The following is a 122,549-nucleotide window of genomic DNA, read 5'->3' on the forward strand; positions in this document are numbered from 1 at the left end:
TGTGTTCAGGGGTCAATCCTGACAGTGCTCCAGGACCATATGTGGTTCTAGGGATCAAACCCAAGAATCGTTCATTCTATATCTCTCTGACTCCAGAACTATTTATTGAGCACTGACCTCGTCAGGCTGTGTTTCTGATGCTTCAGATAAGCAACACAAAGTCCTTGCCCTTGGGATGTGACAGATTATGATCCACTCATAAGGATTATGGGAGAAAAATTTTAGGAAAATTAAAAAAAATAAAGCTTTTTGAAGGGGGAACATGGTGAGGAAGTGGGGTTGGAGCCTTGGAAGAGTGGTCTGGGGAGGTAGCTTTTGAATAGAAATTTTGAATAAGGGCACATGCCTTTCTGAATACGTGGGGGAAGAAACACCAAGTGCAATGGCCTTGAGGGAGGAGCAAGCCTCCATGTTTAGGTGCAGGAAAGAGTGCAGTGTAGTTGCGGGGACGGCAGAATGCAAGATTAGTTAGAGAGGGAGGGAATGGAAAGAGGAGTGTGTGTGTAAATCACATGGAATCATAAAGGTAAAGGTAAAGGCCCTCCCGTTGATCGTCGATTTGCTCGAGCGGGCCCAGTAACGTCTCCATTGGAGATTTTGTTGTTACTGTGTCTGGCATATCGAATACTCTCGGTAGCTTGCCGGGCTCTCCGAGAGGGGCGGAGGAATCGAACTCGGGTCGGCCATGTTGGCCGCTTGTAAGGCGAACGCCCTACCCGCTGTGCTATCGCTAACAATGGAATCATATAGGCCCTTAAAAAATTGAGGCACCCTGAGTGCCTCCATGTGTGACCTCAGAACAAACCCCAGGCATAAATCCCTTCCCAGCACTGCTCAGCTGGCTTCAGTGATCCCCGGTCTGCAGGGCCTAAGTAGCAGTGTAACCCTCTGACCCTGGCATTGAACCCTTGCCTAGTTGTCAGATAATCGCAGGGAGTGGCCTCCGGGTACCTACTGAGCAATAGTTGGGACCCCCTTCCCCTTGCATCCTTCCTCTCTAAAAGATCTTGAATTTTACACCAAGTCAGATGGGAAAGGGGAAGAATCTTTAGAGAAGACCTTTTTTCTGTTAGGGTTTTTTTTTTTTTTTTGGAGGGGGGCTAGGACACACCTGGCTGTGTTCAGGATTTACTCCTGGCTCTGCACTCAGGGATCACTCCCGGGGTGTTGATTGGGGGAACAGATGCTTGGGATTGAACCCAGTTGGCTACACGCAAGGCAAGCTCCTTACTAGCTGTTCTCTCTCTCTGGTCCCTTGACTTAGGTTTTAACAAAATTCCCCAGGCTGCTTGAGAACAAGCTCTGTGAAAGTAGAGTGGTAGCAGGGAGATCAAGGGTGTGCAGGATTCCAGGAAAAGGGGCTCAAATGTGGTACAATTGCCTGTGGAATGTGATAGAGAGAAATCTAGAATGACTCCAATGGCTTGAACTCCAGCTGCCAGAGGATGGAGCCAACATTAACTGAGATAGGAAAGAGTGGTGCAGGGTTGAGGGGCAGGTTTGCGAGTTTGGTTCTGGACATACGAGTTGACACATTGCTCAATACTTATGTATATGGTTGTTCACCGATTTTCAGGATCTTAGAGTAATACAACCTGAATTAAAGCCAGCTTTATTTGTTGAACATTGGGGGTTTACAGGCCCTCACCTGTGCTGTCATTTTAGTCTTTCAGTTATTCCTCTTGACTTAGTTGCTAATATTTTCATTGTCCTTTTATGGATGAGAGATTAACTAGCATGGCCAAAGTCATTCGGCCAATTATTAATCTGCCAGTAAAATGCAGATCCGGTATTCCGGAGTAGGACCCAGCCCATCCCAGACTTTAAAGCGACACAACAAATATTGGGGTGGGGGTGGGGGGCAGCGTTATGGTACACAAGGGGGCTCACTGGAGCCTGAACGTTCTCAAATACCTGGAGAGGTCATGTTAACAAAGTAGTCATGGAACCAAGGGATAGATAGTACAGCAGGTAGGTAGGAGACTTGCCTGGCACGTGGCCGGCTGGGTTCGAGCCCCAGCACGTCAGATGGTGCCCTGAACCCCGCTAGGAGTGATCTCTTGAGTGCAGAGCCTGGAGTAACCCCTGAGCATTACCGGGTATGGCCCAAACCATCCCCACCCCAAATAAAAAGGGAAAAATACATAAAAGGAGGCAGATCAAGTTGTTAGGAAACAGAGGCGATTCAAACTGCTGGGAAGCGATGGCAGAATAAAAGCAACGACGACTCGCAGGCGATACGACGCTGGTTGTGAAACTGCGCCGGGAGGGTGGGGTGGACAGAAGGACCCTGTAGGGACGAGGCCCTCTGAGCGGCCTGCATCGCTTTGAAAGCACAGCCCGGGGTGGCCTTCCTTTGGTGGTCCTCCAGAAAGACCAGGATGTGGAGCACAAAAGCCGGGAACTTCTCGAGCCGCAGCATCCGCCCCACGTCCCCCCTCCTCCGCCGCCCCCTCAGGCTCCACGCGGGGAAGAGCGGGAGCGGCGCCCGCGCATGCGCCTTGGGCAAGGTCCGCTCGTGGCGACGTCAGGGGGCTCGCGCCCGCTCGAAGCCCCGCCCCCGGGCGCCAGAGGCGACCTGGGCGGGGGGCCTCGGGCCACGCCCCCAGCCGCGCCGAGCTGGGCCGAGCGGAGCCGAGCTGGGCCGAGCGCGGCCGAGCGGAGCCGAGCGGCCCGGAGTCGGTTGGTGCAGCTGCGTCCCCGCCGGCCCAGCAGTCCGCGGCCCGGGCGTCGCCGCCGCCGCCACCGCCGCCGCCGCCTCCTCCGCGGGGCCTGCGCCGGCCGCCCCCGGCCGCCCGCCGGGAGGGAGGCCCGAGAGCGCGGGGGAGAGCGGCCCGGCCGCCGCCGCCGCTGCCAGGTGAGCGCCCGCCGCGGCCCGTGCGCCCCCCGCGACTTGTCAGCCCCCGCGTCCGTGTGTCTCCGTCGGTGCCGGTCAGCCCCGCCGCGGGTGCGCGAACTCCTCCCCGCCAGCCTGGCCCCCGGCCCTGCCCGCAGTGCCCGCCAGCCCCCTCCCGCGCGCTGGCCCCGGTCTTTCTGTCAGCCGCCAGCACCCCGCGCGGGGAGGCCCCGCCCCTTCCCCCCGAAACCCCGCCCCGCGCCCCATCTGTCAGCGTCCCCCTCCGCCCCTCCTGCGACTCCCGCCGCGGCGACCCCGCGCGGGGGCTGTGGGGGGCAAGTGTGGCGGGGAGGGAGTGAGGGAGTGAGGGAGTGTGCGTCCCCGCCGGGGGCGAGTCCGGGGAGCGCCTCGAAGCTCTGCGGGGAACGCGGCTTCAGGGGCGCTGTGTGTGTGTGTGTGTGTGTGTGTGTGTGTGCGCGTGTGGGTCCCCGCAAGGTACGAGTTTGGGGGGCTCCTCGAAGCTCTGAGGGGAACGCGGCTTCAGGGGCGCTGTGTGTGTGTGTGTCTCTGTGCGTGTGTGCGTGTGTCCCCGCAGGGTGCGAGTTTGGGGAGCGCCTCGAAGCTCTGAAGGGAACTCGGCTTCAGGACCGTGGTGTGTGTGTGTGTGTGTGTGTGTGTGTGTGTGTGTGTGTGTGTGTGTGTGTGTCCCGCAGGGTGTGAGTCCGGGGAGCGTCTCGAAACTCTGAGGAACGCAGCTTCAGGGTTGCTGTGTGTGTGTGTGAGAGAATATGTGTGTGTGTGTGTGTGTGTGTGTGTGTGTGTGTGTGCCCCGCAGGTTGCGAGTTTGGGGAGCGCCTCGAAGCTCTGAAGGGAACTCGGCTTCAGGACCGTGGTGTGTGTGTGTGTGTGTGTGTGTGTGGGTGGGTGGGTGTGGGTGTGTGTCCCGCAGGGTGTGAGTCCGGGGAGCGTCTCGAAACTCTGAGGAACGCAGCTTCAGGGTTGCTGTGTGTGTGTGTGTGTGTGTGTGTGAGAATGTGTGTGTATGTGTGTGTGTGTGCCCCGCATGGTGCAAGTTTGGGGAGTGCCTCGAAGCTCTGAAGGGTACTCGGCTTCAGGAGCGTTGTGTGTGTCTGTGAGTGAGTGAGTGAGTGTGTGTGTGTGTGTCACGCAGGGTGTGAGTTCGGGGAGCGCCTCAAAACTCTGAGGAACAAGGCTTCAGGGGCACTGTGTGTGTGTGTGTGTGTCTGTCTGTCTGTCTGTCTGTGTGAGTGTCTGCAGGGTTCGAGTCCGGGGAGCGCCTGGAAGCCCTGAAGGGGCGCGCGGGTTCAGGGGCACTGTGTGTGTGTGTGTGTGTGTGTGTGTGTGTGTGTGTCCACAGGGTGCGAGTCCGAGGGAGCGCCTTGAAGCCCTAAGGGAAGCGCGGCTTCAGGGGCTTTGCGGGGAAAGGGCACTGAGTGACTGACTCGGAACAGAGGAGGGTCGCTGGCGGGTGCGGTGGGTGCGGGAAGTGGTGTGTGTGTGGGGGGGCACCTCGAACCTTGGGGCTCTGGGGTGGAGTGTGGTGGCGAAAAGTAGAATCCCGGATCCCTAGGACCCTTTGGCTTGCCCTGGATGGCCTGTGGGAGCGGAGTTGTGTGTGTGGGGGGGGGGGGGGGGGAGGCGGGGCGGAGCTCCTGAGAGAGGGGAGTGTTAGGAGCTTCACCTCGACTGGGGGTATGTGTGTGTGGGGGGAAGTTTTATTATTCCCAAGAAGCGGGTGAGATGCCGTGGGTTTCGTGATTTTTTTGAGCCTGGAATACCCAGGGCTGGTGCTGGATTGGAAGCGGGTGGGGGTGGGCACGGGGGAGGCTCTGGGGTTCTGCGAGTCAGATGTAAATACACAAGTGTATAGGTTATTCTTGACACTATACACTATATTTATCCCTGCCCCTCACCTATAAAACGGACATCCTTGAAAAAAAAGGACAAGGATCCCTTCAGTTTTTTCTTTATACAGGTTCTTGTTTAGCTCCAGGACCCGCACTTGCAGAGACAGCATCACAGGGTTTCAAAGCAAGAGGATAATTTATTAGTGTTTTGCCATATCATTCGTAACTACCAGGGAAAGAGCCCAAAGCGCATTTCATTAGCCGCGACAACTTATTCGGGCTTACTTTTGTTTCTAAGAGACTGCAGTGGAAAAATCCAGAAACCTCATCATTCAAGAGTCTTAGGACCTTAATGAAAAAGGCCGGTTCTGTTGCTGCCTTGGAAAGATGGTATCAAAGCTGCTGTGGAGGACAGAGCTGCTGCTCTCTAATGATAAACATATTAACCAAGTTGCTTTCGTGACCTTGATACATTGAGCAGCTCTTGATTACTGCGGTGCTTCATAACAAGCAAACATTGCATGGCAGGCCGGGTAATTTTCTGAGAAAATATTCCCTTGTGTTTTGTTTTCCCTTTTTTCATTTTTTTAAGATTTCAGCTTAGAACTGTTTGGTGGTGGAAGCAACTGGGAATTCTTTACCTCTCTCTTCCTAAAAAATAAAAAAAAAAACAAAAAAAAGGGTACAATTGATTTTTTAACTTTCAGGGCCAGAAAAACAAAAAAATAGCAATAAAAAACATAAGCCAGGACTTAGATTATTGGTAGAGTGCTTGCCTTACATGAGCGAGGCCCTGGATTTGATACCCTACAGAAAAACAAAAGAAAACACAAATGAACAAGAGACGTCCCCTCCCCCTCCAGACAACAGATCAATCCCACAAATTATAGTAAACTCCACTTCAGTATCCTTTTTTGTTTTGGGGCTACACTGAGTGGTTGGGGCTACTCCCAGAGGTATTGTTGAGGGTCCTATAGTGCCAGAGTTTGATCTCATCCCTTCCACAAGCAAAGTATGAGCTCAGGGGGGTGAGCTCAGGGTGTTGAGCTCTCTCCAGTTACAGTACTTTATCCTTTAGTTTTGCGTTCCTATATATTAAGTATTTTCACAAAAATGTTACCATCCTAAATTATTTTATTGTGTTTCCACCCCTCCATACACATATAGATTATGAGGAATGTATGTAGGTCAGTCTTGGATTTTCTTTGTGTTAAAAAAAATTAGAGCGCTCAAGTGATAGTACAGCAGGTAGGGTGCTTGCCCACCAGGGCCAACCTGAGATTGATCTCTGGCACCACCAGGGGTTAGCATTGAGCACAGAACCAGGAATACCCCCTTAGCACTGCTGGGTGCGGCTTCCCCCAAAGTTGGAAAGCCAGGGAGATGACTCAAATGGTAGAGCACATGCCTAGTGTGTGTGAGCTCTTATTTTTTTTAACTCTTTTATTGAATCACTGTGAGATAGACCCTCACAAAGCTGTTCATGATTGGATTTCAGCCACACAGTAGTCCAACCCCCATCTCTCCACCAGTGTACATTTGCCAGTACCAGTCTCCCTAGGTTCCCTCCCAACCCCCTGCCCCTGCTTGCCTCTATGTAGCACTCTCCTCCCGTTGTTCATTGATTTGCTCAAGTGGGCCCAGTAATGTCTCCATTGTGAGACTTCTTGTTACAGTGTTTGGCATATTAAATATATGTTCATTACTTCTTATTGTGTTTGGCATATTGAATACATCATGAGTAGCTTGCCAGGCTTTGCCGTGCGGGTGAGATACTCTCAGTAGCTTGCCGGGCTCTCTGAGAGGGGCGAGAGGGGCGGAAGAATCGAACTCCCCTGGTGGCCTGGTGGGCCTGGTGGGCTGCATGCAAGGCAAACGCCCTACCCCCTACCCACTGTGCTATTGCTCTAGCCTGCCTCTATGGCAGGTGCTTTTCCTCCTCCTCCTCCTTCTCTTGTTCTTCTCTCTCCCTCCCCCTCTCCCTCTCTCCTTTTGGAGCCCCTGAGTTTTAATTCCTGGCACCACAGGGGTGCTGGAATGCAGGGCGTGTGGTCCCTATATTATTTAGAAAACCAAAAATTATAATAAGTTAAAGCCTCTGCATAGGGAGCTCTTATAGCTCTCTTAAAGAAAAACCTAAAGTCCTTTCCATGGTATAGTAAGTTTTCTTCCTGTCCTAGCTTCCAGCTTTGCCAGCAATTCTGCCAGGCAGTGAGTGCCTCAGTGCCTTTGTACTTTCTGTTCCTTATATTTTGAACTCTGTGCCCTGGATATTATAGTTGTTCTTCAAGATTCTGTTTCAACTGTAACCTACCAGACTTTTCCTGACTGCTGTGTATAAAACACTACCCATTCCCTTGTCCTCCTTATTCCTTTTTATCCTGTTTTTTTAATTTTTATGACTGTGGTTTACAAAAAGTCTCACAATAGAGACTTTACTGGTGCCCACTCAGAGCAAATCAGCAAATCGATGAACAGTAGGAGGACAGTGCTACAGTGCTACAGTGCAGTGATTTAAAAGTTATTCATAGTTGAGTTTTAGGCATACTATATTCTAACATCAGTCTCACCACCACTGTCAACTTCCCTCCCTCCGTGTCCCCAGGTTCCCTTCCACCCTGACTTTTCATTGTGGCACTTACCACTGCTTGGTACATACATACCTATTTACTAGTTGGTTTCTTTTTTTTTTTTGTCTCTTTCCATTAAACGTCCATTAACCTTTAAGTATGAGGCATCCTTAACAGATATATCCTCAGGAACCAAAACAGCAACTGATATCTTAGGTGCTGAATGAGTAAGTGATTACTCCTTTTCTCATCCACTCATGTGACCTTTGTCATAAGCTTTTCATTAGTTATGAATGAAGGTAATAAGCCTTTAAAATCAGGATATTCAGGATATTCCCTTACATAACTGAGAAGAATTTTACAATGTGAAACTTGTATTTTATAAAAAACTTACCATCTTAATTTAACTTGAACAATTGAAGGAAAGAACATTTTGGCAGATGTAAGTAACTTTCCTTCTTACTGATTATCCCTGTATCACATTGAAAGTCTTTGAAAAGTATAAAGTATCCATCCCAGTTATATTTGCAGCTGTGATTTCAGTTCCTTAGCTCCAAGTGATAGTACAAGCCTCAAGAGAATAATGAGTTTTTTTGTGTGCCAACAGGTACCCAGTAATATAATTACAGCTTTAATGTGTTTCCATTTGAGGAGTAACTGTTACATTTACTTTATTTTCCTGGCAATTCTATCCTTTTCAACTCTCTGCTTATCAGTTTTGGAAAGCTGGCTATACTTGTTGTTCTTTTTTAACATTATAAATAAATCCTTGACCTTTTGAGAATTTTATATCTCTCATATGACTCTTGAACTGTTTGAAAGTGCCAGTTTCATCTTTCAGGCTGAAATGACATCTGCCATAAAATATGTAATTGTTTTTCACTATAAGAATGGAAAAAATCTGTGTCTTGGGGCAGAGTTGTTACAGAGAGGGTACAGTATTAAGTATAAGTTTTTTAAAAGCTTAGATTTCAAGTTGGCTACTTACAATTTTAGTGAGTTTTGAAGGAAGAGTATTTTTTGCTTTTACTGAAATGGATGCCTTGAACACAATCCAAACAGAAATATAAAAAAAAACCAAAAAAGCCCCCCAAACTCCTACCTTTTCTGGGCTGGAGCAATAGTACAGTGGGTAGGGTGTTTGTAAATGGCCCACCTGGGTTTGATTCCCATCTACCGCATGATCCCTTGAGCCCCACCAGGAGAGATCTCTAAACACAGAGCCAAGAGTAAGCCCTGAGCACCATCAGGTGTGGGAAAAATAAAACCAAAAACAAAAACCATCACCCAAAAATAAAAATCCCTTTTTTTGTTCCCCATACACACAAAAAATGTGAGCTTTGGGGAAGTTCTCAATGAAAATTTAATTTTTTTTAAACCTAAAGGAAATGTTTTTAAGAGTATTAATATTTATTCAACAGGACAGTTCTGTGTATTTTGTATGGTTTGCATTGCCATGTTTGAGATTACCAAATTGATTTCTCTTTTTTTTAGCATAATTACCTCCCTTCCTCATCATATTCTGTCCTTCAAATGATCTTTTGAACCCCCAGGACTTTAATACCATCTGGGTGCAGATGATTCCTTCAGTTACACCTTCTACTTGGACCTTTCTCTATTCTGGAGTTAATAACTCTATTTTGTTAACAGCCTTCTAACTCTGTTGCCTTACTGTGTTCCTCATTATTAATTCCTCAGTACCAGTGCTTCTTGTTTCCATGCTTCTACCGTCCACTTGCTGAGATGTCATCCTTGGTTCTATACCCTTCTACAGAAGCCGACTTGGCTGTTGTCCCCTCTCTCAGTGCATCTGCATTTTATTCTTAGTGCTTTTGCAAAATTCAAGTATCTATGTTTAATGTTTATTTGCTTATTTATTGTCTGCTCCCCATTCCCCACCCCCATCCTGCTCCCAAGAAACTACAAGATCTATGAAGATAGGGACAGTCTTCTTAATGGAATAGTTGTGAAACTCAGTGCTTTCCTTAAAATATAGGAGGGCAGATTTTCAATACATTTTTAAATAATAATTATAGCAGGGGATAGAGGGATAGTCCAATGGATGGGGTGCTTGCCTTATATGCAGCTGACCCAGGTTTGATTCCATGCACCCCAATAGTCCCTTAGCACTGCCAGGAGTGATCCCTGAATATAGTTAGGAGTAAGTAAGCGCTGTGCACAGCTGGGTTACTCCCAGTTACTATAACAGCTTTTTTTTTTGAGGTTTATTATATGTCACATATATTGCTAATTGTATTTGTAAGTTATCTCTAATGCTCAGAACCTGCACACACACACACACACACACACACACACATATAACACATATATATCATTTATTTATTTATTTATTAAGAAAATTGAACTTAGAGAATGTAGGGATTTTTTTCCCTTAGACTTTGGGCCATGCTCAGTGCTTACTCCTGGTTCTGTGCTCAGAGATTACTCGTAATGGGGCTCAGAGGACCATGTGGGATGTCAGGGATTGAACTCATGTCAGCCACATACAAAACAAGTGCCACCCTCACGGTGCTATCTCTCCAGTCATGAATGTAAGGAATTTTTAAGTTACACAATTAAGATAGTGGTAGAGAAAGGACTTGAATCTGTGTTATCTGACTGTGGAAAGCCCCTCTTGTTTATTATAGGTTTCTCTTTCTGTCCTAAAGTAGAATGTTCTTACCTCATATGATTTGGTAGACTAGTGTCCCCAGAACAAAAGTTTCTGTTAATGATTCCTGTGTTAATGCACACATGTTGGTTTGTGTTTAGGCTGTGTGTTTTACATTGTGTGTATTGTATGTGTGTGGTTCTGGGGATTGAACCAACATGCAAGATAAGTGCTCTGACACTCAGGTATATTCTTGGCTCTTTTACCCTTGCCACTTTTAAGCTGTAAATGTATGGGCAAGTTAATTAGGATGTACCCGCTGTGCTATAAATCAGTGCTCTTTGTAGAGCATAATTTTATACACATACCAAAAAAAAAAGATTGGCTCTAACATTATGAAGGAAAAGCCCTCAGGGAAAGACTGTAAGATCATCAAGAAATTGTATTTTGGTTAAGAGTATAAGATTGAGACTAGCTGATAAAACAGCGGGTAGGGCGTTCGCCTTACAAGCGGCCAACATGGCCGACCCGAGTTCGATTCCTCCGCCCCTCTTGGAGAGCCCGGCAAGCTACCGAGAGTAGTCGATATGCCAGACACAGTAACAACAAAGTCTCCAATGGAGACGTTACTGGGCCCGCTCGAGCAAATCGACGATCACCGGGAGGGCCTTTTTATTTTAAATTTATAAAAATTATCAAGGAATTAGCTATTTACTTAGGATTTTGAATGGCCGTATTGATGTATGGCAACTTTATGTTTGGGTTTAAACTTGTCAGCTGCTTTTAGGCAAGATAGCTTCCCTTTCTTCTTTTTAAACTCATTTAAAGATTTTTAGTATAGAGAGATCTTCTGAGAGACTGATAATTTTTGAGACATTTTCTTTTCTTTCCTTTCACCAGAGTACTCACCATCATTGCTGCTTACTTTAGTTACGATTATCACCAGGGAGCTTACTTCAAATAACCATGCAAACATTAAACCCAGTGCAGGCATGATGGGCTTGGCAACCCTTACGGAATGTTTGGGCACAGTTGTATTTTCTGGTGGCATAGCTTATGAACAAGTGATAGTCTGGTGGCTTCCATTGTCTGTGTGAAATAGGGGGGAGAGGCTGTCTGCTAAGAGTAAGCCTAAAGAGGTCAGAGGAAAAACAAGGAAATTTGACACAAAGTTGAGGTCAAGAACAGGAAGATAGGGCAGCTCCATGTTATTTCGGCAGCATGCAGGGCTTTGACGAGGTAGACCACTGATTGATTGATTGGGGCACCAGCTTTCTATAGCTACCTGATTTCAGGAGCAAAGAAAGAATACAGTTGGACTGAGTCAGGTTTGGCTTATTGGGATGAGTAGCAAAAAGACAGTGGAACCAAGGAACTGAGGGTGATGGCTGTGAAGTAATTAACATGACAGGCAAGGATTTCTAGTCTGTATGGGGAGGAGAAAAAGACCAGAGATGTTGAGTCAAAGAATGGGTGTATTGAAGTAATGAAGTAATAGGAGGGTGTAGTTAGAGAGGGACACCTGAGTAGAAAATTTTAAAGTTGAAAATTTTTAATGGACAGGACAGACTCCTGAGTTTTGCCACAGATTTGAAAGACTGAAATGAACTCTTTGAAGATGGGGAAAATCAAGACAATGTAACTGAAAGGCTGGAGTGTTTATTGGGTAATCCATGTGGTCAGATCCATCAGAAGGATGGCAGAACATTCAGGGTAGAGAGAAGGATGGTGTGCTATGGTCAGTCTATAGAAACCTTAAAAGATCAGGAGTTTTTGTCTGAGGACATTGGAAGAGTGAGGACCTGAAAGCTTTATTGGATGTCAAATGTTTCTGAAGGGAGTTGGCCATGGCCCAGGGATTTTAGGCTTCTGAAGCAATCCCAATTCAAGTAGGCAGTACTGATGGCATATGATATTATTTCTATACTTTATCATGAAAATCAAATATGTTAAAAATAGAGATTCCTGGGCCGGAGAGATATTATAGAAATTAAGGCACTTACCTTGCACACAGCTGACCTGGGTTTGATCCCCAGCACCACATATGATTCCTTGAGCCCAGTAATGATCCCTGAGCACAAAGCCAGGAATAACTTCTGAACATCACTGGGTTTGGGCCCAAATGACAAAAAAATAAAGAAAGAACATGGGGTATTTTCTTTTTCCTTTTTGGGTCACACCCAGCTCTGTGCTTAGGAATTACTCCTGGCAGTGTCTGGGGTACCATATGGGATGCCAGGGATCAAACTCGGGTGATCTCATGCAAGGCAAATGCCTTAACTGCTGTACTATTGCTCTGGCCCCAATCGTGGAGTCTTGAAATCTAATGCTTGGGGCCAAAGGAATCCAATTTGCTAGATCACGATCACGATCACGACCACCCTGTTGTTCGTCGATTGCCTCGAGCAGGTGCCAGTAACGTCTTCTTCGTCCTAGCCCTGAGATTTTTTTTTTTTAAAGTGCCATATTCAAGGCTTTTTCAGGGTTAGGAGAATGAGACCCATCATTGTTACTGGTATTTGGCATATTGGGTATACCACGGGGAGTTTGCCAGACTCTGCCGTGTGGGCATGTTACATTTGGTAGCCTGCCAGTTTGACCGAATTAGGAATGAGATGATAAGATGTCGGGAGCTGAGTGTGATGATCTCTGGATCCTGGCCGTTGTTGGAGTTACACGGCAGTTGGTGGGTGTAACTGTCTAGTTACTGGCAGGTCCAGTCCCAAACTGTACAGGCTTGGAGATCTCAGCCCCGGGTCCCACACACCTGGGTTCCTCTGTCAGTTCTTTTATGCGTGAGGCTCATCCAAGTGTGTGGAGAGTGCTCCCAGCAAGGCCTTGGTTGGGCCTCGGTGGTCTTCAGCTGTTGGGCCCTGGTGGAGACAGTCAGGCATAGGGTACGAGACTCTGTCTTGTTCTCTCCCAGGAGCTGAGTGAATTTGCTAGAAGCAAGTCTTAAAAGCCTCTACTCTTGTTTTCATATTCTTCTTCTCTCTCTCCCCTTTGTTGATAATTATTTTAATTTAGTTTTTGGTTGGGGCCACACCTGGTAATGCTTGGGGACTGCTCCTATCTTGGTGGTTGGGGGCCAAAGAAATCATGGCTTCCACATACCAAAGCATGCATTCCAGCACTTTGAGCTGTCTACCAGTCTATTATGATGTTGAGAAGACCAGGGAGGGTTGCACACATGCGGTGGTGCTTGCACACCCATCTTGGGTGGTACTTGCCAGGGCTTGCACGTCAGCCTGCAGTGCTTGCACTCATGGCTATGGAGCTCACTGAGGCACGCACTCCTTCAGTTGCAGTGCTTGCACATGGGCTCACCAGGGGAAGGCCACTAAATTCAACATCTAGTTATGGTTATGGTGCTTCCCTGCGGGTGGGAAGTCACCCCAGTGCTGACACGTGCTTCCAGAGGTCATACTTTCTGGTTGTGGAGCTTGAATAGTTCTTTAGGTACATTGCTCCCAGGGGGTCACACCCCTTTTTTGGGTGCCCACACGCACTTGGATGTGGTGAATCTAGACATTGCTTATTGCACTGGCTATCACAGATAGCAGAGTGCCCAGGCTGAAATAGCAGTTTTTAGGAAAACCTATTGGATATGCATATGGGACACTAGAGATTTGAACACCTGACAGTACACTTGCAAGCAGTTGCTCTAGCCTCCATGTATGATTCCTATGGGTCTTCAGCCCTTGACTTTGTTTTTGTTTTTTGGGTCACACCTGGCTGTTCTAGGGGCTTATTGCTGGTTTTGTGCTCAGGGATCACTCCTGGCCATGCCCAGGGGATGGACCATATGGGATGCTAGGGATTGAACCTGGGTTGGCCAGGCAAGGCAGATGTCCTATCTGCTGTACTATCTCTCCAGCCCTAGCACATGAGTCTTAATTGCTTGACTTTCTAGGTCTATCTGATATTAGTAACAGTGAAATAAGGGACCTTCTATTTAAGGCAAAACTGACAAAAGCTAGTACTACCTATAGCTAGAACTACCAATAATGATAGACAGAAACCCTAAACAAAATAATTTAAGGTGTCACAATTTGAGAACATTTAAAAAATATATTTGTTCATTTATTTTTGGGCTTTTATAGGTCACACTTGGTGATGCTTGGGGGTTACTACTGGTTCTGCACTCAGGAATTATTCCTGGCTTGGCACTCAGGAATCATTCCTGGCGGTGCTTGGGAGACCGTATAGGATGCTTGGGGATCTAACTCAGGTCAGCTACGTGCAAGGCAAACACCCTACCCACTGTTCTATTGTTCCAACCCTATGAACATTTTTTGTAGACGAAATATTCTGATTCACCTCAGTGGTTTCTAAATACATTAGTTAGTTATCCTGTTCAATAATAATAGATCAAGTTGTGGGTTGGTTCAGGAAGGCTAAGAAGGAAGTAAAACAATTTAGAAAGCTTTCCATCTTAAACCAGCATATTTTAGTGCCTCAGTTTTCTGCAAAATTAGCATATGTGGCACAGTTCTTTGATGATACTGGATTAAAAGCTATGCAGACACATTCTCCACCCTAGAGATTGGTTTCCATCTCAACCTGAGATGTGTACTCTTGTTTTTTCCCCTTTCCTCTTGACTCTTCCTGCTGCCCCCCCATATTTCTCTAAATAAATTTTTCTAAATAACTACTTTAAAAAGAACAAAATATTCAATGACAAACCAAAGACAAATAAGTTGTCCCTGAAGGACTTTGTTGATGATTCGATTATAATACCAAGATACCAGAAGCCCTACCACTTATTTCCCTATTCTCACTAAGAAAATTGTATTTCTTAGCATGACACGGGAAGGAAATGCTGAAAAGGGATAGCTGATAGGAAGGGAACTTGGAGTTGGCCATTCTTGGCTGACACTTAGAATTTCTTATTGTTAATAAGGTTTTAAGTTTGAATTGATCCATTTTTGGATACATCCCTCTTGGTTTGTTTCCCCAAAATGCTAGAGCTTTAGGGAAAGAATGCTGTCAGCCCTGCTAGAAGTAGCTGCTGTGGACCCTGAGCCTAAAATTGGATGGTGTCTATCATGTGTCCTATTTCTTATTTCCTCTTAACACTGCTGTTACTGAGAAGCCTGACTTTCAAACTGGTGAATAGGGTGCCAAATACGGTGTGGCATCTCAGTTATATTCCTGTCTCTTACCACATCCTTCCCCTTGACACCTCATCTCCCTGGTAAACTGCGGGGAGCCACTTGAATGCACATCTGGAGACCTAGAAAATGTGGCAATTGAAGTCTAGCAGTGCCAACACAACTGGAACTTGCAGTTTTCAGGTTGAAATTTTTTTTTTAAAGTAATTCCATTTTAGAAAAAAGGAGTTTGGATATTTTTATTTTTCTAAAACTTAGATGGGCTGGACAGATGCTAATACTATTTCAAGGATAGTAATATGTTCTCTTTTCTTTTTTTTTTAGGGGTGAGGTGAATCACCCAGATGGTGTTCAAGGGGCACCAGGGACCTCTCCCCTCAATGTGCTGCTTGGGGCCCAGCAGTGGTGAAGCCACCTGGGTCACCTCAGTGGTGCTCAAAGAACCATGTGATACCAGGGATCAAATCCAGGGACCTTCACATGCCAGGCATGCCCTGTAGCCTGCTGCGCTATCTGTCCAGCCCCAACATTTTCTTTAGTGTCCTATTTTTCTGCTCTGTACAATACCAGAACCCTTGAGGGCCTTCCTCTATTATGTTAATCTATAATGTTTGAATTGCTTAGAATATTCAGTTTAGCATTTCTGTGCTTGCTATGAACCAGGCACAGTGGTAGGGCGTTTGCCTTGCACGCAGCCAACATGACCAACCCGAGTTCGATTCCTCCGCCCCTCTCGGAGAGCCCGGCAAGCTACCGAGAGTATCTCGCCCACACGGCAGAGCCTCGCAAGCCACCCGTGATGTATTCGACATGCCAAACACAGTAACAACAAAATCTCCAATGGAGACGTTACTGGGTCCGCTCGAGCAAATCCATGAACAACGGGAGGGCCTTTACCTTTTACCTTTACCTATGAACTAGGGCATCCTGGGATTAAAAAAGGAAAATTCCTTGTCTAAGGAACTTATTTTTTTAAAAGTTAGACAATGTAAATTTAAGTTTCTAACCTCAAGCTGACTATGCTGTATGCTGTGGAGGACTTGTAATCAAAATGCAGGATCAGAGGCCTAGGAGAGGTTATTTCTGGTGGTGGGTGAAGGCAGGAGGGACTGGAGAATGTGGTCAGTGAATGTTTGTATGTAAGACTATTTGATATTCTCTGTTTATAAGGCATCATTCACTTTAGCAAGACTACAGGACCTTTTTATTTTTAATTAAGGAACCATCATTTACACAGTTGTTTAAAATAGAGTTTCAGGCATAAACTGTTCCAGCACGAACTAGAACATTTTTGGTGCTTAATGAATTAGCTATCAGTTATCCAAATGACTCATTGATCCAAAATCCCCCATTCCTTATTTTGGAAAACTTGTCTCTATAAATAGCATGTGAAGGACCATTAAGGAATATATAATAAAAGAAATGGACTTCTGTGGAAGCCATTAAAATAATTTTAGGATCATGTCTCAGCTCACACAGGAGTTGGAAATACAGTGCTGTGTTGGCGAGTAGGAAATCAGGATGATAATGGAACATATAGCTTTGACTATGTGGATTAGAGATTAGATATTGGGGGAAGACAGATCTATGTGATGCTGGTGATGCCTTCAGAGGAAATAAATCATTTTTTAAGCTTAGGAGGCATTTTGCATATTTATTGTCTTATTTCTGAGGCTTTTGTGGGGGACCATTAGCAATGAGGTGGGAGAGCTGGTGGAGTAGGGCTGTAATATTCCAATAGAAGTGTCTCTTCCTTGTTATCACTTGTTCTGTGTGGCTAAGTACAGAGGGTCTTACAAAAACTTTGTGATGTGGATGCACATAATGTCTTTTTCTGCTTCAGGTTTTTTTGTACCTCCAAGCTTTTCTTCCTGATACAGAGCGACTTCTCTCATGCTGACGTGTGCCTCACTGGGTGAATTCTTTCTCCTTTGGCAAACCCATTTCTTGTCAGGCTAGGTTAGCTATAGCTGGACCATTATATCAGCCTTGTGCCTGAGACCTGCCTTTCACCCAATTTTTCTTTCTCAAGGTAAAGCTCTGTTTTCACTCTTTCACTTGCCCCTTTAATTTGATACTTAATTTTCCTAAAAGCTGAAAAGTATTCCATTTTCTACATTTTGTGCTGAAGTGGAGCCCTAGCCCATAATTATGATTTTCTTGGGAATCAAAATGTGTGTGTGTGTATATATATATATATATATATATATACACACACACACATATATACATACATATATATTTAAAAGATACTGTTTTCATTTTTATTTAATACCAGTGAGTCAAAAGAACATTTTATTTTAACTTTTTGGTTTTTGGGTCACAGTGTTGTTCAGAAGCTTCTTTTGTATGCTGCTTGGGGGGTTGCATCTGGTAGTGCTTGGGGGACCATGTTGCACATGGGCTCAAACCCCAGCCTGCCTCCTGCAAAGTGTGCACAGTAACCCTTTGAGCTATCTTCATGCCTACAAAGAAAGTCAAGATTCTGGGGAAAGTAGATAGCTCAAATGGTAGAACACATGACTAGCAAGTATAAAGTCTTGAGTTTGACTTTTGTTCTGGTGGTCCTCCAAACACTGAATAATTAATCAGCACTGCACTGCTGGGGCAAGTCCTGCCAGGAGTGGTTCTCATTAAAGAATAAGAAAGCCAAGATAGGGGGCTGGAGCAATAGCACAGCGGGTAGGGCATTTGCCTTGCATGTGGCCGACCCGGGTTCTATTCTCAGCATCCCATATCGTCCAGGAGTAATTCCTGAGTCAATGAGCCAGGAGTAACCCCTGTGCATTGCCGGGTGTGACCGAAAAAGCCCCCCCACCAAATTAAGAAAGCCAAGATATTTGCAATTTCTGTGCATGAAGCCCTATTTGCCATGCATTTAAGAAAATAAATTTAGTCATAGAGGTTGAAGAGTTTGTACAGTGATTGCCTTGCACGCAGTCAGCCCAGGTTCAATCCCCAGCATCCCATACAGTCCTAGGAGTGATTCCTGAGTGCAGAGCCAGGAGTATCTGGGAGTGTCACTGGTGTAGTCCCCAAACAAAAAACAAAACACCTGCAGATTTAATCATATTGTTACCACTTCATAAACAGTGCTTCTAGATATTTACTTTATAATCAGAACATTATTGCAATGGTATAGGTATGTAATAATTCTAATAATCCAATATTTTCCAAGGTGTTATAATGTAGTAAGATAAAAATTTATTTCGATAATATATAAAGTAAAAAAATATCCTTCACAAATAACACGGTATCTTTAGCTTTTGCAGCTTTAGGTAGATAAAGAGTTTTAAATTGCTTGGCTCCTCTTTGGTCACTTTCTATTGTTTCCATAGTCCTTTTAATCTGTTTGTCAATGAGGAACTTGAATCTTTCATTATAGGCATTTTCTGTATCAGTCTAGATAAGACCTTTAGTCCTTTTGAACCTCAATTTACTCATAAAATACAGCCTTTTCTCTACCATGACAACTTCACAGCATTATTGCAATGTTTTGTATCCTTGTTATGGTCTTCATCAGTTTAGAAGTTGAGGCTATTTCTGTGCATGAAGCCCTAGATGGGTTGTGTCTTGTTTTAAAACACACTCTGGTTCACATTTTCTTAAGTTATTCTCATCAAAATTTACCAGTGGATTTCCGTTCTTATTTGATATTCCATTCTCATTTGATAGCATGTTAATGGATTTTCCCATGAGCCACTCTTTGTTCTATTTTTTGTATTGGAGCTATACAGGGTTTATGTAAAGGTTAAAGTACTGGCATGAGTGAGGGATGAGCTCAAGAATGCAACATTGATTCTTTTTGAATTTTCTTCTTACTTTCCCTACAGATTTTAGGTTGGTCATTTTTATAACTGCATTATTAATTTCTTAAAACTGTCAACTTGGGGCCAGAGATACAGAACAGCAGGTAAGGTGATTGCCTCACATGTGGCCCACCTAGATTTGCCCCTCCAGCATATCATAAAGTCTCTAGAGCACCACCAGGAGTGATCATTGAGTATAGAGCCAGGAGTAAAACCCTGAACATTGCCAGGTGTATCGCAAAAAAAGAAACAAAAAAACAGTTAACATTCAAAAGCACATACTACACATATTATTGATCTGTTTCTCCAGAGAATCTTGTCTGATTTAGTACTAAGCAAATGCTCCCTAACTATTAATCTCAGAAAGTTCAATAACAGTTATGGTATGCAAGATGCTTAGTATTCATTTATCCACATTTAGGTTTGAAGTGTCCATGACTCTACAAGGAGATACTCACAGGTCATTGGAACTAGGACATAAAGTGTTCACATGTAGTCTGGGCTGCAGACACATGTTTGGAAGTAGCCAGTGTATAGCTGTCAGTTGAAGCTATTTTTGTAGATGATTTCAAGTAGTGATAGTAGCTTACATGCAATTAAAGAAGGTATAAGGATGGGCTAGAGCAGTGAATAGGCTGTTTGCCTCACACACGGCCAACCCAGATCTGATCCTTGGCTCCCCATATGGTTCCTCCAGCACCACCAGTGTGGTCCCTTAGTGAAGAGCCAGGAGCAAGCCTTGAGCTTTGCTGGATGTGGGCCTGCCCCTTCCCCCCCCCCCCCCCCCCCCCCCCCGAAAAAAACCACTCTTGAGAGAGGAGGTATAAAAATGGAACTCCAGAAAACCAACACTCTGTGGGTACTTATGTGCAGATGGTGGAGGGGACTCTGAGAAAAGTGAGGTAGGACCGAGTTAAAAATGAAGAGGCTACTCCAATTGCCTCAGTGGACAGAGCTTCAGAAAACCAAGGGGCCTAGAACTGGTTCTTAGTGAAGGCAAATGCTGCAAAGATGATATAGAAACCTTTTACCTTCAGGTGAGTTGGATGTGCCTCTGAGATGAGTCTCTTAACAGAGCTGGAGATCAACTCTAACTTTTTTCAAGATAAAAAAAAGTGATGATATGGGACTTTGAGTTCTTTGATGTGGTGAGAGTAAGGAAGCCCACTTGGGGGCTTGGAAGACCTGGACTCTGAGGTTGGCTTGAGATGACCTCCTTGGTATAGGATGGAAGATGACCTGTGTGGTGGCAGTTCCTTTGTAGATAACTCATGCTTTGGCGGTTTAATTAGGGTGGGGTGGGGGAGAGGCATTCCAGGAAGAGGGAGCAGCCTGAGCAAAGATAGTAAAGCAGATTTAGGGACTGAAAAGTTGCAGGCCAGGTTGATCCATGGCAAACAAGATGGAGAGGAGTGTGATGCAGCTTGTGTAAGGAGTTAAGATTTTATTCTAAAGGCAGCAGGAAGCCAGTGCCCAGTTAAAACAAAATGTAAAATAGTCGATTTGTAGATCAAAATGCCACTCTTTAGCTCTTGTGGGAGAAGAATGGGAGGACGAGAGACAAGAATGAATATTATTGTGGGTGAGGAAGAAGAGAAATAAGGAGATGAGTTTGTTGCTCACAGTAGGGATTCCAGCTGGTAAATGAAGTTTGATCTTGCATTTCCTGTTAGCTCACTTCTGGTTCATAACCAAACTTTTTGTGACTAGTGTTATTCACAGTCCCTCCTTTCCTCTTCAGCTCAACCCTTGTTGCTCAGACTTTGCCAATACTGCACTGCACTGTAGCACTGTCCTCCCATTGTTCATCGATTTGCTTGAGCGGGCCCAGTAATGTCTCCTTTGTGAGACTTGTTACTGTGTTTGGCATATCGAATACGTCACAGGTAGCTTGCCAGGCTTTGCCATGCGGGCGAGATACTCTCGGTAGCTTGCCAGGCTTTCCGAGAGGGACAGAAGAATTAAACCCTGCTCTGCCGGGCTGGCTGCGCGCAAGGCAAACGCCCTACCGCTGTGCTATCGCTCCAGCCCCTTGCCAATACTACTTCCCTGAAATGTTTTGGATAAAGGACACCTGAGGCCATTCATGGTTAGCCAAGCCCTAGTCTTTATCCCTAGCATGGCTTGATTCACTTTCAACCACATTGTGATCCATTTTTCCCTTGAAATGCTCTTTTTCTTAGCCCTCTATTTCTTTAGTCTCTCATCCCATGGCTGCTTTGTGGTTTCCAAGTTCTCAAGCCATGCCTGAAATGAGATAGTATTTGCAAACATCTACTATAGGCCCTCTTGGGCTCCTTCCGAGCTGTTCTGAATAGAAAAATCTCCCTCCTCTCCATTAAGCCAACACCTGCCTGACCCGCCTGCTTGAGTTCAGATGCCCCCTCTTTTAAGAAGTTTTCTCTGACCTCTCAGATTGGGGTAAATGCCACTTTTCCTTTGCATTTCTCCTAGAGCATCAAGTGGATATTACAGCATGTATCATGCTGTTTACTTATTTGTCTCCCCAATCCAATAGTCTCTGCAGGGTAGAATTACAACAAAATACCTACCATGTGATCTAGGACAGAGATTGCTTTGTCTAATTCAGGTGAAAACTGCACTTTACAATGAAGGAATCTACACCTGATTGTATGTCCTTTAATAGAGCATTCATTTCTCACTGGGTCTGAAAGCTGTGATTCTGTTCTAACACCTTCTGTGAACAGAAGAAATTAATTTAACCCAAACAGCAATTGTCTTCATCATCTGAAAGGGGAAAAAAATCAGAGAATTTAAGAATATTAATTGGTTCAGAAGAGCTTCCAAAGATCTGTATTTCCTGATAATTTGATTCACCATTCCTTCCCACCCCCAGACCTGTTACACATGCCTCATATTTTATAATTTCACAATTCTGAATTCGACATTACAGTTGCCTCCATGGTGTCGTGCACTAATGTTCTCCTGGGTTGATTTGTGATAGCCTTTGAAGGCATCAAATGGAATGAATGAAAGCGGAGCGTCTCCTTTTATTTCTTTCCTTTGTGCTAAACATAGCTCATTGTGTGAATGAAAAAGAAGGGATGGGTAGAGAGAGTGCAGAATAATGAATACATTTAAGTATATTCATATCTGGAATTACAGTAAGGTTTCGAGTGGTTAATGTCACTAAACTCCCATGCTTTCCTTTCAAATGTTTTTTCCCCCTATCCTTTTGAATTCTTTTTGTCTTTCTCTCAGTTCCAAACCCACTTTATCTTTCTTGGCAAGTGGAACAAAGAAAATAGAATGTTGAATCACTTTCTTCCCAGTGGTTGTGATTTTTAGAATCTTCCTGTCACTCCACCATATTTAGTTTTCTGAACTTAACAGAGTAGAAGGAAGTAGGCTTTTTGCTAAATGAAATACTTGTCCTTATTACTCAAAATAATGCATAAGTCGTACACTTTTATGTTTTTGTAGCATTGTGCTTATTATTAATATTATTTTGTTTTTTTGGGTTGTACATGCTAGTACTCAGGGTTTACTCCTGTCTCCGCATTCAGGGATCATTTCTGGCAGGGCTCTGGGGAACATATGTGGAGCTGGGCATTGAACCTGGGTTGGTTGTGTGCAAGGCAATTTCCCTACCCAGTGACTCAGATCCTGCATATTATACTCTTTGTTTTGCTCTGTTTTTGTTTGGGGTCACACTTGGCTATGCTCAGGGCTTACTCCTTACTCCTTATTCAGGAATCACTCCTAGTGGGGTTCAGAGAACCATGTGGGGTACTGAGGATCCAACCTGGGTCTGCCATGTGCAAGAAAAATACCCTATGTGCTGTACTATCTCTCTGGTCCCCCATATATTATACTTGTAATAGATTATTCTATGTCTTTATTTGCTTATTATGATAATTCAGTCTCTTGTTAAATTTAGTCTCAACGGAAATCCATCTCCTCATGAAACCTATTTCTAAGTGGAAATTCTAAAAACGCTCCATTAAAAATACTTAAGGAGGAGGGTACTGAGGAGATAAGGCAAAGATGTGGAGCTCATGCATTGCTCACAGGAGGAACCGAGTTTGATCCTTGATACTTCATGATCTTCTGGACCCGCCCAGGAGTGGCCTCCAGGTCTTCTAGCTGGAGAGAGCCCTAAAAAATATTTAATGGATGATTTTTTATCACAGTGAATTGCATTTGATAATCTTATATTTCCCCCAAAGAGAATACAGAAGTTTTTAAGTCCTCGGGTGCATGTAAAATGCCAATAAAGCCTTGGAATTTGATTTTCAGCCAAAGGAGCAACTTCATCTGGTCTGGTTAATAAAAGCTAGCATTGATTGAGCCTGCACAGCATGCCAGCCACTGTGTCAAGGGTATTCTTCAGTTTAATACTCACAGAAACCCTAGTTAATACTGATATCATTAAAAGTAGATACTGTGATTCACCTTATTTTACCGATCAAGAGACCGAAGCTTAGAAAGGTTGGGACTTGCCATATTTCATCTGTTGCAGACTGACCCGAACTGTGAGCTTTTTTTTTTTATTAAAATTTTTTTTCTTTTATAAAGTAGTTCACAATATTTGATTACATTTAATATTCAAACACCAATCCCACCATCATTATACCTTCTCACCACCATATCTTGGGTATTTCCATCCCAAACCCCAATCCCTGCCTCAAAGCAGAACTGAAATAATATAATAATATTTCCCTCTAAGTTTGGTTACCTCCTACTTTGAATCCCATCAAATGTGGTGCAGTACTTTTGGACTATGGGCAGAATGTGTCCTATTAGCGGCCACACGGTCCAAGGAGAGGTTCTCTCATGGGTGAGGCTCCACCCGAGCATGTGGAGAGCAGCCATGAGCATGATGGTGGTTGAGTTCTAGAGGTTTTAGGCTACCGGGGATGGGTCCCTTGGGGCAGAGAGGGGTCTCACCCACCCCTCTCTGGGGTGCCCCAAGTGAAATAGCTTGGCACGGTGTCTGACGGCATGGTTATGGTGAGCATCATGTTGCCCCCTTCTGGGAGCTTTTCTTCACCACTCTTCTGCTTCCCTAATACTTTTCTGTTGGGTAAAGCTCTGTCTACCACTCTACTCTCTAGTGCCTCATGGTTACCTTCTAAATTCAGTTCTAAATTTTATTTATTTAAAAAATTTTCCCTATTAAATCACCATGAGATTAACAGTTACAAAATAATCCATGATTAGGTTTCAGTCATACAATGTTCCAACACCTGACCCTTCCCAATGTACATTTCCCACCACCAATTTCCCCAGTTTCTCTCTTTCCATACCCATCCCCAGTCTGCTTCAACATCAGGCACTTTTCTCCTCTCTCTTGCTCTCTCTTTCCGTTTGTGCATTATGGTTTGTGATACAACCATAATGCCTGTACTGAAAATTTCTATATTTTAAAAAGGAAAAATTGAATAGTTCTTTGCAACTCACCAGGTCCCCTACAAGAGTATTCTGCATGTGGTGGGTGCTGATAGTAGAACTGAAATTCTTAGTTCTATATCTTGAGACATAGCAAAAGAGATTAGTTGAGTCCTCAGTCTTGGAATGGTTTCTCCAGTATTTATAAGTTCACCTTAAACCAATACAAATATGGAGAGCTAATGCCAATACTAACGCTATCATGGTGAACTCGTACTTAACTAGGATGGAGGTAGCTTTGTTTGATTTGCCTCGGTGCAACTGGCTAGCACATACCAAAATGGGAGAAGGTGTGGCTCTTATGTTAAAGTTGCACTGACAGGACCTGAATTACGGCTCCTGTAGAGTTCATGCTTCATATAAATAAAACTCAGAAGTTTATCTCAAAAAGGTAACGGAGTATGGAGTACAATGGGTAGGGTCTTTGCCTTGCATATGACTGAACCAGGTTAGATCTCCAAAACCACATATGGTCCTCTGAGCCCTGCCAGGAGTGATCCCTGAGAGCAAAGCTAGAAGTAAGTCCTGAGCACAGCTGGGTGTGGTCCCAAAACAAAACAAGAAAGAAAAGAAAGAAAAAGAAAGAAAGAAAGAAAGAAAGAAAGAAAGAAAGAAAGAAAGAAAGAAAGAAAATTCAATTGACAGCTACATATGGCTACATTTGGTCTTTACTCTGCCTTACCAAGAAAGAAAGAAAGGAAAGAAAGAAAGAAAGAAAGGAAGGAAGGAAGGAAGGAAGGAAGAAAGAAAGAGAGAGAAAGAAAGAAAGAGAGAAAGAAAGAAAGAAAAGTTCAATTGACAGCTACATATAGCTACATTTGGTCTTTGCTCTGCCTTGGGCTGGAGCGATAGCACAGCGGGTAGGGCGTTCGCCTTACAAGCGGCCAACATGGCCGACCCGAGTTCGATTCCTCTGCCCCTCTCGGAGAGCCCGGCAAGCTACCGAGAGTATTCGATATGCCAGACACAGTAACAACAAAGTCTCCAATGGAGACGTTACTGGGCCCGCTCGAGCAAATCGACGATCAACGGGAGGGCCTTTACCTTTTACCTTATCTGCTCCATAACCTTTAGGAAGGCAGGAAAGATGGGAGGTAAGTGACAGTTGGATACTCCACATTCTTTTCTCACTTCTCCACATGTTGAATAGCCTATTTAGTATTAAAGAACTAGTTCTTATGACCTATTTCCCAACTCCGTCTTCGAACAGTGGCACAGTTGGAAGAGCGAGAATAACATTTGGGAGGCTTCTGTTTTTCCTTCCCCCAGGTCCCTGAGAGATTAGTGAGTTGGATGACATTATTAATTTGGAATAAAACTGAGACTTATGATGGAGTTTGAAGAATTAAAATATATTTTTGCCTAGAACTTCTCCCCAAGTTCACAGGGTCTCAAGGATTTAGAAACTGATCTAAATTTTCCTGTGGTTTAAGCGGCTCAGTTGTGGGAATACTTCAGGCCTGTTGTGAGAGCAAAGGCTGGTCTGTGTGTCAGGCGTTTTACAATTGTCAGGTCCTGGCTAGGCATTTCCGACTCTGTTAACCTCTAGAACTGTTAGTTCTGGCGATTCAAGGTATAACTGATTCTGCAATGCTAAATGGTAGGACTTTATCAGAGTCCTGGTAGTCTGTCTCTCTCTCTCTGTCTCTCTCTTTCTCTCTCTGTCTCTGTCTCTCTCTCTCTCTCTCTCTCTCTCTGATTACTCCTGACGGGACTTAGAAGACTTTATGGGATGCTGGAGATTGAGCCTGGGTGAGCCACAAGCAAGGCAATCACCTACCTGCTAATATATCTTTCCGGCCCTGCTATTTTCATTTCAGGACAGTAACAAAGGCATTTACTTAAAGAGATGTGGGTAAAATTTGGAGAAAACCACAAAGGACAGGGCAGGGACATGGAGTTAATGGAAGTGGTGAAGCAGTTCTCATCCCCTTATTCCACTGGGACAAATGGAGCATGGTTATCAGAAGCTAGAAAAAAATTATTTAGAGACGAGCAATAACTTTGGTTGAGGAATAAACCCAGATCAAGTGAAATGAATTCCTTAACTTCAACCGCTCTCCTTTTTGCTCACCACAGCACTCCTGCTTTCTTCCTGCTGAACTTTTTCTGGGACTCAGAATTGGATAAATTCAATCAGAAGATTAAATTTGCCCACTTTTGGCACTGGGTCCTATTGCTTGATCCAAAAAAATTTGCCTGCCAGGGCAAAGAACAAGCAGAGATGGATGGAGGAGCATCTAGAGGAGCAGTAGGAAAATACTGACTTGTTTTGTTTTACAAAGAGCAGAACTTCTATGTGTAGAGGGGTGCTGGGGGAGGGTGAGGAAGAGTTGTAGTGGAAGGTGGAAGAAAGGATGAAACAAGCATTTCTTGAACATTACCATGTGCTAGATGGTGCCGCGAGCATTTCTTATGACATAGTCACCATTCGGGGCAAGTGGTGTTATTTCAGTGTTACAGATATGGAAAATTTGAACCCACATCTCTTGGGTATGAGTCAGCTCAGTCCTAGTGATCCCTGTGGTGACAGAAGGTAGCCAGATATCCCTCCTTCTGACACCGTAGTCCACACTGAAAGCAGCAGTTCATGGCATTGCAGGGAAAACAGAAGACTGCAAAAGAGCTGTTGTGTGTGCGTGTGTGTTTTTCCCCAACTCTGAACTTGGAGAAGGCAAAAGAGGAGGGAAAAAAAAACTCAACTTGGCATGAATAATGTTAAGTGAGATCAAATAAGGTGAAAAGCAAAATAAAATCCAGAAATTAGTTTTGCTTTTACTCAGAGTTCACGGGCGGCTGCAGTACAAAGTTCTTTTTACTTTCTACAAATGTTAAGCACTTTTCATAACATGAATCTCATTATCTTTTGCTTTTAGTTGTTTATAAACTTAAGTAGCTTTAAAAAGACAAAGAACCAATTGAACATTAAAATTAAACTGGATGTCATTTTTGTCATTTCTAGTTAATGTACAAGTTTTTATACTTAACAGTTTTAATTATTTTGGCTCTGATGCATTTGAAAAAGTATTTATTTAACAGTTAACAGTAAAGTAAAAGATTTAAAATTCAACCCCCTAAATGTTCACTTTACAATTTTTAAAAAATTTTTTGTAGCGTACAGTCATAATTTAGAATAATTTACATGATTAGAATTGTATAGATTTATGATTTTTCTTGGGCTAGAGCGATAGCACAGTGGTAGGGCATTTGCCTTGCACACAGCCAGTCCAACCGAGCCAGGTTCGATTCCTCCGCCCCTCTCGGAGAGCCGGGCAAGCTACCAAGAGTATCTCGCCCACACAGCAGAGCTTGGCAAGCTCCCCGTGATGTATTCAATATGCCAAACACAGTAACAACAAATCTCAAAATGGAGACGTTACTGGGCCCACTCGAGCAAATCGATGAACGGGAGGACAGTGTTACAGTGCTACATGATTTTTCTTAATGTCTTTTTACATATATAAGTTTCATATATAAGTTTTACATATATAAGTTTCATAATTATTTATAATAGTTTATCGATTTACTTGCAACATTCTTCTTGTTGGATATTATTATTTATAAAATGTACTATTTGTGAGAAATATTGACAGTCGAGCAATTAGGTAGTTTATAACTTTTCTTTATAAACATTGCTCATTTGTATCTTCTTGTATCTGGTTTCCCTTTCCTCTTTTATTCTTTCTGGTATAAGAAAGGAAATTTTGTTAATTAGGAGAATTTCTCAGAAGGGAGATCAGTTCTGAAGGTATATTAAGGAACATTACATACAGCAATTTCAGGGGTTGCTGAGAGAAGTAAATTAGTAGTGAAGCAAGTCATTATGCAATGTTATTGCTTAAAAAGTTTATGTAATTATTAATTCCTAGGTTTTAAACCATTGCTAAGAGAAATTAGACATCATTTACATACAAAATTTACTCAAAAATGTTGTTGTGGGCTGGAGCAATAGCACAGCAGGTAGGGTGTTTGCCTTGCACGCAGCCGACCTGAGTTCGTTTCCCAGCATCCCATATGGTCTCCCGAGCACTGCCAGGGGTAATTCCTGAGTGCAGAGCCAGGAGTAACCCCTGTGCATCGACGGGTGTAACTCAAAAAGCAAAAAAAAAAAAAAAAAAAAAAAAGTTGTGATTAAGCTTAAAAAAATTTGTTCTTGGGACTGGAGAGAGAGAGTACAGCAGTAGGGTGCTTGCCTTGTGTGCAGTACACCAGGTTTGATCCCCCACATTTGATAGTGACCCCAAGCACTGCCAGGAGTAATTCCTGAGTACTGAACCAGGAGTAACCCCTGAGCATCACTGGGTGTGGCTCAAAACCAAAACCAAATAAAAAACACAACCAAACAAAAAAATTTGTTCTTGGCTAAATTGGATGTTATATAATTCTGAACAAATTTTATATTTGATTAATGATCTTGGCTCTAGTTATTCTGTAACCTTGGAATATTAGCATTGGCCTGGTAGTCCCCTGCTACTCTCTGGGAGGTGGTTATCCTCTCCCTAACTCTTTCTGCTCAGTCTTTGAGAGCCAGGTCACTTCTTTCTGCTTGTTTACAAAGTTGAAGCCTCTGACTAGAGAGGTTCTCTTGTATGGCGCCCTTGCCCTTTCACTTGCCTTCTGTTGACCATGGTTCTGCTTATTGGAACAACATACAAGTTTCTTCCACTGAAGTCAGGAAACTTCAGAAAATCAGAAATTGGTTCTGGTTTTCACTCTGTGTCCTGGCTTCTGGCATAGTGCCTGGCACATAACAGATGCTCAAAAACACATTTGTAGAGTGAAATCTCGAGACAGTTTTTCAGATATGTGAATACAGTCATGCTTTCTCTTCTTCTTTGGTCTTAATTCTGTCCAGTTCAGCAATTCCTCATGATAGAATCTGCAGATCTCTTTCTCTCCCAGTCTCTTATAATTGTCTTGTGGCCACACTCTGATTTCACTCAGTTAGAATATGTAATCAGATTGTTTTCTTTCTTTCTTGCCCCTCACCCTGGGAGTCTCCAGAATATGGAACCATATTTTTAGCCAGTTTTCCAAAAGTTGTCTGATTTGCAATATAAATATATATATATATATACACACACACACACATATACACACACACATATATATAAAATCAGTAATAAAGCCTGATTTATTCCAAGAGGTGTTTGTGCAGTTGTTTCTTTCTAGGTTAGATTGATTAGTGTGGCTTGAGCCTTAATGAGGGCTCTTCAATGTGAGTCATCAGTAAAAATGAGAAACAGGAGAGGGCCCAAGGAGGATCTCTGTGGAAACCTCCCTCCAAATTGACAGTAATTCCTTAATTTTATCCTTTGCCAGTTGTGATGTCCATACAAATTATCTGTGATTTGGTGCAGATTCTGGTTCTATAGGGTTTGATACAGCCAAGATCAATCCTTCGAACAAGTTGCTGCGTGGTTCTGATGTTGTAAATCTGTCGGGTAATACTTGGAGGAACCAGGCACAATAGAATTGTTTGTGAGAGTTCTTTCGTATTTGACTAGATTTGACTAGCTGCACTTTTCATCTGAGCTTCTAGTGGGTACTATCTGATGCAGGAACTTGACCTCATATTTAGAGGTTCATCTTCTACCTCACTGGATAAATAAAAAAAAAACCAAGAGTGGAGTTATTTTGCTAGCTCCTAGTGATTGAATGCTGCTCTGTGTCTGTTTGATTGAACTCCTTATTCCATCTGACAGCTTGTTATTCAAGAAAGTTTATCAACTGAACAAGAACTTTAACAGTTTTTACTAATTTTTTTTATTAAGCACTTAAAAATTATTAATCTGGTATATCCTCATATACCCGAAGAGAAACTAAATAGATACTTAGTTTTTAAAAACTCTTGGTTAGAAATTATGGTGCTAACTGATAAAATTAATTTTATAAGAAGTATTTTAGAGCATTAAAATATCTATTATCATATTGAAATTTGGAAAAAAATGTATGTGTTGTTGAAATTACATTCTTGAGATCAAGGATACTTGTGTAACTGGCAGCCTTTCAGCCATAGATGAGTGAGTTCTGAAGAACACAGGACAGGGATGTTATGAGCAACTCACCCCCTTTTCTCCAAGCTTTTAGTCTGTTAGGTCGGGAGTTGGGTGGTTTTCTTTTGTACTTTGTACAGAAGATTACAGTGTAATCAAAACATGTTATCATTTCAAGAATGATTATTATGTCAAAGTTTAGAAGACAAAGCATTTGTACCCATCTTGTAGAGCTATAGTGACCAGGTTAATGGGGCATATCTCTGTACTAGATATTCCCTCCCTTTTTATTTAATAAGCTGCTATTTCCTCAAAGTTATGGGAAGAGTGGGAAGAAGAATTTGGTTAGCACTTTTTTTTTTTATTTTTGGTTTTTGTGTCACTAGTGGAGTTCAGGGGTGCTTGGTGGGGACTGTGTGGTGCAGAGGATCAAATCAGGGGCTCCTGCATGTAAGGCAAGCATTCCATCCCTTTGAGCCATCTTCCTGCCCCTCACCATCTTATATTAAAAAATATATATATTTTTTACTTATTTGGGCTGGAGCGATAGCACAGAGGGTAGGGCGTTTGCCTTGCATGCGTCCTACATGGCCAAGCCGAGTTCGATTCCTCCACCCCTCTCGAAGAGCCCAGCAAACTACCGAGAGTATCTTGCCTGCGCAGCAAAGCCTGGTAAGCTACCTGTGACATATTCAATATGCCAAACACAGTAACAAGTCTCACAGTGTTACTGGGCCTGTTTGAGCAGGTTGATGAACAACGGGAGGACAGTGACAGTGACAGTGACTTATTTGGTATCTGTAAGGTAGGTTCAAAGTCTGTACTTATAAACTGATTAGTATTTTCCTTTCCTGAGAAGTCCTGCTAGCCCACTTGAGGGTTAACAGCCTGGGAGAGTACTATTCCCATAGGGGATTGTGCTCCCCAGGGATCTCATTGTCTTCCTTTGGATTTTTGTGTTCTCAAGTGGGGAGTGTAGCTTTCAAAGTTCACTCTGCTTAATGCCCATGTCACGTCAGCTTGTTGGAATTATTGCAAAACTCATACAGGTGCTCAGGAGTCATACAGTTACTTAAACTTTAACTGTGGCAACTACCCTGTAGCTATATTACACACTGAATGTTAAAAATACGCTGTTCCTTTGTAACCCACAGTTAATCATTTGAGCATATGGTGGGGGTAAGAATGATAAACTGGCTGCTTTAATTCACCTATAAATTTCTTCACTTTGGTGGTTTTCCATGATCAGTAATCACTATCACTGTCACTGTCCTCCCGTTGTTCATTGATTTGCTCAGGCGGGCCCAGTAACGTCTCCATTTTGAGACTTGTTGTTACTGTGTTTGGCATACTGAATACGTCACGGGTAGCTTTCCAGTCTTTGCTGTGCAGGCGAGATACTCTCAGTAGCTTGCCAGGCTCTCCGAGAGGGGTGGAGGAATCAAACTCAGCTTGGCCCGGCTGGCTGCGCATAAGGCAAATGCCCTACTGCTGTGCTATTGCTCCATTTACTGTAACTTTCAAAATACTTGGATCTATAGCATAACATTTTTAAAAAGTATAAAGAGTGCTCAATTTCTAAATGGGCACTGGTGGAGGGATGGGTATTTGATCATTGTATAATCGAAACCCAAGCACAAAAATCTGTAAATCTACAACTGTACCTCATGGTGTTTCACTAATAAAAATTAATTAAAAAAATAATAAAATTAAATTAAAAAAAATCACAACATAATAAAGACAACATGCGATAAATCCACAGCTAATATAAAAAAAGTATAAAAAGTGAAAAATGAGATAAATAAAAAAGAAAAAGAATTGCATAGATAATCCCAGTTTTCTTCATAAAACTGCTGCATTATGAAATTAAAATGAACCTTCAACAATTTCATGAATATGAAGAGAAAAATATTAAGAATATGAACAAAACATGTATTTAAACAACTCATCAATTGATTTCAGAAAATTAAATGCTTTATTCAACATATGATCAGTAATATGGAATTCTTAACTATAGAGCAATTCTTAACTATAGAGACTGAACCAGTTTACATTCCCACCAACAGTGGATGAGGGGTTCTTTCCCCCCATATCTACCCCAGCACTGTTTTTTCTATTTCTTTGTTCTTTATATGTGCCAGTGTCATGGATGTGAAGTGATGTCTCATTGTTGTTTTGATTTGCAATCTTCTTGATAAGTGAAGAGAACTTTTTCATATATCTGTTGTCCATCTGTATGTTTTCTTTGAGGAAATGTTTCTCCAGCTCTTCTGATTTTTTGAGGGGGAGGGCATACTTGGCAATGCTCAGGGATTACTCCTGACCCTATGCTTCTAGATGATTCCTCATGGTGCTCTGGGAACCATATGGGATGCCAGGGATTGAACCCAAGTTGTACCCCACAATATACTATCTGTCTGGCCCTTCTACTCCCCGTTTTCAATGGGGTTTATTTTGTTGTAGTTAAATTTTACAAATGCTTAATGTATCTTGGATATTAGTCCTTTATCATATGTATGATGAGCAAATAGTTTCTTTCCGTTTATAGGTTTTCTTTTTTGTCTTTTTATTCTAGTCATCATTTCTTTTGTTGTACAAAAGCTTCATTTTTTTTGGTTTTTTTTTTTGTAGGGTGGGGTGCAACACATCTCAGGGATCACTTCTGGTTGGACCCCAGGAGCCCTCTGTGGTGTTAGGGATTGAACCTGGATCACTGTGTGCAAGGCAAGTGCCTAACCGGCTGTGCTGTCTTTCTACCAGTTAGTGACTATGACTGGAGGCCCCAGTCGTAACAATGTTTTTAATTCTTTTCCTGTGGTTTGTACAAAACAATAGCGTATATGGGTATAACCACATGTTAGGTCATTTAAATTAGGTCATTAAGTTAGCACCCCAAACTTGTAGGGAAGGAGGGAGCAAGTTATTGTGCTTTTTTTTCTTGTCTGTGGTTCAAACTTAGGGAGCATTGCTTAAAATGCCTGGATGGGAGGCCCCTAGGTGAAAATGTGGGCAAGGAGACACAGGAAAGAAGGTGGTAACATATTTACTGAGTGCCTATAACTGCTTTTCCATGTGCTCATTTTTACTGCACAGATGCCCTGGTGACTTTATGATCAGAGAAACTTGGCTCTACCAGCATAGCTATGTAGTTAAAGAGCAATAGTTTGTGTTGAAATTTCTGCTATTGTGTGACCTAAGGCTATTGTGTGACCTTCACCTCTATGTGTTTGATTTCTCATCAGTAATGTGGTGATAGTGCAGCATTCTGTTTCATAGGAAATAAGGGTTTAAGGTGCAAAGCATAGAACCTTGTACATAATCAACATTCAACAGAGCAAACTTTATTTTAGACTTAGTCTTTTTAAAGAAAGTATTTTTAATAGCTATTAATAACAAAGTTATTATATCTTGGATATTAGTTCTTTATCATATGTATGATGAGCAAATAGTTTCTCATCAGATTCAACAGATTTTCTAACAGTGGCAGAAATTTGCCTGACATTAAGTGTTTTCTTTCAAAATGGTCATTTTGAATCTTTCTTACCTATTTCATTGTTGCCTTTACTTAAAATGTCAATGGACTTATTACTATAGGTAATTATTTGTTAAAATTACAACAAAAAAGTGAATGTTTATAACATTAAATTTAGTTACCTGTTTATTAAAAAAACTTTCATTGACACCTACCTTTATCAGACATGCTGCTAGGTACTAGAAATGATATGGAAATTAACAAGACAGGGTAATTTCCTTGTGACATTTGCAATTGAGGGGGTAAATGCCTTCACTTGCACCCAGAATTGTGTGAAAAATAATATGATAATACTGAACAAATCACTAAGAGGAAGATGTAAATTTTGAAATATTTTGTACATATTTCAAAACTTTTATTGTCATAGTAAAGACATTCACTTGATTTATTATCTTAAAGGAAGATAGATATCTACAGGGCCAGAGAAATAGTACAGTGGACATGGCACTTGCCTTGCATGCAGCTGAGCCATCTTTGATTCCCAAACTCCACCAGGCATAATTTCCTGAGTGCAGAGCCAGGAGTGACCTCTGAGAATTGCTGGCTGTGACCCCAAAACTAAAAAAATTAAATTAAATAAAGGAAGACAGATATGTATTTTATGAATAAATTGAAAGGTACAAAGAGAAACTAGTGCAACGATCTAACCAATTCTTTTTTTTAACCAATTCTTTACATTAAAATTTGTAATAAAATAAAAGTTTATTTTCTTTCCATATTGCTGTGTCTTTAGAGCCACTCACTCATGAACTTAAAATCAGAAGCACAGTACATTAAACAACATATTTAAAACTAAATTATCATTCACCAATAACCTAGGGATGATTTAAAATAGTCATGGCACTGTCCTCCCGTTGTTCATCGATTTTCTCAAGTGGGCACCAGCAAGAATATTTGTTAAATTTCACTGAACACATAAAAAGTGTGTGACTTTCTAAAACTTTTTCAAACATTTGTGTGTATTTAACTCAATAACTCCATGTTAAGTAATTATAAAACTTAATTAAACAAAATATAGTCCCCAAATATAAAGTGGTTTAAAGGATAATTTAGGACAGTCAGCCTTATGATATAAAAATTCCTTCAACTTCTGCCTGGCACCACAATATTTAACTACAGAACAAGGTCATGAGCATATAGTATAGAAGTGTCATAAGACTAGTCCCCCAAACAAAGAGTGACAGTTGCCGTTAGGAAATACGGGGCCATAGTACGTCAGCTAAAACTTCTGCAATTCAGTTTCTGCCTCTCTTCAACTTGTTAATGTTTCAGCAAACTGACATTGGCTAGGGGAGCAACCCAAGATCTTTCTAGTTTTTTCAGTTTGTGATGAACATTTTAGCATAAAGTTTTAATGAGTATTAATTGAACAAATATTTATTGCTTATTACTGCCCTAGGCAAAAAAAGATTGCATTGAGCAAAAAGTCGCTATCATCATAGAAATTTCAAGTTTATGAGTGAGTGATTCTGAAGTCGCATTTGAACATGAACTAAAGAAAATAAATCAGGTATGAAGGAGAGAATGCCAATCTGAGATCTGTTGTGAGCAAAGAAGGCAGTGGACCATTTAAAAGCAGGTATTCAGTGGGAAGTTGGCTCTGTGGTTGAGAGAAAGCTGGTTTTGAGGATTATTGGCATGTTCAGTGCCACTTGAAGCAATTGGTGTAAAGGAGGTCAGCAGAAAGAGAGAGTGGTCAGAGAGCAGGAGAGACTAGCGTGGCTTGGTACCTTAGAAGTACCAAATATTTGTAATTTTTTTTTTTGCTTTTTGGATCACCTCTAAGCAACTCAGGGGTTACTCCTGGCTCTGCACTCAGGAATTACTATCTCTCTGGTCGCAGAGAGATAGTACAGGAGGTAAGGCACTTGCCTTGCATGCGGCTGACTTAAGTTCCATCCCCGACACCCCATATGGTCCCCTGAGCATAGCCAGGAGTGAGCTCTGAATGCAGAGCCAGGAATAATCACTGAAAACAGTTATAAAGTAAAAAACAAACAAAATAAACAAGTGTAAACACTATTGTAAGAAAATGATTAAAATTATAATAAGGAATTACTCTGGGTGGTGCTTGGGCGACAATATGGGATACTGGGAATCGAACCCGGGTAAGACATGGATAAAGCAAATGCCCTACCCACTGTGCTGTCACTCCAGCCCCATGAATATTTGTAAATTTATTAATTTGATCAATAGCTGTATTCCTTCTTAAGTTATAAGCTTTCTTTAATTGGAAATTGTAAATTTATAAAGCAAGTACAGTTTTCTCATTAACTTTGGGGAAATTTTTTCTGTCAAGGTTGGAGAATCAGAAGTTTTTGTATAATAATTATTCCTTTTTATAATTACTTGATATGAACAAACATAGAAGCATGCATATGTGTGTGTATATATACATATATATTTTGTAACAGTCACTGTTTTGAAAGTGTAGTTTTATTCTTTATTCTTTTTATTCTCCCTTTTCCCACCCAAGATCTTTAATTTAGTTCTTGGTTTCTTTTTATATGGGGTACCAGAGCTTAAATTCAGGTTGGTCATGTACAAGGCAAGTACTCTACCTACTGTACTCTCCAAACCCTGAAATTTCATATTTAAAGCTATTTGTCCTAAAAATTTTGTAGAAACTTGCTTCTCTTGTGTTTTAACTTTAGGTGTTGTAGATGATAAATCTGGTATAATTGAAAATTTTCTTTTTTTCTGTTTATAATTTTCACCACTTCTCTTTTAGGTAGTAGATTCTCTTCATTTTTATAATTTTGTACGTTTTCATCAAATTGGACTTAGGTATTTCTTGTTACATGCCATTGATAGATATTTTTCTTCAGTTGAGAATTCTATAAACTGTAGGCAGATTATTTATTTATTTATTTATTTTGCTTTTTGGGTCACACCCGGCATTGCACAGGGTTTACTCCTGGCTCATGCACTCAGGAATCACTCCTGGCGGTGCTCAGGGGACCACATGGGATGCTGGGAATCGAACCTGCGTTGGCCGCATGCAAGGCAAACGCCCTACCCGCTGTGCTATCGCTCCAGCCCCTGTAGGCAGATTCTTTAAACCAAAAATTCACTTCAACTAAAATTCACTTTAGTTTAAAATTCACTTCAACTTAGAGAAATATATATGTACATATACATATATAAAATGTTATATTTATGCAGATGTTTATGACTGTTGTCTAGGTTTATCTCCCCTTAAAGTTTTCAGTCTTTCATTCCTTTTTTATTGGTGATGGGACCACACCCAGCTCTGCTTAGGGCTTACTCATGGCTCTGTGCCTGGGGACTATGCCTAGTGGCACTTGGGTGACCATATACAGTACCAGGAATTGACCAGGGTCACCTGCATGCAAGGTGAGTGCCCTACGTGCTGTACTTTCTCTCTGGTTTTACATTTATTGTTAATGGATTCAATTTTTCTTGAAATTTTATGTACTTTAGTTCTGAGTTATATCTGCAGTATGTACAGATAGCTCATATTTATATGCATGGTACACTGTAGCACTGTCCTCCCATTTTTCATTAATTTACTCTAGCAGGCACCAGTAACCTCTCCAATGTGAGACTTCTTGTTACTGTTTTTGGCATATTGAATACGCCCGCCACGCGTAGCTTGCCAGGCTCTGCCCTGCGGGCGGGATACTCTGGGTAGCTTGCCGGGCTCTCCGAGAGGGACCATATGTAAATATGTATGTGTTACATATTTACATATTATTTACATATTGAATATAATTATACCACTCAGCATTGATTCTATATTATGTAAACGATAATAGATATGAACAGAGGAAGAAAAAATCCATTAATTTTAGTAGTGTTTTATTCTTAGTTGGTTTTCTGTTCACATTTCCAGATTAGTGATTTTTAATCCTAAGGGTACATTAAATTATGTGGAGAGTATTTAAAAATGCAAATGCCTCGAGGCTACGAATGTGGCTCAAGTTGCATAGTACATACCTTGCATGTGTGAAACCTTGGGTTCAGTCCCCCAAAATGCAATAAAAATAAGTAGAAATTGCGCAGATCTTCATTTCCTCTATTAAAGCTGATTAAATTGACTTGAGGGTGGAGCCAGGTAATTTAGGACTCCGGATTTATGCCTTATCATTTGTGGTGTGAATTCTTTATTATATACTTTTCACACTAATGTAGGTGATCCACCAATACTGATGTCCCACTTGAGAACACTGAAGAATATAACTATTCCACTTCCATTGTTTCTATCCAGCTTCCACTGTTTCTAAATTTGGGTATATTCTCCTCTGAGTTCTCTTAGGTGTACTCACATTTTGCTCAACTCAAATTAAAGATGGTTTTACATGGTTAGCTCTTCCTTCATTAAATTCTGATAAACTTACAGCTCTAGCGAATTGATTAATCTTTTACATTTGTCACTTTCAGAGATAGGGAGGACATTTGAGTGTTACATTTTTTGATATGAACTAGAAATTTCCGTATGCTCTTTCATTACCTCTGAAAAGTATCAGACATCCAAGGAATTTAGCACACTAAATTCATGAGAATTTAGCACACTAAATGACATGAGAGAGTTTAGGTGGTTTAATCAAAACTACTTCATTCCATTAGCAGAAAATGCATCTGACCTTGTGAGATACTGTTTTTATATATCATGTTAGCAAAGTGTTTTTGAGTGGTGGTCATGATTAGAAGTGCTGTGAGGAACTTAAGGGGTGAAGAATTTGTGTGTGTGTGTGTGTGTGTGTGTGTGTGTGTGTGTGTGTATGTATGAGAGAGACAGAGGCAGAGGGAGAGAGAAAAAGAGAGAGTGAGAGAGAAAGAATTAGTTAAAACTTAATACCAGTAAGAGTGTAGAAGTACAAACATTCTTACATACTTGTTGTGGAATGCAAATTTATCTAATTCTCATTGTAGTTTGACAATACTCTCCCAGGGATTCAAATTCTGGCAGTGTATTAAGGAAATAATGACAGCTTAAGACCAAATTTTTTATGCAGAGAGTTTTATGTCCACATTCAAAAGTAAATAAAAACAAACAAGATGAACATGTTCATGTGCCTGGCACTCAATTAAATTATGGCACATCTATGCAACTAGCAAAATTTTACAAATAAAATGAAGCTAACAAATGTTTATTAAGATTTATGACGCACCTTTCCCCTTTGCTTGTAATGATGCTAAGTGTTAAAAAAAAAGATATGTTCTAAAACAGATTTACTCCAGATATCAATTATGTAAAAAAACACATGCAAATAAAAGTAAATATTACAGGGCTGGGAAGATCAATGGGCTGAGCGCATTCTTTGCAGTCCAGAGACCTGGGTTTGATCCCTAGCACCACATGGTTCTCTTCCACGTCCTGCCAAGTACTGCTGAAAATGACCCTTGAGCATGGTTCCTGAGCACCACCAGATGTGCCCAAACCCCAAACAAACAAAAGTAAAAGATAAATAATACAGGGTCCTAAGTGGCCCTGTATACAATTCAGGGTAGACACCTCATGGACTAGCTGCAAATTATTTGCAATTTCCTTTTTAGTGATTTTTTTGGGTGTGTTTTGGTAGAGATTTTTATTTTTATAAGGGCCACTTTGGACTCTGTATTGCATAGCATGAGCTCTATCACTTGAACTATTTTCCTGACTCTTTAAAAATATACGACCGCCTCCCTCAACTTGTTGTTGCAGATGACCTGAGGTTGATGTTGCATTTGGTTGTGGCATGCACTGGGGTTTGCAGGCCACACACTTGGTTATGATGCTTTCACAGGTGCTTACTGATGTTTATACTTTTTCACTGTGGTTGCAGGGCTTACCAGGGGTCATGGTCATACCATTGGTTGCTGTTCTTATACACTGTGTCTATCAAAAAAGCTTCCTTTTTAAAAAAATCACTGAGTAATATTTCATTATGTAATACCATGATTTATTTATCCATTGCATTCGATGGATGTGTAAGATGTATCTTTATTTGATTTGCTTGCTGTCTTTCTTTCTTTGGTTGAGTAGGTGGATTTACCTTCTCTCTCTCTCTCTCATTTTTGAGTCACACCTGGGAGTGCTTACTCCTGGGCTACACTGAGGGATCACTCCTGGCAGGGATTGGGGGACCGTATGTGGTACTGGGGATTGAACTTGCATTGGCTCTGTGCAAGGCAAGGACCTCACCTGCTGTACCTGCTGTATTATCTCTTCAGCCCCTATGTTTGGGATATTTTAAAATCACGGATGGTTTGTTTGTAGCTATGTCTTAAAGTGTTACATGCCATTCTGCTTTTTTTTACCTGTCTAGCATTGCTTGCAAATCAGACATTTGTCCTGCATTTAAGAGCTTGTTTTTAAGAGCTTGTAACTAAGACCAACCCAGAGAGAGCAGAGAACAAAACCAAGGTAAATTCACCTACTCAAACCAAGTTCATGCAGTTCAACATAGACACCGCATGGAATTTAGCTGCCAATTATTTTCAAGTTCTTCTTACAGAAAGAAATGAAAAAGCAGTGATGGAGGGTCTTGGGTATTTTGGTGGTTTTAAGGGTGTGGTTACTTTGTATGTCAAAGCCATACATGTTAATATTATCGTAGTTATGTTATATAAACAGCAATTAAAAATTATCAAAAAAGGATTAAAAAAAGCAAAGCTCTGAAGGACCTCTATGCACCCAAAGACTAAAAATGCCACTAGCACATTGTCTACAATTCACAAGTGCTTTGAGGTGGATGGGGTATCTATTCAGAATGCTAAAGTTGGACTGTAGCACAAGTGGGGTGGGTGGGAATGCTTTCAAACCCAGCCAGCCAGCCCTGCAGTGAGTGTTACCCAGATCCTATAAGAGTCACCTTCTGCTAGGGCTTCTGGTGTGGGAAGTGTCAGGAGGATTTGAAGCCTCTGACTGTTCTTTCAGTACGAGCTATGTAAAATGAAAACAAAACAAAAAATCCATAGCCTCCTGAGGCACACGATTTGAAAACTGTAAGTCAGCCCTCCTAGATGCAGGTGGCTGTCATATATTCAGGTATTTATATGTCACCCAAAAGCAGGAATTGTGAGTTGCTGGTTTGAGACATCCAGAGTGTCTATGGGACAGAGTAAATTATGGCACTGTCTCTCCTATCTCATTCCTTGTATAGTTTATTTTCCTCTGTACTACCACCAACCAAGGATACTTATGGCCTTTATCACATTTTCTTGGTAGCTGCCTCTTTATGATATCCCCACCCCCACCCTGAATTTTAACAGGTCCATGTTAACTCATAGCATCTAGAGCTGAGGAAGAAGTATAGGAGACATAAGCATTTTTAGTTATCTTGACAAAAACACTCTTAGAGGATGGGAAATTTTATGGCCTCTGAATACGTGTGCTAATCAGACGGTGACAGGACCAAAGGAATGGCACCTCTCCACCTGTTTCTTTCTAGAGGCATGGCAGTATTCATGACTTGAAAGTGAATCTACCACAGATGTTATACTGACCAGCTTTATTAATTTCTGTGTAAAAGGGCCCCTGAAACTCTGCAGCTTATAAACAGTGTACTCCACATACATAGGGTCAGCTTTTTCCCATGGTGGACTGTTATACATCTGTTACCTAGTCTGTCATGTTCCCACCTGCTTATCTTTTGACTCTGTTTTATACCCATGTCTTTTATTTTCTTTCTTTCTTCAGTTTTTTTTTTTTGGTTTGGTTTTGAAAAAGAAAAAATGAGCATCAGACATAACGTTTTTTTTTTCTTTTTGGGTCACAGCCAGGGATGCTCAGGGGTTACTCCTGGCTCATGCACTCAGGAATTACTCCTGGCAGTGCTTGGGGGACCATATGGGATGCTGGGATTCGAACCCGGGTCGGCCATGTTGGCTGCGTGCAAGGCAAACGCCCTACCCACTGTGCTATCGCTCCAGCCCCCGAGACATAACTTTTTAAAATTTTTGGTTAGGTTGTTTTTCTGTTTTGTTTTGTTCTTTTGGTTTTGGGGCCACATATGGCTGTGCTCAGAGCTTACTCCTGCCTCTGTGCCCAAGGATCACTTCCGGCAGGGCTCAGAGGACTATTTCTGGTGCTAGGGGTAGAACCTGAGTTGGCTGTGTGCTAGTGACGTACAATCACTCTGGCCCCAGATCTTGTTAACTTTGCACTAGCTAACATTCCGAGGCAAGGCACTGACCATGAGCACCTGATAAGGGTATTTTTTATTGCCTCTTGTTTTGTTATAGATGATAGAATGTGAGGAAGTGAATTTATTTTTTTCTGAGAATGTGGTTAATAACTATTTCAACACCAGATGGCATTTTTTGACTGAAGTTATTTACAAGTAGTTTGATTCTTAAAGCCCTTTCTGGTGTTACGGAATTGCCTCAGTATTGAGTACTGTTAACCCCTCTGTTGAGTGAGGTACAGACTGAAGCTTTGGAAAGTTGACAGCAAACATAGGAACTCAGACAATCACTTCTCAGATTAACAATCTCCTGATCTTGAGAAGACTTACTTTTGGGGAATATATAATTTACTTGAAATTGCTAGTCTTAGAAAAAGCCACAGTTGTTTTTCCTGTCTTATTATGTTTTCTTCAGTTCTAATTTTGATTAACAGATCAGTTCTAGCCTAAATTGCATTTATAATTTCAAACACTTGTTCCTTTGTAGACTTCAGCAAAATTTTTAAAAGATTTTAAAAGTCCTTCCTCTCTCCTAATTGCAATTGATCTTTTAAGGTCTAAGAACTTCCTGAGCACAATTTTTGGAAAAGTAGCTAATGTTTTATTGTCAGTTTTGTGAGATACCCAGTGGTACTCAAGAGCTACATGTGGCTCTGTGCTCAGAAGTCACTCTTAGAAGTGTTTTGGGGATCATTTGTGGTGTTGGAGATCAAACAAAGGTCAGTCGTGTGGAAGGCAGGTGTCTTAATACCTGTACCAGCTCTCTGGCACAATAATAGATTTTCATTTGAACTCTATGAGAGTTCATCAAGGCATTCTATGAAGTCTGTTAAACCAGTGGGTTTTATTTATTTTTTTTTATGCCTGTGGACCAGTACTGCTTAATACAGCCCCTGTTTTGTTTGTTTTTGGGTCACATGCACCAGTGCTCAGGTCTTACTCCTGGCTCTGTACTCAGGGATTATTCTTGGCAGGACTGCAGGAACCATATGGGATGCTGGGGATTGAACTTGGTTTGGACACTTTCAGGCAAGGGCTCTATCTGCCATACTCCCATTCTGGCCCCAGATGCTGGGAAATTTTGATAGCTAGATATGATGAGTGAAACTGGATCACGGTCTCACACCATGCACAACACTTAGCTCAAAATAGATCGAAAATTTAATGTAGACCTGAAACTTCAAAATACACTAAAACTGGGCTTCAGCCAGTACATAGTACTGTGTATATAGTGTATATAGTATATAGTACACAGTACGTAGTACTGTGATAGTACAGTGGGTAAAGTTCTTGCCATCCAGCTTTGGTCTCCAACACTATTTTTGGTCCCTGAGCCCTGCCAGGAGTGATCCTTGAGTGCAGAATAAGGAGTAAGACCTGAGCACTGCCAGGCATGGCATCCCTCGCCACCCCACCAAAAGCAACAGCAACAACAACAACAACAACCAAAAACCACTTAAGAAAACTTAGGCAGAAACCCCCTGGTACTGAGTTTAGTGTTGTCTTCCTCAACAGCAAGAAAAGTGAAACCAAATATAAAGAAATGGGTTAATTTCAAACTAAAAATATCATTGGCGGGGCTGGAGCAATAGCACAGCGGGTAGGGCATTTGCCTTGCACGCAGCTGACATAGGTTCGTTTCCCAGCAACCCATATGGTCCCCCGAGCACCGCCAGGAGTAATTCCTGAGTGCATGAACCAGGAGTAACTCCTGTGCATTGCCGGGTGTGACCCAAAAAGAAAAAAAAAATTATTGGCAAAAAAAATCACTGAAACAAAAAAATTATCCTACTGAATGAAAGATATGACAAGGGCTAATATTAAAGTTATATAAGTAAAGTAAAGTAAAGGCCCTCCCGTTGATCATTGATTTGCTCGAGCAGGCCCAGTAACGTCTCCGTTGGAGACTTCGTTGTTACTGTGTCTGGTATATCGAATACGTCACGGGGAGCTTGCCAGGCTCTGCCGTGCGGGCGAGATACTCTCGGTAGCTTGCCGGGCTCTCCGAGAGGGGTAGAGGAATCGAACTCGGGTCGGTCATGTTGGCTGCGTGCAAGGCAAACGCCCTACCTGCTGTGCTATCGCTCCAGCCCCGCCAATGATATTTTTAGTTTGAAATTAACCCATTTCTTTATATTTGGTTTCACTTTTCTTGCTGTTGAGGAAGACAACACTAAACTCAGTACCAGGGGGTTTCTGCCTAAGTTTTCTTAAGTGGTTTTTGGTTGTTGTTGTTGCTGTTGCTGTTGCTTTTGGTGGGGTGGCGAGGGATGCCATACCTGGCAGTGCTCAGGTCTTACTCCTTATTCTGCACACTTCGGCAGCACATATACTAAAATTGGAACGATACAGAGAAAGTTATATAAAGAACTCACAAAACTCAGCAATAAAATCAACAATAAACAATAAAACCAACAGACCTATCAAAAATGGGGAGACAGGCTGAACAGACACTTCATCAATGAATATAAACACATGGCTATAGATGAACAGATAAACAAGTTGAACAAACTTGTGTTTAGGGCTGTGGAGATGGCTCTAAAGTCTCTGGTTTGCATTCATCATGATCTTCTGAGCACTCCTGGGAGCTACCCCCAAGCACCACCCTCACTACTCTTTGTGGCTCCCAAACAAAGCAATAATTTTATTGTCAGGGAAATTTTTGTCAGACTTGGAATATAACTCAAAGAGCTGGAATGAGTGCTTTGCCTGTGGGAGTATCACTGGCAAACATCCCTAGATCTGTCCTGATTAAGCATCTCTGCATACTTGGGTCTAAGCACAGAACCAGGATAAATACCACTAGAAATAACTCCTGGTCCCCAAATTTTGCTGAGAAGCCTTCTCCTCGGGTCCCCCCCCCCCCCAAATCACTTACTCTCCAGGAAAAAAAGAAAGACAAAACAAGCATTTTGTGAGGGTGTGTGAGTAATTGAATACCTTTAGGCGTCCTGGTGGGAATGTAAAATGGTATTATCACTATGGAAAATAGTTTGGCAATTCCTCCCAAAAAATTAGGTGTAGAATTATTGTATGGCCTGGGAATTCCCCTTTTAGGTATATACCCAAAATAGATGAGAGAGATGCTCAAACAAATACTTGCACACAAATGTTTTTCAGAAGCACTATTCAGTGTAAGGCAAAAAATGAAAACAACCCACATCTCCATGGGTTGAATGAGTGGTTGAATGAATAAACAAAATGATAATACAATGGATAATTTTTGAAACGTTAAGTTTAAAGAAGGCAAACACTAAAGATGACATATTGTGTGATTGCATTTATATGAAATATCCAGAATAGGTAAATCCAAACTGGCATGGTGGTTTCCAGGAGCTGGAATAAGAGGATTAATAGTGACTATTTAATAGGTACAAGGTTTCAGGTGGATGGGTAAGGAAAATGTTTTGGAACTCAGTAGAAGTAAATAATCGTACAATGTTGTAATGACTATACCACTGAATTGGTACACCTTAAATGGTACATTTTTTATTCTGTGAATTTTACCTAAATTTTAAAAATTACATCATATAGTTTTTGTGATCTCATAAATAACCGTGACTTTGCTGTCATAGTTACCTTGTGACTATTGGAATTCATGTACTTTATATCAGTAGTACATTGGTAAAGTTCGTTCGGCTTTGGGAAGGAAAACTAGAAGACAGAAAATCCCAAATCGGTTTAATCTAAAATAATGATGAAGGAATATGGTATATAGTATATAAACATTTTTATTTGTTAAGTCAGGTAAAATATCTACCTTGTATGGGCTCTGGGTTGTTTCTTTGTTTGTTTGTTTTTGCTTTGGGGCCACACCTGGCAGTGCTCAAGGGTTTTTCCTGGCTCTGCACTCAAGAATCATTCCTGGCAGTGCTCCGGGGGGACTGTTTGGGATGCCAGTTTGAATCTGGGTCAGCCATGTGCAAGGCAAATGCCCTACCCACCATACTGGCACTCCCCCCATCTTCGGATTGTTTTAAAAATGTGATCTGGATTGATAATGGTTGGTTTCTCATTTACTTTGAAAAAGCCTTTTGAAAGCTACTTCATGGTATTTGAAAATGGAGCAGACTTTGGTTTTCTGAAAACTAAAGAAAATTTTAAGGAATCTAAATATATATACATATGTTAAATTGAAGTAAGATTTTCCTCATGGTTTGCTATGTTGCACTACTAGAGATTTCTGTGACTAAAAACATCACAAGTGCCTTTTGTTAGTGGAATTGTCAAGAAAGTTCTGCTTTTAATCAGGCAGACTTTATTCAAAAACTAAAAACCTCAATTTTTTATTCTTTCTTTTTCTTTTCTTTTTTTTTTCTTTTTTGGCACTGGGGTTGTTGGGGTGTGAGGGGCAGGTGCACATCCAGCTGATCTCAGGACTTCTGACTCTGCACTTGGCAGAGCTCAGGGGACCATATGGGGTGTCCGGGATCATCAGTGTGTAAGGTAGGCTCCCTACCCGCGGTACTATCCTCAGTCCCTCAGTATTCTATTTTATTGTACACCTGTCTTGTTTCTCAAGTGAGAGTTTCTAGGCTGGATTCTAGCAGAAAATCTGAGACTGAAAAAGAGTTTATTTCTTAGGAAGATAGAAGTGCTTTAAAGCTTTTCTTTATGAATGAAACTAATGCCTTTGCCCCTGTGTAAACAATGTTTCTCCACCAGGTGTATTTAAGCTTCTTGTCTCACATACACTCACCTGGTTCCTCTTCCGACCCAAGATATGGCATCTAGGCTGACAGTTTGTAGATGTGAATCAAAGCTGACTGTCCTGTGGGGTATTGAACTCACAGCTTTTGATATTACAATTTCTAACCCAGAGAATAAAAGAATATGTGGCTTGCTTTAAAGAGGGAGGATTTTGCCATCTGAAAATGGATGGATTTGGAAGCCGAAGCCATAGTACAATGGGCAGTGCATTTGCCTTGCATGCAGCCAACCCAGGCTTGATCCCCAGCATCCCATATGGTCTTCTGAGTCTACCAGGGGTCACCTCTGAGCACCTCTAGATGTGGGGCTCCCCCCAAAAATGGTGGGGGAATATGATAATTATAGCAGAAATAAATGTTATAACTGAAGTTGTAGGTAAATATAAATACCAAGCTCCTATTACCATAAAGTTAGGAAGATTTTTTGTGATATCTGGTAGAAGGTCTGATACCCTCTGACATGCAGCATTTTTACTGCCAATGGCATCGCAACCAAAGAGAATTTTTTGAAAAAAGAACACAAAAGCATTGGTTTCTTAGTTGTTGCTGAAGTAATCTTAAAATTATGTGAAGCTGTTTTTGTGACTGGTTGAAACAGAGTTACTATTTCATTCACTGATGCAGAAGTAAGTGTACTTATAATTGACTTTGGGAAGAATGGGACAAACATAGGAGTAATGGTCATGTTAACGATAACATGGTTTCTTGACCAGGAATTCTATAGTCTAGACCATTTTTAATTTTTAAATTTTTTTAATTTATTGAATCACCGTGAGATACAAAGTTACAAAGTTGTTCATGTTTGAGTTTTAGTCATACAATATTTGAGCATCCATCTCTTCACCAGTATTCCCTTTCCTCCACCCATGTCGCCAGTTTCTCTCTATCCCCCCAACCCCCCACCCCACTACCTATGGCAGATACTTTTTTTCCTTTTAGGCATTGTGGTTTGCAGTACTTTTACTGAAGAGGTATCATGCATGTCACTTTACCTTTCAGAATCCAGTTCTTAATTTAGACTTTTGTTTGTACTTCTAGAGTCAATGCCAGGTAAACCTCAGGTCCTTGAACAGAAGAATGTCAAACAATAGCACAGCATTAAAGGTTTGCATCCTTGAAGTTGTAAGACCACACACACACATCAGTTATTTTTGTTATTTCTGTTATACTTATCTGTGGAAAAGTGTAAAAAGTTTTCTGCAGAATTTAGGGTTCTGAGGAGAGCCAAAGGGCTATAGCACTTGCCAAATGTTCAAGGTCCTGAGTTCATCCTCAGTACTGCATGATCTCTGGTGCCTCAGGGGGCAGCCCTAGTGGCTCAGCATCACAGGGCCCCTGCACTGAACCTTCAGGCTTACACAGTACGACTGAGAGCCTCTAGGAGTGGCTTCTAAGCTCTCACACACTGCTTGGGAGGCATGTTTTTTTTTTTTTGTTTTGCAGATTATTATTTGGTTTTGCTTTGTTAGACCCACACCCCATGTTGCTCAGCCAGGGGTTACTCCTGGCTTTGCATTCATGTCACTCGTGGCAGGCTTGGTGGGACCACGTGGAACGCCAGGAATCAAGTATGGGTCAGTTGTATGCAAGACAGGCTACCTGCCTGCTATATTATCTCTCAACCTCCCTTCCCCCCTTCCTTTTTTTTTTTTTTGCATATTTTAATCATCTTGTTCTGATTTTTTGAAGTAAAACATTTTATTTGGAGGTTTTAAAGGGAAGGAGGAAGAGAAAGTGGGAGAGTAGAGAGTATCCTGCTCAAGAGAGAACCTGGGCAGAGAGAGCCCCTATACATATCCCAGCATTAGACAGGAAAGCATGAAAGTACACATCTCAAGAGGGAAGATGTGGGCGACACATGTGCTTGGCCACGTGGGCGCAAGCAGCACATGGGCTCAGGCAGCATATGAGTGCTCTGATTTTTTTTTTTTGCTTCTTGGGTCACACCTGGCGATGCACAGGGGTTATTCCTGGTGGTGCTCAGGGGACCATATGGGATACTGGGAATTGAACCCCGGTTGACTGGTGCAAGGCAAATGCCCTACCCGCTGTGCTATCTCTCCAGCCCTCTGATTTTTTTTTTTAAGGGGGCCCTTGCCTCCTATTCTTAGCTAACCAGACTGACTCTTCATTGTGGGGCCTGAGGGTGTGGTGCTGCCTGAACCTTGTGGTGGTGGGCATTGCCTGGCCACTCTGGAGGTGGTGGGTACCTCCGGGACAGCACCCAAGATGCTCAGGGCATTATATGGTGCCAGGAATCAAACCGGGGGTGGGGGTGGGGGTTGGCCACATGCAAAGCATATGCCTTAACCCCTGTATTATTGCACAGCCTTTGTTCTGATTTATTACCAGAGTGACTGAGTTTGCCTTATTTATATTTATATTTCCAGTGTCTACTAGCACTTTTAATGTAAAATTACTAGTTTAAATTTTAATGACTTTATTGTTATCAACTTCTCAGTTTTCTGCTTGTGTGTAGTTCCAGTGAAAATTAGGAAATTGATGATTGAATTACTTAGCTTCCTAGAATATCCTTTATTTCTTTTCCCATAAAAGTCATATTCTTCTGCTTTTATAGGATTGAATTGTATCTCCAAAAGCAATAAGTGAGCCTTTAAAGATGCACACAGGGCTGCATGAAGAGAAGAGAGAAACTGGAGGAAACAATGAACTAACGAAAAGGTATGTTTTCTGGGTAGAGTAAAAGGTAAAGGTAAAGGCCCTCCCGTTGATCGTCGATTTGCTCGAGCGGGCCCAGTAACGTCTCCATTGGAGACTTTGTTGTTACTGTGTCTGGCATATCGAATACTCTCGGTAGCTTGCCGGGCTCTCCGAGAGGGGCGGAGGAATCGAACTCGGGTCGGCCATGTTGGCTGCGTGCAAGGCAGACGCCCTACCCGCTGTGCTATCGCTCCAGCCCAATATGTTTTTGAATTTTAACAAGCTTCTTGGTTTATCAAAAACCAAAACTTTATAATCCCTAAGTCTTTATATACACATTTGCCCTTTTGTTTTGGGGCCACATCCTGTGGTGTTTAGGTCTACTACTTGGTGCTGTGCTCAGGGGTTCTGCCTGCTGTACCCACACAAACCCTACCTGCTGTACTCTCTCTTCAGCCCCAAATTGTCTAGTTTTATCCAAGTTTATTAACACATTCATAGTATCCCCATATTTCTTACTATTTAGCTTTATATTCTATTTGTTACAATTTTGTGCATTTCTTTTCTTGTAATTAAATTTATTAGTGTATCACTTTTAGTCTTTACAGAAACCTTAAGTGAAATATAGAAACTTCAGAAGTACATAGGGAATGGAGTGATAACACAGCGGCTAGGGTGTTTGCCTTGCACAGGGCCATTCCGGGTTCAGTCTTTGGCGCCCTATATTGTCCCCCAAGCACTTCCAGGAGTGATTCTTGAGTGTAGAGTTAAGAGTAACTCCTGAAGACTGCCGGAAATGTCCCCCAACAAAACAAAACAAAGAAGTACAGAGAGATGCAATTAAAGGATGGCTGGAGACATAGTACAGGGGATAAGGAACCTGCCTTGCATGTAGCCAACCCAGATTTGATCGCTGGCACTACATATGGTCCCAACCACCACTGGGTGTTCTCCCAAAAATAAATTTAAAATTTTTTTTTAAAAAAGGATGTAGTGGAAAGTCAGTTTTTAACTTGCTCCTGTTTCTCAGGTCATCAGTTCCCCTCTCGTAGATAGCTCCTGCTAAATTCTTGCAGCTCTTTCCAATGCTTTTGGGTTTTGCTTTCAAAATACCTAACTCTCTTAACTTTAAATGCTTCTAGATTGTTTATAATTATTACTAATTGTATGTGAATTATTTTTTATTTTTTATTTTGCATTTCACCCAGCGATGCTCAGGGGTTACTCCTGGCTCATGCACTCAGGAATCACTCCTGGCGGTGCTCAGGGGACCATATGGGATGCTGGGGATCAAACCAGGGTCGGCTGCATGCAAGAGAAACGCCCTACCCGCTGTGCTATCGCTCCAGCCCCATATGCTGAATTTTTATTTTAGTGTTTTTGGTAGAACCTACAGCAGTACTCATCCTATATAATTTTTTTATCCCATAATCTATAGATTTATGTCATGATTTGGTTATGTTTTCTAACATCACTGCCATTACTTCAGAGTTTACCTCTTGCAGGTAGAATATTGTTGAATTTTGTTTTCTGTTCAACTAATCTTGAAAATTCTAACACGTTAATTTTTGTTTTTTAATTTATGGTTGTTTTTACATTTGTTCTTCTATATAGTGTTTGTTTCTTAATTTTTATATTTCTTGTTGACTCTTCTGTTGAACTTTCTGTTTTATAGAATGTTATTTCCTTTTACCTTTTAAGCAAATTTTAAAGGTGAACTTTTTTATTGATAGTGCTAAAAATATTTGTTTCTCTACTTATTATCATCAAAGCAAAAGCAGGAACTTTCTTTCCATATAACGAGATGCAGTTTCTCTCTGTTTTGGTATCCCTCTTTTCCTATTGCTTACTTACCCATTATTTTTTTCCTTTCACATTTACAATTGTTCTCTGAGTTGTACTAATTATTCTGGGCTTCAGCTGGATTAGTCATTATTTTGCTGTTCTAGATTCATTCAGTTAACCACTGCTAAGGCCTCACTCTGAGCCAGAGTGTGAGCGAAGTGCAAGTGACACAAAGATAAAGGAGTTGTGCACCTGCCTTAACCTTTATGATTGAAGAGCTGACAAACACACCCAAGAGTAGCATGCAAGTGAGGTGTCAGTTCTAGAAACACCACACCTGATAATGCTCAGGGATTACTCCTGACTCTATAATCAGAGATTACTCCTGGCAGTGCTCAGGGGACCATGTGGGATGCCAGGAATTGAACCCGAGTTGACGTGTGCAAGGCAAATGCCCTACCCTGTATAGCATTGCTCCAGTCTCCTTGACGTGATTTTTTTGGAAGGTGAGAGGCATAAACATTCAGTTTATAACAAATACCAATCTCTAATGGTGTAGTTATGAATTGTTCCATGGTGATTTTTTTATAATGAAGTAATGTTGTTTTTATAGACTAAAAATTATACTGAACTAATAAAAATGTAGAGTGCTTGGTGAAAGTAGACTATAGACCAAACATGATTGCCACTCAATGCTTCTTTTGCAAACCACAACACCCAAAAGGAGAGAGAGAACAAAAGGGAATGCCCTGCCACAGAGGCAGTGTGGGATGGGGGTTTGGGGTGTGGGAGGAATACTGGGACCTGTGGTGGTGGAGAATGGGCACTGGTGGAGGGATGGGTATTTGATCATTGTATAATTGAAATCCAAGCACAAAAATTTGTAAGTCTACAACTGTACCTCATGGTGTTTCACTAATAAAAATTAAAAAAAAAAAGGTAGAGTGCTTGCATGACAGAATAGTAAGGGGAAATCATATATACTAGTCTCAAAGGTTTTATTAGTTTGTTTTGTTTTTTATTGAATCACCATGAGGTACAGATACAAAACTTTCATGTTTGAGTTTTGGCCATACAATGATCAAACACCCATCCCTTCACCAGTGCACATTTTCCATCACCAAAGTCCTCAGTATTTGCCCCCCCACCCCCGCCCATTCCAACCCTTCCCCTGCCTGTGTGGTAGACAATTTCCACAATACTCTCTCTCTACTTTGATTACATTCAATATTTTAACACCAGTCCCACTACTATCATTTGGAATTTTCCTACTACCACTCAAACCTGCCTAAAAGGCAGTGCTAGACAATTTTGTTTTGTATTGCGTGTTATGAATAGCATATGATATTGCGTGGCCACAAGAGTGGCCTTGTGCTCCTGAAATTCTAAAATTTTATTAATTAGGGTCTGGAGAGATCTCTGCAGTGAGCTACTCTATTCTGAGATTCTTTTGTGTTTCTCTGGATCACGGCCCTTAAGGGGCTTAAGTAGTAGCTGGAAGCAATTAGTGGGCATCATGTCAGAGTCCCATCAGGGTGGGGAGGAGAGGGATCAGCTCCTCCCCCATCCCATGAGGCCTGGTGTTTGCCGTTACTGCTCCTAGGCTTTTCACTGGGTTCTGGAAGATGGCAGCTGGCAGGATTCCTAAGGGGCAGGCAGAGGGACAGAACCTGCTCCTGTCTGGAGTAGCCCAGAGAAATCGATCTATTGCAAAGTCTGGAGGCATCTCTGCAGTAAACTGCTTGGTTCTGAGATAAACTGCTTGGTTCTGAGATTCTTTTGTGTCAGTCTCAAAGTTTTTAAGGAAAAATGAGTAGGCTTGAGAATAAAGAAACTACCAGTAGTTTTTTAAGAAACCCTTGCAGATTTTGCGCATCTCAAACTCATTCAAGATGTTTGCTGTGTCTAAAGAAAAGATGTCCACAGTGGAGAAACCACTTAATCAAATGACTAAGGTCAAACTCACTAGTAATAAGACATAATAAAATCATGATGTGATGCTTGGAGGAAGAACACAACGTTTCTGTGGTAATTTTGCTAGAAAAATTATAACCTTTTAGGTTGAGTGGTAGTACAATGGGTAGGACATTTGCCATACATGCCACTGACCCAGGGTCGATCTCTGGCATCCCATGCATTCCTTCATGCTTGCCAGAAGTGATCCCTGAGCATAAAGCCAGGAGTAAGCCCTGGGTACTGCTGGGTGTGTCCCCCAAAATTTTTAGCTAAAGCAAAACAAAATAATGCAGTCATTTCAACACAATATTGACATAGGTTATTATCTCATCTATAATCCAGTGACTTATATAAAGCATTTTAAGTAGCCAAAATTAAGAGAAATGACCGTATAACATCTATATCTGTATATAGGTATTAATAGGACATGAATTTATCAACCTATTGAAGGCATTAAGGAGACACAGTTGAGCAGAGAATATAATGGAATGCATTAATATTGATAGATATTAACATCCCTAATAAAATATTAATATTAAAATTAAAATGTGATTAACTGTATAAAACCAAGAGTACTGCTTGTGTTAAAATAAAATGAGGGGACAGAGCAATAACACAGTGGATAAGGACACTTACCTTATACGCAGTCAGCCTGCTTCGATTCCTGGCACTCCATATGGTTTCCCAAGCCCTGCCTGGAGTCATCCCTGAGCACAGAACCAGGAGTAAGCTCTGATCACTGCTGTGTGTGGCACAAAAACAAAAGTAAAGCAAATAAAATAAAATAAAGTAATATGAATAATTTTTTCATTGTTCTAGCTGTGTGTCACTTTTATTTTTCACTGAAAGCCTTACTTTATTTTTCCAGACTAAGTCTAAAAGAACATGTTGACTTAGGACACCTTAAAAAAAAAAAAGAACCTGAGGCAAAAAACTTATACTCTGATATTTAATAGGTGTAGGTAAAGAAACAGTCTCTGAAAGTGAAAGTGAATAAAAGCTAGAAAAATCATAATGGAAGGAGAAAAATGAAGGTAGTTTGTATCTATATAAACTAACTCCAAGACCAACATAGTTGAAATGAATTTTTAATCAAAAAGAACAATTGAAATTTTCTTTAGAAAAAAAAAGACATAGACAATATAGTTATATGACTTTTTTTAAAAAGTAATAAGTAATTCTGACTTGGATAAATCTTTTGGGGTTAAAGGTTAAAATAGGAGGTAGGGGCTGGAGTGATAGCACAGCAGGTAGGGCATTTGCCTTGCACACAGCCAACATGGCCGACCCAGGTTTGATTCCTAGCATCCCATATGGTCCCCTGAGACCACCAGGAGTAATTCCTGAGTGCATGAGCCAGGAGTAAGCCCTGAGCATCGCCGGGTGTGACCCAAAAAGCAAATAAATAAATAAATAAATAAATAAAATAGGAGGTAAAGGCTCCTGAAGTACTTGCTGTTTTCTCTTTAAAAAATGTAAAAATTACTATGATAGTGTAATTAAGAGAAAACATCAGAAAAAACCCAAATAAAGAAATGCCCAATAAGATAACTGATTGATATTCTTAAAATGTGTTAAATACAGTGCCAGAGCAATATAGTTTTTAAGGGCATTTGCCTATCACACAGCCTACTTGAATTCAATCCCTGGCACCTCATATTGTCTCTTGAACATCCCAGGAATGATCCCTGAACACACAGCCAGGAGTAACTCCTGAGCACCACTGAATGTGGCCCCAATCCCCCCCCACCCACACACACACTATGTGTTAAGTACATGAGTGTAAAGCAGAGTGTAAAGAAACTGTCATAGGCTGTGGGATACAAGGAATGATGACTAAGCATAATGGGAATACTGGACAGACTTTTGGGATAGCAAAAACTAGTAGAGCACATGTACAATTTGAGAAAGATCTTGTGTTTAGTTAATAGTTGTTTAAGTGCAAATGTCTGGTTCTGTATTGTTGTTATATAAGATGTTGATGTCAGAGAAAACTGAACCAGGGATACATGGTTGAAACTTCTCTGCTTTTGTATTTTTCTGTAAATCTAAAATTAGCTCAAAGTAAAAAAGTCTTTGGAAAATTACAACATTTCTATTTTCTGGATATTTCTTTTTTTTCCAGCTTTTTGGGTCATACCTGGCAATGCACAGGGGTTACTCCTGGCTGTGCACTCAGGAATTACTCCTGGCAGTGCTGGACGGGAAGGGGAGGGGGTGCATATGGGATGCTAGGAATTGAACTCGGGTTGGCCAAGTGCAAGGCAAATGCCCTACCTGCTATGCTATTGCTCCAGCCCCCGATAGCTCAAATTTTTAAAAAAGTAGAATACTGGGCTGGAGTGAAAGCACAGGGGTAGGGTGTTTGCCTTGCGTGCAGCCAGCCCGACCGAGCGGGGTTTGATTCCTCCGCCCCTCTTGGAGAGCCTGGCAAGCTAGCGAGAGTATCTTGCCCGCATGGCAAAGCCTGGCAAGCTACCCCTGACGTATTCAGTATGCCAAAGACAGTAACAAGTCTCAAAATGGAGACATTACTGGGCCCACTCGAGCAAATCGATGAACAATGGGAGAACAGTGACAGTGACTGTTAGGAATTAAACTATTTTGTTCTGGTTAGAAACTGACATGAATGTGGAAAAGAAAGCTTAAAGTTAAGTTGTTTGAGTGGGTAAATGTTAATGACCTTCCACAGTATTCCTTCTAGACTTGTTTCCTGATACATTGAATTACATAGACCTTTCTAAAGGATGCAATATTATATTAAAAGCTATTTAATGAGATTTTTCAGAAAATTTTATGAGGCCAACTGGGAAGAAAATTAGTCAGTGTAAGATGCTTCTCTTTAAGAATCATGGTCCAAAGATATTGCTTATCTTAGATTTACTGGAATTCTCTTGAAATACTCTCTCTTCTCTGAAGAGTTAACGCTAAAGTGGCTTGAAAGTTCTTGCATAGCCATAAGGAGGTAACCACAGCTAAGCAGTCCTTTGGAAGCATATGTTGATAAAAGTTCCTCCTTAGTCATTAGGAAGCAGCCAAGTTAAATACTTAGTAACAGAAAAATCTTAAAAGCTAGGGATTTATAGCATGCTTGAACAAAACCTGTTGCAAAGGGACGAGAGAGTCTTCTTCCTGAATGGAATGTAGGAAGGTTCATAGGATAGAATAAACTGTATCTTTGTCCAAGGAAGGTTTTGCCGCACTAGTTTGGAGTAAAAACCCTAATTATTGCAAAGTTGGGTAGCCACAGATTCAGGTTGAAAAACTTTCTTAAAAACTCTAAATATATTCCTCGGGCATCAAATGGGTAGGGATTCTGTTCTCCAGATTCCTTGAGTTAGGAGAGAACTCTGTGTCAATGGTAAGAGCAGCTAGGCTCTGGGAAAGCTATTCCCCTCCCAAAAATGAGCGGAAAAAAAATCTGTGTCTTCCTTGAGGTTGCTTGGTATTAAACTAATTCTACCCCTTCACTCTATAGTAGGTTTGAAACTTTTTGTGGTAAAATGTTGAGGGGGAAAATGGCAAGCACTCAGTGTAGGTTAGTGTGTTTCCCTCCCCTGCCCTAGTGCTGTTTATCCCTACGCTCATTTATCTGTAAACACACATTAAACATACACTATAGTGTTGCCTAGTATAAGTGGCTTAGCCCCAAATCCGCTGAACCTCAGTTTCTTCATTTGTGGAATAATAGCAGCAAATGCCTTGTGGGACTTTTTTGAAGATTAAGATGATAAACATGTAATGCATTTTTTGCATCATGACTGGTGTTCAAATAAATTCTAGCTGCTATTAAAGTTCATGGACTTATAAAATATTTTCTATCATCGAGAAGGGAGCACCAAATAAAGGGTGTTGGGAGGATCCTCCCAGGATGGGAGAAGCATGCTGAAAGTAGACTATAGACTGAACATGATTGCCACTCAACGCCTCTTCTGCAAACCACAGCACCCAAAAAGAGAGAGAGAACAAAAGGGAATGAATGCCCTGCAACACAGGCAGGGTGGGGTTGGGGGGAATGGGGGTTGGGAGGGATACTGGGATCCGTGGTGGTGGAAAATGGGCACTGGTGGAGGGATAGGTACTTGATCATTGTATAATTGAAATCCAAGCATAAAAATTTGTAAGTCTACAACTGTACCTCATGGTGTCTCACTAATAAAAATTTTTTAAAAACCATCTATGAAAAAAATTATTTTCTATCATCAGTTAATGCTTAGACATCCTGATTTCTGAAATCAAGGAAGTGTCTCAATGATAGAGCACATGTGTCATGTGTGAGTACCTGGTTTGAAAACAGCCACCTCCAAAAAACACAGTTTTGACTTCTTAATTGACTGGGTTCAACTACCAACCTGGCCTCGTTTGTAGTTTTGGGCAGAATTATTAAACTTATTTTTATGTCTTGCTTTCTGTAAATGAAAATCCAGAGGTGGGGGTAAGTGCCTTCAGTGGGTAGGGGGCAGTGTCCTTCATTGGGTTCTAATGACAAACTTGTTAATACATATAGAGTGGCTGGAAATGGACTCAATCACTGTTAGCAAACTCAGAGTTAAAGACACAGAGAACGTGAAGATAAACATATAATCCATGATACCTCAAAAAGTTGATAATTGGGGCTGGAGCTATAGCACAGCAGGCAGGGCATTTGCCTTGCACGTGGCCGACCCGGGTTCAATCCCCAGCATCCCAAATGGTCCCCTGAGCACCGCCAGGAGTAATTCCTGAATACAGAGCCATGAGTAACCCCTGTGCATCACTGGGAGTGACCCAAAAAGAAAAAAAAGTTTATAATCCAGGAGAGAAGAAGCCATGTTAACACAAGCATCCAAGCTTCATGATGTAATGTGTAATGTAAATGCTACTAGAAACATCTTAAAGCAGGATTGGGATGTCAGAAAAACAAACTGGTAACAACGAGGAAAACCAGAGAAGGCTGGTGGCAGGAGTCACATTTGATGAGCTGGATTCTGAAAGCCAAGATGGGAAAAGAGAAAGCTCCAAAATGCAGACGATGCATGGTACAAAGGGAAAATAGAATTCAGTAATAGATGGATAGCATCAAATTGGATGACTGTGGCTCAAAGACAATTGGGATCAGATACTGCGAAGTTCTGCTGATGAATGCAGACTTTGTTTTGCAAAAATACTTTGAAAAATTGATCATCAATATACCATACTGGGTTAGAAGGAATGAGTTTCCTAAATTGGTTATCAACCAATACTTCTATTTTTCTGTCTTATGAATAACATTCATCATTTATCTACTGTACTACTCTTTACACAGAAAAACTGAAACTTCAGAACCAGAGTCATTGTATCAACTTAAGACATGAAGACATAGCTAAGAGGCAAAAAATGTTTACAAACCATATTGCAGAATCAAGTCAGTTAGGATCAGTATAATTGGTTGGACCATTGCTTTGAGATTCAACTTGGAATCTGACCCGAGAGATTAAGTTCTGGAAAGGAGAAATGTCCAGGCAGCAACAGAGAAGAGTTGGCTCCCTCTGGAAACGCCAACTGGCGTGCTATGCCTTTTAGAGCTTACTATTCCTTGGTAAACACATTTCTGATTGCCATAGGCACTAAGCAAACCCCAGTGCCTTTCCAAAGTATCTTCAATATCAGAGCCCAAAGAGAGTGGCTAGGAGGAGGGGTAGGTTTTAAAATTAAAGTCACCAAATATAGCTTCAAAATTATCTAAATTAAACATATGAGGTACCCAGGAAAAGTTTTCCAAAACTATTAGAAGGAAACTAACATAAAAAATATGTTACAAGGCTTAAAAATTCTGTAATTAAATACAGGTAAACTTTGATTTTGGTTTAAACCAAGCCTTCTCTTTGAAATCCCTGGGTCCCATGCCCAAAGCTTATAAAGAAGACATTTACTGGGTCTTCTACCCTTCTGCCCCATGCCTCTGGACCTCTGGGGAGCAAGGAAGAGGTCAATAACCAACTTACCAGAAAGATCCATGTTAATGATAGTTACCAATGATAAACATTAGTTTCTCCTCTCAGGCAGTGTTTTAATTGAAAAAGAATGTTTTTTTAAAAAAATAATTTTAAAAGCTATTTATTCTTATGATAGATCATCTTTATAAAGACAGGAAAGTATAATGAAGATAAATGAGATTCCTGTTATTCTTTGATAGGTATTTTTTGTTTTTTGGGTTTCTTTTGGTTTTTGGGGCCACACCTGGCAGTTCTTAGGGGTTACTCCTGGCTCTGTGCTTTGGGGACTGTGTATATTAAACCCAGGCCTCCTGCATGCAAAGCATGTGCTCATCCTTTGAGGCTTCTCCCTCGCTCCTTTGGTAGCATTTTATGGGGGCATCCTACAGCAGTGCTTAGGGTCCCAGCAGTGTTTGGGCATGCAGTGCCAGCAGTGGAACTTGGGAGCTTGCACACACTAGGTATCTGCTTCAACATCTGAGCTATCTAGCCCCTTGGCCACATTCTTTTTAGGTATTTCTTTAAGAATTATGGGGCTGGAAAGAGAGCATAGTAAGTAAGCATATCTCCAGATAGGCCAGCTGACATGCTATATCATAGAGAGAGATACTTTGCATCCGGCCAACTGTGTTTAATTCCCAGCATCTCATGTGGTCCCCTGAGCACTGCCAGGAGTGATCCCTAAGTGCAGAGCCAGGAGTAACATTCTGAGCATCACCAGGTGTGGCCTAAAAATAAAAAACAATTGTTTTTGTACAGGATAAAAGTATGGTATACGTATATAGCTATGCACACATGTATATATACTTTCTTTTAAAATATTTAGTAATTATCATTTCTTATAAATTTCAATATTTTAAATATTTTATTGTGTTAAAATTATTCATGAGCATTATTAAAATATAGCTGTTGACATATCTATGTTTTAAATAGCTATTAATATTTTCTTTCTTCCTTTGGTTCACACCTAGCAATGCTCAGGGGCCATGTGTTGCCAGGAATGCAACCATGGCATAAGGGTGCACTCCAGCACTTTGCTTTTTTTTGGGGAGGGTCACACCCGGCGATGCACGGAGTTACTCCTAGTTCTGCACTCAGGAATTACTCCTGACAGTGCTTGGGGGACCATATGGAATGCCGGGGATCAAACCTGGGTTGCTGTATACAAAGTAAATGCCCTTCTTGCTGTACTACCATTCTGGTCCTGTCCCTTGTAGTTTTTTGTTGTTGTTTTTAGTGTAGCCATGGATCATTCTCAAAGTAATTCTCTGGGTATTAAGCTGTACACATATGACTTATAATCTTCTGGTATCAACATTTTACCACTGTAAGTAAAATGAGACTTACAGTGAGGTTCCTTTCTAATACCCCCTTAAAAATATTATCTTGAAAATCAGATATTGCTATGATTTTTGTTTCATTCATTAAACATAATTTATAAAATCATAAGAAGAATATCACATTGAATATACTCTTATTCTTCCTTTCCTATTCTTTAGATGTCCTTTCTGTTTAATAAACTTCCCTTGGACATTCTTTTTTATTTTTTGCTTTCCATTTATGGGTTTTTTTTTTGGTTTATTTGTTTGTTTTTTGCTTTTTGGGTCACACCTGGTGAAGCACAGGGTTTACTCCTGGTTCTGCACTCAGGAATTACCCCAGGTGATGCTCAGGGAACCAAATGGGATGCTGGGAATCGAGCCCAACGCTGGGAATTGAACCCGATGCTGGGAATCGAACCCGGGTCAGCGGCGTGCAAGGCAAACGCCCTACCCACTATGATATCGGCAGCCCCTCCATTTATGTTTTTAATCATTATTTTCATTTATTTAAAAGTGAACCTGTTATAGTTTTATGGGTGTTTGTAATTTTTTCTTTTAAATTTTATTTTAGGCACCATAGTTTACAAAACTGTTTATGGTAGGGTTTCATGCATAAAATATTCCAACACCATGTACTCTCCCAGATTGTACACTTCCCTGCATTGTCCCAGTGAGCCCCTGGCCTCCACCTTCACCCCACCCTGTGGCATAAGCTTTCTACAGAAAACCAGTTCTCAGTCTTTGGGCATTTGTGGCTTCTGTAAAATGTTTATTTATTTATTTTGCTTTTGGGGCTACACCCAGTGATGCTCAAGAATTACTCCTGGTTCTGCACTAGAAATTACTCTTGGAGGTACATGAGAGACCACATTGGCTGTCAGGGACCAAACCCGGGTTGGTCACATGCTAGGCAAGTGCCTTACCGACTCTCCTGTTGCTCTGGCCCCAGTACTATATTTCTTAATATCTTGGGTATCAGGGGGATCATTCTGTGTCTCTCCCTCTCCTTCTGACTAACTTCTTCACTCAGTCTGATACTCTCCAGATTTATCCTTGTAGCAGAAAATTGCATGATCTCATCTTTTTGTAAAGCCAAGTAGTATTTCATTGTGTATATGTACCATATTTCTTTATCTAGTCATCTGTTCTTGGACACGGGTTGGTTCCAGATTTTGGCTATTGTGAATAGTGCTGCAATGAACATGGGAGTGCAAATGTCTTTTATGAATAGAGATTTGGAGCCTTTTGGAGTAGATGCCAAGAAACAGAATTGTTGGGTCATATGAAAGTTAAATTCCTAGTTTCTGTGAGATGTGTTTGTTTTCTGAAAAGGTTGGACCAGTCAATATTCCCCACAGCAATGAATATGGTCCCTTTCCCCCCACACATTGGTCTAATGGCTGAGCTACATGCCTGGCTCTATCCAGCTTTTTGAGTCTATAGGTTTATGTCTTTCACTGAGTTTGGGAAATTTTTAGGTACTATCTTTTTGAATACTTTTATACCTTTTTTCTCTTCTTGTGGGACACTAATGAAAATATGCATCGACTCTTTTGTTATTATCTCACAAGTGCTTGACTCTGTTTTCAGTTGATTTCTGTTTTTCATACTGAACAAATTCTACTGATCTGTCCTCAATCTTGCTAGTTCTTTTCTCTGTCATCTCCATTCTATTATTAAGCAATATAGCAAAGATTTCTTTTATTATATCTTTCAGCTCTTATTTTCATTAGATTCTTTTAAAGTAACATTTCTTTGATGAAATTTTCTTTTTTTCTAAGGAAATTTAAAATTGCTTATTTAAACATTTTTGTTCTGGGCACTTTAAAATCCTTTGAAGCTAATTGCAGAATCAGATTATTCTTAGTGTTGGTGTCAGTTGATTTATCTTTTCTCAATCAAGTTTTGGTTTACCTAATTCTGATATAATGGATAATTTTTAATTCTGTTCTAGGCTGTATATTTATTATGGTAGAAGACTGGGTCAGGGGCTATTTAATTGGCTTATTATACAAGAAAGTTACAGCGTTTGGATTTAGCACACAGGTTGAGATTTACTTCTGTGCAGTATCATTCCAGTAACAACTTCTTAGGCTACTGCTGTTACTATTTTGGTCTACTTGGTTTATCTGGTAAAGCTGGGGCTCCCAAAGGTCCCTCCTGGTGTTAACTGATCAGAATTTTTCTCAGATCAAGCAACTTGTGCTTTTAGGTGAGGAAAGAGGAGTCTTTATCCTGCTGGGATGAAAAGTTCTCTCTGGGGATCTGAGAGTGCTTCCCTAAACCATTTCTATTATCTGTGAACTTCTAATCTGTCCTTTTTGGTCCTGTCCACTGGCCTGCTATTTCCAATGAAACTCCTATTTTATCATGGAAAGATCGTGTCTACCTGGGTTTCCTACTCTTGCTACACTGGAAATGGGGAAATATTGGACTGGGGTCATCTTCTGTTGGACAGTGTTCATAAAATTCCCTGCTGCTGTGTTCTGTCTCCAGTCGAGGGTTTCCTAATATGTTCACCTTTCTTTTTCCACCTCCCCAACATCTCCTATGGGTGTGTCTTCCAGGTTTTTTAGGCCCACTTTGCCAGAAGGTTGGGGATGGGGGGAAGGGGAGAAGTCGTGCAGTCTTGTCTGGACAATGACATGTGTTCAGTTTTAGCCATTTAGTGTTTCACTGGGCCATTTTAACTGGAGACTACTGTAGACATCATGTACAGGAACTTTCAAACAGTCTCAAAAATTGGAAAGGCCTTGTCATGCGACCACCCCATAGGCTTGGGCCTGGCTGGCCTTCGGTGCGGGCTCTTACTCATCTTTCTTCTCCTAGTTAGGCTGGTGATGTAAGTTCTCTGGGTCTGGTTTGAAAGCAGGAGGTTCTCTGGGTCTGGTTTGAAAGCAGGAGGTTTTTGTTGTTGTTCTTATGTTCATTGAATAATGCAGTAGTTTGTCACAGTTCTAGCATAATTAAAGCACAATTACTTTTGCCTTTGTAGAGCTTTTTTTCTTTTTCCTTTTTGTGGGAGAAGGGAGGCCTCCTAAGCTCAGAGGGCTCAGGGCCTACTTCCTGTGATACTTGGCCAGCCAGGCCAAATGGCTCAATACGAAGGCCTGAAGATGTGGTGCTGGGGATCTCCAGGCCACCCCAGTAGTGTGGAGAAACCAGCAGGGGCACATACCTGGTGGTACTCAGGGGCCTCCAGGGCTATACCAGGCAGTAGTAAGAGCTTTTCTTAACATATTGTTTTAGTAAATTTTGTCTGTCCTTTAGTGAGAATTATTTATTAAAGTTAGTCATAAGAATTAAGTTTTAAAATGATTTGGAATGAGATGTTTAAACTTTATTGTGAAAATTTTGTTTCAGGACTGCAGAACAAATTTTAAATTTGTGTGAAAAAGTCTGACATTTTCTATTTGCAAACGAGGAATTTGAGGTCATCTCAGTTCTTCCACAGTAATTGTGCCTTAAAAAAAAAAAGAGTTGGAAATCCTGTATATTGGAAGCCACGGGTTCTTTTGTATAGTTCACAATAATAGTTTTGCACAAATAATTGTAGATTAAAATTACATACCCTTTAATCCCACCCATTTCCTTTATTGGCTGTGACACACAGGAATCGCGCCCATTGCTTGACTAACCTTTCTGACCTTTTGTTACTTGGCTATAAATTGACTTGGGTCTTTTGCAAAAACACTGTCCGGGGGGAGGGAGGGGAGTCTTTTTGTTAGAACCCAGCCAATTCCTGCTTCAGTGCAGAACAGTTTGTTCTCCTGAAGAAACTAGCCAGTTCAGTGAACAGAAAAACAGCCATAAACTGGCATCACCAAAAACTGCAAAGGCAGTTGCCCACCATCATTCCACAGAGCAAGGAACTTCACAAAAGAATGAAGTTTTGGAGAAAAAAGAACAGTTTTGAATTTTATAGGATCTAAGTAAAATGCTTAATCAGCTTATTGTAGTTAAAATTACTTAAAAAGAGTTTCTTTTTCTTAGTTCTGGCAGTCAGCAAGTTTCTCGGATTTCTTAAGTTGTAGAAGCCTCTCTCTTCCTCCTCTCTGTCACAGACTGCTATTGAATCCCCTATGTTTTAATTTTCCCACAGTTTAGAAGCCTCTTTCTGTTTAACAATATGAGCATTTCCTGAGTGATTGAATGCCTTAGGCAAGATTGAATCCTGAAACCATCTCCCTGTTCCCTCACCCCAGATACATTTGTAGTAGTCTGGTGAATACAGATACATGAAAAATAATTTACACCATGGCAGGTGCAGTAACAGAAAAATGTTCTACATAAATCAGTACTTGACAGACTGTCACAGAAGTCGAAGCATTTGAGTGAGGTTGAACATTGTGCAGGACTTTGCCAAATCAATTTAAGGAGAAGGGTGTTCTGGGCAAAGAGGAACTAAGCATATGGAAAACTGAAGCTCAGTGAGATCATATGGGGGTTCAGGTACTGTAAGAAGTGGGAGTTGAGTACAAAAAGAGAAGGAGTAGTAGACAGTGAAAATGGAGAGGGAGGAGACAAGATAGCTTAAGTCTCAAATGCCACTTGAAGCAGTTTGGGATTTATAGTCTAGGTCATGATGGCTTTAAGCACGGGGGTTTCCTGGACAGAGTTGGACTGAGAAGTCGGGTTTGCAAGAAAGCATGAGCTTATGAAAGGTGGTTGGTCCAGACTAAGAATCATGACTCTGCTAAAGTAGGTGGACTTTACCCTACAAGGAATCATTGAACAAAATGTTCTGTATGTTTTGAAGCAGTAAATACAGTTGTGATGCAGAGAACCATGCGAGGAGGTGGATGGTAGTAACTGAAGTCAACATAGCTATCTATATGGGAGAGAAGTGGGACAGTGCTCAGCAGACTTGCACAGGGTCAAGTGTTTTTGGTGACATAGGAATTCAGGAAGCAAGGAAGGAAACAGAAAGGCCCTAGATTCTGTTTAACTTTTTTTTCACTCTAGTCATGGGGGCTTTTACAGATACTCTTAATTTTCATAGTAAATTCTATACTGTTTTCTCTAATGCCATTCCTATTTTACAAAAGAGAAAGCTGAGTTTGGGGAGGCCAGATCCTTCATCTAACACCCAAGCACTAGGAAGTTGCTGTAGTCAGGGTTGGAACTTAGGTTATCTGACTGAACCGTAGTGTCATGCCACCCTTTGAATAACTCTTGGTCTTAACTGAGCCTCTCCGTGTTAGTGTCAGGATGTCTGTATACTCTTTATAAATGCTATTCCTATTAACTATGGCTTGACTATACTTAGATTTTTCTATTAATGCAAATACAATTCTTATTTTAAAAGCCTATTTTTCTTTTTCTTTTTAATCTGTCATCTCATAAAACATAAGATTTTCTTTTAGATCTCACCACTTAAAAAGAATTGTTGTGGGGGCAGGGGCAGGGGCAGAGCCATAGTACAGCAGGTAAGGCACTTGCCTTGCACATGACCGACCTGGATTCGATCCCTGGCATCCCACATCATCCTCCAAGCACTGCCAGGAGTGATCCCTGAGTGCAGAGCTAGGAGTAACCCTTGAGCAACACCAGGTGTGTCCCAAAACTGAAAAACCAAATAAAATAAAAGATTGGTGTGAGGAAAGGCCCAGTCCAATTGCAAAAAGCATAAAAGAATATACTTTGGCTGAATAAATAGCAGTACTACTACATTAAAAAAAAGAATATACTTAAATAATTTTTAGTGTTTATAAATGTATATAAATGTACAAATCACATATACATATGTTTATATAAATATATTCATATAAATGTATACATGTACAATACAATTTGTATTAGAATAACAAAATGTATATTGTACATGTATAACAAATACAATTTGTATTAGAATAACAAAACTTTGCCTTTTAGAAATTGAGACCCTTTTAGTACTAAAATTAAAATTAAATATTATAATTTTTTCTAAACATATACTTTTAGAGATCTAATAAAAACTTTTCAGTTTACTGTATATCTGAAGAAATTTACTAAGTAAAAAACATTTTTAAACATTTCAATTTTCAATAGGACAAACAAATGAATCTTGATTAAAAGATGAGCCCATTTCATTAGCAAAGGAAATGTTGTCCTATTTAGGTTTGGAGCCTTGAGGTTCCAGCATCAAAGGCTGCAATTATGGAATGTTGCAAGCTGTGTCTTCAGCATCTCATATTCATCCTTTGCTTAGAGTGGAACCAAAAATAATGTTTTCGAGGTAGAAAAATGCTAGGAATGTGGGGAAAGCATCTGAATCTTAAGCTAAGTCTGTTGTTATTTTGTGGCATCTCTAAAAAAAACCTCAACATTTTCTGGATTTTGAAGAAGTGCTTAATACTAATCTTTCTGAGCTATGAAACTGAGTAATGGCCACATCACTCTCTAATAATACATGCTTCTCCAAGGAAATAGATTATATGTAGCAGAGGAAAAGAAAGACAGCCCTGCGTGCCTCAAGTGGCTGCCGAGCATAGTGAGAGAAGCACTTATGTAACTGCATGTGCTCATTAGTTCTGCAGTAAATTCAACAAAAGCAGCGTAGCAGATCCTTTGTTTGCTTCAGTGTTAACTCTTGCTTGCTTCCTCTGTGGTTTGGGAGTCTGTGCCTGGAGCATGAGGAAATGCTGGAGACAGAATCCAAAGCTCAACCCCTGACAGTCGAGGCCGGTAGAAGGGACAAACAAGCAGCCACAGCTCACGCAAAGAGGCTGTGGACTCTGGTGCCCAGAGGAACCTGCTAACCGTGCCTGGAGCTGTGGGTCATACTGGGAGCCCTCTCAGTCTGTGAGCAAAATTATTGTCTTCCATGCACCTCACTTTTATCCTTTATAAAAAATATTGTAAAAACCCAGTTCATTCATAAATACTACATGATGCTATGAAAATTGAAAGTGATATCTACCTCAAGTACCAGCCTTGCCCATAACTGGCATTCATTGGGCATTTTGATGACATTCTTTCCTCTACTTTTTTACTTTCCTCAAACCCCCATACCTAGCTCTCTGCTTTGTTCTTTTTATTGAGAACCATGATCCTCCTTGTGAACTGTCAATATATTTTGAATTCTCTCATCTTCCCTTCCTTTCTTTTCCCTGCTTCCCAGGAATAAGCATGCCAGTTCCTCTCACTTTTCCTAGGCAGGAGCAATCCAACTGTTAGAGGTCCTGGAGTGGGAGATGGACTGTGAGGGGAAGGACCACAGCGTAGTCATAGAGATAGCACAGATCAGTACTTTTTCTAGTTCAGGTTCCTTCGCATTCTTTGCAAATTGGTTTAGGGATTATAGGTTCTTGTAATAGTGCTGTTCTATTTAAGTTTACTGGAAAGAGAAGAGAGTAATGGTTTTCCCTCATCTAGTCACCTTGGTCTAGAATCCTTTTTCTTATCCTGCTAACATTCATCTCCCAGTGAGGGTGCCACTGGGCATTCTTCAGAGAAACCCCATGTGTTATATCACTTTTAGCTCCATTTATCCGATCAAGGACCATCATGAGGGAGTTGAGGAGAGGAATTCAGCACCCAGATATTCCCTTCCTATTTGGTTTATGCCTTCTTCTCTCACACGGTTCTTCCTGAGCCTCGCATCTAGTCAAGCCCCAATTTCTGGAGCATCATTTTTATCATTTCCCCTGTTAGTTTCCCCATAACAGATGTGTCCATTTTCTAGGATTTTATTTCTGGTTAAATGTTATTTAAACACAAAAATTAGGGGCTAGAGTGATCCCTCACCAGGTTGAGTGTATATGTCTGGATTCAATCCCCAACTTTGCATAGTTTCTTCTGGCCCCCCCAAGAGTGACTCTATAGAGAACAAAAGGGAATGCCCTACCACAGAGGCAGGGTGGGATGGGGGAATGGGGGTTGGGAGGGATATTGGGATCCGTGGTGTTGGGAAATGGGCACTGGTGGAGGGATGGGTATTTGATCAATGTATAATTGAAACCCAAGAACAAAAATTTGTAAGTGTACAACTGTACCTCATGATGTCTCACTAATAAAAATTTAAAAAAAAAGAGTGACTCTATAAACAAAAACAAAAGACCTCTAAAATAAAGAACCCCCTTCACGGAACATGATTTGTCGTGGGCAGATAATTGGGATTGTGTCTGAAAAATGAATTCACGGTCCTGAATAATAGGTCTTAATGATAAGGTAGATCATTAACTTGTGGAGAAAACAGAATTATTAATCATTACCCTGATTGGCAGCAATGTTCCAAATAGCATTACCTTATTATACCTTATGAGAATATGTACAAGATTTTCAGCACTGGTATTAGTTGTGCATCCTGTTCACTATAGAAGTATCCCAAGTGTTGATGCTTTTCCCTAATTCCTAGGAAGAAGAGGGAAATCCCATAGGCTTTCTGAGTCACAACCATTTTACAGAGGAGAAATTTCTCCCTCTTAGGAACACTGAACCAAGAAGCCATACCCTGAAGGTTAGAGGTTGGACTGATATGAAGTAACCTGAAGTCAGCTGATTTTAAGGATCTCCTGAGGTGTGAGGGGGTCACTGCATCTATTTTGGGAGGAGTCACACTTGCCAGTGATCAGGACTTGCTCCTATTCCTGCCCTCAGGAATCACTCCTGCTTGGGAGACCATAGGGAATTCTGGGGATCAAACCTTAGTCAGCTGTGTGCAAGGCAATCACCCTACCCACTGAACTATTTCTCTGGCCCCCAAAGAACTATTTTTAAAAAATCTTTTTTAAGACACTGCATCTATTTACTCTCATAATTATCTGGTGCAAGGAGACTAACACAGAGGAAATGGTATTGCATTTTGTATAGATACATAAAACATTTTTTCCTAAAGTTCTAAGAAAGTTTTTCTATGAGCAAAGGCTGTTAATACACTCTTAGGAGTAGGGTGATAAAAATAATTAAAGTATCCAACAATGGAAACACCATGTAGTATCTTCTCACCATGTAGTATCTTTTTCTAGACATGACCTTATCTCTAGAACAGAGAGAATGTCTGTGCACACTCGAGAAAGAGCTGATTCCTTCCTTAGACATAGGAGAAATGCCTGCTATGAGAAAGGCCTTCAGAAGTGTCACTGACCTTTCATTTTATCAGTGACTAAGTGTGAAGAAATACTACTGAATCTGTGTTTTGTGTTATGAATCAGACACCCTTGAAGAGATGGTGTATGATCAGTTGGATATCAGCAGTGACAGAGTTTGCTCAGCTAACATCAGAATAAGGTGGCTCATCCTTACACTCTTTATTTTTTGGTTTCTTTAAAATCCAAACGCACTTAACTCTGTATCCTAAGATTTAGCTCATTATTCCAGTATAATCTCTTGATTGTTTACTCTCACAGGATGTGTCTATTTTCTTGCTAGCTAGAGTGCTGTGGATTAAGAGCAAAACTTTGGAATCAGGCAGATCTAGACTTGAATCCCATATGTTGCCTTTTGCTTGTGTGACTTGAGTCTCACTTAAACATTAACTTTTATTTTAACAGTCAATTTGGTTTTCCAGTTTGTTAAATTAAGCTGATGACACTTTATAAGATTTGTAAAACATTTGTCACAGTACCTATCATATAGCAATTTTTAAAAGTTACTGGAGGTTGTGGTTTTTGTAATAGAAGGTAGAGATAGGGATTTTGAATTTTCTCACATCTACCACATTTCTTATTTAAAAAAAATTAAAATTTAGGCAATAGGGTGACAATAGTGTTTAAGATTATAGTAATTATATACAAAATTACTTCACATCACTACCAATGTACTAATGACCTTCCATATCTGTTCCTATGTTACTTTTGTTCTGATCTTCCTGCTCCCATGATCCCCTATTATTTGTTGATTGACAATTAAGGTTTGGGTATTTGGGTCACATATGATTGTGCTCAGGAATTACTTTTGACTCTATGCTAAGGGATCACTCCTGGTGAGTCTCAGGGACCCTATGTGATGCCAGGGATTGAATTCAGGTCAGTTGCAAGCAAGGCAAGTGCCTTACCGGCTGCACTGCCTCTGCAGCCCCATGCACTTATGGTCTTAGTGAAAATTGTTACCTCACTTTATCACCAACAACATGCTCTAGACTGTATATTTATGTTCTTATGTTTCTTCCAGTTCACCTAATTGTTCCCCTCCTTTCCAATATATTTTCAGATCTGTAATAAGCCCAGGGCTTATTATCAGTTAGCAATAGCACCAATCTGAGCATCTAGAACACTCAAATATTTGTTATTTGAAATAAGTAACCAGTTACTCACATGTGCATACAAACATAAACTCGGAGGATGATATATTACAATGATTTGAAAACCCTAGATATGATGTTTTAAAAAGTGTATGACTCATTTTTCTAAGTCTGATATACAAGGAGTCTAAGGTGTGTCTCCCTACTCTTTGCAGTTAAGTCAGGTCATTTGAAGGGGAAGTAGAGGGGCTCTTTTTTTTTTTTTGTAGGAGTATTGCTATTTATTCAGCTATTGATTAGGCTGATTGAATTGGGCATGAACTCCACCTTACTTTTTCCCCCCTTTTTTGTAAGGTAAAAAAAAAGGTAAAGGCCCTCCCGTTGATCGTCGATTTGCTCGAGTGGGCCCAGTAACATCTCCATTGGAGACTTTGTTGTTACTGTGTCTGGCATATCCAATACTCTCGGTAGCTTGCCGGGCTCTCTGAGAGGGGCGGAGGAATCGAACTCGGGTTGGCCATGTTGGCCGCTTGTAAGGCGAACGCCCTACCCGCTGTGCTATCGCTCCAGCCCTTTTATATAATTTTATTTATTGAATCACCGTGAGAGCAGTTACAAAGCTTTTGGGTTTAAGTCTCGGTCATACAATGAAACACCCATCCCTTTACCAGTGCCCATTTTCCACCACCCAAAACCCCAGTATACCCCCCTAGCTGTGGGGCAGATGATTTCCACATTACTCTCTTTCTACTTTGATTGCATTCCCTATTTCAAAATCAGACCCACCATTATTATTTGGGATTTTACCCCAACACTCAGATCTGCCAAAAAGGCAACAGTAGACAATTTGTTTTCTACTGCTGATTATGATTAACATATGATGTCATGCAGCCGCAGTAGTTGGTGAGTGATTTTGGAATTCTGAAATTTTAACAAATCTGGAGGGATTTCTGCCCAAACCTGCTGGGTTCCGAGATTTGCTCCTGAGTCTCTTGGATTATGGCTGTTAAGCAGCTTGATCAGGAGCCAGAGAGGCCGTTTGTGGGTGATCTCGTTGGGGTGGGGAGGAAAGGGCCGGCTCCACCCCCATTCCTTGAGCCCTGCGTGTCTCATTACTGCAGGCCCAAACCTGACTGTCCAATGACCTCTGGAGGATGGTGGCCACCAAGCCCCTAAGGGGAAGCAGGAGGAGGGACAGCACCCTTTTCCCTCTGGGGTGGCCCCACAACAGTAATCTACTGTGGGGTCCAGTCACATTTCTTCCAAAAGTCACTGGGTTTTGAGATTTGTTTCTGAGTCTCTGGGATCATGGCCTTTAAGCAGCTGGATCAGGAGCCAGAGAGGCCGTTTGTGGGCGGCAACTTGGGGTCTCATTGAAGCGGGGAGGAAAGGGCTGGCTGCACCCCCATCCCGTGAGTCCCTGCGTGTCTCATCATTGCGGGCTCAAAACTGACTGTCCAATGGCCTCTGGAAGATAGGCTCTTTCATCTCGGCCCACTGCTGAAAGAAATTCACTTGGTTATAATTTACTCTTATGTCTTCTGACTTCTGGAAGACCAGTAAAAGAACAGTCTTTATTTAGCCTGTTGTCTGCACCTATAGCTATTTTTCTTTGAATGTCATTCCAAAACACATTTCTTCTTCTGTTTACTTTAAAAAGAGAATCTGGCTCTGTGTAACAGTAATTATTCATCTTTGTTAAAATATTACTCAAAATACAGTTCTATGTTTGCCCTTGAGCAGGGGATCCCAGGGTCAAATTCAGCATTGTTATTATTGTCCTCATTCCCCCAACATCTTTTCTACCTTCCTGTTCTCTTCAATAATAAACCATGTTTTTGTCTTCTGTTAGAAAGATACTTTTACCATCCTAGTTCCAAGGTTGAACTTTGACTGTTTAAGCCTATTTCGGCATATAGGAGACCCTGGGTTTGATCCCTGGTGTAACAATAGATATATTCACAAAATAAACCCAATTAGCTAACACCTGGCATGTTTGCCATGGTGATTAACTTAACTAACAGTCAGCACCAAGGGAGCTTGTTTGGACTGGGTATGTGACCTAATTTAGGTCATCAGAATATTTATTGAGGATTTTGGAAGAAAGCACCTCTGTGTTTTGAGAGGCTTCCTCAAAACTCTTCATCTCCTTTAAGATGGTATGAGAACATGAAGCCTAGACCTGCTGGTGTTAGGGAAGCTGCTGATGTGGCTAACAAAGTAGAGAGGAAGAAAACAGGACCTTACTTTCATCATGGAAGATTTTAACTTCCAGGTTGGAGCTATAGTACAGTAGGGAGGGTGTTTACCTTGCATGTGACTGAATCGGGTTTGATACCTGGATTCCCATATGGTCCCCCAAGTACTGCCAGGAGTAATTCCTGAGTGCAGAGCCAGGAGTAAACGCTGAGCATCGCCAGGTGTCACCTAAAAAGCTGGGGGTAAAAAAAAAAAAGAAAAGAAAAAAAAGATAAACTTCCCATTTACATGTGCTATACTAGAAAAGCACTTTATTGTGGAAGCCATTTTGAATTGAGAACCTAATGGTACTTGATAAGCAAATTTTCTTCTATTTTTGTATGTTCATGATTCTTATCTGTGGATCAAGACTCTATCCAAGAGGTAGGGAAACAAGAGCTTACAGGGACTCCACTTGGTAAATTATGAATTGCTAATATATGATATATTTCTGTAAACTTAGGAAGCTTCTTTCGGTATTTTTTTTCTTACTTATCTGAAGGTTTTTATTAAGCTGTTTTTTATTGTTGTGGGGACCTCAGCTAGCACTGTTTGTGGAGTGATGTAGAGCTCTGCCTTTTGAGCTTCACCCCAGTCCTATCTGAAAGTTTGTTTGTTTTGGGGCCATACCCAATGATGCTTAAGGGTTACTCCTGGTTCTGTGCTCAGGAGACTATGTATATAGGATGCCAGAGATCAAACCTGGATCCACCGTGTGCAAGGCAAATGCTGTACCCACTGTACTGTAGCTCTGGTCCCGACTTGAAAGTTTTGACTAATGAAATATTAGTAAAACTATTAAATTTATAGGTTTTGATCACTTCAAGCAATGAATAGATATTAAAGCATCATGTGAATTTATGCAAAAGTTTTTATAGTAGAGAAGTCTTTAGATAAGTTCTCCCTCTTCTCTCCATCTTTATTATTCTTTCTTTAACTCCTTTATCACCCAGTTCTCCATCTATTTAATCTTATTATCTGAACCTCTTCTAGAAATAGTTGAGTTGCACAATTTAATTCTGTTTAGATGGAGATAATAAGGTACAACTTAATTTTTCAGATCCTGCATCTCTGAGATCTGCCATGCGAGCATATAATAGGCAGTCAGGGGACTTTAACTTTAACTTCAGGGGACTCAAACTGAAGTTTAGTCTCATGTAACAAATTAGGTATTAGATGGGAACACTTGTAGTTATAGTCAATAAAGGAAGCTGTAAAGGAGGATGTTGCTGGTGAACTTCTGTAGTTGCTCTATTTAATAGATGCTTACTATGTGTATATTAGTTTTGGTGACTGAGCTCCTCTGTTAAACAATCTTACAGTTCCTCAAAGAGAAGAGACATATATACCAGATACTATATGAGCAAGGGCTATTTTCATGGAGGAGTACATCATACCATAGATGATTAAGGAACCTTTTCCTTAAAACTCCAGTATTAGAAGAGCACTCTAGAACTTTGTGTTTCATATGAAACATGGTGTTTGCTAACAAAACTTTATTTCTATGTTCTTTTCTTTACCTTCTTTACCTTTACCTTCTTACTGATTCATAAATATTTTTATTTTTAAAATTTCAAGATTATAAGTAATAATGCTGTTTGTTGAAGTAGAAATAAATTGAAAATATTTTTACTTTAAAACTTCAGTTAGTAAGCTGAAATCATGGATCATAAAATGCTGCTTCTAATTTTTATTCCTAAACCATGAACTATCCTGGTTGTAGCACTGTACTCCTGTTGATCGATTTGCTCAAGCGGGCCCAAGTAACATCTCCATTGTGAAGCTTGTTGTTACTGTGTTTGGCATATCGAATATGTCACAGGGAGCTTGCCAGGCTTTACAGTGCAGGCAAGATACTCTCGGTAGCTTACCGGGCTCTCAGAGAGGGGTGGAGGAATTGAACCCAGGTCGGCCGTATGCAAGGCAAATGCTCTACCCACTGTGCTGTTGTTCCAGCCCACCCTGGTTGTAAGTTAGGTCAAAATTTTCATGAAAAGAAAACATCATCAATAATGGTCTTTACATAATTTTTTAATAAAGACTAGACCACCTGTTCTCTCAACCTTTTAAAAAGCAATAGGTGGTACACTGCCATTTCAGCGAACCCAGTTCCATATCTCATCAGCCATACAACAGCTCCTCATTAAATTTCACACTGCTAACAGTGTGAAATGTTTTACCTCCATTACTGGTTGAAGACAGGCAGTGAAGGAAAGAGAAATTCCCAGCCTAATTTCTCAGAGAGTCCCAGGGGAGTTAACAACAAATCTTTACTCTCAGTATAACAGGAGCACTGCAAACCCAATGGGAAAGAAAAATAGAAATCTACCAAATTGAAAAATAGTGGGGGCTGGAGCCATAATGTAGCAGATAGGGTGTTTGTCATGCATGCTGCCAACCCAGGTTTGATCCAAGCTCCCATCAGGTACTCTGAGCACTGCCAGGAGTAATTCCTGAGTGCAGAGCCAGGAGTAATCCCTGAGCATCTCCAGGTATGACCCTCCCCCCCAAAAAAAGCAAAAATAAATAAATAAACAAAAGCAAAAAACCAGTAACACAGAAGGTTTGGCCAGTACCAATCAAATCAGTAAATTCTCAGATAATGACTTTTGTGGCACGATGATGAGGATGTTTAATGAGCTCAAAGAACCAGTAGCACAGCTAGTCAATAAAGCACAAGAAGGCATAGGAGCAGAAGTGAAAATACTTTAAGCAGAAATGAAAAGTATGGTTGGTGATAAAAAAGAATAAGTTGAGGCTCTGAGTAGAATAATAGCAGCTAAAGAAAATAGTGAGGTGTTTCAAGATGAAATGGAGGAAATCACTAGACAACAACTGAATGTGGAAGAAAGTCTAAAAAGTAAAGTCAACATGCCAGAGACCTAGGGAATGGGTTCAAGAGGAACAATAAAAGAATCACTGGAGTCCCTGAAGAACAGGAAGACTAATTTTTGTTTGTTTGGGGGCCACACACAACTATGCTTAGGCTCTAAGCTCAGGGATCACTCCTGGCAGCAATAGGGACAATATGGGATGCTGGGATTGAACCTGGGTCTGCTGCATGCAAGGCAGTGCCCTACCAACTATACTATTGTTCTGGACCAGGAAGACTAATTTGATGAATAAACCATAGAATCATAGATAAGAAGTTGCCAGAGTTGAGGAATACAGACACTGAGATCCAAAAGGTGTGAAGGATCCCAGTGAAAATAGACTCAAATAGAAACCTCCAAGACACGTTGTACTCAAAAACAACAAAATCCAAAGATAGAGGGAGAACACTGACAGCAGCAAGATCAAAAACAGAACTTACATACAAAGGAAAACCCATAAGACTCAGCAGATTTGTCAAATGAGATTCTGTGAGCCAGAAGAGAATGAATGTGAGATTGAGGATGTAGTCCCACAAGACTCATAGCAGATTTGTCAAATGAGATTCTGTGAGCCAGAAGAGAGTGAATGTAAGGTTGAGGATGTAGTACAGAAAATGAGTGAGCACAAGAAAAATACTTTATCCAGCTAGATTGTCATTCATATTTGAAGGGACAATGCAGAGCTTCAGGGACAGACACCACTTAGGGAATTAATAGCCTTGGAACCAGGTTTGCAAGAAGTGTTAAAGTAGTTTTTTTTTTTTTTTTAAGGCAAGACAAACTCCTCAGCACTTGACATTGAATAAGGTATTCACTGTTGGCACTTGTGGTTGCCTTCTAGATTAAGAAAGATTTGGTTACTCCTGTCTTGCTGAGGGATTTTACACATTAGTAATAATGGATTAAGGTAAAGGTAAAGGTAAAGGCCCTCCCGTTGATCGTCGATTTGCTCGAGCGGGCCCAGTAACGTCTCCATTGGAGACTTTTGTTGTTACTGTGTCTGGCATATCGAATACTCTCGGTAGCTTGCCGGGCTCTCCAAATGGATTAACATTGCATTTATATTGCATGTTCTATATCTGATCAGGTATTTTTTTTATCCATAGAGATTTGTATTACAATCAATTCCTTATTAGTGCAGACACTTAAGTAGTATCTATAATACAAGATTTTCTAACATAAAGTCAATATTCCCTTTCTTACGATAAAACGTACTTTAATATTCTATAGACCTATTCAGATTCTCCTACTCTGGGACTGTATGTGGTCCCAGGGATCCAACCTGGGTTGACTGCAAAAAGGCCAGCACCCTACACATACTATCATTCCGTCTCCCTTGTAAATTTTAACACTCTTCACGGTACTAAAGTTTACATTTGTGGGATTTATTTCATGTAAATCTTAAAATGTATTAGAACAGAAATATAATATAGATTTTAAAAACTTTATATACCTGTATAAAAAACATTTTGAAGAACTTAGTTTATCATCTGTTTACAATTTTGTAGAATTACAGATTAGTTCCATTCACCTATGTGTGTAAGTGTCACCATTTATACCTGCATGTGCACGCACACACACACGAGAGCAAGATATCTGTCACAAATAATATGAGATTGAAAAAACAACACAGTAAGGGTCAAAGTCATCAGAACTGAAGATTTTATCTATAAAACTGAGCTTACATGGGGGCAGGGGATTCATGAGATGCTAGTAGAGGAAATCAGGCTCTCTGAAATATATGACCAACAGTATTATAAATCCTTCTACCTCAATAAAAAATGGTTAAAAAAATAATAAATAGAAATATTTTTCCTCCATAGGACCAATATTTTGGCACTCTCCATTGCATCAGCTATACTTAAGTCAAAGAAATGGGTAGATTTGAGCTGACTTCCAATGGACAGACTTGAACTATGGAGTGTGATGCACCATAAGGACAACCTTGAATTGCCCCCTCACTTCAAAATAATTCAGAACTTACCAACTCTGGGACACCATGTCAGTAGTGACAATGATTCACTGAGCTCCCCAGGAATTGTGTACTTCCGAATCCTATTTCTAAAATGCCTCTGGGAAGACCAGGCTAAGGTGGTCAGCTGACTATGGGATCCTTATCCTAAGCCTGTGCTGCCACTTTTTTGTGTCACTGGAATAAGAAGCAAAAGGGACTAGCTGCCAGTAACTGAAAGGGCTATAGTTAAACAGTGACCTATTTTTACACTGTAATGGGGTTGGTTTTCTCTTTTTCCCTAGCCAGGCAGTAATCTTACATTCTTCTGAGTAGGGAAGAAGCCAATTCCCTGTCACCTCTCTGACTTGATAGATTTTTATTTGTTTGTTTGTTTGTTTGTTTGTTTGTTTGGGCACCACACTCATCAGTGCTCAAGACTTATTCCTGGCTCTGGGTTTGTGCATAGGGATCATTCCTGGCAGGCTCAGAGGACCATATGGGTGTTGAGGATCAAATTCAAATTCGCAGCGAGTGAGGCAAATTCCCTTCTCACTGTACCATCACTGTGACCCTCATTTGGTAGTTTTTTTTTTAATCTTGACATAGGTCATTTAACTGGCACAATAATCTCTGCCCCCTTTCCCCAGTTTTAGGGCAGGGTTTTGTTATGAGGATAAAAAAAAGAATGGGAAAGCATGGACCAGATGTGGGCTCACTCTGACCCCACATTCTAGGGAATGGGGTGTGGAAGCTTGTACTCAGTTACAATGCCTTGTTGTCACTGCTACCAAGTAAGGCCTCTGACTTGTTGGGAGATAAGGGGGACTGATGAGGGTATCAAAGAAATTCCTACTTGAAAGGTGCGTCTTTTATGTCTGAGGGAAGTCCTTTTAAAATTTTTTATATCTAGAATGTTCTTCTGTTTTGACTGGACAATGCCTTCTCACCCTTTAATATTTGTGAACACAGGGGCTACAGAGATAGTACAGGGGTTACCTTGTACACAACCTGTTTGAAAAGTTGTGTATAAAATATGGCCCCCCAAGTTTCACCAGAAGTAAGCCCTGAGCACTGCTAGGTATGGCCCACTTTCCTTTCTCCTCTGCCAAAAAAACTGTGAACACAGATCCTGCTGTGATGTCTTGAGGAAAAGCAAGTAGTTCTTGGGGGTTTCTATTGCCTTTTTCCATCCTTCTCTTGGCACTTACTGCCTATTCCTTGATCTATTTCTCCCATTATTTAGGATACACCAACTGCTTATTAGTAGGGAGTTATGTCCGTGAAGTTCCCATTCTGTACCAAGATGGTTGACGAGATGGAGATGACTTCAAAACATTCTTGATTAATTTTTAGACTTTAGGAATTGGGAGAATGTCTTTTGTCCTTAAAAGGAAGGGATATGGAGAAAGTTTGGGACTTATAGCCTTAGTGGATAGAAAATATGGCATATGGACATCCAGTGAACAAAGGGGGTGTGGATGGAGACTGCTCTCACTGCCTGCCTCAAGAAGTCCAGCTGAGGGGCTGGAGCAGTAGCACACCATGTAGGACATTTGCCTTGCACGTGGCCAACCCAGGTTCAATTCCCAGCGTCCCATATGGTCTCCTGAGCACTGCCAGGAGTAATTCCTGAGTGCAGAGCCAGGAGTAACCCCTGTGAATTGCCAGGTGTGACCCAAAAAGCAAAAAAAAAAAAAAAAAAAAAAAAAGACCAGCTGAGCCCCACCCACCCCATGGTCCTGCCCTTTGTCCCACCTCCCCTCACCTGCATCTGTATCTTCCCACATACCTAAAGAAGAAAAGAACAACAACAACAAAAACCCCAGTAGATAAAGAGGGATTGAATATACCATGACAACACAAGGGACATATTGGAAAAGTATCACATTCAGGTGTTACCTTTTATAGGTGATATACTCCTAAATGCTGAGAAAATTAAAATTATTTGATAGAGATAGCATCACCATACCTCAGTATGAAGTGTTCACGTGCTAACTGGTTAGTTGAAGTTTGAATTTAGTTTTCATGCATGTTATTTATTTATGGAAGTTCGGGTTGTTTGTATAGTAGCCTTCCTGGTATTAAAAGAGGAATACGTAGTAGGTGCTTGATAAAGATAGATTTAAGTGATTTAGTGAACACTAGGAAAGCCCTGTATAAGTTTCTCTGGACTCCTTCATGGTTTGGGTCTTTCATATTGAGAAATGTCTCTTGACTAGATTGGAAAACAGTAGTGTACACCAGAGGGTGCTGTGTTTCAATTTTCGTACCTTTCTTTTACATTCCTAAATTGTATATTGTGTGATTCATTTGCGGATTAGTCAGTTGAGAATTTGCTTTCAACAAAGGATTGTTGAAGGCCTGAACACACCTTACCCTTTTGCTGCTTTCTTAGCATCTAAAGGTTCTTGGAGGTTGCTACATCACATACTCCCTGATTCTGCTGTGCTATATGCTAATCCTTAGACATTAAGTTAGCACTGTCCTCCTGTTGTTCATTGATTCGCTTGAGCTGGCACCAGTAACGTCTCACAATGAATTGTGACTTGTTACTGTTTTTGGCATATCGAAGAATACATCACGAGTTCCAGGCTTTGCCATGTGCAAGATACTCTCGGTAGCTTGCTGGGCTGTCCGAGAGGGGTGGAGGAATCGAATCTGCGTTGGCTGCGTGCAAAGCAAATGCCCTACCCACTGTGCTATCACTCCAGACATTAAGTTACTTCTTTAAAAATAAACAAATTTTCTTTTGCTGCAACTTGAATCCATCTTAAGTATTCTCTCTCTGGTGGAAATGGAGACCATCTGGTCACCATCATCTGTGTAATAACAATGATTGAAGATGGTTGTTCAGTCACCCTTCGGCCTTTTCTCTTGTCAGTGCAAAATTGTCTCTCTTCCTATGGTCATTCCCCCATAAATCTCATTTTCCAGCCCTTTAATCATCTTGGTGGCTTTCTTTGGAAACTACATCAAAGGCTTAGTTTCAGTGCTTCTTTTCTGGTGGGGTCTGGACTGTCTACTAATGGATACAGAATGTGATTGTTTTTAACCATCTTATTTCCATATCCTGTATCCACATTTTCAAACTGACCAGAATCTGTTAACCTTTAAGGGATGATTTACCATCTCTTAATTGTGAAAAACTTTTAAAATATTAAGTTGTTGATCTGACTAAAACACAAATTTTAGCTTGTGAATAATTCTAGTTATTGGTTAGTGGATTTCTGCAGCCTGGTTTGCTGCTTGTAAAATACTTCTCTGACCAGAACTAAGTGGGTAGGACATTTGCCTTGTACACAGTCAACCCATGTTCAATCCCTGGCATCCCATATGGTCCCGAGTCCACCAGGAGTGATTCCTGAGTGCAGTACCAGGAGTAAATAAACCCTGCCAGGTGTGGCTGAAAAACAAAACAACAGAAAACCTTTTCTCAGCTATCTGATAAGTGAATATGCCATCTTATTGAATGCTAATCTAAATCTTATTTTTTAAATTTTTTATATTATTATTATTATATTTGAATAGTACCACGATCATTATTTTATACTTGCAGTACTAGTATATCATGCCCATCACCAGAGTACCAAGAATTCATCCTCCTTTCACCCTTTCCCTGCTCCCCTTAGCCTTCTCAGATAACAGTTCTATTGACTGTGTCTAAATTTGTTCTCATCAGGTATTGTCAAATCCTTTGTTTGTTTCACTATACTCTGTTTATGGGTGATAGGAGTGAAATAAGAAAAGGACATATCCTGAATCTTATGTATCTTATTTGAAATAAGGGCCACTCCTGGTAGTACTCTTTTGGGTGCCACCAGTCCCACAACTGGAGGTACTAATGCAGTGCATATGCTTTACTTCTTGAGTCACAATATGAATTTTGTTTCTTTCATTGAGGACTTCAATGAAGTCATCTGTGAGTGAGTGACTACTGAATGTCATACTGTTGTGGTATTGGGACCCAAAGATGGACAAAACATGGTCCCTAACTTTAAGAAACTCATGATCTTGAGAAAAGACCCGTAGCAAAAAAAAAAATCATATAGTGGGAATGGTTATAAAAGGTGACTTTAGTGCGTAGAAGTTTAGAAAGGCCTCGCTGAAGATTTAAATTGGTTCTGAGCACGAATTATTCTTCAGGGATAAGGGGATTAAAAAAGGCTCTGATGAGGGGCCTCTAATACATGTGAAGACAAGGAAAGCAGCACATGAGAATGTTGTTAACTTTATTACCAGGTATTACCAGGGAAGGCAGGTAGAGGTCAGACTGAAAAATTACCAAGGGCAAGCCAGCACCTATTCAACAGAAATTTATGATGTAAGCTGCATGTACCATTTAAAAATTATAGAAATAACATTTTACTATTATTATTGTTTTAAAATATTTTATTTATGTATTTTTCTTTTTGGGTCACACCCAGCGATGCTCAGGGGTTACTCCTGGTTCTGCATTCAGGAATTACTCCTGGTGGTGCTCGGGGGACCATATGGGATGCTGGGAATTGAACCTGGGTCAGCCGCGTGCAAGGCAAACGCCCTACCCGCTGTGCTATCACTCCAGCCCCAGGAATAACATTTTAAAACCTAAAAATACACAATGGAATACCACGTGACTATTAGAAGAGATGAAATCTTGCCATTTGTAGCAACTTGGATGGAATTAGACAATGTCATGTTAAATGAAATAAGTCAGAGGGAGAACAAATACTGGATTGTTTCACTCATTTGGAATATAGAGAGAAACAAGTCCAGGGAATAGGCAAAAGTGAACCAAGACAAACTCTTGATCTTTAATTGCAAAATGGAGAATGTCAAACTGGAGAGTGGTGGAGAGGGGGCAGAGAAAAGGTGGGCTGGAAGTGACATGAGGATGGTTGTGAAGAGTCTCAAGTACTTGGTTCTAGTGAAGATGCAGTGACTTTGGTTATCAAAAACATAGACGATAATACTGTTATTTCTGAAACTATAGTAAAAAATAAAATCAAAGTGATTTGAAGTGACACAGGGACAGTAGAGGAAGGTCTTGTGTCCATCGGTGGTGGTAAAGACGCAGTGACTTTACACACTAAAACCATAAATGTTAACACTATTGTAACCATGTAATTTAATCTACAATGAAATAACAATTTTAATAAAATAGGGCCAAGTATGTGATTCAATTCATGATAGAACACATGCTTTGCGTGTATGAAGCCCATGGTTCAATCCTTAGCAACACATAGCCCCTGAATACTTCTGCATGTAATTCTAATGGTTCCTGAACATGCCAAGACCCAAGCACAAAAGAACTGAATCAAGAAATCAGCTATCAAGCCTTGAAATGCCATGGAATCTCCTTAAATGATACTACTAAGGGAAGGAAACATATCTAAGAAGGCTGCATAATATATGATTATGACTGTAACATTCTGAAAAGGGAAAAGCTATAGAGAAAACAAAAAGGTTACTGGTTGTGGAGATAAGAGGATAAATAGACAAAGCAGAGATGACTTTTGATGTGGTTAATATTTTACATTCATTAAATGTAATGGCCTTTACATGTCTTTGTACATTTGTGAAAGAAGAGAGAAAATATACAGTAAGAAGAGTGTGAACTTCAATGGAGATTGTGGACTTTGGAGGATAATATGGTGTCCCTTTAGGTTCATCAGCTATAACAAGTGAATTATTCCACTGAGAAATGTCGATAGTGGGAGAGACTGTATGCGTGCAAGTAGGGATGATATGGGAACTGTCTGTACCTTCTCAGTTTGCCTATCAAAAATGGCAGCCATTCAAAATATATTTAATATAAAGACTACTAATGAGGTATTTTAAATCACTTAGTTTTATATTGAGTCTTGAATTACAGTCTGTATTTTATAGGTGCAATTATCTCACTTTGCAGTAGCCACATTTCAGATACTCTATAGGCATATGGAGCTAGTGGCTACTATATTGCACTGAGTGTAAATATTGAAATCTGAGTTTGCCTGACTCAGAAATTTCAGTTTTCAGCTCTGCTTTTTTCCTTAGCTCCAAAATGATGTGCACAAAGGGAGTTTGCAGAATCTCATTTAATCTTAGCTGTCATTCCCTACATTGCCTGGCAGCTCAGGTTCAGAACATCTAGATGCAACCTGTCTAGTAGAAATATAATAAAAGCCATATGTGTAATTTTAAATGTTTTCGCAACCACATTGAAAAAGTAAAATTAAACAGCTGAAATTAATTATAGATTGTATTTAACCCAATACATTAAAAATATTGTTTCAACAGGTATTTGATATTTTTTAAAAAATGAATGAAGACATATAGTCTAATGGAATAGAATTGAGAGCCAGAAATACACAAGTATACATATGGTCAAATGATCTTTAACAGGAATGCCAATATCAATGGGAAAAGGACAATATTTTCAAGAAATAGTGTGAGAAAAAAAAGAAATGGTGTGAGAATACAGGATATTCACATGAAAGCAAACAGTGCTGGACTTTACACTTTGAAAATATTCCTGCAGAAGTTAAAAATGAATCAAAGGCCTAAACATAATAGCTAAAAGTAGAGCAGCTTAGAAGAAAACATATATTTGGGAATGGTTTCTTGGATTATTGCAATAGCACAGGAAACAAATGAGGAAATAATTATATATCAAATTGAAAACTTGTGTGCTTCAAGGACATGTTCACAAAATTGAAAGTCAGTTTAGGGAATGGGAGAAATTATTTTTAATTTAAGTCGTATATCTTGAATAGGGGTTAGTATTCAAAATATAGAAAGAATTTCTTAACAACTTAACAAAAACACAATCTCATTTAAAAATAAGAAAAGGGGCTGGAGTGATAGCACAGCGGGTAGGGCGTTTGCCTTGCACGCAGCCAACCCGGGTTCGATTCCCAGAATCTCATATGGTCCCCTGAGCCCTGCCAGGAGTAATTCCTGAGTGCAAAGCCAGGAGTAATCCCTGAGCATTGGCTGGGTGTGACCCAAAAAGCAAAATAAATAAATAAAAATAAGAAAAAGGGACTGGAGAAATAGTTCACTGCACTGGAGCTCACTCTTTGTATGCTGAAACCAAGTTCGATTCCCAGCACCACATGTTCCTCCAAGTACTGGCAGACGAAACCTATGAGCACTGATCTAGGAGTTGCCTTGAGCACTGGAGGTGTGGGTCCCAAACCAAAGTAAATAAATAAATAAGGATTTGAATAGAAATTTCTTCAAAGAAAAAGTACAAACATCCAAGAAGCCATGAAAAGATGGCCAGAATTATTAATCATTTGGAAAAGAACAAATTTTTAAAATTATACAAGATACTGCCTCACATTCTTTATTTTTTTCTTTTTATTAGTGAAACACCATGAAGTACAGTTGTAGATTTACAATTTTTTTGTCCTTGGGTTTCGATTATACAATGATCAAATACCCATCCCTCCATCAGTGCCCACTTTCCACCACCATGGATAATATCCCTCCCACCCCCACCCCCCCATCCCACCCTGCCTCTGTGGCAGGGCATTCCCTTTTGTTCTCTCTCTCCTTTTGGGTGTTGTGGTCTGCAAAAGAGGTATTGAGTGGCAAACATGTTCAGTCCATAGTCTACTTTCAACATGCATCTCCTCTCCTGGGAGGATCCTCCAAACACCCTTTATTTGGTGCTCCCTTCTCTATCTGAGCTGCCCTTTCCCCTAGAATGCCCGGCTGGCCACTAAGCTATGGAGTAATCCTCCTGGTGTTGATCTCAGCTATTCTTGGGTATTAATCTCATATTTTGTTTCTTTATATTCCCCAGATGAATGCGATCTTTCTATGTCTATCCCTCTCTTTCTGACTCATTTCGCTTAGCATGATACTTTCCATGTTGTACCACTTGTATGTAAATTTCATGACTTCATCTTTTCTAACAGCTACATAGTACTCCATTGTGTAGATGTACCAAAGTTTCTTTAACCAGTCATCTGTTCTTGGGCATTCAGGTTTCTTCCAGGTTCTGGCTATTGTAAAGAGTGCTGCAATGAACAAACAAGTGCAGATGTCACTTCGACTATACATTTTTGCCTCTCTGGGATATATTCCCAGGAATGGTATTGCTGGGTCAAATGGGAGCTCAATTTCTAATTTTTTGAGAATCGTCCATACTGTTTTCCAGAAGGGCTGAACCAGTCGACATTCCCACCAACAGTGAAGGAGTGTCCCTTTCTCGCCACATCTGCGCCAGCATCGGTTGCTTTTGTTCTTTTGAATGTGGGCCAGTCTCTGAGGTGTGAGATGGTATCTCATTGTGGTTTTGATCTGCATCTCCCTGATGATTAATGATGTAGAGCATTTTCTCATGTGCTTTTTTGCCATTCGGATTTCTTCTTTGAGAAAGTTTCTGTTCATTTCATTGCCCCATTTTTGGATGGTGTTGGATGTTTTCTTCTTGTGGAGTTTAACCAGTATTTTGTATATCCTGGATATCAACCCCTTGTCAGATGAGTATTCGGCGAATATCCTTTCCCATTCTGTAGACTGTCTTTGTATTTTGGTCACTGTTTCTTTGGAGGTGCAGAAGCTTCTTAGTTTAAGATAGTCCCATTTATCTATCTCTGTTTTCACTTGCTCGGCCAGTGGCGTGACATCTTTGAAGATACCATTAGCTTCAATGTCATGGAGGGTTTTGCCGACTTTGTCTTCAGTGTACCTTATGGTTTCTGGTCTGATGTTGAGGTCTTTAATCCATTTTGACCTTACTTTTGTACACGGTGTTAGGCAGAGTTCTGAGCCCATTTTTTTGCATGTAGCCGTCCAGTGATGCCAGCACAATTTGTTAAAGAGGCTTTCCTTACTCCACTTCACATTTTTTGCACCTTTATCAAAGATTAGATGATCATATGATTGAGGGGAGATGTCAGTGTATTCAACCCTGTTCCATTGGTCTGCAGTTCTGCCTTTGTTCCAGTACCATGCTGTTTTAATTATTACTGCTTTGTAGTAGAGCTTGAAGTTCGGGAGGTTGATTCCTCCCATTTTCTTTTTCCCAAGAATGGCTTTAGCTATTTGTGGGGGCTTATTGTTCCATATAAATTTCAGGAGTGTTTGCTCCATTTCTTTGAAGAATGTCATGGGTATCCTTATAGGGATTGCATTGAATTTATACAATGCTTTTGGTAGTGTTGCCATTTTGACATTGTTAAGTCTCCCGACCCATGAGCAGGGGATATCCTTCCATTTCCTCATGTCCTCTTTTATTTCCTGAAGTAGCGTTTTGTAGTTTTCTTTGTACAGGTCCTTTACTTCCCTAGTTAAGCTGATTCCTAGGTACTTGATTTTCTGGGGCACAATTGTGAATGGGATTGTTTTTTTCATGTCGCTTTCTTCTCTCTCACTGTTTGCATATAGGAAAGCCATGGACTTTTGGGTATTGATTTTAGAGCCTGCAACTTTACTATACAAGTCTATTGTTTCTAGGAGTTTTTTGGTGGAGGTTCTTGGGTTCTCTAAGTAGAGTATCATATCATCTGCGAAAAGTGAGAGCTTGATTTCTTCCTTTCCTACCTGAATGCCCTTAATATCTTTTTCTTGCCTAATCGCTATTGCAAGTACTTCCAGTACTATATTGAACAGCAGTGGAGAGAGTGGGCATCCTTGTCTCGTCCCTGATCTTAGAGGGAAGGCTCTCAGTTTTTCCCCATTGAGGATGATGCTTGCTGTAGGCTTGTGGTAGATGGCTTTAACTATGTTGAGGAAAGTCCCCTCTATACCCATTTTGGCTAGGGTTTTCATCGTAAAGGGGTGCTGGATCTTGTCAAATGCTTTCTCTGCATCTATTGATATGATCATATGCTTTCTATCTTTTCTTTTTTTGATATGATGGATTATGTTGATTGATTTCCAAATGTTAAACCATCCTTGCATCCCTGGGATGAATCCTACTTGGTCATGGTGTATGATCTTTTTGATGAGTAGTTGGATTCTATTTGCTAGTAGTTTGTTGAGGATCTTTGCATCTGTGTTCATCAGGGATATAGGCCTGTAATTCTCTTTCTAGGTGGTATCTCTGTCTGCCTCTGGTATCAGTGTGATATTTGCTTCGTAGAAACTGTTCGGAAGTGTTTTTGATATTTCAATTTCGTGGAAAAGCTTAAAGAGAATTGGGAATAAGTCCTCTTTAAAGATTTGGAAGAATTCACTAGTGAATCCATCTGGGCCGGGACTTTTGTGCTTGGGGAGACTTTTTATTACCATTTCAATTTCCTTGATGGTGATAGGTCTGTTCAGGTATTCCAGGTCTTCTTGGTTCAGCCTTGGGAGTCTGTAGGAGTCTAGGAATTTATCCATTTCCTCGAGGTTTTGATGTTCCGTGGCATAAAGCTTCTCAAAGTACTCCCTGAGGATCCTTTGAATTTCTGTAGTTTCTGTTGTAATGACCCCCTTTTCATTTCTGATTTGGTTTATTAGGGTTTTCTCTCTCCCTTTCTTTGTGAGTTTTGCTAGAGGCCTATCCATCTTGTTAATTGTCTCGAAGAACCAGCTCTTGGTTTCATTGATCTTTCGGATTGTTTTTTGGGTTTCCATCTCGTTAATCTCTGCTCTGAGTTTTATTATTTCCTTTCTCCTGTTCTGGTTGTGCTCCTTTTGTTGGTCCTTCTCCAAGCTCTTAAGCTGGCCTCACATTCTTTAGGATGACTTCTCTTTTAAAAAGTCACATTGATAAGAACCTGGGTAATAACTCAGAACTGGAGCACCAGCTTTGTATGCAGTAGCCCCAGTTTCATCTCTGTTGGGGCATGAACTCCTGAGCATCCCAGAGATGATTCTCTACACCACTGGATGTGGCCCCCAAAAAGCACAAAAAGTAGCAAATAATATTATGAATGTAGTGGACTTTGTCTTGGTGCTGTTTGTTTCTGTTTTAGGGCATACTCGGTGGTACTCAGGGACTTTTTCTTCAATACTTGGGGGTCCCTTTTGTCAGTACTCTGAAGACCATCTGCCAAAGATCAAATATGGGTCTCCAATGTGGACAAACTGTAACTATTCCTACTGGTTTGCATGCAGCTACAGTGGCTTTGACATGTGTTCCTCTGAGCACAGAGCTAGGAATTGCTGCAGAGCACTGTGGATGTGGCCCAACCTGTGTCCCCATCACACACACAAAAAAAAGACACAAAGATGACACTGCTATCATTTGTGGGTTTCTTGATTGGAGAGCAAGGTGTTGTTGGGCAAAGTGCCCAAGCCCCTAGAAATCTTTAATTCTTGTAACAACTTGGAGAGATTTGGGCTATTATCTCTACAGAGGTGAAAACGGAAGCTTAAATGGTGGAAGCTGTGTGCCCAGAGTGTCAGAGTAAAATCAGGATGTAAACTGGACCTGTTTGACTTCTGGCTCTTCACCATTGACTGTGTCTCACAAAAATAGAGATAGAGGTCAGATTTGAAACATTTTTTTTATAGAACATAGGTAAGAAAAGATGGGAAGGTAAGGAAAAGAACATGAATTCTGTCTTGGAAACTGGAATGTATCATGAGAAGTAAGATGAAGATCAAGTCAGAGAACATGATAACTAGATTTTGTTTATTTGTTTGTTTTGGGGCCACACCTAGCTGTACTCAGGGCTTACTTCTGGCTCTAAGCTCAGTGGTGTCTTCTTAGTTTCCTGGTGCCAGGGATGGAACCAGGGTGGAGCACATGCAAGGCAAATGCCTTTGTTGGTGCACTATCTCTCTGGCCTCCAGTTTTACTTTTTTAGTTTTGTTTGAAGGCTGAATGCCAAGGGGAACTAGAAACTATAGTTTTAAAAACCGTTGGGAACAATGACCATTGTATGATGGATTTGGAAGTTGGCAGATAGTTCTGGGCTGGCAAGGGTAATTTGAAAATCATTTGGGTACAGAAAATTGCAGATCCCTGGGGAGTGGTGAGTCTGCACCCTAAGGAAAAGCTTGCAGAGCCATAGGCCATAATCCTTTTGGATCCTGAGTGACATTGAGACTTGGAAGAATGCTGCCAAGAAGTAAAAAAGAACCACTTGACTGATGAGTAATATTGAACAGAATGGCAAGAAGGAATGGGACCTGTAGCATGAACTGATTAAGCAAGGAGGCTATTGAATAGGAGGGACAGAGTTAAGTTGGGAAATTCACTGGAAAGTTGGGAGAGATCCAACTGAGGGAAACAAACAACTTTTTTTTGGTTGGTTTGGGGGCCACACTTAGCAGTGCTTATAGCTTACTCCTGGCTCTTTACTCAGGGATCACTCCTGGTAGGGCTCAGAGGACTATATGGGATGCTGAGATAAAAACTTGGTCCTCCTCCTCTTCCTCCTTCTCCTCCTCCTCCTCTCCCTCCTCTTTCTCTCCTCTCTTCCTTCTCCTCCTCCTCCTCCCTTCTCACTCTCTCTCTCCTCTCTACTCTTTCTTCCTTCTTCTCCTCCTTCTCCTCCTCCTTCTCCTCCTCCTCCTCCTCTTCCTTTTTTTCTTTCATTGAATCACTGTGAGCTACACTTACAACACTTTCATGTTTGAGTTTCAGTCATACAATGATTGAATACCCACCCATTCCTCCACCAGTGTACATTTTCCACCACCAGTGTCCCCAGTATCCCTACCCTTATCCCACCCCTCCCTCTGCCTCTATGGCAGACAGTTTCCCTCTTACTCTCTCTCTCTACTTATGGGCATTGTGGTTTGCAATAATGATAATTCATAGGCTGTCGTGTTTGGTCCTTTATCTACTTTCAGCACACATCTCCCATCCTGAGCGATCCCTCCAACCATCATTGATTTAGTGATCCCTTCTCTATCCCAGCTGCCTTCTCTCCCAGCTCATAAGGCAGGGCTTTCAACCGTGAAGCAGTCTTCCTGGCCCTGTCTCTGCTGTCCTTGACAAGGATCAAAATCACAAATCTAAATCACAAGCAGTTTATATAGAGATCAGTGTTAAGAAGTGGTTTATATACTGGGTAATTTTTAACATTAGCCCTATTACACCAGTGTACAGCAATAAGACAATGGTTCCTCAGTAACAGTTTGTGGTGTTTCCAAGGAGGGCACAATGTCCCCTCATCACTGGCCAGACCCAATTGCCCAGTTCCCTATCTAGGCAAATTACTCAACTGGGGGTTTACCAGAAACTACAAGTCCTGCTTCAGGGAAACAGAAACTGAGGCCTAGTTGAAACTTACTGTTAACTGCAGCCTGTCATGGCATAAGTTTTGCCCTCACAATCTCATACTAGTGAGAATGGTTCATATCAGAAAGTCTGGGATTAACCAGTGTCGACAGAGTTATGTTGAGAAAAGAGCTCTCACTCAGTATTGGTGGGAATATCTCCTGGTTCAGCCTCTATGGAAAGCAATATGGAGATATTAAAAAAAGAAAAAAGAAAAAAGAAAAGAAAAATTAATAGAACTCCCATATGATCTAGCAGTACCATTTCTTGACATCTATCCCCCAAATACAAAAGCATTAATTCAATCTGATATTGCACACCTACGTTCACTGCAACACTTAGTACAATATCCAAAATATGGAAACAAACCAAATACCCAACTATGGATGAATGGTTAACAAGTTGTGGTATATCCACACAAACAAGTTAGTGGAGGGGGCATTGAAAGGGAGGGAAAATTGGGTTCTTAGGGGAGAAAGGGTATACTGTTGATGGGTGTGATGTTGGAATTATGTACATGAGAATTGTACAGAATTGTACATCATTAACAGAATTGTAAATCACAGAACTTCAATTAAAAAAAACCTATTTTCTTGAGAGGTTCAAGCAGGCCCCCTAGCCTGCAATATATTTAAGATCTGGCCTACACTGGAAGAATTCAGTTAAAACAAAAGAAAATAAAACATCATTCAGAAATAAAACCACATCTAGAACAAACAATTTGCATTGCTTTTTTAAGTGTTCAGTTTTGAATTTAATAAAATAATTTACTTTTGTACTTGGAACAAAACTTAGAATGTTGAGTATATTTTAAAGTAACATGTTTAGCTTTTGGAGAAACTATCTCACACCCCCTAGGTACGGGTTCTGTCTGACTCATTGCCTTTCATGGTATCCTAATTTGCTCCCATTTTTCTCTATATCCACCCCTTTACCACACTGAATCTTTGTGCAATTTGACTGTGAGTTGAACAGGTTTTGGAAAAGATCATACTTTTCCTTTCCTTTTTTTTTTCTCTTTTTTTCTTTTTGGATCACACCTGGCGAAGCACTCAGGAATCACTCCTGATGGTGTGCTCGGGGAACCATATGGGATACTGAGAATCGAACCTGGGTTGGATGCATGCAATGCAAATGCCCTCCCCGCTGTACTATTGTTCTAGCCCCAGATCATACTTTTCACTGGGAACATAGGCATTGTACAGCCTCCCTGCTTACTACTAGCCTGACCTATTAGTTCTCCGGAACACTTGTGACCAAACAAACCCAATCACTGGTTTTTCTCTTAGAAAGGAAACTTCTTGTCTTAGCACAGGTTTGTTTTTGCAGTTTTGCACTTAACAATTTCAAATCTATTTGATGGCAGTGCTGTCTTTCCAGTTGCTTAGGTCAAAACTCTTTGTGTTATCTCTGATTCTTAAGCTAGGGTGCACACATATTTCATCCTAGTTCTTATGGAAATATTGTCAGCTTGATTTTCATAATCTGTTTAGCAGAATCCATACCTTTCTCTTTGCCTTGGTCTCTGTCATCTTGGCCCAAACTGATGTCATCTCTTCCCTGAATTTGTACTATAAACTCTGAACAAGTTTTCTTTTTTATTTTATTTTATTTTTTGCTTTTTGGGTCACACCCAGCAATGCACGGGGGTTACTCCTGGTTCATGAACTCAGGAATTATTCCTGGCCTTGCTCGGGGGACCATATGGGATGCTGGGAATCGAACCCAGGTCCAAACATCCTACCCACTCTGCTATCATTCCAGCCCTACAAGTTTTCTTTTTTTAAAAAAAATTCTTTTTAATTGAAGAACTGTGATTTGTAAAGTTATTAATAGTTGAATTTAGGGATACAGTGTTTCAACACCAGTTCTACCACCAGTGTCAGCATCCCTCCACCAGTTTTCCCATACTCCCTCTGCACCCCCAACCCTGTTATGTTGCCTTTGGATCTTTGTTGATGCCTCCTTGTTTCTCTCTAAGTCACATTTATAAGAGAGATCATTCTATATCTATCCCTTTTATTCTGACTTAACTCAGTATGATATCCCCTAGTTCCATCTATGGTGCTGAAAACTGCATGATTTTGTTCTTTCTTAAAGCTGCCTAGTATCCCATTTGTATACCACAACTTCTTAATCCATCCATCTGTAGTTAGGCACTTGAGTTGTTTCCATATCTTGGTTATTTACTAAGGACAGTGATGGACATAGGTGTATTTATATCCCCTCAAGTCAATGTTCTTAACTTTGGGGGGTAGGTAGATCCCAAGAAGTATTGCTAGATCATGGGAATTTTATTTATATTTTTTGAAAAATCTTCCTATTGCTTTCCATAGAGGTTGAACCAGAAAACATTCCCACCAAAAGTGGATAAGGTTTCCTTTCTTACAACAACCCCACCAACATTGTCTATTTCCATATCTTGTTTTTATATGTGTGAGATGATATCTAATTGTTGTTCTGATTTCCATTTCCCTAATTGTGAGTGATGATGGGCACTTTTTTATATGCATGTTGACCATCTATATGTCTTTTTGGGGGGAAGTGTTTGTTCATCATGTCACCCCATTTATGGATGGAGTCCTTGGTTTTTTATTGATAAGTTTAGTCAGTGCTTTATAAATCTTGGATTATCAGTCCTTAATCTAAAGTATTGTATGCAAATATTTACTCCCATTCATTAGGGTATCTTTTTTAGAGTTTGAGTTTTTGCTGTGCAGAAGCTTTTTAATTTGACATAATCACATTTGTTTATTTTTGTTTTTTTTTCTTTGCCACTGTAGTCATCTTGTTATAGGTTCTTCTGTGGTCAATTTCCTAGGATTAAGGACTGATAATCCAAGATTTATAAAGCACTGACTAAACTTATCACACAGGAGTAATTACTGAGTGCATGAGCCAGGAATAACCCCTGTGCATCGCCGGGTGTGACCCAAAAAGCAAAAAAAATTTAAATAAAGATTTATTATTTTAAAGACACATGATTTTAAAAATTATTGATAGATGAGTATATCTATTATATATTAATAGACAAACTACAGCTTTGTATTTTTAAAGGGTACTTACTATAAGAAACCATTTCCAATTCTTTTAAAATAATGTCAGTAGGTTCTCACTTTCTCGTTTCTTCAGAGAGGCACATACATCTTAACTTCCTACTGATGCTTTGCGGTAATGCATGCAAATATGAGCTATTGAAATTTGTGATCTCTAAAACGCCTTTAATTCAGAAGCTTCTGTTTTTATAACATCATAATCACCTTTCTGAATTTAAAAAAGAATAAATTAGTGTCTACTAAGGAGGTGACAACATCTGACTAGAGCAAACTATTTCTGTTGGTTACATGATAGAAACAAAAATTGTTTGTGGTAGAAAAACAAGTGGAAGCTCTGGTCCTGAATTCTCAGCTGACTGTAATGACTAAATGCAGAAAGCACCATGACCCTTAAGAATCTGGAGAGCAGAACTAGGCTATCTCTGGGCTTGACTGTGCTCTGACAAGTAAGGCTCTGCTTAGAAATAAGCTGGAATTCTTTGTAACTCATTTATTTGTTTTAGCAGATATCTGATGTTTCTAGTCACTGGACTGCCAAGGTCCTTGCCTACCCACATTCCTGAGGATTGATGGTTTCCCATGTGGGGTTTTTTGGTTGCTTTTCTTGCTTATTGTTGTTGTTCTTTATTCTCACTTAATAACTTGTTCTTATCACTTAGCCTCACTGCAATAGAACTCCCTAATCATACATAAGAATAAATTATACATACCCTCTGCTGACAGCATGAAAAAGGGATGATGCCTCAAAGGACATTAGTGTATGACTGACAGGCAGAGGTTCTGGTCAGGTCCCTCACACTGCATGTCTCCTTCCAGTACCACCAAATTTGGCTCTGGTGGTTCCCAGCACTGCTGGCCAGACAATGCAATGCTGCTTGGGCCTGAGCATTGAACTGTCTGGCCTGTTTGGATGAATGTTACTAGAGTGGCTCTTAGTCCCCTTGAACATTGAGAGGAACAATATATACATTAAATATGTATATTTAAATGTCCTAAGTAGAGCCAGAGTGATAGTACAGAGGTTAAGGCTCTGTACATGTGGCAAACCCTGGTTCAGTCTCTGGTACCACATATGAACTGAGTACTGCCAGGAGTGATCACTGAGAACACAGCCAGGAGTAATTCCTGAGCACAACCAGGTGTGATCTAAACACCACTCACCCACCCTTGCCAGTGTTCTAAATATTAGAGACCATGATAACCCTCCACTCCATTTTATTAAAAAATTTCCCTCCTTCTTTTCTTGTTCTAAGGACCAAGGATCATATATTTTGGGTTGCTGTGCTCACCAGGGGTTGCACACTTGATCAAGGTACTTACATGTGTGCTTATTAGGGGTCACACTCTTCTCATTGTGGTATTCCCCAAAATTTTGTTTAAAATTCTCGGGGGGGGAGGGGAAATGTCACACTATTTATGGTGCTTGCACATACTTAGCTGCAGTGTGATAGAGATTATACACTTTGTTGTGGCACCAGGATCCCACATGACAATGCTGCCAGGGTCACATTGTGAATATGAGGTGGTGCTGAGGATTGAAGGCAAGTACATTGTCACTTAGCTGTTCCAGGCCATGTAAAAACCAATGTAATTTAGAAGAAAGAAAAAGAATAACAGAATATTTCAGTTTGTAAAATCTTTGACCCTTCTGTTTAATACTCTAAGTAATTTAATAATGTAAATTAAATAAAAAAAACTATGGGTAATGGGTTTATTTGTATTAAGAGTAAATGTGGCTTAAAAATTAGTGGTGAGGGGCTGGAGTGATAGCACAGCAGGTAGGGCATTTGCCTTGCACGCGGCCGACCCGGGTTTGATTCCCAGAATCCCATATGGTCCCCTGAGCACCGCCAGGAGTGATTCCTGCGTGCATGAGCCAGGAGTATCCCTGTGCACTGCCAGGTGTGACCCAAAAAGAAAAAAAAAATTAGTGGTGAACTTACAGCAAGACTGTCACCAGTCTACTTTGTAATTTGATCGTATCACTCTTTACTGTCTTTCTCAGTTGCTCCTTGGTGCTAAGGTGCAGAAGGGGCAATACTGACTGACTCAAAAAACTATGGGGTTGGGTCAAAGGAGATCAATTTTTTTTGTAGACTGAAGTACCTTGTAGGGTGGCATTGATTGAATTCAGCTTCTTGGTTGGTCACAGAAGCTTCTCAGAAAGCTAGCCCTTTGACTAAGATTGACTTGGGAAATGTATCAGGTGGTTTTAGCCAAAGTCAGTGGATTTTTATTTCTTTTTTATTTAATGAATCATGATTTACAGTTATTAATAGTTGACACTTAGGCATTCAATACAACAGTCTCACCACCAAATGTCAAATTCCCCCCACTAGTGTTCCCATGCTCCTTCCTACTCCTCCGACCGCCCCACCCCATCCCATCCCCCCCATGTCTGCCACTTTGACAGAAACATTTTGAAGTTTGGATCCCATGTTTTCAGTGTTGTTGGATCTGTGCTTTGGATATATAGCTGTAACAATCTCTTATGTCACCAGTTTATCCGAGTCCTGTTCCCCCATGTACTTCCCTTTCTTATCTTCTTTCTCCCCTGATTGCTTTTCATCTCTGTCCTTCTCCCTATACTCTGGGGTGAAGGGTGATCTAGGCATCTCCCCTTCACTACGTTACATTTCTTCATCCTATTATTCTATATACCACAGATAAATGAGATTGTGTTTGTCCTTCTTATGACTTACTTACTTATTTTATACTGGTATTTGAGACAATCTTATTTAATCGATTTCCACGTCTACATTGAATCTCATATTAGCTAAATTGGGCCCCGAAAGTGTCCTCCCTTCCCTTTAATATCTGTCTCCTTTTCTTCTCCTAGAGAAAAGGTGAGTGGGTGGGTGAAGTCTGTGTGGACGGGATGTGGTTAGAGGTGGAAGTTGTTTAAGAACACCTACATATATTCTCTGCGTTATAGGATGTGCCTGTTCTTGGTTGTCCTCATCCCAACTGTTTGTTTTGACTAGAAAAGGTGAAAAAGAAGCTGTTCAGATATTCTCTTGCCAAGGAAGAAGACAGGCAGTGGGACTCAGTGGATTGGTGAGATAGTGTAAAGGTTAAGCTGCATGGCCTGTATGCAACTGACCCTGGTTCAATCCTTGGCATCACCTGGTCCCCTGAGTGTCTCTAGGGGGTAGCCCTAGAGACCTGCAGGCATCACCAGGTTGGCTGGATAATCTCCAGCATTGCAGGGCCCTCACATTGAACCACTGTCCTGGCTGGCCGGGAATCACTATCGGAGGCCCTCAGGTCTCTGAGCACTGTTTGGGATGCCCCCCAAACCAAAATAGAAGCGGTGATGAAATTTTGACATGGGGTGCTTTTCCAGGTAAAGATATTAGGTAAATGACTTTTTTTTCTTTTGCGGTGCTGGAATTTGAGCAGGGCCTCAAGGCTGGTTCTTTACTGCTGGTCTCCATCCCTTGGCATCTGAACTTTTCTGATTAAATTAGTAGACTCCTAGCCCCTCTACACACCATCGAGTATGAGTCACCCTTGATGTCTTGTTTATACAAGTTAAATCCGCGTGTAAAGGATTAATCATTACATAGGGTATACTTTGGACAAACTGGCAGGCTACCGAATGTAGCCTGCCCACACGGCAGAGTCTGGCAAACTCCCCATGGCGTACCCAATATGCCAAATACCAGAAACAATGATGGGTCTCATTCTCCTAAAGAGCCTTGAATATAATCTCAGGGTAGGATGAAGGAGACGTTACTGGGGCCTGCTCGAGGCAATCGACGAATAACAGGATGGTCGTGATTCGTCGTGATGACTGACTTCACTCAACATATCTTCCAGTTCCAACCAGGTTGCAGCAAATTGCATGATTTCATCATTCCTTGCAGCTGTGTAGTATTTTGTTGTGTATATATACACCACTACTTCATAATCCATTCATCTATTGTTGGACACCTAGGTTGACTCCATATCTTAGCTGTTATATTAAATGCTGCAGTGAATAATGGTGTGCACATGTCCTTCTGAATGCATGTTCTATGTCTTGGGTAGATGCCCCAAAGTGAATTGCTGGGTCATATGGCAGATCAATTCTAAGCTTCCTGAGAACTCTCTGTACTGTTTTTCACAAGGGTAGAGCCAGACTACATTCCCACCAGCAGTGGATGAGAGTTCCTTTTTCACCACATCCCTACCACTACAGATTGTTCCCACTTTTTGGGGGGTTTTGTTTGGGGGCTATAACCAGTGATACTCAGAGGTTATTCCTGGTCTGCATTCAAAAATTACTCCTGGTGATGCTAGGGGGAACATATGGGATGCCTGGGATGAACCTGGGTCTGCTGTTTGCAAGGTAAATGTGCTCTAGCCCTGTTCCCATTTTTATTTTATGTTGCCATTCTCACTAGTGTGAGATGATATATCATTGTCATCTTGAATTAGATTTTCCTATTGATAAGTAATGCTGAGCACTTTTGCATGTGCCTACTGGCCATCCTCCTGTCTTCCTCTGAGAATTATCTGCCCTAAAAACCCCAAAAAAGTATCTGCTCTAAGAACCCTATCAAAAAATGGGGAGACATCTTTTGTCCCCATTTTTATAGGGTTTTTAGATTTTTTTTTTTTAAGGTCTGGAGCCTTGCACGCAGCCGACTCGGCCGACGTGGGTTCAATTCCTCTGCCCCTCTCAGAGAACCCGGCAAGCTACCGAGAGTTATCTTGCCCAAACGGCAAAGCCTGGCAAGCTACCCGTGACGTATTCGATATGCCAAACACAGTAACAACAAATCTCACAATGGAGATGTTACTGAGCCCGCTTGAGCAAATCGATGAACAATGGGAGGACAGTTAGATTTTTTTTTTGTTGATATCTGTGAATACTTTGTATATTCTGTACATTAACCCTTTATCTGACGTGTTGAATGCAAATATTTTTTCTCATTCAGTTAGCTTTTTAGTTTTAGCCTTTTTTTTTTTCGGTTGTTTTGGTTTTTTGGGGGGGAGGGTGGCGAATTTTACCATGCAGAAACTCTTTAATTTTATATAGTCACATTTGCTTATTTTTGATTTAAGGTCAATGTTTTCCAAATGAAGGAAAGGTAATTATTTAAAATAAAATACCTTTTGGGCTGGAGTGATAGTACAGCAAGTAAGGCAATTGCCTTGCATATGGTTGACCCAGGTTCGACCCTGAGCATCCCCTGGCATTGCCAGGAGTGATCTTAATGTCAGGAATAAGCCCTGAGCACTGCTTAGTGTGGCCCAAAAATAAAGAAAAAGTAGTAAAATAAAGTACCTTTTTATTTTATTGTATTTTGGGGTTTTAGGGCCATACCTGGCAATGACCTGGGCACACTCCTGGCTCTGCACTCAGTTTTGAATTTACTGTGTCATTTCTTTATATTCCAACAGAATTTTATTTCTCTTTTACTTTTAAAAATTTAAACACTGTGATTTATAATACTGTAGATAATGATATTTTAGGAATAGAAAAGTTACTTAACCATGCCTACCACTAGAGTATCAATATTTTCCATCACTCTGTCTAGACCCACACCCACCCTTGCCCTTACCCCCACACTCACTATATCGTAGATGGACTCCAAAGATGGCTGCATCATTTCCTTTCCTATAGATTGGAGCTATAGTTCAGTTTCTTCCATGCAGAGGAGGCATCTCTCCCCTTTTTAAAATCTGAACTGGCTTTACAACTTAACTAGTAGAGTACAGTGGAAGAGATACCAGTAATCCCAAGACTAACATTTAAGGGCACTGGCAACTTTTGCTTCTTTCTTTGAGACCAGCCACCTTGTAAAAATTATGATTTTTCTCTGACAAGCATGCTATGAGGAAGCCCAAGAGTGAGTTCCAGACAGACTCCATTTTTTCCAGCTAGTCTAGTTGAGTGGAGAAACCAGTAAGGACATTCCAGCCCCAGTAGAAGACTTCTCCTATGGAGCCCAACATGAGGTTTTATACATTGTGGTTCTATGAACACTAAGTTTTGGGAGGGGGTGAGTGTTTAGCATTGTAGTTAATAAACTAAAAAAAAGAATTCATACATGTTCATGTGTCCCTGCTTGTTACTTGCTTTTGGTTTGTCAGAATCAAGCTCTAAATAAGTTATACGTCACGGTTACAAATTTATTTATACATGTTCTTTTTACATGTTCTTTCTTGTTTGCTTGGGGTTTTGCTTGTTTTATTTTGTTTTTAGTTTGGGCCACACCCAGTGGTGGTCAGGGGCTTCTCTTGGCTTAGTACTCAGGAATTACACCTGGTGTGGTCAGCGAGCTGCCCCGATGCTGGTGATGATAGAGCTGGGATTATCCTGGGCCTCCTGCATAGAGTGCAGGAAGTCCACTGAGCTATCTCCCCAGCCCTAAAGTTATTTATATGGAACTTAGTACTTGCTCTAACATTCTGCATAGAATTTTGTATCCTTGTTTGAGTTCTCTGTTTGCAATTTTCAGTCTACCAAATTTAACAAAACCAACCTGATAAGTTATAGACTTCAAAACTCAGGAAATTTCTGTCAGTCAGCTGGATGTAATAATGACTTTTCCTCCTGCTTTCCTTCCCTCACTCACTGTTCTGGCTGTTACAGTGCTCATGTTCCTACTACGGTAATCTTGCTATAGTCTCCCTCCAGCATCCATGATTATCTGCCAGGACCTCATTATCCATTATGAGATTTTCTCTGATACCCACACAATCCAGATATTAGAGGCAGGGCTGTGTCAGGAGGTGGAGAGAATGTCTCTGCTGAAGGACCTGAGGTAACGGTACCAAAAGTATAGTAAGTCACTGGTGTTGATACTTATCAATTTCAAATTAACTGTAACTTGCAGGAAACCAACTTCACTAAGAAACCTACAAGAGTGCATAAAACATGAAAGCAACTAAAGGAAAACTGAAGAAGAGAGACCAAAAAGAGTGAGAACTTTTTACAATAAGTGACTGCATAACAAATCAAGCAAATCTTTGCTTAATTCAAGTACTTTCTGCTTGAGGTGGAGTGATAGTACAGCAGGAAGGGAATTTGCCTTGCAAGTTCACAAAAGAACTTGCTGGTTTGGGGGCCGGAGCAATAGAAGAGCAGGTAGAGCATTTGCCTTGCACATGGCTGACCCAGGTTGAATCCCTGGCATCCCATATAGTCCTCCAAGCACCGCCAGGAGTAATTCCTGAGTGCAGAGCCAGGAGTAACCCCTGAGCATTGCTGATTGTGACCCCAAAAGCAAAATAAATACATAAATAAAGAACTTGCTGGGGTTTTTTGTTTTGTTTGCACATCTGACCCAGTATAGCTTCTTTTTTGAAAAATTCAGTACATAAAACTTCACTAAGATTTTTCAGTGGTTGTGTACAACTTTACACAAACATACAGTTTGGTGTGTGTGTGTGTGTGTGTGTGTGTGTGTGTGTGTGTTTGGCTTTGGCTTTTTGGGTCACCTGGCAATGCTAAAGGGTTACTTCTGGCTATGCACTCAGGAATTACTCCTGGCAATGTTTGGAGGGACTGTGGGATGCCAGGGATTGAACCTAGGTTGACCACATGCAAGGCAAATGCTGTATGAGCACTCTGGCCCTAAATATACATTTTTCAAAGATGCTTGTAACTAGGACTATTTTCAGATATCAACACTGCATTTCATGAGTGTCCTGCCTTAGATTATGCCCTGGTGGATTTCAGGGCACCAAGGTCCTTGTGTTAACGAAGTAGTCAAAACAGTTGATGGTTTGAAAGTGGTATTTGTAAATAATGAATAGTCATGTTCCCTCTACCTCCTTGGTATAGGTAAGTCCCATGCAGTTATCATTTACCATTCCAGTTGAATTACTCAAACAAGACAGGATTGCCAAATCAGAACCATAAATACTGGCCAGGGGCTCCATTTGACCAAGTCTTGGCATCTGTTTTTCAGGTCTTCTTTTGGTTCTTAGTTAAATTTTCTTATTTTGATACATATCTTTCATATCTTACAAAGTTTGTTCTGTGATCTTTTTCCAGATTGATGATTAATTTGAATGAGCTTCTCCTTGCCTTCATTTCCTTCTCTTATTGACTATTTTTTGGTTTATGGGAATGCCAAAACTTTTTGTATAGTGCTAATATAGCTTTCATCTTACTCAGTTTTCATTTTAATTATAGTTTTTAAGATTTTTTTAACTAGACAGTCCCCTCATATTAAATACTACATGTTTTCACCATTTCTCCCCTGACTGGTCTTCATATTTCTTTTTGTTATATTTTCCTGTCTAGGATTCCATTATAATGTTGAACAGTGACAGTGGGGATGCTTATTTGTTCTCAGATTGAAACTTTTTCTATTAGGTAGAATGTTTTATGTGGTTTCTGGTAGACTTTTCCCTTTCCCCTCCATTTTCTTTATTGGTTAAGTTTTTTCAAGGATGAGATTTTAGAATTGAATAACATTATGGGCCAATTCAGCTAGCAGGCATATGTAGGATATTCTATCCAACAATAGCAAAATATGTACCTTTTCAATGCACATGATATGGCCCACAAATGTTTTCTGGATGAATGGTTTTCTTGATAATTTCAGCTTTATATCCTTTAAGCACCACTGTTATTGGGTACCCTTATAAAAATATATGGCAAACAGTGTATCACTGTCATCCTGTTGTTCATTGATTTCCTCAAGCAGGCACCAGTAATGTCTCCATTCGTCCTAGCCCTGAGATTTTAGCAAGTGCCACATTGTAGGCTCCTTCAGGGTGAGGGGAATGAGACACATCATTGTTACTGGGTTTTGGCATATCAAATACACCATGGGGAGCTTGCCAGACTCTGCTGTGCAGGCAGGATACACTCGGTAGCCTGTCAAGTTCTCCAAGAGTGAGAACTAGACAATAAGAGGTCACACGGTGGCAAATGCTGGCTTTATAGTCCCTGGTTTTTTTTTTTATTTTTTTATTTTATTTATTTCTTAAATTTTTATTAGTGAAACACGATGAGGTACAGTTGTAGACTTACAAATTTTTGTGCTTGGGTTTCAGTTATGCAATGATCGAGTACCCATCCCTCTACCAGTGCCCATTCTCCACCTCCAGTGATCCCAGTATCCCTCCCACCCCCCATTCCCCCATTCGATCCTGAGAGAACAAAATAGTCCCTGGGTTTTATAGTCCCCGGGTCTTGGCCGTTGCTGGAATAACACGGCGCCGGGGGCAGTTGGTGGACATAACGCCTAGCTACTGGAAGATGGGGATCTGAGCAGAGGACACCCAGTACCGATCCGAGCAGGCTTGGAGATCTCAGCCCCGAGTCCCGCACACCTAGGTTCCTCTTCCGGTTCCTTCATGTGTGAGGTTCGTCCGGACGTGTGGAGAGTGATCTTAAGCACGGCTGTGGCTGGTTCTGGAGGTCTTCAGCTGCTGGGGTTCTGCTCAGGGTATGGAGGGAAATTCAACCAGTTCAAATGACAAACACAGACTCATCAAAATGGGCATTTTTGCTAAAAAAAATGGCAAGAAGTATGATCAGCATCCAGGTAGTAAATATAGGACATTCACTGAATTTTTTTCTGTTAAGTCTGAGGGAAGCATATCACTTTGGGAGACCATGCCTCTCATTTCAGGAATGCTATGGTTGGTCAGATTGCTCAGTGAAGAATGGTTTAGAATGTAGGCTCTAGAGTCAACCTTTACTCCCCACCTCATCCCCAAATTTATATCCAGGCTCTTTGTGCCCTTCTGTAGTTACTTCATTTCTCTGCTCCTTTTTTCTCATCTGTAAAAGAAAAGCAATAGGGGTTCTTTCTCTGTGTTTGGAATAAAACAAGAAGCTGTGTCTGATGCACTTCCTATACGGTCTTCAGCAGTAAGTTTGGTGGTTGTTGCCACTGCCCCACCATTGCTCTTCTGTGCAGTTTCCTTCATCATTGACCTGCTCTGCATGCCTAACACAGTTACTCTCCTGGACCATTTTTTGAGTGACAATTTGGGGCTGCATGTTGCTCACTTCCCCAGTTTTAGTAAATAAAATAGCAGGAACTTAATTTAACTCCTCTTCTAGTCCCTATTGCAAATAGCCATCTATGTATGTATCTTGGTTGTCTGTGCAGTGTAGGAAGTTTTCTGCTCTAGAATTTTGCTGGTTGCTGGCTTTCTGGTGAGCACATGGTCTCTGTTGGTACTTCTGTCAGCTTTCTCTTCCCTCTCTACTCTGCAGTCTAAACAGCTTTTCCCAGAACAAACATAAATAGCACTAAGGTAAGTCAGGATGTATCACAAATAAATGACATCAGGGCACAAATTGTGGCCCTCATTTGGAAACTTGAGGACTGTAATTTTCTGCCTTCTACCTTTCTGGAGTTTGATGTCCTTCCCATGCTCTTTACTATATTCACAGTTGTGTAAACACACCACTGTCTAATTTTAGGACATTTTCATCACCCCAAAGAAACCTTGTACATATTAGCAGTCATTTTCCTGTCTTTTATTCCTTGGCAACCACTAATCTGCTTTCTGTCCCTAGGGATTCACCTATTTTTGGTATGTCATACAAATGCAGTCATATAATCTGTGGCATTTTGTGCCTGCCTCATTTTAGATCGCACGTTTTCTCTCTGTGTTTAATGTATTCCAATACTTCATTCCTTTTCATGGCTGAATAAAATAGTTAGATATATAGACATGCCACATTCTGTTTGTTTATTCTTCAGTTAATAGGTTGATAGGCATGAAGATTGTTTCCTCTTTTTTTGCTGTTCTTGGTTTTTGGGTCACACCTGGCAATGTTCAGGGGTTGCTCCTGACTCTGCATTGAGGAATCATTCCTAGCGGTGCTTGGGGGGAACATTTTGGACGCTGGGGATCAAAACCCGGGCTCCGCATGCAAGGCAAGTGCCCTGCTCATTGTACTATCACTCTGAACACTCTGTTTTGGGTTTTTGGCTATTTTTTTTTGGCTTGATGATAGTGACAGTATCATTAATTTTTATGTGGGCACAGGTTTGCTGCTTTTGTGTATTACCTAAGAGTAAAATTTAGTGAGTCTTTCAGTAACTATATTTAGCTTTTTGAATAACTTCCAAACTGTTTCCAAGGGTTTTTTTTTTCTTTCAAAGCTATATCATTTTACATTTCTGCCAGCAGTGCATGAGAGGTCTAGTTTCTCTATATACTCACCAATGCTTGCTATAATTTTTTTTTTATCACTGTGGGAAGCCTATGTGCAGAGCACATGCTGTAGACCACTGAGCTTTCTCCAGCCTTGGCAAAAAGTATTTAAAGTATTTAAAATACTTTTAAATCGGGCTATTTTGATTGTTGAGTTGTGTAGGAGTTTGTTATAGTATTCTGAATATAAGCCATGTGTCAGATGTTTGCAAACATTTTCTCCCATTATATGGCTCTTTCTCATTTTCTGATTTTCTGATTTCTCTTTCTCATTTTCTCATTTCTCTTTTTTGTTTGTTTTGGGGTGCATACCCTGTGCTCAGAGGCTGTTCCTGGCTCAGTGCTTGGGGCTTTGGAAACAATATACCAGGGATCAAACCCAGGTCTCCCACATGCAAAGTATGTCCCTTTGTAGCACGAAAATTTTTAAATTTGGTGAAAGTCTAATTTATTCACTTCCTTTTAAATGTCATTTGGGAACTGGAGAGAGAGTACAATGGGTAAGTCCGTTGCCTATGTGAAGCTGATCCAGATTCCATCCCCAGCACCATATACAGTCTTCTGAGTCCTGCCAGGAGTGATTCCTGAGCAGAGGCAGGATTAATCCTTGAGCACTACCTGGGTGTAGCGTAAAAACAACTACAAAAAGGCACTTGGGGTCAGAGAGGTGGTAAACTCCCTAGTGGTCACTCTTGAGCACAGCGCTAAAGAATAGCTCTGAACAGGTGAGCCCGACCCGCCCCCCCCCCCCCCGCCCCGACCGTGGCACTCGCCTCCCCCCAACACAACAACAAACAATAAAAGTGCCACTTGCACTTCCTTGCTTTTCCAAGAACGTGTTCTCTCTTGGACATGTATCTTTCTTTCTCTCCTTTACTTTTGCTTCTCTGGAGAAGCTCGTTTTCCACGTTGTCTCTGTCTCTCTGTCTCTGTCTCTCTGTGTCTCTGTCTCTCCCCCCTCCCCCACACCCCTAAATTTGCTTTAAAAATGAATTAACTAGGGAAAAAAGTGATAGTACAGAGGGAAGTATGCTTGCCTTGCATGCTGCTGATCGGAGTTCAATCCCTGGCATCCCATATGGTCCCCCAAGCCTACCAGGAGTGATTCCTGAATGCAGAGCTAGGAGTAAGCCCTGAGCATCACCAGGTATGACCCAAAAACAAACAAAAATTAAAAAGTAATTAAATTTTCACTTTCACTTTCAAATACTCAATCTAATTTGCTTGCTAGAACTACATTATTCATTATATAACTTGCTGAAAATATAACTACTGATTTGGAATTATAAAGACTTTATAATTTTAAATGTTTTCTAATGCAACATTTAGAAATGTTGAAACTCAGTGAGGTGAGTGATAAGTCTATTTATGTGCCTGTTTGTATTAGGAAATAATTTGCCAATTGAATAATTTGAAGAAAGTCGGCCTCTTTTCACAGAAGTCATTTGATTGAGATCTAAGAGAGAAGATTTTAGAAAGCTTGTTCAGTAGCAGAGGAAGAAGAAAAATTTGTTGTGGCACATTCTTAGGCACCATTCAAGTCTAATTACAAAGCATATTATTTTATTTTGTTTTGTTTTAAGGGGGAGGCTCAGGGGACCCTGTGCAATGCAGGATTTTACTGGGGTTGACCACATACAAGGCAAGTAGCTTATTTAAAATATTTATGATATAATGTTCAGTTAAAAAAAGCCAACATACATTCCTCCCCACCTCAATGGGGAGGGGACCCTAAATGAGACCCCGAGTTGCTGCCCACAAATGGCCTCTCAGGCTCTTGATCAAGCTACTTAATGGCCATGATCCCAGAGACAAGGAAACAAATCTCGGAACCCAGCGGCTTTTGGCAGAAATGTGTCCGGACTCCTCAATGGGTTACTGTCACCGGGACACCCCAGGGGAGAAAGGGTGCTGTCCCTCCACCTGCTCCCCCTAGACAGCTTGATGGGCGCCATCCTCCAGAGGCCATTGGGCAGTAAGGTTTGGGCCCTCAGTGATGAGACACGCAGGGCCTCATGGGATGGGGGTGCAGCCGGCCCTTTCCTCCCTGTCCCAACAAGACCCTGAGTCGCTGCCCATGAACAGCCTTTCTGGCTCCTGATCAAGCTGCTTAATGGCCATGATCCCAGAGACTCAGGAACAAATCTTGGAACTCAGCAGGTTTTGGCAGAAATCCCTCTAGATTTAAGTGATAAAATTTCGGAATTTCAAAGTCACGCAGCCACTACTGCAGCCACACGACATCATGTGTTATTCATAACCAGTAATAGAAAACAAATTGTCTACTGTTGCCTTTTTGGCAGATCTGAGTGTTGGGGTAAAATTCCAAATAATAATGGTGGGTGTGGTGTTGAAATAGAGAATGTGATAAATGTAGAGAGAGAGAGTAATGTGAAAATCATCTGCCCCACAGGTAGGGGGAGGGTGTGGGATGGAGGCATACTGGGGTTTTTGGTGGTGGAGGGTGGGCACTGGTGAAGGTACGGGTGTTTCATTGTATGACCAAGACTTAGACCCAAAAGCTTTGTGACTGCTCTCACGGTGATTCAATAAATAAAATTATAAGAAATGAAAAAGAAAAGAAAGTAAGGTGGAGTTCATGCCCAATTCAGTCACTAATCAGTGACTGAATGGATAGCAATACTCCTACATAAGAAAAATAAAAAAAAAACAACATAAGTATGATTTAAAATATGTATAAAATATTTAGAGAAGATGGAAGGGTATTAAATCATAGGGGATTATATATTCTTAAAATTGGTATTCTTTTATATTTATAATAAAAATTAAAAAGCATGTGCATGATAAATCAGTTGGAGGACTTGGTGACAAGTGGCTAGATATGTGTATGTTTTTTATGTAACTGTATTTTCAGGGTGGGCTACACTTATTCCTGATGCTACTACAGAGAGTGGAGTATCAGGAATTGAACCGAGGACTTTGTACATGCAAGGTTATGTGCTCTACCACTTGACTCACATTTTCTGGTATGGCTCACAGTTAAAAATTATTTTAACATTTTTTATTTATTTTAAAATTTTTAGATTCTAAGCCCCGTGACTTATAATACTATTAATGAAAGTGCTTCATGAATACAGTATTTTAAAACCACACCACTACCAGAGTGTCTGCCTCCCTCCACAGTTGTCCCACTATTGCCCCCCTGCCCCTGCTCCCTGCGAACCTTCTAAGCCTCTATTCTGTAGACCAATTTTCAGGTTCTGTTGCCTTTCACCCTTTATTATTCCCTTACTATGTTTCTTTATCCCCCGCATAGGAGAGGGATCATTCTGTATCTGTCCCTCTCCTCACTCACTTCACTCAGTATAATACTCTCCGGATCTTGGGCCAGAGGAGTATACAGCAGGTAGGGTATTTGCCTTACATGCAGCTGACCCAGGTTCCATCCCTGGGTCTCCTAAGCACTGCCAGGAGTAATTCCTGTGTGCAGAACCAGGAGTAACCCCTGAGCATTGCTGTGCGTGACCAAAAAGCCAAAAACCAAACAAACAAAAATATCTCTCAGGATCCATCCACATAGTGACAATTTGCATGATTTTATCTTTTTCTTATAGCCAAGTAGTATTCCATTATGTCTGTGCACTGTAGAATCATATTTCATTTTGTTATAGGGACCATACTCAGCAGTGCTTAGAAGACTGTGGGCCCACTCCCTGCAATTCTTGGCTTGCCATGTGTTTCCATGACCATTCAGCACTCAGATCAGTTTTGGAGGCCACCAAGACCACCCTGGCATTGCCCATGAGTTACCAGAGTCATCTGTAAGATGCTCTAGAGGGCCATGCAGTGGTGAGGTTCAAATGTCAGGCATGTGTGCTGTCTCTTTTTTTTTCTTTTTGGGTCACACCTGGCAGTGCACAGGGGTTACTCCTGGCTCATGCACTCAGGAATTACTCCTAGCAGTGCTCAGAGGACCATATGGAATGCTGGGAATTGAACCTGGGTTGGCTGCATGCAAGGCAAACGCCCTACCCACTGTGCTATTGCTCTAGCCCCATGCTATCTCTTTAAGGCATATTCCTAACTTATTTTTATTCTTAACAGTAATTATTTTTTATCATTGGTCATCATAATTAAACTTACAAACAAAAAATTAGTTTGTTGGGTTTATTTACTAAAACTGAATAGTGATGTTTAAAACTTTTTACTTTTTTTATATCAAACCAAAACACTAATGATAACATCATTTTGGTACCAGAATTACTATTAATTTGCTCATTATCAGCATTATAGTTTGCTAGAAGAAATATGATTATGGCATAGGATGCTAATAGTAGGAAGCACAGAAGCACTTTTCTCATGCCATCTTATAAAATTAAGATGTAAGTAAATCCATAGAACTTTTGAAGTGAATTTCAAGTGGATAAGAGTAAAGTGTTTGTCTCTGGAGCACTGGCAGGAATGACCTTTTGCACAGAGCCCAGAGTAGCCCCTGAACCCTATTTGATATAGCTGCCCCACAAAAAAATGTTGAGTATTTTGGGGGGGGCCTTCCAAACAGTGCTCATTGGGTCTGGAATGCCACTTACAGTTGGGCTGGGCATTTCATTTTGAGGGTCTGTGGATGTGATGTTACTCAGCCCAGCAGTACTGGAGGCCCACAGAACTGCCCAGTGTTGCTCAGGGGCCTTGCAGGCCATGCCCAGTGGTGCTCTAGGTTAAGTGCTTGTTTGTTTTTAAAACAAAGGAGGGGGGAGGGAAGGGAAGAAGAGCAAAATAAACACAGTGGGAGACCACATGTAGTATGCACATCTGAGCTTAGGGTATACTGTGAGTTGCTTCATCTGGAGGGAGAACTTACAGCTTATCAGACCATGGACTGTAGGCCCCCTGTCCCTCTAACTTTTGGGGAAGCCTCATGAGATGATCCCTCTTCTGTGGCCTAGATCAGGTAGGTTTGAGCAGCAGCCTGGGAAAAGCTCCAGAAAATGCCTGACTTCAATGGCAGCCGTTTTCCAGCCCACAATTCATACCACAGTGACTTGGCCTCTGGGCCCACCCTGGAGGCAAAGGACTTGCCTTGTTCTCATATGTGGGAAGGCTATGAAAAGAAAGATCCTTGTTGGCCCAAACATTTAAACAAGAATTACACTAGGGTCTTTTGTTCTCACTCTGACATGGTCAGAATTAATTTAGAAATACAAAAGAGGATTTTTGTTTTTGTTTTTTAAATCAGAGTCACTTAATACAAGCTTGGGGGTGCAGGACAAAGCAAAAACACATGGCTTACATCAATCAAATGGTGTTGGAACATCCTTGGGTCATTATACAGGGCACTGTTTTGCTAGTATTTGGGGAGGCTCCCAACTCCACAACCAAGTCATGGCTGACCTATCTGTGATAGAAGAAAAGCATAGGCATGTGCCCGGGAATCTAAGAAACACATACATAGAGCTAAAGAGACCATAACCTTTTTTTGTTTGTTTTTTTCTTCTTCCTCCCCAGGTTTAATAGTGAAAACTGGCTTTCTGCAAACAACTGAAAACACTGCCCTTGAAAACTCTTTCTTTGGCCCTGATGGAGCTTCTAGATCTTGTACTGTGAGGCCTTTGATAGGACACGCTCTCACCTACTGATCACACAAAGGTGTTTGTCACCATGGCCAGCAAGAGGAAATCTACCACCCCTTGCATGATCCCCGTGAAGACAGTGGTGCTGCAGGAGGCCAGTACAGAGGCTCAGCCTGCGGAGACTTTACCAGAAGGTCCTCAGCAAGAACTGCCCCCAGAAGTGCCTACCACCAGCAGTGAGGCGGCTCCAAGTTCCAGCAGTGCTGACAGCACTGCACTGGCCAACGGGCACCGGAGCACTCTGGATGGTTACTCCTATTCCTGTAGATACTGTGATTTCAAGGCCCAGGACGTGGCCCAGTTTGTGGGACATATTAATTCAGAGCACACAGACTTTAATAAAGACCCAAATTTTATATGCACTGAATGCAGTTTTCTGGCAAAAAACCCTGAGGGGCTTTCTCTGCACAATGCCAAGTGCCACTCAAGTGAAGCGAGCTTTGTGTGGAATGTGGCCATGCCAGACAATCATGTTGTTGTGGAGCAGAGCATCCCTGAGAGCACCAGCACTCCTGACCCACCAGGTGAACCAAATCCCGAGGGGACTGATGGGCAGGCAGAAATCATCATTACCAAAACTCCAATCATGAAGATAATGAAAGGCAAAGCTGAAGCCAAAAAGATCCATACCCTCAAGGAGAATGTTCCCAGTCAGCCTGCTGGTGAGACCTTGCCAACTTCATCTTCTGGGGAAAAGGAGACAAAAGAGGGGGACCACTCCTTTATCAATGGGGGAGTTCCAGTCAGCCAGCCTTCTACCAATTCTGCAAAACGCCCCCATGCCTCCAATGGACCGCTGATAGGAACTGTACCTGTTTTGCCAGCAGGGATAGCTCAGTTCCTATCCCTCCAGCAGCAGCCCCCGGTGCATGCTCAGCACCACCCTCACCAGCCACTGCCCACCTCCAAGTCACTGCCCAAAGTGATGATCCCCTTGAGTAGCATTCCGACATACAATGCAGCCATGGACTCCAACAGCTTCCTGAAGAACTCTTTCCACAAGTTTCCCTATCCAACCAAAGCTGAACTCTGCTACTTGACCGTGGTTACCAAGTACCCAGAAGAGCAACTCAAGATCTGGTTCACAGCCCAGAGGCTGAAGCAAGGGATTAGCTGGTCCCCGGAGGAGATTGAGGATGCCCGGAAAAAGATGTTCAATACCGTCATCCAGTCTGTCCCGCAGCCCACAATCACAGTTCTAAATACGCCCCTGGTGGCCAATACTGGCAATGTTCAACACCTCATCCAGGCCACTCTACCAGGCCATGTGGTGGGACAGCCCGAAGGTACAGCAGGGGGACTTCTGGTCACTCAGCCACTCTTGGCCAATGGGTTGCAGGCTCCAAGTTCTTCCCTCCCTCTGTCAGTTTCCTCTGTCCCCAAGCAGCCACCTGTTGCCCCCATTAACACTGTGTGTTCCAACACCACCTCAGCTGTGAAGGTGGTCAATGCTGCCCAGTCGCTCCTCACAGCATGCCCTAGCATCACCTCCCAAGCCTTCCTTGATGCCAGCATCTACAAAAACAAGAAGTCCCATGAGCAACTGTCTGCTCTAAAGGGCAGCTTCTGTCGGAACCAGTTCCCGGGACAGAGCGAGGTCGAACATCTGACGAAAGTGACTGGCCTCAGTACCAGAGAGGTGCGGAAATGGTTCAGTGACCGAAGGTACCACTGCAGGAATCTGAAGGGCTCCAGAGGCATGCTACCAGGCGAGCACAGCTCCATCATCATTGACTCCCTGCCAGAGGTGCCCTTTTCCCCAGCAGCCAAGGCTCCAGATGGGACCAGCATCCCAACAGCAGCCAGCCTGGCCACCCACCCTTCTGCCAGACGGCAGTCCTGGCACCAGACCCCCGACTTCACGCCAACCAAGTACAAGGAGCGTGCCCCTGAGCAGCTTAGAGTTCTGGAGAGCAGTTTTGCACAGAATCCCCTTCCTCTTGATGAGGAGCTGGATCGTTTGAGAACGGAAACCAAAATGACCCGAAGGGAGATTGATAGCTGGTTTTCAGAGAGACGGAAAAGGGGGACTGCTGAGGAGTCCAGGAGGGTAGATGATGGTGCCCCTCAGGAAGATGATGAGGCTGTGGAGGATGATGGTGGAGAAGAAGATATGGCCCAGGATCTGAGGATCCGTGGTGAAAACGGCTCCCCAGAACTACCCGGTGACCACACCTTGGCAGAACGCAAGGTCAGCCCCATCAAAATCAACCTCAAGAATCTGCGGGTCACTGAAGCCAATGGCAAGAATGAGCTTCCAGGCCTGGAGCTCTTTGAGCCTGAAGATGATGGGTCAAATAAGTTGGCTGAGCAGCCACCAGGCAGAGGGGGCTACAAGAAGACAGCCCAACAGAGGCACCTGCTGCGGCAGCTCTTTGTCCAGACTCAGTGGCCAAGCAATCAGGACTATGACAACATTATGGCCCAGACAGGTTTGCCACGGCCAGAGGTGGTGCGCTGGTTCGGGGACAGCAGGTATGCCCTGAAGAACGGCCAGCTCAAGTGGTATGAAGACTATAAGCGGGGCAACTTCCCCCCGGGGCTGCTGGTCATCACCCCCAGCAACCGGGAGCTGCTACAGGACTATTATACGACACACAAGATGCTGTATGAAGACGACCTGCAGAGCCTCTGTGACAAGACCCAGATGAGCTCCCAGCAAGTCAAGCAGTGGTTCGCTGAGAAGATGGGTGAGGAGACCCGCACTGTGGCAGACACCGTCAGCGAGGACCAGGGCCCTGGCGACCCTCCAGCAGTTCACAAAACGGGGATGGGTGATACCTATTTGGAGGTATCTGAGAATAGTGAACTGTGGGAGCCCAGTGCCCCCGAGGCCAGCTCAGAGCCCTTGGATGCACAGAGTCCCCAGGCTGGACTTAAGTTGGGTAAGGAGGAGCCATGACCATCCCTCTGTGGACATGGTTCATGGGTGGTCACTGAATGCATTGCATGGGCTCTTCACTCTTTTGAGGGCTGTCTGACAGCAGGACAGAAGTGGCTGTTTCAGGGGCAATGGGTGTCAGAAGTGATTGGAACATGAGATAAAGGGGTGAGAATTACTGTTTCATTTTGTTTACTGGCTTTTCATTTTTATTTGCCTACTTATGGGGCCTCCCCCTGTAGTGCTTGCAGGTCCTGGGCTCACTCCCAACAACGCTCAACCCAACAGTATGGGCTTGCTCAGTCCCAGTCAGTTGGTGCTGCTTAGGCCTCCAGCAGTGCAAGAGGCTACTAGAGCTTGGAGAAATAAACTCAGGGCCTCGAGCATGCAGGGCAAGTGCTCATCCTTTTTATGTATCTCTCTGACCCTTGTTTCATGTTTTTCAAATCCGTGGAACAGAGTGCAACTACAGGAGTTCACAGTTTGCTGTTTTTTAGCTGTCAGGTCAATAGGTCAAAATATCACCTGAGTCAGGCAGAGCCATAGCCATTGAGTTATAGGATTTTTGACTATAACAAGACTAATAGGATTTTTGAGGACATTCAGATCAAACTTTTGAACAAAAGGAGAGAGAGAGAGAGAGAGAGCACGTTTCATTGTTGTAGACACATGGAGTGCTTTTTTAATGATGAAAATCCCATATTTTGCATTTTTTATTGTTATTCCTGTCATAGGAAAGTCACCTGCCTTTTTCTTTTCTTTTGAGGTTATGTTTTTTTCTATTTGTTTATTTCCTTATCTATTTTTATTTATTTTTAAATTTTTATTAGTGAAACACCATGAGGTACAGTTTTAGACTTACAATTTTTTGTGCTTGGGTTTCAGTTATACAATTACCAAGTACCCATCCCTCCACCAGTGCCCATTCTCTACCACCAATGATCCCAGTATCCCTCCCACCCCCCCCCAATACCCCCCATACCACCCCGCCTCTGTGGCAGGGCATTCCCTTTTGTTCTCTCTCCTTTTTAACCTGTCTTTTTCAACATATATTGAATCAAGAGCTTGATTTTTTAAATTTGATATAATTTTTATAAAGTCGTTCACAATAATTTATTACGTTCAACACCAATTTTGCCACCATTACGCCTTCCTACCACCATTATTTTGAATTTTCCCAATCATCACCCAAGCCTGCCCCAATAGAAGGCCCTAAATTATTTATTTTGTATTGCTTGTTATAGATATCTGCTAAAAATGATCCAAAAAATTTCTTAGAAGAAAGTGTGTGAAGATTGTTGTATCTCATCCTGGAGCCATTAAGCCCTTGTGTATAAGAGATTACTAACATGTTGTTACAGGTTGAGACTTATGTGCTAATGTTTTTTTTTAATTGAGACCAGCTGCCTTTTACTTTACTCCCTTCCAATGTGGTGTCTACTCTGGTACATCAGTGGTATAGAGTATGAGATATCATGTGTCCACATTTGTGGCTGCACACTCCAGGAATTCTAAAATTTTAAATAGAGTGGTAGAGATGGAGTTAAATTTCTAACAGACTGGTGACTTTGGGGCCTGGAGGCATTTATGCAAGGAGCTTGATTTTTTTTTCCCCCTCAGTTTCTCTAGATCATGGGATTAATACTTGAAAGAACATTTCGGAAGTTAGCTTTATTGAGGACACAATTTTGAAGCCACAGACAAGTGAGATTATTGAGTGTTGATTTTCTAGTTTCTTTTGTTGCTGTTATTTTGGTTTGGGGCTCACATCAGTGATGCTCAGGCCTTACTTCTGGCTTTGTGCTCAGGAATCACTTCTTGCATGGCTTGGGAATCCTGTGGGGTGCCAGAGATTGAACCTGGGCCAGCAGCCTACAAGACAAATGCTCTGCTTTCTGTACTATGGTTCTACCCCAGTTTTTGTTTTGTTCTGTTTGGTGGTGGGGCAGGTTGGGGCTATACCCAGCAGTGCTCAGGACTCCTGTCTCTGTGCTCAGGGATCACTCCTGTTGATTCAGGGGACCACGATATGGGGTGTCAGGGGTTGAACCCAGATAGGCTACATGCAAGGCAAGCACCCTACCCACTGTACTATCACTCCGACCCAGATTTTCCAGAGTCTTGATCCTGAGTCTGTAGGCCTGCCTTTTGCTGCACCTTTAGGTGATTGTGTGTTCCTCCAGGCTGGGTGGCCAGAGCAGGGAACCACTCAGGAGGCTGTGAGGAGGTTTCTAGATTTCTCAAAATTTCTGGTGTATGGACCCTGAGTAATGGGCTGCAGGCCAGCCTGTTCATGGATTGTCCTTAAAGTCCTCCAGAGGTTATGGCCCTCATGGGAGTGCCAGGGGCAGCAGGGAATATTGATTTTTGCCTCCACATCACCCTCCACCCCACTCCTGGGGAATGCTTATGTCCCTGGCTTTGGCTATGTCACCAAAAGTGCACATATTTCTGGGAACTTTATAGTATTAGATAAATTTTTATCAGTCATAATTTTTCTTTTGGTAGTATTGAGATCAAACTCAGAGCCACAGCCATGGGTAGCATGTGCTCTACTTTCCAGCCACATCCCTGGACTCAGCAATGTATTGTAATGACAATTTTAGTAAAGCATATCCTTTGATTACATATAACATTAAACTATTTGGAATGATTAGAAACTTTGAAGGCAGTTCTAATTGAGACGTTCAAGAGAGCCATGTTGAAGAAATACGTCCCCCAGGGTACACACCAGATATGCTTTTCCTCACTAAACTGCGATGCATTTGCCTATTTCCTGGAAAGAGACGACCTGAGAGTGTATTTTGAGTTGATTTTTCTATCATTTCTTTCTTTAATTTTTTAAAAATTTCCCCCCATTTTCTTTAAACACCATGATTTATAAAGCTGTTCATGGTGATTTGTTACAGGTATTAAATATTTTAACACCACTCCCACCACCACTGTCACCTTCCTCCAACATTGTCTCCATTTTCCCAACCACTCTTTAAGTTTACCCCTGTAGGATGCCCACAATAATTTATTTTATGTTGCTTGTTACCACTAAATGACTAACAGAATGATCAAAAAGTATTTCATTGAGGAAAAAGTATTTCATTGAAAAAAATTTGTGAAACTTGTATCTCACCGTGGAGACATTAAGTCCTTGTCTGAAGGATTATTAAGCCATTGTTGCAAGTTAAGCCTTCTATGTTAATGCTTTTATTAGTCAAAAGCTCTTGGATTCTGTGTTACATCCCATCCAATCTGGTGTAAGATGTCCAGGAAATTCAGAATATTTAACTGGACAGTCTGTCCGGATGCACAGCAGTGGCTCCAGGATGTGGAAACAGCAGCCAGGGCTTTGTTTGGTGGGGAGCTTGCCCACCCCCCTCAGAAATCACCCTGGAGGTCTCAACCAGGAGGTCTGAGAAATGTTTGCGGCTAGCTGATCTCTTTTGAGACCTTTTTTTTTTTTTTTGCTTTTTGGGTCACACCCAGCAATGCACAGGGGTTACTCCTGGCTCATGCACTCAGGAATTACCCCTGGCGGTGCCCAGGGGACCATATGGGATGCTGGGAATCGAATCCGGGTCGGCCACATGCAAGGCAAACGCCTTACCCACTGTGCTATCACTCCAGCCCCAAAGCTAGCTAGCTAGCTAGCTTGCTTGCTTGCTTGCTTGCTTGCTTGCTTGCTTGCTTCCTTCCTTCCTTCCTTCCTTCCTTCCTTCCTTCCTTCCTTCCTTCCTTCCTTCCCTCCCTCCCTCCCTCCCTCCCTCCCTTCCTTCCTTCCTTCCTTCCTTCCTTCCTTCCTTCCTTCCTTCCTTCCTTCCTTCCTTCCTTCCTTCCTTCCTTTTTTGGGCTCATACCCAGCAAAGCTCAGGGGTTACCCCTGGCTCTGTCCTCAGTAATTACTCCAGGCAGTGCTCAGGAAACCATATGGGATGCCAGGAATCGAGCACTGACTGGTCAGCTGTGTGCAGGGCAAACACCCTTCCTGCTGTACTGTCACTCCAAACCCAGCATGCAGCTCTTTAAACGAAAGAGACTTCATGGTTGGTTTGTCAAGAAGGAGACACAGTATTCAGTAGATGAAATCAGGAAACTTTAGGATTGGGTGGTGGGTGGGGTTGGAGGAACGTTACATGGAGAGGAGTTGAAGGTGATCTCAGGATTCTGATTTGGGTAACAAATAGAGGTGGTTCCTATAACTGAAGACTTCAGGAAGAGGAGCACGTCTGGAAAGAGAAGGAAGTTTAGTTTGCTTTTGTGTTCTGACTGGCTTAGAGGTAGGTCTTTGCAGTAGGTGTTGGCTCAAGTGTGAAGTTTTGGAAAGAGATCGGGACTAAAGAGTTAAAGTTTGGGGCACTGAAGCAGAGGTTAGATAGCTCAATTGCAACAAATAACTAATCGATGAAAGGAGGTTCAGCATAATTAGTCAAATACGAATCAAACCACAGTGAAGGAGAATACAAACTCAAATGGGTTTTTGTACATTATTTATAGCCCAAAGATGGAACAAAATCAGCAGTTGAACAAGAGGGGTATGTACATAAAGTCAGGTATTAACCACAAAAGGAATGAGATTCTGGTACATACTTCAACATGGATGAATCTTGAAAACATTATGTATGCTAAATGAAATAAGCAAGCTTGAAAAACACATATTCTACTCACATATTAGAATAAGAAAATTCACAGAGGTGGGCCTCAGGGAGAGCTCCAAAGGCTGGAGTGTATCTTTGCATGAGGGAGCCTCAGGGCGATTTCCAGCACAGCACAGCCCCCGTAGATCACCAAGAGAGACCCCACCCCCACCCCAAGCACCAGGTACCAAACTGGGAGTATCTCTCAAGCACCAGATGTTGCTCCAAAACAAAACAAGCACAGCAACAGAAGGTAGAATATGGGTTATCAGTAGAGGGGAAGGAAGAAAGGGGAACTGTTCTTTCATGAGCTGATGACTAAAGTTCTGGATCTAGGATGGTGGTTATACAGCACTGGTGATATACCATTTAATCACATACTTAAAAACCAAAAATTGCTGAAATGGTAGGGTGTGTGTTATATCTGTTTTCCACATTTAAAAAAATGCTAAACTAAAGCATTGGCTCCCTTAAGCTGCCAAATGCAACACAGACCCAGTGTGAAGCAAAATGTTGCTGTCTGAGATGGGGCAGAGCTGGAGTTGGCAGGGATCACAGTGCAGGGCATGTTCTTCTCTACTGGGCTGATCCTGTGCGTGCAGGCGGGCCTTCTGTTGATTGTTCATGACCACCAGCAGCCTCTGTGATGGAGTCACATTGAAGCTGTAAACACGCTTCTCAGACATGACTTTATTTTTTAAAAATTTTTTTCACAAGCTTTTTAAAAAAATTTTATTTATTTATTTTTAAAATTTTTATTAGTGAAACACCATGAGGTACAATTGTAGACTTACAAATTTTTGTGCTCAGGTTTCATTTATACAATGATCAAGTACCCATCTCCCCACCAGTGCCCATTCTCCACCACCAATGATCCCAGTATCCCTCCCAACTCCCAATCCCCCCCATCCCACCCCGCCTCTGTGGCAGGGCAGTCCCTTTTGTTCTCTCTCTCCTTTTGGGTGCTGTGGTTTGCAAAAGAGTCATTGAGTGGCACTCATGTTCAGTCTAAAGTCTACTTTCAGCATGCATCTCCCATCCTGGGAGGATCCTCCCAATACCCTTTATGTGGTGCTCCCTTCTCTATCTGATTTGCCTTTCCCCCTAGCATGTGTGGCTGTCCTTCAAGCCATGGAATAAACCTCCTGGTACTTATTTCAGCTATTCTTGGGCATTAGTCTCCTATTTTGTTACTTTATGTTGCCCAGATGAATGCAATCTTTGTATGTCTGCCCCTCTCTTTCTGACTCATTTCACTTAGCATGATACTTTCCATGTAGTACCACTTGTATGTAAATTTCATGACTTCATCTTTTCTAATGGCTACATAGTCATTGTGTAGATGTACCAAAGTTTCTTTAACCAGTCATCTGTTCTTGGGTGCTCAGGTTTTTTCCAGAGTCTAGCTATTGTAAACAGTGCTGCAGTGAACAAACAAGTACAGATGTCACTTCGACTATACATTTTTGTCTCTCTGGGATATATCCCCAGGAGTAGTATTGCTGAGTCAAACGGGAGCTCAATTTCTAATTTTTGAGAATCATCCATACTGTTTTCCAAAAGGGCTGAACCAGTCAGCATTCCCACCAGCAGTGAAGGAGGGTCCCCAGATATGACTTTAGAGATGGAAATTGCAAGGAAGATGGCAGTGGGTGGGAGAACAGAAGCCAGACCAGCTGCTTTTTGTTCAGTTGGAGTGCTGTGACCTGCAGAGTGGGAGGGGAGGGTGCAGGAGGCAGAGGAAGCCCAGACCCCAGATCCGGGTAGGTGGGCCCAGGGATGACAGGCTCCTGCTATGGCTGCATCTCCATAGGTGAGTGGGGAAGCTCCAAAGCCTGTGACACCAGCATCCTGTCTGTAATCCACTTACTCCTCTCCTGATGGGAATATGGGTACCATTGGTGGGAAGGCAACTCCTAGAGGAAGAGGCTCCCGTGCTGCCGCACCACACCAAAGGGCAGGAGCTGGCTGCTGGAGGGATATGGGGGCTGCTGACATGGAGGTGACAGTTGTATTTTCTCCCCAGAAACAGACTGAATGGTAACTGATTGTTACAAGGGACCGGCCAGTCTGGGATGCCACCGGCTGCAGGGAAGGCCCAACCCAACTCTCTGCTGCCACTCGTCATTCCTGTGTCAGGCCACTGGTCACCCAGGAGAGCTGCTGGAGGCTTCGCCAGTAGCCCAGAGCCCCGGCCGCCTTCTGCTGCTGTCACCAATCAGGCTGGGAGAGTAAAGTTCTCGCCAATTCTTTCTCCCACAACGTAGGACCTTTCCTTTGCCTTCCAGTGGACAAAATAGTTCAGATTTCATATTCACCGATGCAGAATCAAGTTTTTAACCTAGAGGTCTACCTATGTGCATTTAATAAAACATCAGATTTTAAACCCTTTTATGACATAGAAACCTTGGTTAGCCAAGCAGTATGTTGTCTTTTCATCATCTCTGAAAATGCCTGGATCTGTTCTCTGGAGACGGCTGTGCCATACATTCCCTCTCCTTCCCTCTCGGTGGGCTTCGCTGAACACAGTGCTACATCAGAGCCCCATGGGCCCCACTGTGCTCTCCAAGAAAGGCAGTGCCTTTGAAGAGACCTCTGCAGCGTGGCTGGCACTGCCTGCCAGGTTTGCTGTGGCCCGGGGAGAATCAGCAGAATTCACTGAGAGCCACAGTTTGACAGATGGACTGGTTACATGACTGGTGTTCAGCATATTCGTCGACTTGTTAACTGCCATTCTGCTTTCTCATGGGCGTTTGAATCATGAACCACAGCTTCGCAGTTAAGGATCAACTAAAGAAATGTATTGTTAAATCAAGCAGTTAAAGAAACATGTTAAGCCTAACGTACGGATGCCCTTGTGTGCTGCCGCCTTTTAAAGCTCTAGATTTGTTTAGAGGAAAATTGACAACAGAGCAGGGATGAGGGGTGGAGAGCAAGTGTAGAGCCACAGCCTATAGCTTTGCCCACTGCCACCGAGCCAGCCTTTCCCGATCCCTTTGTCCGTGCTCACTGCCAAGCCGCTGTGCGCTCGCCTTTGGGAAGGAAGCGCCGCATGTGCCCAGCAGGAGCAAGATGAGGAGCTCAGAGTTCCGGGAATCCATGTGTGGCGGTTGGCAACACAAAGACCTGCTGTGAGGGGCTTGGCAGAACTCCCAGAGTATGCCTGATCCCACACCAAGGATCCTGCCTGCCTGCAGGCGCTCAGCCTGGACTCCGGGCCTCCCTGCACAGGTCTTATATTTCTAGCCGCAGTCTTGGAAACAAGATCTCTATCTGCTTTTCCTAACCTGTGTCCTGTTTTTTAAATAGAGAAAAATCATAGCAAAAGGTGCCTTTGAGACATTGGAAGACCTGCTATCAAGCCGTACTGCACAGCGAATCCAAGAGCCACTGTTCCACTGGCAGCTCAGCCTGCTCAGGAGGCCACCCGCTGCCCAAGTACCAAGATGCTGTGCAGTCATCTCCTGGGCTAGGCTGGGCATGAGGAGACCCCAGAGAAGGGGCTGGAGCTTCGGGCAAGAAATGCCATGGAGTGCTAGGCACTGTCCTCCTCTGTCCCACCCAGAGGACTTGTCCAATCTGGCACCTCACTGGCATGGCTCCGAGGGTAAAGAAGGCGGCAGCACCTCCTGCCTTCCAGGAGTAAGGTATTTTTTTGGAAACCAAAAGCCCTTGAACCATTGTTTTTCCTAAAGTGTCTTCTGCCCTCCCTGTTCCAGTCGGGACCATCTCTTACTTGTCTCAAACAGGTGACTTGTGAGTACGGGGCGCTATTCATCTTTTTTTTGGTACCTTTTTTTTATTTGGGGGAAGGGAAAGATGAAGCTGTTAGCCCCAAAAGTCTCTTGGGGGAACTCCCAAGAATGGTGACTGCCTTCCTTTAGAGAACAGATTCCTGGAATTCTGCCTTTAGTGCTATGTACATGCAGATTAATTCATATATTCACATATACCATGCAAATACTGTTTTACTAATGAACTGTGCATCTGATGCGGACACTGAAACTCAGTAGCACATGGGTGTTGGGGGGGACAGCCATGGTTGAGAGGAATGTTGGCCCCTGGGCCCCATGGGGCCCCCAGAACAGTGCTGTCTCAGCCTGTCTGGCAGCACCCTGGCACCCTTTCGCAGCCTGCATGCACTGGCCCAAGGGGTTTGCTTTAGGTTTCTTGGTGGTTTTGTCTTCATATTTCTCTAACAACCCAAACAGCCAAACAAACAAAAAATGTTTCCTGGTGGACACGTTCATGCCAGAAGTAAAGAGCTACCTGACCTGCATGGGCTCCTCCTTAAGGTGAAATTGTGGTCCTGCCTGCAGGCCTAGGCCTGTTGTGTTCACAGATGGTGGCCAGAGCCACAGTGTGAATGACTGCCAGGTAAGGAGCGCTATTGTTGGAACAGGGCCTGCTCTGGCCCGCGTGCTCGGGCTAATGAGAACGCGGCTGGGGTTGCCTCCTGAAGAAGATGATCAGAGGGAATGGCGGGTCCCTCCAGGGACGCCGCAGCAGGCACTTGGGGCTTGGGGGCCGGGGGAATGCGAGGCCATGCACATGTCAGCCAGGGTACACAGAGATGCACACTGGCTGCAGTGGGAACTGCACTCTAGACCCAGGCAGTGTTGCCTTGGGCAGAA

The 122,549-nt window shown here is 41.6% G+C and overlaps 1 protein-coding gene across 2 annotated transcripts; it reads left to right on the forward strand.

Annotated features, from left to right (window-relative positions):
* Positions 1 to 2,726: 2,726 nt before the first annotated feature.
* Positions 2,727 to 120,160, forward strand: ZHX3 (zinc fingers and homeoboxes 3). 2 transcript variants are annotated; one of them, XM_056121768.1, is made up of 4 exons: positions 2,727 to 2,857; positions 49,168 to 49,271; positions 110,282 to 113,096; positions 119,942 to 120,160. In XM_056121768.1, exons 3-4 carry the CDS (start codon positions 110,435 to 110,437, stop codon positions 119,950 to 119,952), a joined length of 2,673 nt encoding a protein of 890 aa, XP_055977743.1. In that variant the 5' UTR covers positions 2,727 to 2,857; positions 49,168 to 49,271; positions 110,282 to 110,434; the 3' UTR covers positions 119,953 to 120,160. The 2 variants fall into 2 exon arrangements, with proteins under 2 accessions (XP_055977743.1, XP_055977742.1); XM_056121767.1 differs by having other exon boundaries at positions 2,728 to 2,857; positions 110,282 to 113,291.
* The last annotated feature ends 2,389 nt before the right edge of the window (positions 120,161 to 122,549 follow it).

The sequence above is a fragment of the Sorex fumeus genome, unplaced genomic scaffold, assembly GCF_029834395.1.
Source record: "Sorex fumeus unplaced genomic scaffold, SorFum_2.1 ptg000044l, whole genome shotgun sequence".
Classification (NCBI taxonomy): Eukaryota; Metazoa; Chordata; class Mammalia; order Eulipotyphla; family Soricidae; genus Sorex; species Sorex fumeus.

What these genes read in the sequence shown, in the direction of transcription:
- ZHX3 (XM_056121767.1), top strand. Translation starts at nt 110,435, where the DNA reads ATGGCCAGCAAGAGGAAATCTACCACCCCTTGCATGATCCCCGTGAAG.